This window comes from Pongo abelii, chromosome 2, assembly GCF_028885655.2.
Source record: "Pongo abelii isolate AG06213 chromosome 2, NHGRI_mPonAbe1-v2.0_pri, whole genome shotgun sequence".
In the NCBI taxonomy this organism is placed as follows: domain Eukaryota; kingdom Metazoa; phylum Chordata; class Mammalia; order Primates; family Hominidae; genus Pongo; species Pongo abelii.
The window spans coordinates 102,069,520-102,208,899 of record NC_085928.1 but is presented as its reverse complement, the minus strand read 5'-3'; the positions used below and the strand labels follow the sequence as shown (position 1 = coordinate 102,208,899).

At 50.8% G+C, this 139,380-nt stretch overlaps 5 protein-coding genes, 1 long non-coding RNA gene and 1 pseudogene across 18 annotated transcripts; 4 read left to right on the top strand and 3 right to left on the bottom strand.

Annotated features, from left to right (window-relative positions):
• Positions 1-31,546: 31,546 nt before the first annotated feature.
• Positions 31,547-33,095, top strand: LOC100441024 (fructose-bisphosphate aldolase A-like; annotated as a pseudogene).
• Positions 33,096-36,443: 3,348 nt separating this feature from the next.
• Positions 36,444-52,627, top strand: ALAS1 (5'-aminolevulinate synthase 1). The gene is given in 11 exon segments (NM_001132405.1): positions 36,444-36,569; positions 37,558-37,777; positions 40,806-41,033; positions 42,157-42,306; positions 42,983-43,205; positions 44,135-44,319; positions 44,868-45,047; positions 46,356-46,520; positions 49,563-49,831; positions 50,540-50,702; positions 52,321-52,627. Coding segments are annotated over 10 exon segments (1,923 nt in total). The 5' UTR covers positions 36,444-36,569; positions 37,558-37,578; the 3' UTR covers positions 52,482-52,627.
• Positions 52,628-59,280: 6,653 nt separating this feature from the next.
• LOC103890177 (twinfilin-2) lies at positions 59,281-77,310 on the bottom strand. 2 transcript variants are annotated; one of them, XM_054552152.2, is made up of 9 exons: positions 77,120-77,300; positions 73,185-73,262; positions 70,172-70,350; positions 69,642-69,737; positions 69,325-69,429; positions 69,068-69,193; positions 68,119-68,269; positions 67,860-67,981; positions 59,281-62,514 (listed from the first exon to the last, which is right to left on the bottom strand). In XM_054552152.2, exons 1-9 carry the CDS (start codon positions 77,142-77,144, stop codon positions 59,419-59,421), a joined length of 3,978 nt encoding a protein of 1,325 aa, XP_054408127.2. In that variant the 5' UTR covers positions 77,145-77,300; the 3' UTR covers positions 59,281-59,418. The 2 variants fall into 2 exon arrangements, with proteins under 2 accessions (XP_054408127.2, XP_024100984.1); XM_024245216.3 differs by lacking the exon at positions 59,281-62,514 and adding an exon at positions 66,811-67,400 and having other exon boundaries at positions 77,120-77,310.
• Positions 77,311-77,363: 53 nt separating this feature from the next.
• PPM1M (protein phosphatase, Mg2+/Mn2+ dependent 1M) lies at positions 77,364-88,608 on the top strand. Of its 8 annotated transcripts, none has more exons than XM_063722466.1 (14): positions 77,364-77,562; positions 78,301-79,006; positions 82,995-83,092; positions 83,181-83,292; positions 83,446-84,101; positions 84,727-84,844; positions 85,006-85,260; positions 85,715-85,827; positions 86,183-86,267; positions 86,365-86,483; positions 86,647-86,710; positions 86,965-87,072; positions 87,179-87,327; positions 87,675-88,608. In XM_063722466.1, exons 5-14 carry the CDS (start codon positions 83,878-83,880, stop codon positions 87,817-87,819), a joined length of 1,380 nt encoding a protein of 459 aa, XP_063578536.1. In that variant the 5' UTR covers positions 77,364-77,562; positions 78,301-79,006; positions 82,995-83,092; positions 83,181-83,292; positions 83,446-83,877; the 3' UTR covers positions 87,820-88,608. The 8 variants fall into 8 exon arrangements, with proteins under 8 accessions (XP_063578536.1, XP_054408122.1, XP_063578537.1 ...); XM_054552147.2 differs by having other exon boundaries at positions 77,372-77,562; positions 78,298-79,006; positions 87,650-88,608; XM_063722467.1 differs by having other exon boundaries at positions 77,375-77,562; positions 78,879-79,006.
• Positions 88,609-92,434: 3,826 nt separating this feature from the next.
• On the bottom strand, positions 92,435-126,156 carry WDR82 (WD repeat domain 82). 2 transcript variants are annotated; one of them, XM_054552150.2, is made up of 9 exons: positions 125,924-126,156; positions 108,803-108,900; positions 105,026-105,092; positions 99,429-99,528; positions 98,440-98,556; positions 97,720-97,875; positions 97,200-97,269; positions 96,540-96,682; positions 92,435-95,523 (listed from the first exon to the last, which is right to left on the bottom strand). In XM_054552150.2, the coding sequence occupies exons 1-9, from the start codon at positions 126,073-126,075 to the stop codon at positions 95,494-95,496; spliced, it is 933 nt and encodes a 310-aa protein (XP_054408125.1). In that variant the 5' UTR covers positions 126,076-126,156; the 3' UTR covers positions 92,435-95,493. The 2 variants fall into 2 exon arrangements, with proteins under 2 accessions (XP_054408125.1, XP_002813708.2); XM_002813662.5 differs by lacking the exon at positions 125,924-126,156 and adding an exon at positions 116,292-118,410.
• GLYCTK (glycerate kinase) lies at positions 125,887-131,603 on the top strand. Of its 4 annotated transcripts, none has more exons than XM_024245213.3 (5): positions 125,899-125,978; positions 128,403-128,818; positions 129,058-129,209; positions 129,878-130,053; positions 130,392-131,603. In XM_024245213.3, exons 2-5 carry the CDS (start codon positions 128,442-128,444, stop codon positions 131,256-131,258), a joined length of 1,572 nt encoding a protein of 523 aa, XP_024100981.2. In that variant the 5' UTR covers positions 125,899-125,978; positions 128,403-128,441; the 3' UTR covers positions 131,259-131,603. The 4 variants fall into 4 exon arrangements, with proteins under 4 accessions (XP_024100982.1, XP_024100981.2, XP_054408120.2 ...); XM_054552145.2 differs by lacking the exon at positions 125,899-125,978 and adding an exon at positions 126,097-127,326; XM_024245214.3 differs by lacking the exon at positions 129,878-130,053 and having other exon boundaries at positions 125,887-125,978.
• Positions 131,038-138,173, bottom strand: LOC134761111 (uncharacterized). Its single transcript, XR_010139345.1, has 2 exons — positions 136,951-138,173; positions 131,038-131,293 (listed from the first exon to the last, which is right to left on the bottom strand). It is a non-coding gene; the product is annotated as an uncharacterized LOC134761111 (long non-coding RNA).
• Positions 138,174-139,380: the final 1,207 nt, after the last annotated feature.

Sequence of the window (139,380 nt, the reverse complement as noted above, 5' to 3'; positions counted from 1 at the left end):
ACAAGAGTGAAACTCCATCTCAAAAAAAAAAAAAAAAAGAAGTAATTATGGTTATTATGTAAAATTGTTGTATGCCACAGAAGTAACCAAATTTCCTGGTCAATTGTGTCTTTAACTATGACTGCTCTCAGACTTTATCATCCACAGTTGTTTTACTTTTATCCTTTTCAAAAGATGTTTTTTATAATCAGCTATAGGACTCTTGACAGGTGCTCTTAAATGCAAGTTTCTGATAACTTTGGAGACTGTGACAGTAGAATAGAGGAAAAACTTCCAAGACTCCCATGGAGAGCTGAAATCTTCATGAATATCAAACAGAACAGGGATTAACTGCATGGACTGAACTAATAGAAGACTGAAATAATCCTTTTATGATTTTTGCTTAAAACATTGCTTATCTGGCCGGGCATGGAGGCTCACACCTGTAATCCCAGCACTTTGGGTGGCCCAGGCGGGCGGATCACCTGAGGTCAGGAGTTTGAGACCAGCCTGGCCAACATGACAAAACCCCATCTCTACTAAAAATACAAAAATTAGCTGGGCATGGTGGCACATGCCTGTAATCCCAGCTACTTGGGAGGCTGAGGCAGAAGAATCACTTGAACCTAGGAGGCAGAGGTTGCAGTGAGCCAAGATCACACCACTGCACTCCAGCCTGGGTGACAGAGTGAAACTCCGTCTCAAAAAAAAAAAAAAAAAAAAAAAAAAAAGACTGGGCACGGGGGATCATGCCTGTAATCCCAGCACTTTGGGAGGCTGAGGTGGGCGGATCACCTGAGGTTGGGAGTTCAAGACCGGCCTGACCGACACGGAGAAACCCCATCTCTACTAAAAATACAAAACTAGCCGGGCATGATGGCACATGCCTGTAATCCCAGCTATTAGGGAGGCTGAGGAAGGAGAATCACTTGAACCTGGGAGGCGGAGGTTGCGGTGAGCCGAGATTGCGCCATTGCACTCCAGCCTGGGCAACAAGAGTGAAATTTTGTCTCAAAAAAAAAAAAATTGCTTATCTTTTGTTTTTCAGATCCAAGAAAACTTTCTTTTTCTCTTTTTTTTTTTTGAGACAGTCTTCCTCTGTTGCCCAAGCTGGAGTGCAGTGGTGTGATCTCGGCTCACTGCAACCTCCGCCTAGCAGGTTCAAGTGACTCTCATGCCTCAGCCTCCCAAGTAGCTGGGAGTACGGGTGCACCACCACACCCAGCAAATTTTTGTTTTTTTGTTTTTTTTGTTTTTTGTTTTGAGATGGAGTCTTGCTCTGTCGCCCAGGCTGGAGTGCAGTGGCGCCATCTCGGCTCACTGCAACCTCCGCCTCCTGGGTTCATGCCATTCTCTCGCCTCAGCCTCCCCAGTAGCTGAGACTACAGGCACCCGCCACCACACCTGGCTAATTTTGTTTTTGTATTTTTAGTAGAGATGAGGTTTCACTGTGTTAGCCAGGATGGTTTCAATCTCCTGACCTTGTGAGCCACCCGCCTCCGCCTCCCAAAGTGCTGGGATTACAGGCGTAAGCCACCATGCTGGCCAATTTTTGTATTTTTATTAGAGTTGGGGTTTTGCCATGTTGCCCAGGCTGGTCTCGAATTCCTAGCTTCAAGTGATCCGCCTGCCTCAGCCTCCCAAAGTTCTGGGATTACAGGCATGAGCCACCCCACCTGGCCCTGTTTTGAGCTATTTGCAGCTTTTAACAATTGAGTAAAGTGTACTGCTATAAACAAAATTTGGAACATATTTCTCTCTACCCGATTTTTTCCAAATTTGGAAACTATTTGTGAGTATTCTTAACTTACGCTATATATTTATTTGCATAAGTGCAATAAGAATCTGTTTTCTTTTGTAACAGGACACAGTTGGAGACACTGGTTACTTTATCAAGGCTTTGAATGGAATGGCATGCTTTCAGACAGAAACACACTCCTTTAAGGAATCAAAGTTGACTTATAGAGCCAATAAAGCCCCTAAGGAAAACTGGCACCTTGTCTATGCAGTACCTGTACAGGGTTCCTTACCTGTGGTAAGTAAAGAATGTCACTTTCTGACAGGCTTAGGAGCCCCAAGTTATCTTGGGACCTCAAGAGTAGACAAATTTACCTAAACTCACATAGGTATTAATATTTGACAGCACAAACCCAGGGCTGGGCTCGAGGCTTTAAAAAACTCTTATCTGAGATTCCTTATAAAACAAAATTCCATAAAAGCCAATTACAAAAAGATCCTATGTGGTAAATAGTTATTCTTGCTGCACTTTATACAAATAATCAGGCCAAGCATAAGACTAAAGCTTATTTTTGCAGACAAATCAATCCTACCATGATTTGTCTTTTGTGAAAATGGGGACTAAAGAGACAGAAATTATGTTTCAAGATAAACTATAGTACACTTGTTATTAGATTCTAGTCTTGCCTAATGTTTTTCAATTTTTATTATTTTCTACAGTTTGGACTGAATTCTAAATTTGTCCTGGCTACAAGTCTCCAAAATGCTTTCCTTTTTTTTTTTCCTTCTTTCTTTTCCTTTTTTCCCCTATTTTCTCTGATTTGAAATCACTGAAAATTAAGCTGTGCTTTCTTAAAGCCCTGTGAACTGAAGCTAGACAACTTAAACTTCAGAACAAAATAACAGCAACCTATTTACATACATAAGCCACTTTCATACCTGCCTACCAATGTATGGACTTCAGGGTAATATGGCCTATATCAGTTTTCCAGGATTGTTCTTTTTGTTGTTGTTGTTCAGTTGTTGTTGTTTTTCTCCCTTCGTCCCCCCATTTTCTCTTCGTAGGACGTGAGCCTTCACAGCCTGCTAAAAATGATCTTTCTTAATAACGTGGGACCTACCCCTCTAGGAATAAACCATCCTACCAATGAGAGATCAGACGAAACCTGAGACCAGAGTCTCATTTTCTTTTTCTTCTTTTTTCTTTTCTTTTCTTTTTTTTTTTTTAAGACAGAGTCTGGCTCTTGTCACCCAGGCTGGAGTGCAGTGGCACGATCTCAGCTCATTGCAGCCTCTGCCTCCTGGGTTCCAGCAATTCTCCTGCCTCAGCCTCCCAGGTAACTGGGATTACAGGCATGTGCCACATATACAGGCTAATTTTTGTATTTTCAGTAGAGACAGGGTTTCATCATGTTGGCCAGGCTAGTCTCAAACTCTTGACCTCAGGTGATCCACCCACCTCAGCCTCCCAAAGTCCTGGGATTACAGGCAGGAGCCACCACGCCCGGCCCAGAGTCTCATTTTCTTCTAAAATGCTTTCTCTGAAAGATTTTAAAAAGAAAAGGAGGCCGGGCACAGTGGCCAGGTGCACTAAGGCATAAGTGACTATTTCCTCTACCCTTCTTTCATATATATTAATAAATTGTGTATTTAGTGAAAGGCTAATCAGAAACTCAAAGGAATGCAATCGTTTGTCTCTGATCTACCTAGGACCTGGAAGCCCCCTCCCTGCTTCAAGTTGTCCCACCTTTCTGGACCAAATCAATGTATATCTTACAAGTATTGATTGATGTCTCATGTCTCCCTAAAATGTATAAAACCAAGCTGTGCCCCAACCACCTTTGGCACATGTCATCAGGACCTCCTGAGGCTATGTCACAGGCATGTCCTTAACCTTGGCAAAATAAACTTTCTTTTTTTTTTTTTTCTTTTTTTTGAGCGGAGTTTTGCTCTTGTTGCCCAAGCTGGAGTGCAATGGTGCAATCTCGGCCCACTGCAATCTCTGCCTCACGGATTCAAGTGATTTTCCTGCCTCAGCCTCCCGAGTAGCTGGGATTAACAGGCGTGCACCACCACACCCGGCTAATTTTTTGTATCTTTAGTAGAAACGGAGTTTCACCATGTTGGCCAAGCTGATCTTGAACTCCTGACCTCAGGTGATCCACCCGCCTCAGCAGGTGTCATGGCGCTGGCCAGGTAAAGGTCCATTTGCATAATAAAAGATTAAGGTGGGATGACCAGTCTCTTCTCAGGCTATGTAAATAGAACACCTGGTCAAACCAATTCCCAGGGTCCTATGGAAATCAAACGCTGCCTTGTCAAGCCTATCTATAAAATCAACCACATCTTGCCCCAAGCCCGGAAACCCACTTGGGCACCCCCTTACTCTGAACAAGGAAGCTCTCTCTTCTTTCTTTTGCCTATTAAACTGTCCACTCTTAAATCCACTCTGTGTGCGCGCGCGCACGCGCGCGCATGTGTGTATGTGTCTCCATGTCTTTGTTCTCAACGAACCTTGGGTATTTCCCCAGACAATGACACCACTTCAACTATACAAGCACCCTCCCTCTAGGCCCAGGGACTGTCATGGAAGAGGCAGATATGTGAGATTGTAAGGGCCAGTTTTGAGGGATAGAATTTGGTCAAGGTCAGACTCTCCAAATCAAGGATGGATACAAAGATGCCTAAACAGCTGGTAAAACAAGGGACTTTGCCTTCTAAGCTATTATGTGTCACCTTTGCATCCACTCCAACCGTAAATAATTTCCTGCTTCCTGTGGAATTAGAAGAAAAAAATTACTGATAGGATAATGATACCTCATAACAAAGCCTTCTGGGTATAATACTCCCAGTTATGAGTTGTGCAGATTTTTTTTTTTTTTTTTTAGGCAGAGTCTCGCTGTGTTGCCCCAGGCTGGAGTGCAGTGGCGTGATCTCGACTCACTGCAAGCTCCGCCTTCCGGGTTCACGCCATTCTCCTGCCTCAGCCTGCTGAGTAGCTAGGACTACAGGTATGTGCCATCATGCCTGGCTAATTTTTGTATTTTTAGTAGAGACAGAATTTTTCCATGTTGGCCAGGCTGGTCTCGAACTCATGAGCTCAAGTGATCCACCTGCCTTGGCCTCCCACAGTGCTGCAATTACAGGGGTTAACCATCACACACAGCCAAGATATATATTTCAGATTTTTTTTTTTTGTCACAACAATGCTTACGTTTTGTATAGCTAATTGCTATAAGCCTCTAACTAAAACCAAGATTATAGTAGCTCAGCTGGGTGCAGTGGCTCATGCCTGTAATCCCAGCACTTTGGGAGGCTGAGGTGGGTGGATCACTTGGTCAGGAGTTCAAGACCAGCCTGACCAACATGGTGAAACCCCATCTCTACTAAAAATACAAAAATTATCTGGGTGTGGTAGTGCATGCCTGTGGTCCCAGCTACTCGGGAGGCTGAGGCAGGAGAATTGCTGGAACACTGGAGGCACAGGTTGCAGTGAGCTGAGATCGCACCACTGCACTCTAGCCTGGGCAAGAGTGAGACTCCATCTCAAAAAAAAAAAAAAGATTATAGTAGCTCAACATACAGAAGTTAAAAATAAGTCAGTTTTGTAACCTCACCTTTAGCTTTTGTTTGTTGGCTTTCTACTTAAAAATAATAATAATATTAATAATAATTTTAAGGAGTAATGAATGCTTGTTCACGTCCATTCATATCTGGCCTAAAACAATTAATTGGCTGTAAGTCTTGTTGATTCTAAGTCCCTTAGCCATAGGGAGTCCCACTGAGGGACAGGATGGACCCACGGCAAGCAGCCATGCCACTCCAGCAATGCTATGGGAGAAAATTAAAATCTGGTGGCCATTAATGTTGCCTCTGGCAAATCTTGGCCAGAATGGGGAGAATGTAAACCAAAAATAAAATTTGGGCCGGGTGCGGTGGCTCATGCCTGTAATCCCAGCACTTTGGGAGGGAAAGGCGGGAGGATCACAAGGTCAAGAGATCGAGACCATCCTGGCCAACATGGTGAAACCCCGTCTCTATTAAAAATACAAAAATTAGCTGGGCATGGTGGCTTGTGCCTGTAATCCCAGCTATTTGGGAGGCTTAGCAGGAGAATCGCTTGAACCAGTGAGCCAAGGTCACGCCACTGCACTCCAGCCTGGTGACAGACTGGCAAGACTCCATCTCAAAAAAAAAAAAAAAAAAGAATAAATAAATAAATAATAAATAAAAGTTGACAACCATCAGATGTTGAAAACCTGGACTTCCTTCTTGGCCAGGGCACTCTAAAGTTTAACCTGAAAGACTGGTTCAGGCCGTGATGGGAAGTGGGGGTTGCACATGCCTCACTATATCCCTCCAGCATTAACATCAACACAGACCTTAAGTCTGATAGGAAACATTTACAATCTATTTTCTCTGAAACCTGCTATCCGGAGGCTTCATCTGCATGGTAAAAGCTTGATCTCCACAACCCCTTATATTAACCAAGATATTCCTTTCTACTGATAATAACTCTTTCAACACATCACCAATCAGAATATGTTTAAATCTGGCCAGGTGTGGTGGCTGACACCTGTAATTCCAGCACTTTGGGAGGCCAAGACAGGTGGATCACATGAGGTCAGGAGTTCAAGACTGGCCTGGCCAGCATGGTGAAACCCTGTGTCTACTAAAAATACAAAAATCAGCCAGGCGTGGTGGCACGCATCTGTAGTCCCAGGTACTTGGGAGGCTGAGGCAGGAGAATCACTTGAACCCGGGAGGCAGAGGTTGCAGTGAGCCAAGATTGCGCCACTGCACTCCAGCCTGGGCGACAGAGCAAGACTCTGCTCAAAAAAAAAAAAAAAAAGTTTAAATCCACCTAGGACCTGAAAGCCCCTTCAGGTTGTCCTGCCCTTCCAGATCAAACCAATGTAAATCGTACATGTATTGACTGATGTCTCCCTAAAATGTATAAAACCAAGGTGTGCCCCGACCATCTTGGGCACAGGTCGTTAGGACCTCCTGAGGCTCTGTCATGGCGCATCATTAATCTTTTTGGCAAAATAAATTTTTTTTTTTTTTTTTTTTTGGAGACGGAATGTTGCTCTGTCACCCAGGCTGGAGTGCAGTGGCACGATCTTGGCTCACTGCAAGCTCTGCCTCCTGGGTTCATGCCATTCTCCTGCCTCAGCCTCCCAAGTAGCTGGGACCACAGGTGCCCGCCACCATGCCCGGCTAATTTTTTGTAGTTTTAGTAGAGATGGGGTTTCACCGTGTTAGCCAGGATGGTCTCGATCTCCTGAACTTGTGATCCGCCCGCCTCGGCCTCCCAAAGTGCTGGGATTACAGGCGTGAGCCACTGCACCCGGCCTGGCAAAATAAATTTTCTAAATAGAGTGAGACCTGTCTCAGATGTTTTGGGTTCACACCACCAACACTCACATCTTATTCAGTTGTTCTTTTGCCTGCCAGCCAAACATTTAGGGCAGAAAAATTAAGGAAGAAAAAAAATTAAATACAGAAAAATTGCAGTGAGCCATGATCACACCACTGCATCCCAGCCTGGGTGACAGAGCGAGACCCTATCTCAAAAAAAAGAAAAAAAAAAAAGAGTTTAGCTTAGCCTGCAGAACCAGCCCAGTGTCTCTTTTCTGTTTATCATGGGACAAGAAAGCACGTGACTTTGAAATCAGCCAAACCTGAGTTCCACCACGCTTCGCTTTCTTCCTCTTGCAAGCCATGAAATCTATAGGAAGTTAGTGAATATTTCAAAGCCACTGGTCCCATCTTTTTAAAATGAAAAAAAGAAAAAAAAAAAAGGCCGGGCACAGTGGCTCACGCCTGTAATCCCAGCACTTTGGGAGGCCGAGGTGGGCGGATCACGAGGTCAGGACATTGAGACAATCCTGGCTAACACGGTGAAACCCCGTCTCTACTAAAAATACAAAAATAATTAGCAGGCCGTGGTGGCAGGCGCCTGTAGTCCCAGCTACTCAGGAGGCTGAGGCTGGAGAATGGTGTGAACCCAGGAGGCGGAGCTTGCAGTGAGCCGAGATCGCGCCACTGCACTCCAGCCTGGGCGACAGAGCGAGACTCCGTCTCAAAAAATAAATAAATAAAAAATAAAAACATTAATTGGAAGAATGAATGGATTAATTAAAATAAATTGTATCAGTAAAGTTTCTGGAACATAGTAAGTCCTAACCTCCTAACAAAAAAAAAAAAAAAAATCTACCCATTAAATGTAAGGCTTCCTTTATTGTTTGTTGGGTGGTAGTTTTGGTTTTTGTCAATTTTAGCTATGGAACACCCTGGTCTACAGGAACTTGTAACTTAGAAGATTGAATTTAGAGGCTGGGCGCGGTGGCTCAAGCCTATAATCCCAGCACTTTGGGAGGCTGAGGCAGGCAGATCACTTGAGGCCAGTAGTTCGAGACCAGCCTCACCAACATGGCAAAACACCATCCCTACAAAAAGTACAAAAATTAGCTGGACGTGGTGGCACGCACCTGTAGTCCCAGCTATTCAGAAGGCCGAGGCACGAGAATCACCTGAATGCGGGAGGCGGATATTGCAGTGAGTCAAGATTGTGCCACTGCATTCCAACCTGGGCGACAGAGCAAGACTGGGTCTCTGAAAAAAAAAAAAAAATTTAATTTAGAGAAACTCGTCTGTAAATGGTTTTCAAACGTTAGATTTATTCAAAGTGAGAGTCACTAGAAGATTTTACTTACCCGTCTAATCTTTCCAGATCCTTCTGTCTTCCATCCCTATTCACCTGGGAGGAGGAGCGGAAGGTGCCCCACCCCCTCTTGCTCATTTCTTCGCCAAAAAAATGCAAATTCTCTGACAGCATGTAAACAGCCCAGGATCTGCTGCTTGTACAACCTGCATAAACCAAGTGCCTCTATTCCCTGACTGGGCAGGCCCCTACCCCAGTACTACCTCCATTAGATTGGACTCCAGTTCTAACTGAGGCCTCTATGTAGGGCCAGAACTCAGTTTTGAAGGAGCCTCAATGTTGGGGGGACCTTCTTATTGAGGAAGCTGGAAGAGAGCTATTTTAGCTATCTTTTTCTTTTTTTATTTTTATTTTTAAATTTATTTTATTTATTATTATTATTATTATTATTATTATTATTTGAGACAGAGTTTTACTCTTGTTGCCCAGGCTGGAGTGCATTGGTGTGATCTCAGCTCACTGCAACCTCTGCCTCCCAGGTTCAAGCGATTCTCCTGTATCAGCCTCCTAAGTAGCTGGGATTATAGGCACCCACCACCACACCCGGCTAATTGTGTATTTTTAGTAGAGATGAGGTTTCACCATGTTGGTCAGGCTGGTCTTGAACTCCTAACTTCAGGTAATCCATCTGCTTCAGCCTCCCGAAGTGCTGGTATTACAGACATAAGCCACAACGCCTGGCCATAGCTATCTTTTTCAAGTCCCCTTGTGGCAGGAAGGTATCTATCCTGGTGCAAGCCCACAGGTGGACTCCCCTACAAGAGCCTGTCTTCACTCCCCAGCCTGCTGACCACGAGCCAAGGCCACCCAGGGTGGGGCAGAGAAAGAGGTGGGAAAGTCAGGGATCCCACCCACCAACTTAGCCCAGCCAGCCCGAAACCAGAAAGCCCCATCAATGCTATCAGTTTGCCCTGCCTGCACCTGCTGGTGGCCTGGATTTGAAACTCTGAGCAGGGCAGCTCAGGGCTTGTCCCAAGGTCAGGCAGGCCTGCGGATGAGCCCAGGCCCTGCCACCTCTGAACTGGTGATCTAGCAGGAGTCATACCACCTCTCCCCGCTGCAGTGTTCTCAATTGTAAAATAATCATAATAATATGCCTGCCATGATAGAGGAGGGGAGATTCCATGAGCTTTTCATTAGTGTCAGAGCTTGATGTTGAGCTGACACTTAATATGAACTATGTGACTTCATACTTCCCCTGCTCCGATGATCTGGCCCACACCTCTCTGCCTCTGCTCCCACTGCTCTGCCCTGCTCTCCCTGCTCCAACCACATTGAGCTTCTTGCTGTTCCTTGAATAAGAATGTGCCAGCCACTCTCTCATCTCAGGACTCTTGCACCGGCTGTTGTCCCAGTGTCCCCATGGCTCTATCTGTCACTTCCATCAGGACTTTGTTCAAACATCAGCTTCTCAGTATAGCCTTCTCTGACAACCCTACTTACAAATGTCTGCCCACTCCTTCCCTTTCCCTGCTTTATTTTCCTGTGGTGACTTAACACCGTCTGATGCACTGGACCTGTTGTCTTCTCCCCATGAGAATGTCCACTCCAGAGACAGATGTGACTGTGCCCCTGCACCCAGCAGAGGGCCCAGATAGAGTGGGGTGCAATAAATATTTGGTGAATAAATAAATGACTCATTCCAACATTGCTCATAGATTGCAATGGAATCTGTGATGCACAGGACTGGTTCTTGGCTGGAGAGAAGGCGAAGGGATTAAGGTAATGAAGGAAAGCTGCTCTCAGCAGGAGATAAGCTTTGGAGCACAATGAGGGGTGCAGATGGACAGGAGAGAAGAGAAAGGGTGGTTCGGGTGCAGGGCGCAGATTAGGAAAAGGTCTGGTAACAGGACTGAACATGTGGTGTCTGGGGAGTGGGACAAAGCAGATGAGGACCAGGAGTAGGGCCAGACTGGAAGGGCACATGTAGGCAAGGTCCCTGGGGATCCACCTCAAAGGGTCAGGAGGCACATGTCCCCTCCTACGACTGAGATGAGCCAAAAGAGACCCCCCACAGATGGGGCTATTGCACTAGGCCCACCTGTTGTGGGAGTGACCCCACCTGTTGTGGGAGTGACCCCTGCAGAGTGCCCCTTTCCAGGGAGTCCAGTGCAATTCTGGGCCTCAGTGGTACCCACTGTGGAACTAGTGTGCCCCTGTGGGTCAGCTTTCTCTAAAGGCAGGCCGCACCCCAGAGTGAGGAGAGGTCTAATGGGATTATAGCCTTCAGCCTGGCCCAGCCGTGCTCCTCCATCCAATCGCAGGGGCTACTCTGGCAAAGCTCACACTGGTGGAGACATTAGGAAGTCCCCCTGCATAAGCATCCAGCTTGGACCTGTCCTCCCACATTGCAGGCAGTGGATGGCATGACTGGCGCTGCCATGCGATTCCTGGAGACAGTGATTCAATGGACCCATGGGTCCCTGGGACCAGTTTCCAAGTGGTGTGAGAACACATACCTGGCCAGTAGCCACACTCACCCCATCCACTCAAGTTAGATGGGGAAGCCTCTGTGTGCTGAGTCCTTCTACCCACACCCAATGAGCATGACCCATGCCCCTCCTCCGCTACCGCAGAATCCCCTTTGAGAGGTGCCAGGCCTCTGTTTCACATCATCCAAGGAGAGGAGAAGGAGCTGGGGCAAAAGATCCCACAATATCGAAGGCCCCTACCTTGGCTTTGCACACATGGGCTGACAGCGAGGCGCAAACACTCCCATGAGGTCTGAACTCAACACTAAGAACCTTTCCAGTAGATCATGCAGACAGAGCTTCGGAGCAGCGGTTCTCAGCCCCAGCTGCTGTTCAGAACCCCTGCAGGTGGAGCCCAGGCACTCGCGTTTTATAAAAGCTCCCCAGGTGAGTCCAGTGGGCACCCAAGGCTGAGAACTGCTGCTTCTAGACCAGCATTGACCACAAGAGTTTTCTGGGAGGATGGAAATATTCTATCTGGATTGTCCATAATGGTAACCATAATGGTCACATGTGATTACTGAACACTTGAAATGTGGCTAGTGTGAGTGAGGAACTGAATTTTAAATTTTATTGAATTTTAATTCATTTCTGTGCTATATGTGGCTAGTGGCTACTGTATGGCCAGTGCGGTTCTAGACTATAGACCGGTTCTGTGGCTGTGGGCAAGTCACTGAGCCTCTCAGACTTCAGTCTCCGGGTGAGGCCATGGGGGGCATGATGCCCAGTCCACAGTAGCTGTGGCAACCCTTTGTCCCTGTGCCCCACTGCCTAGCTGAGGGAGTTTTGGAGACAACCCAACCCCAGGGACCTGAGGCAAAACAGAAGGATGCAGGCCACAGAGCTGTCCTCAGAGCATTTGGGGAGAGAAGATGAGGCCAGATGCCCAAGAGACCAGATCATGGGATTTCTCTCTTCCATTGAGCCCTGAATTGTGCTGTGAACCAGCCCAGAACAGTGCCAGAAAGAAAATAACTGACAACTTTCACCTACTGCAGAGTCACCCTATACCAAAGGCCACATGAGTCTTAACCACAACCCACAGCAAGGAGCAGTACATTTTACTGATGGAGAAACTGAGGCACAGAGTTAGTAAGTGAGAAGCCAGGATTAAAACCAAGCCTGTCTGCCTGCAAACCTGAACCATTAATCCTAATGCATCCATGAAGAAGGACTAAGAACTCTGAAATAGTTCAAGCCCCAGAGGAACTTAAGAGGGCCTCAAGATTTTCACCCCAACAGCAGAGATGGGGGCCAAAACTGTCTCAAAGTGGCCAAACCCATACCAGAAAATCCTTTATTGTCTCATATTTCATCTTTCATCTTTTGTGTGTGTGTGTGTGGCAAGGTCTCACTCTGTCACCCAGGCTGGAGTGCACTGGTGCGATCTTGGCTCACTGCAACCTCCACATCCTGGGTTCAAGCAATTCTCCTGCCTCAGCCTCCCAAGTAGTAGGGATTATAGGTCCATGCCACTATACCTGCTGATTTTTTTTTTTTTTTTTGTATTTTTGGTAGAGACGGGGTTTCACCATGTTGGCCAGGCTGGTCTTGAACTAGTGATCCGCCAGCCTCGGCCTCCCAAAGTGCTGGGATTACAGGCGTGAGCCACCATGCCCGGCCTGTCTTGTATTCCATCTTAAACAATAAGTAAGTTTAGCATCTATTTCATAGTGCAGCTGCGTCTTTTTTTTTTTTTTTTTAAGAGAAAGGGTCTCACTGTGTTGTCCAGGCTGGAGTACAGTGGCTATTCACAGGCGTGATCATCGCGCACTACAGTCTCAAACTTCTGGGCTCAAGTGATCCTCCTGCCTCACCCCCTCAAGTTATCTGGGACTACAGGTATATGCCATTGCACCAGGCACAACAGCCTCTTTTTAATATCAAATTAATGTTTTAATGATGGACTAGTTAAATCCAAGTTAGGCTGATACTCAGGAACATGCACTATTTATGCTTTTATGGTTTCATGTCCTCCTCTCCATGAGTTTGAGAAGCAGGGTCACAGCTGGTCATTAAATGGGGCAAGCCAGTCAGGGCCAGGCCCACAGGGGGCTTTGAGCACAGGGTTTCCAGAATCTAGGGAAGAGCTGGTATAAATGTCCATTGCCAAGCCTGTCAGAGTCTGATTTGGTGGGTCTGGGTGGGGCCAGGAGTCTGTATTTGTAACATGTCCCTTCAGTGAAAAAAACAGCCCTGCCTTGCCCTCAAGGAGCAAGGGGACTGTCACCTGGCTATGATGCCCTGGCCGGGGACACAAGACTAGACAAGTCCCAACTCTGACCCCAGCTTGCTGGAGCCCTTCTGGTTTCAATGGATGGATGTGGTTAAGGGCCTCCCTGGAGGAAGCAGCTGGAGGCCTCCTTCGCCTCCCGTTCCTCATCATGGCACACTGGCCTCCTCACTGCCCTCCCACAAGCCAAGCTCAGGCCCTCCTCAGGGCCTTTGCACAGCTATTCCCTCTGCTTGGGCTGCTCGTCTGCCGTGTCATCATTCTGCTGGCTCATGATATTTCAGGCCTCAGCCTGAACGTCACCTCAGAGTCGCATCCTCTGACCCCGCCCCAGCACCCTCTCATGCCTCTTTGCTCCTCACTCCTGACATGTTGTGAGTTTATCATTCATTTCCCCCTATGACTATGAGCTCCCTGAAGGCAGGGACCACACCCTGCCGGTCGCCGGTAAATGTGGAACACTTGGCCCTGGCCTGGCACAAAGAAAGATCACTCAGATTTGTCTGACGAATCAATCCCCAAAACCAGTGAGCCTGAGTGCACCAAGGAATCCCTCCCACCATCTCCAGCGATGCTTCCACTCAGGGACTTTCTGTAGGGTGAAGAACAGGGGATTCAATTCCACAAGTGTTCGGGGAATGCCAGCTGTGTGCCGGGGCTTGTGCTGGGGTCACCAGGCTCTCATGGAGTGGCAGGTGTATACCAGCCCCTGAGCCTGCCTCAGCGGGAGAAGCAGGTGACTAGCACGAGTCCTTGCTCCAAGGAAGCCAGACAGGAAAAGGACCACCAAGCAGGTTGAGCTCAGGGAGTGTCCTCACAGGGATTCAAGCTCAGCACCAGGGGTGCCCTCGGGTGGCAGGATCAGGGGTTTCTGAGAAGAGGAGGAGAAAGCATTTGGTGTGTTGAGGGGGTATTGAAAGACAAGCAGGTATTCCACAGTGACATGGGTGCCCCAGACCATGGAAGGGCAAGTGTGGGACAGAAGAGATGCACAGCTTTTTTGGGCTGAGACAGGCAGTAGCAGGCCCGTCTGGTGCAGACTCACTTCCGCTGCCTCCTGCGCATCAGCTCCCTTGCCTCTCAGGGACTGTCATGCCCCCCACTACCCAGCTCAGCTGCAAGGAACCGAGGGGGTCATTCAGGTGACAAAGGCCCCCCTCTGATGAGTCATCCTTGGGTCTCAGGTAGGCCTAACCCCCACAAGTCACTCACACACTCAGTGCCAGGGCAGCCACCCTGTGCAGGGGCGAGACTGATCCCCAGAGAGGAGGGGCCTTGTATTCCGGTCCTAGACGAGCACAAAATGGACTCGGACAGATGTGGGGTGATTGTACTTGTCAGTCTCCCAGGGGATCACTGTGTGCTCCCTCACGCAAAGCCCCTCTATGGTTCCCCATGCTCCTGGGATGAGGTCAGACTCTCCATTGCCCGCCTGCCCCACCACCTCTGCAGCCTCGCCTTGCACCTCGCCCCACCAGGATCACCCCATGGGCCAGGCCTTTCCAGCCCATTACTTGCTCTAAGCTGTTCCCTCTACCTGGGAGGCTCCTGTGTCTGGGCTCTTTTGGAAAAATCCTGCCCCCAACGTTGGTTCAGATATCCCGACCTCCCATATGCTGCCTCTCCTCTGGATCCCTCACCCCCACTCCGGGGCTCTGGCTGCTCAGCCTCCCAGAGGCCAGTTCCTCCTCCACGATGGCTACAGGAGCCAGATCTTAATCCAGCTGAGGATCCCTGTTGTCCTGGAGGGAGGGTCCTGTCAGTTCACTCTGCTGCCCTCTTTATCATACGTGATGGATGAAGGCGTGTGCACCTGTGTCTGCATGCATGGCTAAAAGGGCGTGCATGTCTGTGTATGTGAGTGTCTGTGTGCATGCACAGGTATGCAAGTGTGGGTACAGCTGTGTCTGTGTGTCCATGGCTGCGCCTCTGTGTGCACACGTGTGTGTGTGTTTGACTGTATCTGTATGTGCATCTCTGAATCTGTGTGTGCATGGCTATGTCTCTGAGTGCTGTGTGTGGTTCATGTGTGTGTGCCTATGTGAGACTCTGTGCATGATCCTGTGCCTGTGTATCTTGGTTTGGGTTCCTCTAGAAGCCAACCCTGGGAAAGGATTCAAGAATAATTGTAATCCATTTATCTGGGAGGTGATTCTAGGCAACAACCGGAGGGGGCGTTATGAAGCAAGTGACTTCTGTAGGAGAGCCGGGCTCAATCCTGCTGGAGAGCTGTGGGACAGGATGCAGAACATGCCAGAGTCACCCCAGCTGAGGCATGAGGGAGTCAAGAGGTTTTTCCATCCATTCTTGGCAGCCCTGGTTGAGACCTGGCATTTCCTGTCTGCCCTACACACAGGCCTCAAGGCCCCTGGGCAAAGAAAGCCCTCAGGCAAAGGGTCTCCAGTACTGGCAGCTGGAAGTCAGGCTTGTGTCACCCAGATTTGTCTGACAAATCAATGGTGACCCATTTTTTTTGTCAGACAAAAAAATGGTGAGTGGGAGGGGCCCAGGTGGAAAGTCAACACAAGCCTCTCCACCGTGTGTCCATGTTTATGTGTACGCGCTGTGCCCTGTCATGCCACCTGGACGCAGGGACTCCAGTGACCTCTCCTTGCACAAGCCTCTGCTGGTTTGGGAAAGATTGGCACAACATCAGCCAAGCTCTGGCCTTGCCTTTTTTCCCTCCCGGAACCAGGCTGGCTCAAGATCTGAGCCATGGATCAGCACCCACTTTGGGGAGTTCCTGCCCTTGGGCTAGAGTAGAGGCCAAGAGTCAAAGTGTGGTGGGGGCTGAGGCAGCAGGATCGCTTGAGCCCAGGAGTTCAAGGTTACAGTTATGTTTGCATCACTGCATTCCAGCCTGGGTAAGAGAGCGAGACCTTGTCTCAAAAAAAAAAAAGAAAAAAAAAAAGAGTGGTGGGGGTAGGGACAGGGAGATGAGGAAGGCCCTACAGTGGAGAAAGCACCAGGACCAGAACCCAGTCCTCCTTTGTCTGAATCTTGCTGCCCACAGGAGCCTGGACAGCGGCCAGGGAAGGTTCGAATGCCACACAGGTGAGCTTGGCCTCTGCCCTGTAGGCAGTGGGAAGTGCTGGAAGCTGGGCGTTCCTGTGAGGTGCATAGTCAACATTGTGAGTAGGGCTGGACATCGAGCTGTAAGAGGGAAACTAGAAGCTGGAACATCTACAGGAGGGTTTTAAGAGAAGCAGAGTGGCCAGGTGCAGTGGCTGACTCCTGTAATCCCAGCACTTTGGGTGGCCAAGGCGGTCAGAACACTTGAGGTCAGGAGTTCGAGACCAGGGTGACCAATGTGGTGAAACCCCATCTCTACTAAAAATACAAAAAAATTAGCCGTGTGTGGTGCTGCATGCCTGTAGTCCCTGCTACTCGGGAGGCTGAGGCAGGAGAATTGCTTGAACCCAGGAGGCGGAGGTTGTAGTGAGCCAAGATCGAGCCACTGCACTCCAGCCTGGGTGACAGAGCAAGATTCTGTCTCAAAAAAAAAAAGAAAAGGAGCAGAGCTGGGCAGATTGCGCAAAGCCCTAAGTGTGAGAGGTGACTAGCCCAGGGCCAAAAGGGGTGTGACTGGCATGACACTGGCAGGGGGTTAGTTCTCTTCTTTGGGGAGGGGTAGTGGCCAGTTACCACTGTCTCAGCAAGGTTTAGAAATTCAGGAGCTATGGGACAGGGCCAATGACAAGAGGCCAAAGAATGGGGAAAGGGGGAGCTGCCAGGTCTTACTGGGAAGATCTAATGGTTATTGGGCCAAGGGGAGTAGAAGGGGTTACGGAGGAAGTGTGAGAATAAATTGGGGAGGGTGTCAAGGAGCAGCATGGACAATAAAGAGGAGGCTGGGGTGACACTGGAGGAGTTTCAGCACCCTCAACAAAGAGGGAGCATGGAGGCCCCTAGGCCTGGGGACCTGAGGAGCAGCAGGTAGAAGAGGGCCCAGCCCCAGGGAGATGGTGATAGCACAGAGATGCAGCAGGGGCACTGGGCAGTGCCAGGCTGTGAGGCACCAGAATATCCAAATGCACAGTTGGGAGCAGTATCAAGGACTGAGGCAGCTGTGGGGTTTAGGGAGACAGTGAGAGGCACCCCCGAAGCCTACTGGGACAGAGCAGGAAGGAGCTGGGGCTGGAGCCTGGGGAAGCCAGGACCCTGGGGGAGTCTTTAGGAGCTAGCAGGGAAGGCTTGGGGTCTCCCCTGAGGTTTACAGGGTGGGGTGCTGTAGAGGGTCAGGGGATGGGATCAAGAGAGAGGGTGACAGGTCAAGGGGGTCCATAGGGGTGAGCTGAGCTCATGGGCTTAGAATTGCGTAGACGGACCCTAATCCCAGGTGCAACATTAGCTTGCTGTGTAACCCTAGGCAAGATCTTGAACTCTCTGAGCCACAGTTGCCTCATGTGAAATGGAGATTGTAACTGAAGCCAGGTGTATTATTTTCCAAGAACTGGGTGGCTCAAAACAACAGAAATGTATTTTCTTACAATTCTGGAGACTGAAAGTCAGAAATCAAGGTGTTGCCAGAGCCATTCTCCTTCCAAAGGCCCCAGGGGAGGACCCTTCCTTGACTCTTCCAGCTTCTGGTAGCCCCAGGAGCTCCTTGGATTGTGGCAGCATTACTCCAATCTCTGCCTCCTTCTTCACATGGCTGTCTTTTTTTTTGTTTTGTTTTTAAGATAGGGTCTCACTCTGTCACCCAGGCTGGAGTACAGTAGTGCAATCTTGGCTCATTGCAGCCTCCGCCTTCCAGGCTCAAGCGATTCTCTTGCCTCAGCCTCTCGAGTGGCTGAGATTACAGGCATGCACAACCATGCCCAGCTAATTTTTTTTTTTTTTTTTTGAGATGGAGTTTTGCTCTTGTTGCCCAGGTTGGAGTGCAATGACGCGATCTCGGCTCACTGCAACCTCTGCCTCCTGGGTTCAAGCAAGTCTCCTGCCTCAGCCTCCCAAGTAGCTGGGATTACAGGCATGCACCACCACCCCGACTAATTTTTTTGTATTTTTAGTAGAGATGGAGTTTCTCCATGTTGGTCAGGCTGGTCTTGAACTCCTAACCTCAGGTTATCCGCCCACCTCGGCCTCCCAAAGTGCTGGGATTACAGGCATGAGCCACTGCACCCGGCCTAATTTTTGTATTTTTTAGTAGAGGCGAGATTTCACCATGTTGACCAGGTTGGTCTCAAACTCTTGACCTCAAGTAATCTACCCGCCTCAGCCTCCCGAAGTGCTGGGATTACAGGCGTGAGCCACCACGTCCAGCCTATAGTAGATTGATTTATAATCCTTTATACTCAGTAATGGGATTGCTGGGTCAAATGGTATTTCTGGTCCTTGAGGAACCACCACATTGTCTCCCACAATGGCTGAACTAATTTACACTCCCACCAGCGGTATAAAAGCGTTCCTATTTCTCCACATCCTCTCCAGCATCTGTCCTTTCCTGACTTTTTAACGATCGCCATTCTAACTGGTGTGAGATGAAAAGAAAATTTCAGGCCAATATACCTGATGAACATCGATGCGAAAATCCTCAATAAAATACTGGCAAACTGAATCCAGCAGCACATTAAAAAGCTTATCCACCACAATCAACTTGGCTTCATCCCTGGGATGCAAGGCTGGTTCAACATACACAAATCAATAAACGTAATCCATCACATAAACAGAACCAATGACAAAAATCACATGATTATCTCAACAGATGCAGAAAAGGCCTTCAATAAAATTCAACACCCCTTCATGCTAAAAACTCTCAATAAACCAGGTATTGATGGTATCTCAAAATAATAAGAGCTATTTATGACAAACCCACAGCCAATATTATACTGAATGGACAAAAGCTGGAAGCATTCCCTTTGAAAACCAGCACAAGACAAGGATGCTCTCTCTCACCACCTCTATTCAACACAGTATTGGAAGTTCTGGCCAGGGCAATCAAACGAGAGAAAGAAATAAAGGGTATTCAAATAGGAAGACAGGAAGTCAAATTGTCTCTGTTTGCAAATGACCTGATTGTATATTTAGAAAACCCTGCTGTCACAGGGTGTGGTGGCTAAGGCCCGTAATCCCAGCACTTTGGGAGGCTGAGGTGGGCAGATCACAAGGTCAGGAGATCGAGACCAACCTGGCAAACACGGTGAAACCCTGTCTCTACTAAAAATACAAAAAAATTAGCCGGGCACGGTGGCGGGCACCTGTAGTCCCAGCTACTTGGGAGGCAGAGGCAGGAGAATGGCATGAACCCGGGGGCGGAGCTTGCAGTGAGCGGAGATCGCGCCACTGCATTCCAACCTGGGCGACAGAGTGAGACTCCATCTCAAAAAAAAAAAAAAAAAAAAGAAAACCCCACCGTCTCAGCCCAAAATCTCCTTAAGCAACTTCAGCAGTCTCAGGATACAAAATCAATATACAAAAATCACAAGCATTCCTATACAACAAAAATAGACAAACAGAGAGCCAAATCATGAGTGAACTCCCATTCACAATTGCTACAAAGAGAATAAAATACCTAGGAATACAGCTAACAAGGGATGTGAAGGACCTCTTCAAGGAGAACTACAAACCACTGCTCAAGGAAATAAGAGAGGACACAAACAAATGGAAAAACTCTTTTTAATTTAATAACAGCTGCAAAGCATCTATTTCCAAATAAGGTCATATTCCCAGGTACTGGATGTTGGGATTTGAATATATCTTTACAACAACCCTAGGGCATAGGGTTGCTGTAAGGATTTAACCACAGGCCTAGAACATAGTAAACTCTCAATAAATGGTAGCTTTAAAAAGAAGGGCAGGCTAGGGGAGGCTGAGGAAGCTCAGGCTGGCAGACTTTCCCTGCATGTGTCCACATACTCACACATGCAAAGGAGGCAAAGGACCACCCATGGAATCCACCCAGGAGGGCCAGGACAGGGGACTCAGGGGCCTCAGCCTGCGCTCACCTGTTCAGCAGAGCTGAGCTCAGGGCATAACGTCAGCTTTCTGGGCAGAAGAGCTGCCAAAGTCAAAGCTTTGCTCGTCAGAAAATTCCTTGGGAATGTTGAGCAAGGCCACCACCGACATCATGTGCAAATTCGCAGACAGCCTCTGCACCTAAGGCTACTCAGACCCACAGCCTTGGCTCGATCGGGTGGCAGACTCTGTATGCCACCAGCACACCCATCCACAGGGCAGAGGAGTCAGGACATAGAATCAGACAGGCCCCAGGGATCCCAGTGAAGATTATAGGCAGCCATTCCCCACTCAACAGAGGAGTAGGTCAGAGCCAAGTCTGACATTCCCCCATCCCCTCTCCATAACACCCATGCATCTGGCAGTCAGTCAGGCTTAAGCTAAACCTTTCCCCCCCAGCTACCCACTGGGGTCATCCCCAAGCCAGGTCAGGGCCAATGGAGGTTGGGGTGGAGAAGACAGGCTTGGCCCTAGTTCCTGCCCAACTCAGAACCTTCTGGTTTCTGCCACAGGATGCCTTGCGAGCTTATCGGGGTCACTGTGGGCAGCTGGGTGAGCTAAGTTCATCTGTGCTGGTGTGACCTCTGTGCAGATGCATCAAGAACACAGAGTGCTTCAGGGTTAGGATGAGGGCAGCGCTGATAAGGTTCATGGAACCAGTGACAGAGCACACAGCTGCCCACATGGTCACTCCCCTGTGCCCCAGCCTGGACACCTCAGCTCCCTCTCAGCCCCTTCCCAAGGTGCTAGATGTGTATGGAACCAAAAAGCCCCCTCTGTGTCCTCCTGTGTGAGAGCCCAGCTGCTTAGGTGTTTGTGACTCTGGGCACCTGTGCGCCTGGGATTATGTGTATCTGAGAGATATTCAGGGCGTGCATCTATGAATGTGACCAACAGGCTGCCTTGCCAGGGCAGGCAGGGGTACGAGAGTAGGGGTGGAGGAATTGGGGGATGGGAACAGGTTGCCCCACCAACATCTGGGGCAGGACCATTATGGGCAGAAGGGAGCAAAGGCCTGAGGTGCTCTTGAGGATTTGCAGGGTGGGTTTAAGGGACAGAAAAGTGAGTTGTGAGTGAATGTCAAAGAGGTCGGTGGGCCTTGTGGACTCCTGTAAGAACTTGGCTACTACCTTGAGTGACAGTGAGCCCTGGGGGTGCTTTGAGCAGAGAAGGAACTTCGCGCAGCTTAGCTTTTAAAAGATCACTCTGGCTGCTCTGAGATAGATCAGTGGTTTTCCAAGTGTGGTCCAACAGCAGCACCTGAGAACTTGCAGAAATGCAGATTCTCAGGCACCCTGCTAAGTGAGGACACCAGGGGCAGGGCACAGAGATGGCGTCACAGGAGCCCTCCAGAGATGGCTTATACCCCTCCAGCAGCCTTGCTCCAGGGCTCCTGGAGAACTCCAACCCCGCCAGACCCCACCAGATAGCTGCTATGAGCAGAATGAGTTCTGTGGTCAGCTGCATGTGGGAAATGAGGCTCCTGCACTCACACCCCTAAGTTCTCTCAACACACAGCTTTTTTTTTGTTTGTTTTTTCTCTCTTTTTTGAGACTGAGTCTTGCTCTGTCACCCAGGCTGGAGTACAGTAGCGCCATCTTGGCTCACTGCAACCTCTGCCTCCCAGGTTCAAGCGATTCTCCTTCCTCAGCCTCCTGAGTAGCTGGGATTACAGGCGCCCGCCATCACACGCTCGGCTAATTTTTGTATTTTTAGTAGAGATTGGTTTCACCATGTTGGCCAGGCTGGTCTTGAACTCCTGACCTTAGGTGATCCACCCACCTCGGCCTCCCAAAGTGCTGGGATTACAGGCTTGAGCTATGAAGCCCAGCCTAAACACACTGCCTTTTAAAGCTTCTCCAAATCCCACAAAAAAGAAACCAGGTCACCTTTGCTCAGGCCAAGTGAATTATATAATACCCGTTCTTAAGTTACTTGACTATGGAATATTTTTTCCAGAGACAACTTCATGAACATAGGCCACACTGAAAAATGCTACTTCAGGTACATTTTGGTTTATTTCTCCGGGCTCCTACACTGCACCTAACACAGAGTGACCACCCAACAACTTCCCTTTGAAAAATGCATGAAGCTCCCCCATGGTGACCCTGATGAAATTCAGGTGATTTATAAACCAACTGACCTTTCCCCAAGCTCTGGAAGGACTTGGCTTCAGCACCTCATACACTGACTCCCTGGGCTGCCCTGGGAGTCCAGGGGTCTGGAGATTCCAAGCACAAGAAGGGGAAGAGGGAGGGGTTGCCGCCTTGGCTTTCACGGAACAATGACCTCTCTGGTGCTCAGGGTCCCCACCCTGCCTGAGCTCAGGGCCAAGTCACGAGGCAGCTTCTGTAGAAGGCTTTCTTTTTTTTTTTTTTTTTTTTGCCCTGAGAACCACCCACTCAGCCCAGATGATGTGTTGTTTGTAGAAAGCTTAAGTGGGTCCCAGGAGGTCAGTTCAGCCAGCACCTGCCTCTAGGCTGGGCAGCCACTCCTCTGGTCCTTGCACACAGCCAGGCATCAGGCCTGCCTCAGGGGCCCCTTTGAGGCCTCAAGAACAACTGAGCTCTCCTTTGTTCCCAAGGAAATCTCAGTGGAGGCCCATTCATTAGTGAGAGGCACCTGGCCGTGAAGTTCAAGTAGACTCAGAAGCCCAAAGGTACAGGAAATGCCAGAGGGGCCACAGAATCACAGCTTTCCCCATCACAGGTGCCAGAAGAGCCTTGAAACCACCAGGGCTATGCCTGTATTAACAGGTGGAGAATATGTACAACTATTATATATCAATAACATTTTTTAAAAAAACAGGTGGAGAATCTGAGGTCCAGAAATGAGACAGGACTGTTATGGACACACAGCTTGGCTCTCATGCCCTTGGGATCTCCCTGGTCCACGCTCTGGTGAGTTTAATAGTTCTCAGGGGTGTACAGAGCCATCGGGACAGACCTGAGCAGGATGGCCACAGAGGACGCAGGCAGAGGGAGGGCCGGTCAGGGGCTCATGATAGTCCTGACTTCATCAGGAATGAGCGCAGGGGAAGGAATCACGATCCCAGGGAGCCAGGCTGCACTTGCGGTAAGGAGGTGAAGGTGAGGGGTGAAGCAGAGCAACTCTGTGGCCCTGCACAGCTCAGACTGTGTGTGTGACCCCCTGTATGATGACGTCCCAATCATGGCACACCATGGCTGCACATGTGTGCCTCTGTGACAAGGTCACAGCCCCCGGGGCACGCTGTGACCACACCATGTAACTACCTGTCACAAGGTGCTGCTATCCCTATGACCGGAGTGGTTGGCCATGTGGCCATGTGTGAAAGGGTGTTTGTGACTCTGGGCACCTGTGGGCCTGGGATTATGCATGTATTTGAGAGATATTCAGGGTGTGCACCTAGGAATGTGACCAGCAGACCATGCTGCCAGACACTAGGCCCTAAGAACTTCCAAAGTTGAAATGTCACTTCAGAGTGGCCAGCAGTTTTCTGTCTGCTAAGACACAGGCAGGCTGTGGAAAACTATTTTCTTAATGTTGTTACACAAATATAGAGTGAGAGCCCTTCTGCTGCACAGCTATGGTCATCTTCTGAGACGGTGGTCAAGGAAGAGAGTGGGAGAGGGACCAGGAGGGGGAACGAGGGTCTGACTGCAGCCTCCACCCCAGCTGAGCTTCAAGGGGTTTCAGCTGACTCCTGACCACACCGTCCACAGACCAGGCTGAGATCAGAGGTGGCCTATTCCAGGGTGAGCTTAGGGAGAGCCATTGGAGAGGATGACATAGACGCCCGGGAGGGCCCATGGGAGCTTGTGTATGCATGGGTGGCAGTGGAGTGGCAGAGTGTCGGGACATGGGCACTTACAGATCTCCCCAAGGAAGGCTCCTGAAGATGCTCAACTGGGCCCCTAGTAAATGGCCTTGCTCCATTTCCCCTGGCCTTCTTCAGGCCATCTGCAGACCAGCCATCTGACCCTAGCTTTCCACACTCACCTCTTTGCTGACACAACCTGCCCACAAATGGCCCCATCTCTGGGCCCACAAATGGCCCTATCTCTGGGGCCTAAGGACCCACCCACATACACTCACTTGCACATAGTTCACAGATAATCCTCGTTTATTTACCCACTCCATTCATTCATGCATTTATTCATATGTTCATTCATTCATTCAACAAATGCTCATTGGGTACCTCTTGTGAGCCACCAGCCCTGCTGAACTTCTCCAACTCCCCAGGTCAGAGAAATGAAGGCACAGTGCCAGTGGACCCCAGTGTGAGTAGCTCAGCAAAGAGGAACCTGGAGGCTGAGTGGGCTGATGGCCGTTAGCTGGGGGGAAGCACTGAGGGGTGTCACAACCAGGCCACTGCATCAAGCTGGATGGGCTTTAGAGGTTGGGTAAACACTGTGGCTGCCTTCCCCCAACCCCAGGCTGGATCTGGCACCTAATGAGTAGGGGTTAAGTCCCAAGGCTTCAGACCTGTCCTTTAATCCCAAAGCCTGCAGAACAAGACCCATCCCTTGGCGGGTTCTCAGGGCCTCCTCAGTTGGGCCCAGATTGCCTTAGCTGCCCCCATGCCACCTTCCCACCAGATACACCAGATAATGTGAGTTCCCTGAAGGCTTAGAGGACTATGGCCTTCCAGCTCCTCCACATTGCCCCCTCCCAAGGGGGCCTGGAGCCCAGCTTCCAAGGCTCCCCACGTCCCCCCAACTTCTCTACCATGCCTCCTTGCTCACATTTCAGTCATGATAATAGTAATCATAATTAGATCTATCCAGCACCTCCTTGGCACTGGGCATGGATGGGTGATTATTTCCAACCCTCCCATATTCCAAAGCATAGTGGCCAGAGCTGGAGGTGACCAAGAGTGTGGCACTAGGTCCCCCGGCCTGGGGCACCGGTCAGCTCCTGGCCTGCTCCACCCGAAATCATCGCCAGCTTGGCTCCTTCTCCTTCAGGACTCACCCTAAACATCCTCTCCTCAGAGAGGCCTCTCCAAGCCTCCAAACAGAGCAGCCACTGTCCTTGTCACTCAGAGCATCATGTGAGCTCTCACCCTCACAAGATTATGTGTCTGGATGGCGTGTCCTTCTGGACATCTGTCTCCCCCACCAGAGTGTCCACTCCGCGAGAATAGGGACTACATCTACCTTGTTTACAGCTGCCATCCCGGAACCTAGTTCAACACTAGGCAAACAGTAGGTACACAGTAAGTATTTGCTGAATAAAAAAAGCCTATTGATCCATTTCCTGGGAGCTGCCTCACTCCATCAAGGATCTGAGGCCACTCACAAGAACACACTCAATTCAAGAGGACAGAAGAAAAAAACAAAACATAAAGTTGGAATAAAAGATTCTGACCTGGCTGGGCGCGGTGGCTCACCCCTGTAATCCCAGCACTTTGGGAGGCCGAGACAGGGGGATCACGAAGTCAGGAGATCAAGACCATCCTGGCTAACATGGTGAAACCCCCTCTACTAAAAATACAAAAAAAAAAAAAAATTAGCTGGGAGTAGTGTGGGGCACCTGTAGTTCCAGCTACTCAGGAAGCTGAGGCAGGAGAATGGTGTGAACCCGGGAGGCAGAGCTTGCAGTGAGCCGAGATCGTGCTACTACACTCCAGCCTGGGCGACAGAGAGAGACTCCGTCTCAAAAAAAAAAAAGATTCTGATGTTTGACCTGGTGGTTTTGTTTCTTCTTTTTTTTTGAGATGGAGGAGTTTCGCTCTGTCATCCAGGCTGGAGCACCATGGCATGATCTCGGCTCACTGCAACTTCCGCCACCCGGGTTCAAGCAATTCTCCTGCCTCAGCCTCCAGAGTAGCTGGGATTATAGGCAACTACCATCACGCCTGGCTAATTTTTGTATTTTTAGTGGAGACGGGGTTTCACCATGTTGGCCAGGCTGCGTTTTGTTTCTAAATACCCCACAGAAGTCGTCACCCCACATAAGGAAGCATGTTCAAGGACACTGATAGGAGTAACCCATTGGAAACTACCAAATGAACAGTAAGGGGCTAGACAAGTGAATCATGGTGCATCAGCACAGCGGAATACTATGTGGCTGTCAAAAAGGATGCAGCCCTCTTCAAGGTGTAGTACTAAATACAAAAAGCAAGGAGCAAATAAGAAAGACTTTTTTATATGTTCAGTGCTGGACTTGTAGTAGGTGATCAACTGATAAATGTTGAATGAATAAGTAGAATCTTTCTGAAAGGACCTATGAGAACTCGGGAGCAGTGGTTGTGTATGGAAAGAGACCTGGATAAGGGAAATCTCTTTGTTTACTCTGTTACACTATTTGCATTATCATATGCAAATATCTATTCAAATAAATAAGCTTTTGTTATTAAAAAAACAATGAAAATTCAAAGTGCTCATATAAAAATCTGGATGTGATTAGGCCAGGCCTAGTGGCTCACGCCTGTAATTCCAGCACTTTGGGAGGCCAAGGTGGGAGGATCACCTGAGGCCAGGGCCTGGCAACATAACGAGACCCCATCTCTACAAAAAAATAAAAAATCAGCCAGGCATGGTGGTGCACATCTGAGTCCCAGCCACTCAGGAGGCTGAGGCTAGAGGATCACTTGAGTTCAGGAGGTTGAGGCTGCAGTGAGCCATGATTGTATCACCGCACCCCATCCTGAGGGAGAGAGCGAGACCATGTCTCTTAAAAAAAAATCTGGCTATGAGTCTCTTCTAGAAATACAAGAAGAAGCCCTGGACACACCAGGCCCTGTTTCTAGGGATAACAATGGCCAGAGCTGAAATGTGTCTGTCCTTCAGCCCAGGGGTCCAAGGTGCCTACTGTCCTCACCTATCTGGACCCTACAGGCCTCTGCACTGCTGATCCCAGGTCTATGCTGCAAAAGCTAAGGCTTATTAGGTCTGCAGAGTGAGGAGCAGGGCTGAAAAGGCTTCCCCAAGATAAGGGGTTGTTGCTTAGCTCTCCTTTGCTGATTTCACTCTCAACTCCAAAGGCCCCATCAAGGCCATGACAATTCTAAGGCAGGTGAACGTTGGTGTCGTGTCGACATCACAAGCCTGCTAATCTTGCATAAGAATCTGTTAACTCAGTGTCAGTGGGGACTCAATGGCCTCTGGTCTCACTTCCCATACCAGGGCCTGAGGGTTTTAATTAAATTCAAAGGCAAGCCCTGGAGAGAGGATGCCACCAGCAGCCCCTTGGGCAGCTTGGTCCGAGGGTCTTGACAAGGAGGTGGATGACAAGGTGAGGACCCAGTGATTGAGGTGCAGCTGCAGGTAGGCAGGACAGCTTACATCCTGACTCCAGCTCCGAAACTTTGAACAAGTCACCTTCCCAATGCTCAGTTCCCTCATCTGTAACCCACAGCTAATATTACCTGCATGCTGTTTCCAGGAACAGGTGCCTCCACCAATCACAGCAGCAGCGTCTCACTGACCTTTCCACTCATTGAGTGGAAAGTATGTCAGGGTTCTCCAGATAAACAGAACCAATAGGAGAGAGAGAGAGATGGATTTTAAGGAATTGGTTCACATGATCATGGAGGCTGATAAGCTGGAACTTCGTAGGGCAGGCTGGCTGGCTTGAAACTCAGACACTATCTCTACGTTACATCTTGTGACAGAACTTCTCCTTTTCCAGGAAACCTTGGTTTTTGCTCTGAAGGCCTTCGATTGATTGATTGAGGCCCACATTACTGGTGATAATCTCCTTTACTTAAAGTCAACTGGTTTTAGATATTAATTCCATGTACAAAATACCTTCCCAGCAACATCTAGACTAGGCTTTTTGTTTGTTTGTTTTGTTTTGTTTTGTTTTTGTTGTTGTTGTTGTTTTTGAGATGGAGTTTCACTGTCGCCGAGGCTGGAGTGCAGTGGCTTGATCTCGGCTCACTGCAACCTCCGCCTCCCGAGTTCAAGTGATCCTCCTGCCTCAGCCTCCAGAGTAGCTGGGATTACAGGTGCCCACAACCATGCCCAGCTAATTTTTGTATTTTTAGTAGAGATGGGGTTTCACCATGTTGGCCAGGGCCTTGGCCTCCCAAAGTGCTGGGATTACAGGCATGAGCCACCGAACCTGGCCTAGACTAGTATTTAATCAAACAATGGGCACCATAGCCTTGCCAAGTTGACACACAGCATTTAGCCAGTACAGAAAATATCACTCCCTTTCTGTGCATGAGGAAACTGAAGCTCAGAGAGGCTGTGCCAACTGCTTAAGGACATAGAGCACACAGAGGAAGGAGCAGGGAGTCGAACCCAGGCAGCGCACTGCCTGCACACTCTGAGAATGGGGCTGCAGGTAGCTGCTTCACAGGGGGCCTGTGAGAGTTGAAACACACAGTGCCTGGTACCACACTACAGTAGAGACACAATTCAATTTGGTAGTGACTGTTATTATTACTACTGTTAACACAGATCATTCAATAAGGGGGTGGCTGTGGGAGCAGGGAGAGGAGACAGGGAGGAGGGGGCTGCTGTTCCCCACCATTGGAGATAGGTTTTAGGGTGACAGAAAACCCTTTCCTCTTTCCAGAAGGGCCCGCTTTCCTCCTTCTAGGAACCTCCAAGGAGAGAGCCGAGGAGGATGGGAGGCCTCTGCCAGGCTGTGGGCCCTGGGTGCTGTGCAACTGGGCCCAGAGCAGCTGGCCAGGAACAGGGGAGAGAGTGAGCAGTGTCCACCAGTGTGTGGGGTCTGGAAGGAGTCCTGCCTTCTGAGGATGTGGCTGGTTGCCCAGAAGTTCCCGGAAGTGGGCAACCTCTCCTGAATTGGGTGGCCGGCGGCTGGCCAGAGCCTTGGCCAGCCTCCTTGGCTAAGTGCTCCCATTTGCCTGTCCGAACTGGTCCTGTCACCCAGAAATAGAGAAATGCCTCCCCTGAGACCTGAGATCCTTGAAGCTGCCCCAGCCTCATTCCTCCCAGCGTCTTCACCCCGCCCCCACAGGGTGCAGTGCTGGACCAGAAGCCAGAAGGGCCAGGAGGTCAGCCACGCTCCCCACTTGCTGGCTGTATGACCTTGTGCAACTTAACCATTCTGAGCCTCTGTTCCTTGTATGGGACTGACATCTGTAGGGTGCACTGTGCCGGGGGTCTGGGGTTGTGCACGTAATCACAGAGCCAGGTCAAACATTTGCACACAGCGGCTGCTGCTGCCATCTTTGCTCAGCAGATTCTCATGCTCCCTGGCCTTCTCCTTACTGGCCCTGCCCAGCCGATCCACATTTACTCTCTTCTCACTCCTCCTCCCCTTTGTTCCAGCTCCCTTGTGTCCAGGCAGAAGGGGTGCTGGGTAGGCCTTTAAATGCCAACAGGGCCAGAGAGAAATAAGATCCCTGAATTGGTGGATAATTGCACTGTTGATGATGGCGAGATTCTGTCTGCCGGCCTGGCTCTGCCACACCCCCCATCTCCCCTGCTTTCTTGACTCCAGCCTCCCTGTCTTCCTCCATGCTCCTTCTCCATATCAGGTTCCCTCTAGCCTTCACTGGGGGCCCCTCAGCCTGGTTGCTCTGTCCTAGGTGGCATCTCCTTGACATCAGGGTGCAGCCCTGAGGTGGGTCCCCCTTCCCATCCCGCCATTCTCTAATCCAGCACCCTTGTCCACACTGGTCACAGCCTGCTACGGCTTCTTTGCTGATATCTGTCTTCCCAGCAGCTCAGGAGGACAGGGAGGGAGGCTTCCCCACACTGCACATCCTCATCCCGCCAAGCCCCTGCATGTGGATCAGGCAGACCAGGGCCCCTTGAAGGTGATGAGGCAGGGGCAGGCACAGCCGGCCATAGGAAAGGGCTCAGCCTGTTCCTGCCCCTGCCCCATTACCTTCAAGGGGCCCTGATCTGCCTGATCCACATGCAGGGGCTTGGAGGGATGATGACAAGCATGGAGGAATCCACCTCTGGGCTAGTCCCTTCCAGGGGGCCCCTTATAGCTAGCCTGATCCTTCCCCTAGCCACTGACCCCAGACCCTCCTCCAGAAGCTGTGAGTGCAGTGTGGGAGACATAGAAATTAGGACACCTGGGTCCCCCTGCAGCCCAACATCACTTTCTGTGTGACCTCGAGCAAGTCCTCTCCCCTCTCTGAGTCTTAGTCTCCGTGGCTGTAAAATGGCTTAGGGCTGGGAACACACACTGATGCCTACAAGGCCAGGGAGGTGTCGCTGCTTGGACATTACATTCCTCAGGGTTGGGGACACACTGAAGGGAGAGCTGATAGAGAATTGGAGACAGCACACCCTGCCTGGGCTAGCCCAGGGGCTCCAGGTCTGCCGATTCCTCAAAAGAAGCTGAACATCTGAGGCTTGATGAGAAATCTCCTGCTGGTTAAATGTTGACAATGAATTCACATTTTATTATAAAACAAGAATGCCGGGCACAGTGGCTCACACCTGTAATCCCAGCACTTTGGGAGGCCGAGGTGGGCGGATCACGAGGTCAGGAGATTGAGACCCTCCTGGCTAACATGGTGAAACCCCGTCTCCACTAAAAATACAAAAAATTAGCTGGGCGTGGTGGTGGGCGCCTGTAGTCCCAGCTACTTGGGAGGCTGAGGCAGGAGGATGGCGTGAACCCGGGAGGCGGAGCTTGCGGTGAGCAAAGATTGTGCCACTGCACTCCAGCCTGGGCAACAGAGCAAGACTCTGTCTCAAAAAAAACAAAACAAAACAAAACAAACAAACAAACAAAAACTACATGGGCCACACAGAACTTATCTGCGCCACAGTTTGTGGGTGCTAGGCTGGAGGGCTGGGTTCGGGGTCCTCTGGGGCTCTCTGGGCATTTTCTGCTCTCTAGGATGGGGGCTGCTGCTCCCTGCAAAGCTCCCCCACTACAGACCTACCTCCTGAAGCATTTATTGGCTTTGCTCCACTCCAGCCCCTCTCTCTCTTCTCACAAACCAGAGCTCACCCCTTGCTTTGCAACCACAGTCTAACAGGATTCCAAAGGCAGGGTTAGGACAAGGCCAGCGCCAGAGACCTCGGAACCCTTTTGCTCTGCCAACCCCGAAATTCCATCTCAAATGGTGGCTCCTGGGCCCCATCATGGTAAACTGGAGCTCATGCCTCCAACTGTTCGGGGCAGAGCTGAGCTGTTTCCAGATCATCTACCCACTGTGTGAGGCTGGCCCCCATCTACCACTGTATAGAAGGGCACTGAAACCCCAAGGAGCAGCAGCAGCACAGGTTGGAGCTGTCCTATGTCCACCTGGGGTCTCTTTGGAAGGATGCAGGATTTCTTGCTTGGCTGACAGATGTGGAAACTGAGGCCCAGAAGAAAGCAGCAGGTTTGCCAAGACTGAGCTACCTCACCTTCTTGGAGGAGTGCTGCTAAAAATAGTTCCTGGGAGAAGGGGTCCTGGTGACAAGTGCTGCGTTCTCTCCCTGAGTCCACTCGCCCACCTGCCACCCTCCACCGCCGCACCCTGCAAACCACCCCTCTCCTGTGCCAGAACTTGCTAACACCAGTACCATGCCCTACCAATATCCATTGCTGACCCCGGAGCAGAAGGAGCTGTCTGACATCACTCATCACATCGTGGCTCTGGGCAAGGGCATCCCGGCTGCAGATGAGTCCACTGGGAGCATTGCCAAGTGGCTGCAGTCCATTGGCACCGAGAATACCGAGGAGAACCAGTGCTTCTACCGCCAGCTGTAGCTGACAGCTGACAACCGCGTGAACCCCTGCATCAAGAGCGTCATCCTCTTCCATGAGACGCTGTACCAAAAGGAGGATGATGGGCGTCCCTTCCCCCAAGTTATCAAATCCAAGGGCAATGTTGTGAGCATCAAGGTAGACAAGGGGGTGGTACCCCTGGAAAGGGCAAATGGCGAGACCACCACCCAAGGGCTGGATGGGCTGTCTGAGTGCTGTGCCCCATACAAGAAGGATGGAGCCCACTTTGCCAAGTGGTATCATGTGCTGAAGACTGGGAAACACACCCCCTCAGCCCTCACCATCATTGAAAATGCCAACATCAGCTGGGCGCAGTGGCTCATGCCTGTAATCCCAGCACTTTGGGAGGCCGAGGTAGATGGATGACCTGAGGTCAGGAGTTCAAGACCAGCCTGGACAACATGGTGAAATCCCATCTCTACTAAAAACACAAAAATGAGCTAGGTGTGGTGGCACACACCTGTAGTCCCAGCTACTCGGGAGGCTGAGGCAGGAGAATCGCTTGAACCTGGGAGGCGGAGGTTGCATGAGCTGAGATTGCACCACTGCACTCCAGCCTGGGTGACAGAGTGAGACGCCGTCTCAAAAAAAAAAAAAAAAAAAAGAAAGAAAGAAAAGAAAAGAAAATGCCAGTGTGTCAATGTCTGTCCTGGCCCACTATGCCAGCATCTGCCAGCAGAATGGCATTGTGCTCATTGTGGAGCCTGAGATCCTCCCCATTGGGGACCATGACTTGTAGTACTGCCAGTATGTAACCGAGAAGGTGTGGCTGCTCTACAAGGCTCTGAGTGACCACGACGTCTACCTGGAAGGCACCTTGCTGAAGTCCAGTATGGTCACCCCAGGCCATGCCTGCATCCAGAAGTTTTCTCACGAGGAGATTGCCATGGCAACTGTCACAAGCGCTACACTCTGGGGAATAAGCGGCCTAGAAGGATCACAACTGGGCCAGAACAGGGCCCACCCAGACTCATCACTGAGGCAGGTGGGGTCATTCTCATTTCACAGACACAAAAACTAAGTGCTACACTGCACAGTGCCCCCCGCTGTCCCTGGGATCACTTTCCTATCTGGATGCCAGAGCGAGGAAGTGTCCATCAACCTCAATGCCATTAACAAGTGCCCCCTCCTGAAGCCCTGGGGCCTGACCTTCTCCTATAGCTGAGCCCTGCAGGCCTCTGCCCTGAAGGCCTGGGGCAGGAAGAAGGAGAACCTGAAGGCTGTGCAGAAGGAGTGTGTCAAGTGAGCCCTGGCAAATAGCCTTGCCTGTCAAGGAAAGTACACTCCAAGTGGTCAGGCCAGGGCTGCTGCCAGTGAGTCCCTCTTCATCTTTAACCACGCCTAGTAAGCGGAGGTGTTCCCAGGCTGCCCCCCAACACTCCAGGTCCCGTCCCCTCCCACACTTTCTTGAAGAGGGGGACTCCTCCTCGGAGCTCCAGGCTGGCTTGCCCGCGCTCTTGCCTCCCTCGTGACAGTGGTGTGTGTTGTCTGTTAATGCTAACTCCATCACCCTTTCTAGCACATTGCTAATAAACAGCTATTTAAGGGAGAACAAATAAAAATAAAAATAAAAATAGTTCCTGGGGCCCAGAATAAAAAGGGTGAATTCCAGGTGCTGGGGTTGACATTTTCCTTTTGCCTTGACCATTGGGTGGGTACTATGTGCAGCAGCCCCTGATGGTGATAGTGATGGTGACGATGACCATGATGCAGACTGGGTGGGAGGGAAAAAAGGCCCCAGCGTCATCCCTGGGATGGGGCCTGACCTTGCCTCAACTCCAGCTGCCCAGGGCCAGAGCAAGTGATAAGATGAGTTTATACTGTAGCTCTGAGAAGGAAGGGAGGGAGGGAGGGAGAAGGAGGGAAGGATGGAAAAGGGAGGGAGTGGTAAGGGAGAGAGAAAAAGGGAGAGAAAGTGAAAAGAAGATGGGGAAGGAGGGAAGGACAAGGGAGGAGTGAGAGGCGAAGAAGGAGAAGGAAAAGAAGAAAAAGAAAGAAGAGGAGGAGGAGGGGGCGGAGGGGGGAAGAAGAGGCCCAGAAGGATCACAACTGGAGCAGAATAGGGCCCACCCAGACTCATCACTGAGGCAGGTGGGGTCATTCTCATTTCACAGACACAAAAACTAAGATTTAGGGCATGAGGCAATTTGCTCAAGATCGCAGAGTTAGGACTAGAACTCATGGCTTACGCCTTGCCCTTCAAGGTCTCAAACCTTGAACCACTCAAGAAACATATTCCAAGATACCTCACCCTTACCTCATCAGAAAGGTGAACTGGTTAAAATGCAGATTTCTGGGTCAAAATCAAAGGAGTGTGGCCCAGGAATCTGCATTTTGACCAGTACCCTGGGGGTGGTTCTTTGGGCCCTGACACTGGAAAACCCCGTGGCTCATTTAGAGCCTTTCTGGTCTGACCTCTTGGCGCCAGGTCCTGACCGTACTCCCGTTGCCCAGCTATTTGGGCTGACTCACGCTGACCCCCCAACTGCCACCCCCACAGGGCTGAGCCTTTTCCATCCAAGGCTTCACCCACAGTCTCCCAGTCGCATGTAGATCCACCCTTCCAGCCAGCACCCGCTTCTCTTCTGGAAGCCTTCCTCGTGGTTGGGATCCTCCTCTTTCAGCGCCTGTTGGAGTAATAGCCTCCTCCTCTTCCTCCATCTGGAGTTGCTTACAACACTCTATTTCACTTTCCATGTGAGTCGGCCTTGTTTCCCAATCTTTCTCTATATTAAACAGGAAACTCCCAGAGGGCTAGGGACTTGCTGGTTTAAACAATAAGCCTCTGAAATACAGGACTTCACCTGACCCGCCTGCCAGCCACAAGTGGCAGGGCTGGGAGAGCTTTACAAATCAGGAAACCAAGCCTTGAAGAGGTTGTGGCCTGCCCAAGTCTATGGCCAAGTAAGATTCAGAGCTGGGTTTGAAACCCATGCCCAACTCCACTATCCAGTTCTTTCTGCTTTGGCTTTGCCTCTGATCACCCCCCAAAAAACTCTGTGAGGGCCAGGCGCAGTGGCTCATGCCTATAATCCCAGAACTTTGGGAAGCTGAGGGTGATCACTCAAGGTCAGGAGTTCAAGACCAACCTGGCCAACATGGTGAAACCCCATCTCTACTAAAAATACAAAAATTAGCTGGGCGTGATGGTGTAATCCCAGCTGCTCAGGAGGCTGAGGCAGGAGAATCACTTGAACCTGGGAGGCAGAGGTTGCAGTGAGCCGAGATTGTGCCACTGCACTCCGGCCTGGGCAACAGAGGGAGAGTCTGTCTCAAACAAACAAACAAAACAACAACAACAACAACAACCTGTGAGGCAGGCATTTCAGGGATTATGATCCTGTTGCCAAGATAAGGAAAGCAAGGCCCAAAGATGAGCAAAGCACTCAATATCATCCTTATTCTGTTCCCACTTCCAGCTGCACTTGGGTCCAAGTCCAAGTGCTGACCTTTCCTCTCTCATCTTCTCTGGGTGATGGGCACTGCCCAGGATCTCTTGGCTGAATGGCACAGAACTGGGTCTCGAGCTCTCAGACCAAAGCCCTCATCCTGGACTGGTCCCACTGCCACTCTGAACCCAGATGCCTCCTCTGAAGGTGGAGACTCACCTCACCTGCCTTGCAGCCAGCTGGGTGCTCAGAGATAGAAATGCAAAGTACCTGGACACACCCTGGTCACCATCATTCTGGACTTTGTCCCTCTTGTTAATGCTCAGCTGGGAAAGGAATACCCTCAAAGGCCCTTTCCTCAAGATGGAGGAGAGTACCTCTGAGCCTGGCACAGGCCCAGCCCAACACAGCCCAAGCCAAGCTGGGAAGGGTGTGGAGCAAGGAAGCCAGACTGACATTCCTGAGAGGGGTTTGCCAAGCCCTACACTTTATGTGTTGTAACGGGGAAACTCAATGGAGGTATGGCCCAACGCTGACCTTTGGGATGGAGGCCTAAGCCACACTGCTGGTGCCCAGGGTGGCCAGCAAGGGGCTTCAGACAACCCTGGATGGAAAATAAAAATAGTGGCTAATATTTGTTACGCGCTAACTATTGTGAGGCCCTGTGCCTTCCCCTCCTCCCCAAGTGCTCAGAGCTGTGGAGTGGATGGGTTCCATCCTAGCCCTGTTCCTCTGTCCCCTCTGGATCATCTTAGACCAGAAAGCGCCACAGCTGAGTGTCCCGCTTCTTCCGCATCCTGCCAGGACCACTCCATCTGTGGGCGATATAGCCAGCTCCACCTCCTCCGGGAAGCCCTTGCTCACAGTTTCCAAAGCAAGCCGCAGGTGGGATGGATCCTGCTTAACACCCCGGTCCAGAACCCCTTGGATCTCCTTCTTCCTCCACGTCCAAGACACCCAGCTTAACAACCCGTAGCCCCCAACTTGAACCTAGCGGCACCTCGCCTCCACCTTGCCATTTTATACCCCACAATTGGGGCGTAGGGTTCTGAAGCCCAGGGTAGTTGGTGGGGAGGCAGCACGAGGGTGCAGGATGAGGTCGGGAAAAGAGACCTCGTCCGCCCACCGCCTGGCGCTTCCTCCTCCCTGCAGGCAAGCCGGGGAATCCCCGGCGGCACAGATACCGCAAAGCCCAAGAAGTGGGCCTCTCTGCCCCGCCCCCCCGGCTCGCCGAGGGCTACGCGGCGCGCCTGCGCGGAAGAAGGCAGCGCCCACGGCGCATGCGCAGCGGTCACTCCCGCTGTATATTAAGGCGCCGGCGATCGCGGCCTGAGGCTGCTCCCGGACAAGGGCAACGAACGTTTGGTTTGGAGTTTTCGGCTTGAGTGCCCGCCTCCTTCGCCGTCGCCTCCGCAGAGTCCCCAGCGCAGGTGAGGGCCCGCGCGGTAGGTGCGGCGCCGGCCGAGGAAGCCCCGGGGTGTCCTGCCAGCCGGGGCACCGCTCCCCCAGGAGCTGGGACCCCATCCCCCACTGTCCCAGTCACCCGCCGCCTTGAGGTCAGCGTTTATCCTCCAGATCTTTTGCCTAGACGGCCGCCTCAGTTTCCCCCTTTCGGCCCCTTCCTGCTATTCCCGGTTGAACCCGCCGCTTTAGAATTCACTTCTCTTACCCCTCCCGTCATTCTCGAGACCTCGACCGCGGGTCATCTCTGACCCCCACTGCCGCAGGACTGCCTTCTTTCTCCAGACTCAACTCCCTCGACTTTATAATCCCCTGCGCGTCCCCAGTGAGGCCCAAGGCGCTGGCCCTCATACCCCTACCCTCATTTGTGCCCCTCCTTTCTCAGTTATGCCCAGTTCTTCCCGCTGTGGGGACACGACCGCGGAGGAATCCTTGCTTCAGGGACTCGGGACCCTGCTGGACCCCTTACTCGGGTTTAGGGGATGTGGGGACCAGGAGAAAGTCAGGATCCCTAAGAGTCTTCCCTGCCTGGATGGATGAGTGGCTTCTTCCCTACCATCCCTTCTCCACCTAGATGTAAGCCAAGATGTCTTATCTGCACTGTGCATCTCCCTAAGAAACCTCTGGCATTCCAAACCTGTTCTTGACTTTTCCCTCATCCTTCCGCCCCCTTGATTATGTACTGTCAGTATTTACTTCATTTGGTGAAGTTGCTTTGCAGGTGACTTTGTGTAGCGCTGGGGAATGAAGAAGTTGGTGACCCTGGTAAAGTGGTCACCATTCCTTAGCTGAGTCTCACATCAGTGCTGTCCTTAGGCATTTTTGAGGGAGAAGTGTTAGTATTCCAGGGTACCCTTTATATAAACTGCAGTTGACACCTGAATCCAGTGAGCTTGCGGTGATATTTTCCTGATTATTAACAACTGTTGATGTCACTCATCATCAGTCTTTCCACAGGAGCCAGCAGACTTCTTGAACATGGAGACTGTTGTTCGCCGCTGCCCATTCTTGTCCCGAGTCCCCCAGGCCTTTCTGCAGAAAGCAGGCAAATCTCTGTTGTTCTATGCCCAAAACTGCCCCAAGATGATGGAAGTTGGGGCCAAGCCAGCCCCTCGGGCATTGTCCACTGCAGCAGTACACTACCAACAGATCAAAGAAACTCCTCCGGCCAGTGAGAGTAAGTGTCATTGACAATGAAGGAGCAGGTACGGGTGTTTGTGCTCATTGGTAGACTAGAAGCAGTCCCCACAGTGGTGGTGAGGGTCACACTCACTCACAGAGGGCTGCTATGTGCAGGCTGGGCTCTGAGCACAGATCATCTCATATGACTGTCGCTCCAAGGGTAGGCACTTTTAGCTTTTTCATCTTTAAAGGTGAAACAGTGGCCAGTGTTGCACATAACAGGTTTTTGGATTGCATGTTAGTGTCTGTTGGGGTTTTAGTGTTTCCTCAGTGCCTCCTTCACATAAATATTAAATTGGAATGTTCTAATTTCCCTCATTAAACATTTGGCCTTCGGCTTTTTATTTATTTATTTTTTCTTTTTTGAGACAGAGTCTTGCTCTGTCGCCCAGGTTGGAGTGCAGTGATGCAATCTCGGCTTACTGCAACCTCCACCTCCCAGGTTCAAGCGATTCTCCTGCCTCAGCCTTCCAAGTATCTGGAATTACAGGCATGCACCACCACGCCTGGATAATTTTTGTACTTTTAGTAGGGTTTCACCTTGTTGGCCAGGCTGGTCTCGGACTCCTGACCTCAAATGATACACCTGCCTCAGCCTCCCAGAGTGCTGGGATTGCAGGCGTGAGCCACCGTGCCTGGCCCCTTTGGCTTTTTAAAGTAGTGATTTTTTTTTTCCTTAAAAGTTTTTGTTTTATTGTGGTAAAATGCCCAAGAAAAATTACCATTTTTAGCACTTAAAAATATGCAGTTCAGTGGTACATTCATATTGTTGTGTTATCACCACCATCCATCTTCAGAATTTTTTTCATCTTCCCAAACTGAAATTCTATACCCACCAAACAGTAACTCTCCATTCCTCTCTCCCCAACCCCTGGCAACCACCATTCTGCTTTCTGTCTCTATGAATTTGACTATTCTAGGTACCTCATATAAGTGAAATTGTACAGTATTTATTAGTGATTTTTAAAAACAAATTTACCTTGGCTGTGTGCAGTGGCTCACTCCTTTAATCCCAGCACTTTGGGAGGCCAAGGCAGTTTGATCACCTGAGGCCAGGAGTTCGAGACCAGCCTGGCCACATGGTGAAACCCCATTGTTACAAAAAATACAAAAATTGGCTGGACATGGTGGTGTACGCCTGTAATCCCAGCTATTTGGGAGGCTGAGGCATGAGAATTGCTTGAATCCGGGAGGTGGAGGTTGCAGTGAGCTGAGATCATGCCATGTATCTTTATTTATATATACATTTGTTGTTGTTTTTTTTAACAAAGAGACTAGAGTTGAATTTAGTTTGCCCTGGTTCTGATAGGAGAGAACAAAGCTTTTCAGGTTCCACTTAATCCTAGAGAATATTTTACAGGTTTTTCTTAGGCGTGTTCTCTGGGTATGGGCTTGTAAGAAAAGAAGTTTTTTTTTCTTTAAGCAGAAAGGATTTAATCCTTTGTAGGGTTTATTTTCAAGAGTTAGTTATGTCTTTTTTACCAAAATGCTTGCAATGGTTATGTTTTAAATGATAGGATTTTTTTTTCTTTTTCTAGACTTTAATGAATATGTATTACTTTTATAATAAATGAAATTAACTTCAAAATAATTTTTTTGGCTTTCCTTTATAGAAGATTTTAATGAAAACTGTATTGAGACGCCTTACCCAAATTATAGGAAAGGCTAGCCAGTGACTCACAGGAGTATTCCAGAATGATGAAGAAAGACTTTTCTAGAAAGAAGGTGAATGAATTTGCTCAAGGGGAGAGGGAGGTCACTGTAACTAGAAGGATAATTACCAGCCAACTGTGTTAAGTCAGCAGACTTTGATGAATTTAGATGAGAAAGTAGATGAGGTATGTGAATGTGATATACCCCTATTTTTTCTTACTTTATTAGCAATCTAAAGACCTACATTTTAGTCTAATTTCTTTTGTTTAGATGAAAACCAATAGCTTTTATGTTAAGCAACAGCAAGCCTCTTTGTCAAGAATCTGTTTAGAAAATGTCAGCAGAGACAGGATGTGGTGGCTCATGCCTGTAATTCCAGCACTTCGAGAGGCTGAGGTGGGAGGATTGCTTGAGCCTAGGAGTTTGATAGAAGCTAGGGCCACATAACAAGACTCCGTCTCTACAAAAAATAAAAAAAAAAAGAATTAGCTGGGCGCAGTAGAACACCTGCAGTCCAAGCTACTTGGAGGGCTGAGATGAGAGGATCACTTGAGCCTGGAGGTCAAAGCTGCAGTTAGCTATGATTGCACCATGCACTCTAGCCTGGTTGACAGAGTGAGATCCTGTTTCAAAAAAAAGGAAAAGAAAATGTTAGCAGAGAAAAAAATGTGTGTGAATATTTCCAGTTACTTTACAGAGTGTGTCCTCTCATAAAATAAGCTGAGTGTAGTTGGGGTAGAAATTACTGGAAATGATCCAACTCAAGGATTCCGGGTTGTCTAAAACTAGAAAATGGTACTTTTTTGGATTTATGAAGAGAAATACTATGGGTTTAAGAGGCAACTGGAATGTGCCAGTTAACTCTTCATAGAAGCATTGTTTCCTGTGAAGCAGATGAAAAACTAGAGAGATTAGCAGAACCTAATAAAAATAAGCTTGTGGCTGAGTGCAGTGGTTCACGCCTATAATCCCAGCACTTTGGGAGGCCAAGGCAGGTGGATAACCTGAGGTCAGGAGTTCAAGACCAGCCTGGACAACATGGTGAAACCCCATCTCTACTAAAAATACACAAATTAGCCAGGCATGGTGGTGCACACCTGTAATCCCAGCTACTTGGGAGGCTGAGGCACGAGAATCACTTGAACCCAGGAGGTGGAGGTTGTAGTGAGCCAAGATTGTGCCACTGCACTCCAACCTGGGGTACAGAGCAAGACTCCATCTTAAAAAAAACAAAAAAAACTTGTGTCTGGATGGTGGGGTAGAGTAAGTATTAAGTTTATCTTTGAGGCAATAAAAGAAAGAAATAAATGGTTTTCTTACACACTGTGCAACCAGATCTGATGCTTCACTTTTTCCATTTCCTCCCTCAGAAGACAAAACTGCCAAGGCCAAGGTCCAACAGACTCCTGATGGATCCCAGCAGAGTCCAGATGGCACGCAGCTTCCGTCTGGACACCCCTTGCCTGCCACAAGCCAGGGCACTGCAAGCAAATGCCCTTTCCTGGCAGCACAGATGAATCAGAGAGGCAGCAGTGTCTTCTGCAAAGCCAGTCTTGAGCTTCAGGAGGATGTGCAGGAAATGAATGCCGTGAGGAAAGGTAAGAGATGAGTTGCGAACCATTAGTGGTAGTGAAGGGGTCCTTGTAGTTCTTTTGGGCCCTCAGATTTGTGTATGAGCTATTTAGGGCAGTATTTATAGAAACACCTTCCTCTTTTAGGGCCAGAGAGGAAGGTCTTCAAGATAGACAGTCAAGGGACTGTATTGCGAAAGTGGGACTTTCTTTCTGGTGCGTGTGTAGGATGTGACCAGCTTTTATAGTTACTACTTAATTTCTGAAAATAACCTGCAGTCTTGAGCTGCCACCAGCTGCCTTTTGTCCCTTTGGTCTTTCCCATCATCTGGTAGGATAAAGATAGAAAACAATGGTTTTACTGCAGTAAGTGCTGGTCCTAGGTCTCCCAAGCTGTGTGTCTTACTGATGGTCATTGAATAGCAACCTTAACTCCACAATATATAGATGTGGCTATATCTGCAGAGAACTCAAGGCTCCCCAAAAGCCTAACCAGCAGAAATTATGCATATGGCCAAAATTGTTTTCTATGAAGAAAATTGAGATTAGGACCAGGTCCAGTGGCTCACACCTATAATCCCGGCACTTTGGGAGGCCGAGGCAGGTAGATCACCTGAGGCCAGGAGTTTAAGACCAGCCAGGCCAACATGGGGAAACCCCATCCCTACCAAAAATACAAAGATTAGCTGGGCATGATGGCGCATGCCTATAGTCCCATCTACTCAGGAGGTTGAGAAGGGAGGATTGCTTGAACTCAGGAGGCAGAGGTTGCAATGAGTCGAGATCATGCCACTGCTCTCCAGCCTGGGTGACAGAATGGGACTCTGTCTCAAAAAGAAAACAGAAAATTGAGATTAGGATTGGGGTGGGGATGTAGTGGAGTGAATAAGACATGCCAACCAGCAAGAAAGCTTTGGACTTCATTGTTCATTAAAGCTGGCCAGTAGCTCTGAAAACAACACCAAGAGTCTGCCATTACAGTAACTAAAATAGAAGAGATGCTTTGTACACTCAGTTACAACTAACTTTGATTATGCTTGGCCTTTTTTGTGAACTAGGCCATAAGCCATTTTTGACAATATGTTTGGAAGATATTGTGAACTCAGAATAGAAAGTTGGTCCCATTTGTTTCTTGTTACTTTTGTTCCAGAGGTTGCTGAAACCTCAGGAGGCCCCAGTGTGGTTAGTGTGAAAACCGATGGAGGGGATCCCAGTGGACTGCTGAAGAACTTCCAGGACATCATGCAAAAGCAAAGACCAGAAAGAGTGTCTCATCTTCTTCAAGATAACTTGCCAAAATGTAAGTCTCATTGTTATTTGCCTGATGTAGGAGAGAATTTATAATTTAAATGTACATTAGATTAAATATAAAATTGCATGGTGAGGCTGAGCACAGTAGCTCATACCTGTAATCCCTGCTCTTTGGGAGGCTGAGGCGGGAGATCACTTGAGGCCAGGAGTTTGAGACCAGGCTTGGCAACATAGCAAGACACTATCTCTACAAAAACAATTTTTTTAATTAGCCAGGCATGATGGCTTGCATCTATAGTCCCAGCTACTCAGGAGGCTAAGGTGGGAAGATTGCTTAAGCACAAGACTTCAAGGTTCAGTGAGCTATGATCACGCTATTGCGCTCCAGCCTGAATGACAGAGAGAGACTCTGTCTCTAGGAAAAACAAAAAATATATGGTGAGTTGAGGCTTGAAAGCCATATCCCTTGCTTGCGTGAGCAGGTGCTTTTGGTTGTGGTGACTACAGATGCTGTTGGTAGCCTGCCTTCTGTCCTTTAATACTTACCATCTACACATGGCACTGGGCCAAACACGACATACAGTCTTATTTACTTACAAGATGAGGACATCAGATAACCTGCCCAGGATCTCCCTCAGTTGCCAAGCTGAGACTTGTTGTCTTTCACCAAAATGCAATTGTGTTTCACAACCATCATTCTGTACTGTCTTTTGTTCAATTTTTAGCTGTTTCCACTTTTCAGTATGATCGTTTCTTTGAGAAAAAAATTGATGAGAAAAAGAATGACCACACCTATCGAGTTTTTAAAACTGTGAACCGGCGAGCACACATCTTCCCCATGGCAGATGACTATTCAGACTCCCTCATCACCAAAAAGCAGGTGTCAGTCTGGTGCAGTAATGACTACCTAGGAATGAGTCGCCACCCACGGGTGTGTGGGGCAGTTATGTAAGTAGCCCTTGGCTTTCAAATATTACTGGTGTTATTTGGCAAGCCAATGATGATGTATAGGGGTTGGATCTTTTATGGAGAGAACATTCAGTAGCTGAAAGTGTGCCATAGCAAAATACTATTCTTAGCTTCTGAAAAATATCTACAGATTACTTTTAAAGGAACTCTAATATGCAGGTAGCTGCTGGAGCCCCTTAGCTTGTGAGGGTTCAAGCTTATAGGCTCAATGACCACACATGTCAGTCCACTTTCTATCACTCTGCAAGTGAGTGTGCCTTTAACACCAGGCAGTCTTTCACAGAGACATCCTTGGTTGTGGCTGTGAGTGGAGAAATACGAATCTAGCAGCGCTAGAGAAAAAGCTACTCCAAAAGACATGTTAAAAAGGATGGTAGATCCCATCACTCGTCCTTCAGGAGGCTCACCAGCCTAGGGATGCTGGATAGAGTTGCTTGCCAGATTCTCCAAAGGCTTGCAAAAGAGGATCCCAGTCTGAGGTTTAATGATAGTGATATATCCTAACATTACATGACCAGCTTGCAGAGGGTAACCACCATCCAGGATGTCCCTCTAGAGTTTGGTTTTTCTTAAGCTAACGTGTTATTTGAAAGAATAATGTTTCTCAGAGAAAATAAACCTTAGTTTCTTAGAAAATAAACTCAGCTAATACCAAGCACTTACTGACTGTTAAATGAACACTTGTTCTTGATGATTCCTGGAGGTATCATCACCCTAGCGTTGACACCTTCTCCCACCTAGTCTAAAGATGAAATCAGTTGAAATTTCTGACCCCAGGTTTCACAGTGAGAGAGTTGCTACATCAACATGTTTCAATCTCCTGGATCCTAGAAAGAGGAAAAAATTCACATGGTGTTTAGAACCATGAGCTTTATTTTCTGGTTTTGTTTGTTTGTATTTTTAAACAGGGACACTTTGAAACAACATGGTGCTGGAGCAGGTGGTACAAGAAATATTTCTGGAACTAGTAAGTTCCATGTGGACTTAGAGCGGGAGCTGGCAGACCTCCATGGAAAAGATGCTGCACTCTTGTTTTCCTCGTGCTTTGTGGCCAATGACTCAACCCTCTTCACCCTGGCTAAGATGATGCCAGGTAAGGAAGCCTGGCATGGGTGCCTTAGAGTTTTTTGGGTTTCTTAGTAATAACAAGAATATTGGCAACAAAGAAGGCTTACCAGAACCTCTCAATTGAAAATCATAATCCTATCTGGGCATTTGTTCTGGGGTCAAGCATGAAATGCTAACTGTACATTATGGGTTCAAGGAGAACGTGATACCAGTAAAAATTCAAACTTGAAACGTCTCGTCCTTGAGCTAATTGCCTCAAATATGTTTTGTATTCTAAGATGATCCTTTGGAGAAGTCTCTTAATCATTTAGTTAGCTCTTGATTGAGTTTGGAGTGAGGCAGTCAGATTTAAGAGCAGATTAATTGCCTGCCACAAGGTTATTCTGCACCTTTGGGCCTTCTCACAGGGGAAGCGCTAACTAGTTATTTTGCCAGGAAGAAATTGGCACACAGTGTCTTTTTCCTACTAGGCATTTTCAAAGCATCATTTCCAAGGAAAAGTCTGTTGTCTCTCTCTAGGAAATAATTTGTCTTCGATGCACATGGCAATAAATAGCATTTTTGTTGTCTTAGGCTGTGAGATTTACTCTGATTCTGGGAACCATGCCTCCATGATCCAAGGGATTCGAAACAGCCGAGTGCCAAAGTACATCTTCCGCCACAATGATGTCAGCCATCTCAGAGAACTGCTGCAAAGATCTGACCCCTCAGTCCCCAAGATTGTGGCATTTGAAACTGTCCATTCAATGGATGGTAAGTCTGGATGGAGGTTCCTCTGAAACCTAAGATGAAAAACTAGGCCTGAACTCTTTAAAAGTATGGTGTTTTGTTGTGTTTTTTTTTTTTGGTGACAGAGTCTCGCTGTGTTGCCCAGGCTGAAGTGCAGTGGTGTGATCTCGACTCACTGCAAGCTCCACCTCTCAGGTTCACGCCATTCTCCTGCCTCAGCCTCCCATGTAGCTGGGACTACAGGCGCCTGCTACCATGCCTGGCTAATTTTTTTTTTTGAGACCGAGTCTCGCTCTGTCACCCAGGCTGGAGTGCAGTGGCACGATCTTAGCTCACTGCAAGCTCCACCTCCTGGGTTCACGCCATTCTCCCACCTCAGCCTCCTGAGTAGCTGGGACTACAGGCGCCCACCACACCCAGCTAATTTTTTGTATTTTTAGTAGAGACAGGGTTTCACCGTGTTAGCTAGGATGGTCTCGATCTCCTGACCTCGTGATCTGCCCACCTCAGCCTCCCAAAGAGCTGGGATTATAGGTGTGAGCCACCGCACCTGGCCTAACTTTTTGTATTTTTAGTAGACGGGGTTTCACCGTGTTAGCTAGGATGGTCTTGATCTCCTGACCTTGTCATCCGCCCGCCTTGGCCTCCCAAAGTGCTGGGATTACAGGCGTGAGCCACCGTGCCCGGCCTGTTGTGTTTTTTAATTTTCTTTTCCTTTCTGCCAGGATTTATTCTTTTTCTTCCAACTTTTAGGTTCACTGGGTACATGTGCGGGTTTATTATATGGGTAAATTATATGTCACAGGGTGTTGGTGTACAAATTATTTCATCACCTAGGTAATAAGCGTAGTACCCAATAGGTAGTTTTTGATCTCACCCTCCTCCTACCCTCCACCCTCAAGTTGGTCCCTGGTGTCTGTTGTTCCCTTCTTTGTGTCCACGTGTTCTCAATGTTTAGCTTCCACTTATAAGTGAGAGTGATATTTGGTTTTTCCGTTCCTGTATTAATTCACTTAGGATGGCCTCTAGCTCCATCCATATTGCTGTAAAGGACATGGTCTCATTCTTTTTGTATTGCTGTGTAGTATTGCATTCTGCCAAGATTTGTAATTGATGGACTTTTTTTAATAGATTTGGGTGAAAGTGGATTTTCTATTCTGGCTTTTACTAGGCTCTGGGACCCCAGGTAACCTAGAAATTGGAGGAAATTCGTTTTCTTTCCAATATTGAAACTGATACGTTAGAATATAAGTTTACATTGTTCTGACTCTAACCAAAACAGAAATTTCTGAAGTGGCAAGCTCTTCAGAACAGTCTCTGGTCTTTCCTCAGGGGCAGTGTGCCCACTGGAAGAGCTGTGTGATGTGGCCCATGAGTTTGGAGCAATCACCTTCGTGGATGAGGTCCATGCAGTGGGGCTGTATGGGGCTCGAGGTGGAGGGATTGGGGATCGGGATGGAGTCATGCCAAAAATGGACATCATTTCTGGAACACTTGGTATGTATACATTGCATTACATACATTAAATTCCATTATCCTAACAAGGCCAAGTACTAATTAGTCTAACTGGGATCAGGTGAGGAGACAGCCTGACAGCATATGAAGCCTTGGCCACTCTTTCTTTTGGCCCAGCTTAGTGGAATGCCTTGGGTCATGGAGGCATGGCTCTTAGAATCAAAGTAAATCCCACAGCCTAACACACAGATAGACCAGTTATTGCCATCTGAGCTCATTTCAGACATAGTTGTGGGTCTAGCCACATGCCATGGCAAGAGCCTGTACTCTCTGTGCCTCAGGCTGTTCTTAATTAAAAAGAAAAAAGACTTCTAGTACTTTTCTCCTGGAGCACTTGTTAGGTTCAGGTGTTGTGAAGTGCTGAGCTCCGTGCCTGCCACGTGGGAACATTCTAATTCATCCTGGTTTTCCTCTGCTCTTCCTCATACAGAGGCTATGTCTCCTGGTAGGTGGGAACTAGACTTTGGAGTCCTGCCACCTCACTAGTTGTGTGACCTTGAATTGGTAGTTAACCTTTCTATACCTCAGTTTCATCATCAATATAATGGAGAAAACAATAGGACCTAAATCAAAATTTATGTGGAGAAGGTAAATAAGTTGTATGCAAACAGTTACTATAGACATTCCCTCTGAGAACCTATGAGAACCCTAAAGAGATGAAAATTACATAAATTTGAAGGTTTTTTTTAAGCCTTCAAAAGTGGGTAAGGCAGTTGGAAACCCATCTAGCAGTTAGCTAAAATGCCAGTTTATAGCCTATGCTTGGTAAAAGAAGGGCAGGCTTTTTAAAAAGTGTCCTTCAGCACCATCAAGGGGTATGAGAACCTAGTGCAGACCCAGAAAGCCTGGGAGTTCTAAGGGTGGAACCCCTACCAGGAGAAAAGCACCTGATCACGTGTCCTAATTCAAGAAGCTCTTTTGTTTTCTTTTTTTTTTTTTTTTTTTTTGAGACGGAGTCTCGCTCTGTTGCCCAGGCTGGAGTGCAGTGGTATGATCTTAGCTCACTGCAAGCTCCACCTCCCGGGTTCATGCCATTCTACTGCCTCAGCCTCCCGAGTAGCTGGGACTACAGGTACCCGCCACCATGCCTGGCTAATTTTTTGTATTTTTAGTAGAGACAGGGTTTCACCGTGTTAGCCAGGATGGTCTCAATCTCCTGACCTCATGATCTGCCTGCCTCAGCCTCCCAAAGTGCTGGGATTACAGGCGTGAGCCACCGCACCTGGCCAGAAGCTCTTTTCTTTTAAGGATGTCTCCTGATGTGGGCTCTTTGAAGGTATGGTCATTGTGAGATGGAAAAGGCTGGAGAGAGAAACTTTGTACCATAGGAGATTGAACCAACCCAGCTTTGTATGTGGTTTTAGCAAAAACATTAATTATAGAATGTAATTTTAAGATCTATGAAGCCTCTTCTGGAGTTCTTTTTGTTTTTTGAGACAGGCTCTTACTCTGTCGCCCAGGTGTGATCACAGCTCATCTGCAGCCTCCACCTCCTGGGCTCAAGTGATCCTCCCATCTCAACCTCCTGAATAACTGAGACTACAGGTGTGCGCTAGCATGCCTGGCTAATTTTTGTATCTTTAGTAGAAACGGGGTTTCACCATGTTGGCCAGGCTGGTCTCTAACTCCTGAGCTCAAGTGATTTGCCTACCTCGGCCTCCCAAAGTGCTGGGACTATAGGTGTGAGCCACTGCACCTGGCCTCTTCTGGAGTTTTTAATCCTGAAACTTGAGATGTAGATTATACAAAAGGACTCAATGAGAATTGAAAACCAAGTCTGGCCCTAAATCAATCCTAACAGGTTCTGAGTTTTCATATTTGTCTAGCAAATGCATTAATTGTCAAGAGTTTTGTCCTTAAGTAGGAAATAACACCAGTCACACCAAAACAGTTAATGCCTTAGCTGGATAAAATTCCAGCCTCTGGGATAATGTTCGCTGTGGGAGGATGGTGCAAGCACTGCAGAGCCAGTCTTGTTCCAAAGAGCACATGCAGTGCAGACATGGGGAGTGGAGCTGTGCTGGCTGTCAGAGCAGCAAGCCTGGGTGAGAAAGGGAAAGGAGAATAAGATGGTGGGAAGGGAGGCAGCAGCAGGGTATTTGGGCACACTGGGACCAGTCACTGAGGTGTCAGGTCTGATTGGAAGACCTGCATTTTGATCCTGGTTAGACACAAGCTTGGCCATATGACTTTGGGCAAGACCCTTTTGTAACTTTCCTTAGCTTTTTTACCCTTTTAAAAATGAGTAGCCAGGCACGATAGCTCACACCTGAATCCCAGCACTTTGGGAGGCTGAGACAGAAGGATCACTTGAGCCCAGGAGTTTGAGACCAGCCCTGGGCAACGAAGCATGGCCTCCTCTCTACACAAAATAAAAATTTAAAAAATTAGCCAGGCATGGTGGTGTACACCTGTCCTAGCTACTTGGGAGGCTGAGGCGGAAGGAATACTTGAGCCCAGGAGGTTGAGACTGCAGAGAGCTATGATCATGCCACTGCACTCCAGCCTGGGTGACAGAGCAAGACCCTGTCTCTAAAAAAAAAAGGAAGATTAGATATCCTTTTATAGTCATGCGTTGCTTAATGATGGGGGATACGTTCTGAGAATTGCATCACTGGCGATTTCATCATTGTGCAAACACCATAGAGTGTACTTACGTAAACCTAGATAGTATAGCCTACTGCACACTTAGGCTTTGTGGTATGGCCTGTTGCTCCTAGGCTGCAAACCTGTACAACATGTTCCTGTATTGGATACTGTTGGCAACACCGTGGTATTTGTGTATCTAAACATACCTAAACATAGAAAAGGTACAGTAAAAATACAGTATTATAATCTTACGGGACCATCATATATGTGGTCATCATTGACTGAGACATCATTAATGCGGTGCATGACTACTCCAATCAGTCCAGGAACAAATTAAGAAGATAAGGAGAAAAGTCAGTGCTTTGAGGCTCCACAACACCTTGCTGTGTCCATTTAGAGGCTATTGCTGTAATTAATGAAGCTATCTGCTCCCAGGCAAAGCCTTTGGCTGTGTTGGAGGGTACATCGCCAGCACGAGTTCTCTGATTGACACTGTACGGTCCTATGCTGCTGGCTTTATCTTCACCACCTCTCTGCCACCCATGCTGCTGGCTGGAGCCCTGGAGTCTGTGCGGATCCTGAAGAGCGCTGAGGGACGGGTGCTTCGCCGCCAGCACCAGCGCAACGTCAAACTCATGAGACAGATGCTAATGGATGCCGGCCTCCCTGTTGTCCACTGCCCCAGCCACATCATCCCTGTGCGGGTAATGGCCTGTCTCTGATTGGACTTGCTGTGGGGTGTGCCTCTACACATGATGTACGGATGTTCTGCTTCATACCTTCCTGAAGTTGGGCTTGAGCGGGGTGACTGCCAGGGCAGGGGTTGTAGCCAGCCACCCTCTGTCATGTTTCCGCCATTGGCTGACTTCACCATGAGAAGAAAGCCTTTGAACCCAGCAGGCTGGGGCAGAAGTTCCCTCTCCGGAGCACTGACCTTAGCAGGGTAAACACAGAGCTTGTATCTAGAAAGCTCCAGAAGCCTGAGCTTGGCCAGCTTTGAAGTATGGCTTTCTACGTAGTAAATTTCAAAATAGGTTTTGCCCCTCCCGCTACAAATGGTAGCACTGTTGATGCCACAGTTGAGTTAGTGTAACGAATACAGCGAGCATAACTGAGTCTAGATTATACATCCTGGGTGTGAGAGTCTGTCTGCTGGTATGAACAGAACCAGTGTTTTCTCATTACAAATGTGTTTCTTTTTAATAAGGTTTTGCTTCTCTGATGTTCACGAAACAACACTGGCTCCTTTTAAATGACAGGTGTTTGGGCAGCGCTTTCCCTCTGCCCCAAGCTTGCATGTGTCTACAGTCTGGTCTTGAGCCTGAGCGTTGTGGGGACTGTGTTCTTTAGAATCTCTGCTAAGAGGTAGTCCTTCCTGTTGTGACCTTACCTTCTGCTCTCATTGAACTTAGGTTGCAGATGCTGCTAAAAACACAGAAGTCTGTGATGAACTAATGAGCAGACATAACATCTATGTGCAAGCAATCAATTACCCTACGGTGCCCCGGGGAGAAGAGCTCCTACGGATTGCCCCCACCCCTCACCACACACCCCAGATGATGAACTACTTCCTTGGTGAGTACCTGGGGAGCTGCTGGTGCCTCACTGAGGAGTTGCATAAAGCTGTCTTTGCAGTGTTTATAATTGAAGCCTTCAGAGGCATTCAGATTGGTTTCTTCTTCTTTTTTTAGTTTTTTTTTTGAGACAGAGTTTCACTGTGTCTCAGCCTGTTTGTTGCCCAGGCTGGAGTACAATGGCACAATCTCGGCTCACCGCAACCTCTGCCTCCCAGGTTCAAGCAGTTCTCCTGCCTCAGCCTCCCGAGTAGCTGGGATTACAGGCATGTGCCACCACACCTGGCTGATTTTGTATTTTTAGTAGAGATGGGGTTTCTCCATGTTGGTCAGGCTGGTCTTGAACTCCCGACCTCAGGTAATCCGCCCACCTCAGCCTCCCAAAGTGCTGGGATTACAGGTGTGAGCCATGGTGCCCGGCCTGTTTCTTCTTTTTCCAAGTAACTAAGCATGCCCTCAAATGGTTCAAAACCCTAAAAGATATTTGTTGTCTGATTCATATCAAGAGGGTGGAGAGTCATTTTGGGAGCTCTGAGGGAGCCTGGGAATCCGCTCAGTGTTCCAGTGTTCCCAGTGCCCCCTTGTCTACGTGGCTGAAGGATGCACGGTAATGACTTGCAGGGAGAAGAGGCCTCTGAAGGCTTGAGTCCCTGCTGGCCCTCCGGAGTCCAGCTCACATTTGTCTTCGCCACTGCCCTCTACTCCATGATGTTGTATAATCCTTGAATAACCCCACACCTAATCGCCTCTGATAAGAGGAATTGCTCAATATTTTCAACTGCCCCATGGTTCTATACTGCCCCACCCATGTCCAACCTAAAGGCAGAGACGGAAGGGGGCTGTTAGCCACAGGTCACCTCTGCCTCAAAGGTACATTGCCCTCCCAAGCCCGGCCAGCATGGCTCAGCTTCCCCACAGGCTCTCTGTTCTGTTGGAAATGCTGGGTTTAAACTGTCACGTGGCAGTGTTGGAGCAGCTTCTTCCCTACAGGCCTGTGAAATCAAGCCCAACTCTGGGTTTTATTTTTCTCTCTATTTTTATAAAAGCCTTAAAATTTTTATAAAAGCCTTATCTCAATAGAGATATAACTCACATACCATAAAATTCACCCTTTTAAAGTATCCAAGTCCATGATTTTTAAGTACACTGCCAGTGTTATGCAACCATCACTTCTATCTGATTCTAGAACACTTTCATCACCTCAGAAGCCCCTACCCATTAGGAGTCACTCCTCTTTTCCCCATCCCCAGCCCCTGTCAACCACGGGTCCTTCTGTCCCTATGGATTTGCCTTTTCTGGACCTTGTGTCTAAGTGGAATCATATGGCCTGTGCTCCTTTGTGTCTGCCTTCTTCCAGCATCATGTCTGCAAGGCTCATCCATGCTGTAGCATTCATTCATCAGCACTTCATTTCTTTCTGTTACCAAATAACCTTCCATTGTACAGATTTACCACATTTTGTTTATCCGTCTATTGGTGGACATTTGGTTGTTTCTCTTGTTAACTATTATGAATAATGCTGCTATGAACATTTGTGTACAAGTTTTTGTGTGGACATATGTTTTCATTTCTCTTGTGTATATTACTCCCTTTAATATTTAAAAACTGTTTCTCCTCAGAGAATCTGCTAGTCACGTGGAAGCAAGTGGGGCTGGAACTGAAGCCGCATTCCTCAGCTGAGTGCAACTTCTGCAGGAGGCCACTGCATTTTGAAGTGATGAGTGAAAGAGAGAAGTCCTATTTCTCAGGCTTGAGCAAGTTGGTATCTGCTCAGGCCTGAGCATGACCTCAATTATTCCACTTAACCCCAGGCCATTATCATATCCAGATAGTCTTCAGAGTTGTCTTTATATGTGAATTAAGTTATATTAAATTTTAATCTATAGTAAAAACATAGTCCTGGAAATAAATTCTTGCTTAAGTGATGGTTCTTTCTGCTATTGGCTACTGAATAAAATTCTTCATTGGCTAGACACAGTGGCTCACACCTGTAATCACAACACTTGGGAGACCAAAGCAAGAGGATCACTTGAGGCCAGGAGTTTGAAGCTGCAGTGAGCCATGATTGCTCCACTGCACTCCAGCCTGGGTGACAGAGCAAGACCGCCTCTGAAATAAAAAATAATAATTATCATCATCCCTTTAAGTTCAGTCTGTATTCTAGGAATGAATAAACTGAATAAAGTACTGGAGCTCTGGTAATGGCTTCAGAGCGGGAGCGGCAGAACCTCCCACTGCTTGAGCCCTGCTACCTCCTTAATGCCTACTGTATCCAGTGGCTGACCCAGCTGCACCCGGCAACTGAACAGTTTTGAAAGAGTGACACCACCTTGGCGGCCGGTTTCACTTTAAACTTCTCACTTCACATCTTCAATGGACAGTCAGTGCTGCCCAGCAGTCCTGCTACAGCTGCCTCCCCCCAACTTTCCCTTTCAGCTACTGCCTTGACCCCATTCTTCCCTGTGAAAGTCTGGACGTCAGAAGACTGGCTTGTCTGTCACCACCCCGTCCTCCAGCCTGTCAGCTTCCTGCACCTGTAGTTGTGTCCCATCCAGCAAAAGCGGAGGGGTTTGTGCTCCTCACCCTGCCTCTCTCCATTTGTATCTCAGGTCCTGTTGTTTCTTGCATGGTCCTGCAGCCATCTCTTTGCTGCAGAATTTCTCCCCCTCTGCTGGTTCATTCTTGGCTTGCAGAGGCTTTGTCCCCCTTCTGAAAAATAAGCTCTCTCTGTCTAGACCCCCTTCTTGCTGCCCCTGCCCCTCTGTGCTGCCCCTGTTCTAAGCAGTCGCCCTTTCATCCCTGTTCTCTGGGAAGGCTGCTCGTCTCTCACATCTGTCTCTATCTTGCCAAGTCCAGTGGCCAGTTCTGTCTTCCTTTGTTGGATCTCAGTGGTGTTTGCAGTGGTTGTCCTTGGCCTTTTTGAAGCTTCTCCTCTAAGCATCTGTGCCACTAACCTCTGCCGATTGTTTTCCCCCTACCCCATGAGCTGGTCCTTGCTCCATTTGGGTGGGTCTTCCTGTGAATGTTGATGGCCCCACCAGGCTCGTCTCTCAACTGTACTCAACTCTCCCACCCCATGGAATCTCACGCAGCCTGGGCTTTAAGCTGCATCTGTGCACTGCCATCTCTGCCTGGGTGTCAAACAGGCACCTCCAACCACACAGGCATGGAGGGCACCCCGAGTCTGCCGCCCCTCCCTGCCTGGTCTTCTTGCCTTATCATCTGCCAAGGCACCCACACCTCTCCTGTGGAAATCAACCCTTTCCCTTACATGCACACTACTAGCAAGTCCTGTAAGTTCCACCTCTGAAGTGCATCTCAGGCCAGGCCACGTCTCATCTCTTCCTCTGCCACCACCCTTGTCATGCCCACCTATGGCATCTGCCCAACTCACCCCAAGAGCAGCCTGAGAGATCTTTTAAAAATAAAATCAGATCATGTCCCTACCCTGCAGAAAACTTCCCTGGGTCTTCCAGTCACACTCAGGTTAAATTCCAAATTCAGGCTGGGTATGGTGGCTGATGCCTGTAATCCCAGCACTTTGGGAGGCTGAGGTGGGAGAATTGTTTGAGCCCAGGAGTTTGTGAGAGCAGCCTGGGCAACAATGGGAAATCCTATCTCTACAAATAATTTAAAAATTAGCCAGGTGTGATGGTGCACACTTGTAGCCCAGCTGCTCGGGAGGCTGAGGTGGGAGGATCGTTTGAGCCCAGGCAATCGAGGCTGCAGTGAGCTGAGACTGCGTTACTGCACTCCAGCCTGGGAGACAGAGCGAGACCTTGACTCAAAAACCCTAGGCCAGGCATGGTGGCTCACACCTGTAAGTAATCCCAGCACTTTGGGAGGGCAAGGCAGGTAGATCACTTGAGGTCAGGAGTTCGAGACCAGCCTGGCCAAGATGGTGAAACCCCGTCTCTACTAAAAATACAAAAAATTAGCCAGGCATAGTGGCATGCACCTGTAATCCCAGCTACTCAGGAAGCTAGGCAGGAGAATCACTTGAGTCCAGGAGGTGGAGGTTGCAGTGAGCCGAGATCATGCCACTGCATGCCAGCCTGGGTGACAGAGTGAGATTCCATCTCAAAACAAAACAAAATCCTAAGCTCCTCACACAGGCTGACAAAGTTGGGATCAAGGTCCCATCCAGTTCTCCAGAACCGTCTCCCATCCTACCCTCGTTCGTTCACTGTGGGCCTCAAATACCTAGGTTCTCTGCAACTTCCAGGCCCTGGCGTGAGCCATTTTTTCTCTGCCAGTATGCTTCTCCCCTGGATCATGGTGTGGCTGCCTCTCTTCACTCAGACAAGGGTCCCCAAGGAGACCCCTGCTGAGCATGCCGGCTAAGGCAGTCCGTCATGCAGTCTCACCATTGCTTGGCCTCTGACATGATGCCCTTCAGAGCTCTGGTCACCACCCACAATGACTTTTCCCTTGCTGGCCATTTGCCCTGTTCTAATGTCATCTCCCTGAGGACAGGTGCCCTGTATTCTCACTTCCGTGTCCTCAAAGTCCAGCACAGTGCCTGATACATAGTGGATGCTAAACAAATGTGTACTGAATGAAAGAAAAGCCCAATGGCAACAGGTCAAGTTTACTAGAAAGACTTGAGACAGCTGAAGCAAAACCAAGCAGCTGGAGTTGAGCAGAGTCCTTTGACCTCGCCTCCCTTCTTGTAGCTCTAGAAATGGCAGCTGTGTTTTCTCCTCTCTGTACAGAGTTGGGCTGGTACCCCTTCCCAGGAAGCTGGCAGTGGGCCTGGGGCACACACCCTCAGAGCTCGGTTGAGTCACACTCCCATCAGATAAAACCATACACCTAGGCAGGATACAGGGCTTGATGGAAACCACCTCACTTCGGAATCATGATTCAGTTCCTTCCTGCTCAGGAAACGAGCCTCGCTCAGCATTCCTGGCTCTGCTGCCTCACAGGAGCTTTCAGGGCTTTCCATCGTCCCTCTCATTCCCGTGCCCAGGACTCCATCACCTCCCTTCCTTCAAATGGGATTGTTTTCCTCCAGCTGGGGTAATGTTGCTACCTGAATGCTTAGGAAGATCCGCTCTTCCTTCATAAGACCCAGAGCCAGCAGAAGCAAGGCCCTCAGGTGCATGTGCCCCTCCCTGCTTCTTGGGGTTATGAGAACAAAGGACCGGGTGATCTGCAGGAAGTAGGCGGGATTTGTGAACTGCTTAAAAATGGAAGTTTGGGCCGGGCTCCATGGCTCACGCCTGTAATCCCAACACTCTGGGAGACCAAAGCAGGTGGATCACTTGAGGTCAGGTGTTCGAGACCAGCCTGGCCAACATGATGAAACCCCATCTCTACTAAAAATACAATAAATTAGCCAGGCGTGGTGGTGCGCACTTGTAATCCCAGCTACTTGGGAGGCTGAGGCAGGAGAATCGCTTGAACCCGGGAGGCAGAGGTTGCAGTGAACCAAGATCACACTACTACACTCCAGCCTGGGTAACAGAGCGAGACTCCGTCTTAAAAAAAAAAAAAGAAAAAAAAGGAAGTTTGGCTTTTATAAGCAACCCTAGTGTGAAACTACAATGTCATGAAAGTTCTCTAAGGATATTTAGAAGCTGACGGCATTAAATAAGGTGTCCTAAAGGGAAAAGGGCAAACTGTATTTGAAATCTTAGTGAACAGACATTCCTCACCTTGAAGTTTTCCTCTATCAGGCTGCCTGAGTCTCATGCCTGCTCCTCTACTTCCTTGTGCTGGGGAGCACTCTCTGCTCCCCAACACGAGGGGGCGACACCAGGTCCATGGACTTTCCCAGGAGCCCTGGTCCTGCTCCCAGAGACAGCTACTGTCCCAGCTTCATGTGCCTCTAATGCAACCACATCTGAACCCTGTCAGTGCCCTGGGAGGTACTGGGTGGAGAGAGAAACACTGAAGCCACATCAGTTGAGGGTCCTGCGTGTAAGTCCCATCACCTAATAATAACTGAGGCCCTGCTCAGCGTTTCAGACCTTTACTCATAGTATACGAATCCCTCCAGTGTCCTGCAGAGTGGCGCTGCTCATTCCCATTTATAGAGCAAGCAAGCTGAGGCTCCAGTAGGGGAGGTCACCTGCCTGAGACAACCCAAATGGCAGAACTGGCAGGTAAGCCCAGACAATCTGGCCTGAGTCCTGTCTCTTTCCTGGGCGTGCTGATGGGCAAGGATGGCCGCTGTGTGGAGGAGAGAGCCTGGAGCCATCTCTGAGCACCCTTCCTGACTACAGTGCAGAGGGCGCTGCCTCCCACCCAGCCCCACCCTGGCCCAGCTCCAGCCACTTCCTGCAGGACCTGAGATAGTGGTGCTCGGCTTCTCTGATCACGTAGACAGCACAGAGCCAAGTGCCACAGACCCCCAGACTCACTCGAGCCGAGCCCAACAGCCCCCCACCATGGCCCGTGTGCTTCCTCTCCAAATGCTCTCCTGAATCTCCAGCCTCAAAAGCATCAGGATTGTGAGCGTGGGCCGGGGGTGGGGAGATGGAAGGTCCACCAGGAACTGCCGGAGGGTGGGCCTGGCAATCCCAAGACGGGCAGGTTTGCCTTGCCTCCCACATGCAAAATACAGTTCCCTGAATGGGACTCCGTTTCCAGCTTCCTGTCCCTGCCCCTGATTGTGGCCAGAATAGTCTCAGAGCCACTCAACAGTGGACTCCCCTAGACTCCAGCCTGGGGGAAAGGACTGTTGTTTTCTTTTCTCTGCAGGCAGCCAAGGAAGGATGACAGGTTGGGTCAGAGCCCACGTGGGGCACAGGGCTTCCGATTGGTAGGTCAGAGACCCTCCTTCTTTCAGATGAGCAGAGAACAGGGATCTACAGCCCACCACAGGAGCCCCTGTACTCAAGTCAGAAAGAGGACGGCAGCCTAGACCTCCCCTACAGCCATGCCCTGGGGAGTAGGGCAAAAGCGACCCTCCAAGGGCTGCCATGATCAGCCCACCAAGTTAGCTGTCTGCTGCCAGCTCCAGCTCTCCCCTCCAGAGGCCCTGAGTGGATGAGCAGATCTCAAACTGGCCTGGACCGGCCAAACCAGGCCCCAGCTCCAACCTGTCAGCCTGCATATTTCTCCCCTGCTCCTCAAAGGGCAGGTTTGGCTGTGGTAACCGTGTAGGCTGCCAGCCCAAGAGAGGGCCCCTCAGGGGCTCCAGGCCTGACGCTCCTCATGGCTCCACACAGAGTGTGGAGGAGATCCTGCTGAGGACAGACCCTGACCTCTCCAAACACTGCTCATTGGGGCTCTCAGCTCTATCCTGAAATGTACACTATCACATATAGAAGCCGGGTGCAGTGGCTCACACCTGTAATCCCAGCACTTCGGGAGGCCGAGGCAGGAGGATTGCTTGAGCCCAGGAGCTTAAGACCAGCCTGGGCAACATGGTGAAACCTGGTCTCTACTAAAAATATAAAATTTAGCTGGGTGTGGCCTGTAGTCTCAGCTACATGGGAGGGTGAGGTGGAGCACCTGGTCTCAGAAGGTTGAGGCTGCAGTGAGCTGTGATCCCACCATTGCATTGCACTCCAGCCTGGGTGACAGAGCAAGACTGTGGCAAAAAAAAAAAAAAAAAAAAAGTCAGGCTTGGTGGCTCACGCCTATAATCCCAGCATTTTGTGGGTCTGAGGCGGGAGGATCACTTGCATCCAGGAGTTTGAGACCAGCCTAGGCAACATAGTGAGATCCTGTTTCTACAAAAAAATAAAAAATTTGCTGAGTATGGTGGTGCACCCCTGTGGTCCTAGCTACTCAGGAGACTGAGGTGGGAGGATCGCTTGAGCCCAGGAGGTCAAGGCTGCAGTGTTCATGCCACTGCACTCCAGCCTGGGTGACAGAGTGAGACCTTGTCTCAGAAAGAAAGAAGAGAGAGAGAGAGAGAGAGAAAGGAAGGAAGGAGGGAGGGAAGGAGGGAGGGAGGGAGGGAGGTGGCTTGCCTAGGTGTCCCTTTAATATCAGAATGGAGAGACCCAGCAAGCACCTGTAAGTGGAAAGAGAAAGGAGTGGATTCTCCTGTCTGTGGCTCCCAGCTCCCTGCTGCAGGGATGCACCCACAGGCCTTCCTCTCTCCACCCTGAACCAGCCTTCTCCGCCTGGCACAGGCATGGCCACCAGAGGGCGCAATCACCTCTCCACCCTTGCAGCAATTCATTCTCCCGTTTTGGAATGAACAGTCCTGATAGCTGCTGCCACTCAAGACTTTGCTGAGCGCCAGAAAGGAACCAAGCCTGCAGCTTCTCTGCCCTCAAGCATTCCAGTCCAGTAGGTGAGGGAGACAGACAACCTGAGACCCATACACAACAAAGGGGTGCTGCCAAGTCTGTCAGGGGCTGCCCGGTTCTGCATGGTAAAGGTAGGGCAGGGCATTCTGGGAGGGGCTAAAAGAGGCCCCTGCTCTCTGGGAAGGACCAAGACCACATCCAGTGACCATCATCAGACTCCCCAGAGAACAGAGCTTAGCAGCTTCCTCCCCTGCAGACCTCCGTCCCGTCTTTATGGCAATTTTCCCTAAGCTGCTTCGTGGGGGCCTGGAGAATTCTCCCTTCCCTCCTCCTGTCCATGCCTCCAGCGAGCTCAGGGTTAGCCATCTAGCCTTCGGTAGCATTTATTGAGTGCCTGCTCTGTGCCAGGTGTGGGGCGAGGGAGGCAAGCAGGGGAGGGTCAGACCAGGCAGGCAGAGGTGAGGTGAGTGTGGAGGTGGCACCGTGCAGGATTTCGGCTCAGGGCTATTCAGCCGTGGGTCCCTGGCAGAAGTTCCGGTTATAGAAGTGGTGGTTGTCCCTGGTCAGGGCCATGCCCAGCTGGGCCCAGAAGCTGCGCTGACCACTGGGCTGGTGGGGCCAGAGGAGGACACTCTGGCGGCAGAGGCGCTGGCGCAGCCGCACGTAGCGGGAGCGGCGGCCGTCGGGGCTCAGGATCACCAGCACCACGACGTCCTTGCGGTCCTCCAGCAGGCGCTGCTGGGCCAGCAGGAAGCTGGCGCGCAAGAGACCACTGACCCGGTCCGTGTGGGCCAGGACAAACAGCGTCTTGCGGCTGCCATAGACCGAGGCCCACAGGTTCTCAAAGAGGGTCTTGCCAGGCAGCCAGTCACGCTCCTCCAGGCACAGGCGGAGTGCCCAGCGCCCACGGCGCTCCTCCAGCTGCCCCCGAAGCTCGTTGTACACCCAGTCTGCCACTGCGCTCTGCGTTTTGTCGAAGACCACGAAGGCATCGTAGGGCAGGGCATCCTCACCTCGCCCACTTTGCCGCCCCCGCCAGGGAAGCCAGGCCAGGCACAGGTGGAAGCAGTACCAGAGGTCCCAGCCACAGAGGTGATGCAGCATGGGCACACCCAGGCCCAGAGCCACAGCCAGCAGCGAGAGGGCGAAACAGTCCCAGGAGAGGGCCTCATCCAGGCAGAGGCGCAGGTCCTGTGCAAAGATGCTGAGGCCCTGGAGCTGGCCCGGACTGCCACACTTCACCCGGCTGGGCAGACCAGGCACGGCAGCCTGCACCTCCAGCAGGAAGTCCATAAAGGCCGCCCCACAGGCGCAGTGCAGAGGGTTGGCGCTTACATCTAGTATTTGAAGGGCACTCGCCAGGGGCCCAAACCAGGAGTGGTCCACTGTCTTGAGGGCATTGGCGCTAAGGTTGAGCTCTCGCAGCTCCTTGGCCTTGGAAAAGAAGCCAGGGGCCACGAAGCTGATGCTGTTGCAGCTGACGTCCAGCCTCCGGAGCCGGGTGCCAGCAGGCAGGCTGCCATTGGTCAGGGCCTTCAGCTGGTTTCCCGCCAGGTCGAGGACTTCCAGTTTGGGCAGGGAGCGGAGGCTCCACCACTTAAAGAAGGCCAGGTAATTGTCACGGAGACGCAGCACCTGTAGGCTCTTGGGGAGGTTGCACAGGGTGCGGGGCAGGAGGGTGTGCAGGCGATTCTGGGACAAGTCCAGCCAGATCAAGCCGCTCAGGCCTTGGAAGAAGTGCAGATAGAGGTCTCCCTCGGCCCACATATGGCCCAGCGCATTGCCGCTGAAGTCCAGGGCCCGCAGCGACGTGCTGCAGAGCTGCTGGGACACTTGACTGTGGATGTTGTTGTGGGCCAGGCTGAGGTGGCGCAGGGTGCGCAGGTGAGCCACGAAGCTGAAGTTGTGGCCCACGCCCTGCATGCCAAAGGGCTGGCTGTTGTAGCTGAGGTCCAGGGCCTCCAGTCGCGGTAGCTCCGTGAATGAGTGCTCGTGGTACAGGTCCAGCTTATTATGGGACAGGTCTAGCACCTGCAGATCAGTCAGCGGCAGGAACTGGGAGCCATTGACTGCCTGCGAGATGCAGTTGTGGCTCAGGCGCAGGCACTGCAGGTGCGAGAGCTGGGCAAACATCTCTGGCTGCACGGTCACCAGGTTGTTCCGTGACAGATCCAAGGTGAAGTTGAGGGTGCTGCAGTTGGGCCTGAAGTCTTCAGAGCTGGGAGTGTCCACTGGGGCCGGAGCAAGGTCCCCAGGCTGCAGCCAGACCTTCTCCCTTCCATCTGCCTCCCCCGTGGTGGCTGTCAGCTCTGAAGCTCCGCTGATGCGGTTGTCCGACAGGTCCACATAGCGCAGGCCAGGGAAGGCCCTGAAGATGCCGAGCTGGGCCTGGTTGATGAAGTTCATCTGCAGACGCAGAGTCTGGAGCATGGGCAGGCGGGCCAGCGGCCGGAGCGTGGTCTCATCGAGTGAGCGGAAGAAGATGCCGTGCATGTCCAGCTCCTTCAGTGCAACCAGGCTCCCGAAGGAAGGGGCCAGAGACAGGTGGGCAAAGGATACCCTCTTTTGGTAATTGAAGGACAGGTTAAGCTTGCGCAGCTGTGTTAGGCCCTGGAAGGCCTTGGTTTTGGTGATGCATTTGTAGAGGAAGTTCTCACTCAGGTCCAGCACTCGGAGGTTTCCCAGCCCACGGAACCAACTGGCATTCAGCCAGGAGAGAGAACTGTCCTTCAGCACCAGGCCTTCAAGACGGCTCAGGTGGCTGAAGGTATCGGGATGTAGCTGGGGGAAGTGACGAGGGCACTCCATGCAGGGGTTGGGAGCGTGGTCGCAGCGGCGGCAATTTCCGCCCACATCGAGCACACGCAGAGCGGTCAGATTGGCCAGGTCCTCAGGTGCCAGTTTGACGATACGGTTGTAGGACAACAGCAGATACTCCAGGCTGGAAGGCAGGTTGCGGGGCACCACAGTGAGGTTGTTGTACTTGAGTGACAGGTGGGTGAGGTTGCCCAGGCCAAGGAGGGCACCCGGGGCCACCTCCAGTGCCTGACTGCAGGGGTTCTTGTAATAACAGTTGCCATCCATGAATAGGAAGCGCAGGGTATGCAGGCCGGCGAGGCTGGCAGAGTCTAGCATCAGGATGTTGGTATGGCTGAGGGACAGGGATATGAGGGATTTGGGCAGCGCAGGCACAGTCATGATGTTGTTGTAGCTCAGGTTTAGCTCTTCCAGAGTGGGCACAGCCAAGAAGGTGCTGGGCTCGATGGTCATGTGGCAGGGGAAGTGCATGGGGCTGAGGCCAACCGGCGGGCAGTTCCACTTGAGGTTGAGACGCCGCAGGCTGGGCAGGTGGGCAAAGTCAGAATCATGGAGGTGGTGGATGCGGTTGGAGGACAAGGAAAGGCTGGTGACGTTGCCACGGGGTGCTGCCGTGGAGAAGTGGGGCACAGACTTCAGGAACAGCCAGTTGCAGTTCACCAGGCCATGGGGCTGGAGCTCACAGGGTAGGAAGGCAGGCAAGGTACCCAGGGCCAGGGTCATGGCCAGCACAATGGCCTGCACCAGGAGAGACAGAGGGTGCAGGGAGCTGCGGCAGAAACCCTGTGGGGGTGGGAGGGCTGTGTGAGTGGCCGGCCCCCAGCTCTGCCTCCACCCACTCCACTTCATGGGCATCTTCCAGCATCTTCCAACCCCTCTCTCCAAGCCCTACCTGCAGAAGTTCTTCCTGGCTGCCAAGCCCCATTCCCATTCTCCATGGCTTGTGGGGAACCTGAACTCAGTCTCAGACCCAGTCTTGGGCTCAGAATTAGGCCTCAGAACCAGGACTGAGACCTAGAATCCAGACTTATGATCTGGAGCTTTCACCGTAACCAATCCCTGGCTATACCAGGCCAGGCAAGGTGGCCCACGGCACCCCCTGGTCTCTCCCCGACTTTCCCTTCCTGCTCCTGAGCAAGGTGGCAGCTGGATCCCTCCCCTCCAGCTGCCCTGAAATCCGCTCTCTGCCCTCCACCAGCCACCCCACAACCCCTTCCTTTCCCTTTGGCCAAGATTCAGGCAGGCGTGAGAGTCTCCCACTATGGCCCAGGCCAGCTGCCTCCCAAGGACCCTGGCCAGCCGGCACTGCACAGATCCATCACTTTCTGCCTGCCTCACCTAGCCCGAGAGCCCTTGCCTTATGGGTCAGAACAGATGGAGAGAGGGGTGGCCAGCAAAGTGCCAGACAGAGCCAGCCCCAAGCTACAGGCCCAGTGAGACCCAAACCCAGGCTCCAGCCCCAGCTCCATCAGTGCCTCAGCCTCCTCGTCTTCTCTGAGGGTTTGGGTCTCATTGCTCAGAAGAGGGCTTCAATGGCCAGGCACAGTGGCTCACACCTGTAATCCCAGCAGTTTGGGAGGCCGAAGTGGGCAGATCACCTGAGGTCGGGAGTTCAAGACCAGCCTGACCAACATGGAGAAACCCTGGCTCTACTAAAAATACAAAATTAGCCGGGCATGGTGGCGCAAGCCATAATCCCAGCTACTTGGGAGGCTGAGGCAGGAGAATCGCTTGAACCCGGGAGGTGGAGATTGCAGTGAGCCGAGATCAAGCCACTGCACTCCAGCCTGGGCAACAAGAGTAAAACTCCATCTCAAAAAAAAAAAAAAAAAAAAAAAGAGGGCTTCAGCTCTGAAGTCTTCAGGATTCAGTGAGTCCTCAGGGCCATGTGGGTGACAACCCGTCACTGTTGCTTGCAGCTGCCAAGCCCACCTCTTTCCCCACCCCTTCCCAGGATATCCCCTTCCCCAGGGGACTGAGAGCTGTTGTCCTACCATGCTGGGGGGCAGGGGCTTCTCCAGAGGGTCTGGCGGGCAGACTGGACAGCAGCTGTAGGGAAGGATGCTTCACACTCGAGGTCCCTTCCCACAGGGGCAGCAGTGGCTCAGAGAATAGAGGAAGTAAGATTTTTATACCAGCCTAGTAGCTCCCCCTCGACTCCACCCTGCCCACAGTGAGGAGGACAGGGTCCCATGAGTCAAAGGCCATTTGCATAGTCAAATGGCAGACAGCTCCTTCACCCCTTCCTCTTTCCACTCCCCTCTCAGACAGCCTACATCCCATGAGGGCCTCACACCTGTCCTCTACCAAGCCCAGGGAGGAGCTAAGGCCCAGAGCTCAGGCAAAGAGCAGGGAGAGATGGGAATTCGGGGTAGCACCAGTAGCGGGTACACCTTGCTGGGCACTCCCCATTCTAAGAGGACTCTTCAACCCTCAGGTCTTGGCTCCCACACCACAGCTGGTGCCCTCGAGACAGCGGCTGCCCACTTGTCCTTTCCTGCCCTTGTGGGCACCATCTCCAGAGTTCTGCAGGGCCTCATGCTTGGAGGACCAGGGTGTAGCTTGAGCAGGAGGCTAGGCTGCACCTGCCTTCACCACAGCCTTGCAACCTCTTCCGGAAACAAGACCTCCTCCTCCGCATTCCCAGAGCCCCTGGGGCCCCATCAGAGCACACACCACGTCACTCCAGATGGGGCTCCTAGAGGCCAGGTGTGCGCTGGCCCAGCGGGGCCCCCAGCCAGTCCTCCCCATCAGTTCTTCCCACACTCCTTCTGACCTAGGTGACAAGACTCAGATTCCTCGGGCCCAAAGCCTCGGGTGACCCCGGGCCCCTCAGCAAGTTCTGCTGGGTCCACCATGCTGAAGGGTGTGCCTGCAGCCTACCGTCCCCATGTCCACCAGCCCCCATCCTCTCTCCAAGACCCATGCAGGTGCCACCTCCCTCCTGGCTGTCCTGCCCTGCTCTCCATCCTCCAGGAGCTGGTCACATTCAGCCCCCGGAGGGACCTGTTCAAACCTAAGTCACACTGGGTCCCTCCTCTGCTCAGACCCCTCCCCGGCTGACTCTGGAGTCAAAGCCACAGTCCACAGATGGCCAATAAGGCCCTATGGGACTTGCCGCCTGCTGTTCCCCGAGTGCTCTCCAGGCCCACTGGCCTGCTTGCAGTTAACTGTGTAGCCCCCGGCCATTCTCCTGCCTCAGGGCCTTGGGATGTGCTGTTCCCTCTGCCTGGAAACTCCCCCAAGTCTCACATGACCCCTCTTTTGCCTCCATTATGTCTCTGCTCCCATGTCACCCTCTCAACAGGGCCATCCGGCGTTCTTACAAACCTCCCACCCCAGATCTGGCACTCCTGAGCTCCTTTGCCTGCTCTACAATGTTTCTCTTTGTCCTAACATTTTTTAACTGCTAGCACACCAGATCATTGATCTTTCATGGTTTATTGTATATTGTCTTATTCCCCTGCTGGAATGTCAGCTTCTTGAGGGCAGTGATCTTTTATCTGCATCCCCAGGATCCAGTACAGTGCCCAGCACACAGTAAGTGCTTGATATCTGCTGAATTATGTGTACCCAGCAGTCAGCTCTGGGCAGGCACAGAAAGGGTGTTTCTGAGTGAAGCCTGAATGAATGAATGAATGAGTGGTTGCTGCTGGGAGGAGGCAAGTCTGCACATCTGCTAGCCTGCTCCCCCCAGGCCCACTCTGGGTGGTATCATGGCAGGCAGGCTCCAAAGTGCCAGGCATCCGGCTGGCTCAGCAGCAGGGGGCAATGGCATCGTCTTCCTGCCCACCTGGGAGCCAGTGTTTAGGCTGGGCAAGGACAAGCCTCCTCTGGGTCCTGGCTAGTCTGGCTCTCCTCTCTACAATTCTAGGGGCTTGAGCAGGGGCTCAGAAAGGCGCCAGGGATAGAATGTTGCCCTGAGCCAGGAGGGAGAGCAGTGCCCACTCAGTAGCTGGGCTGCAGGCATCAACCTCATGCTTCCACTCCTGCCTGCCTGGGGTGGAAGGCACCTGCATTCACTCCCTCCATCCACCTCTCAGAGGCATACACCAAAGCTCAGGCTCCTGTGGAGCCCCAAGCCTGAGACTTTCCCAGAGTCCCTTGGTCCAGGGACCCAGACCCCCATACCCAGCAGTGGCCCTGCCTTCCTTGGAGGCAGAAAACCAGAGGCCAGTAAGCTGACAGAGGGGTCTGAACACTCACGTACCGACCCACGCACATGCACACACTCAGCTTGGAGACACTGATAACGATGTCCACAGAAAAACTTGTCCTGGCCTCAGCCCAGGGAGGCTGGGAAGCCTTCAAGGAGGAGCCCTTATCCCATGTGGGAGGCTGCATAAAGTCCCTCTCCGAGATCCTTGTCCTAATTCCCCAAACCTGCAAACACGTGACCCCAACGCCCCACAGTGTGGCAAAAAGGACTTCGCAGATGTGATTAAGTTACCCATCTTGAGGGGGGTAGGTGGTGGGGGTGGGGAGGGTGAATGCAATTACAATGTCCCTTATGAAATGGAGACAGAGGGAGATTCGACTACAAAAGGCCACGGGAGCCCAGAGGCCGAGGGAAGCAGAATCAGAGATGTCACCTCTGGCTTTGAAGGTGGAGGAAGGGGCCCCAAGCCAAGGAATACAGCCAGAAAAGGCCAGGAGATGGGTTCTTCCGAGGGGCCCAGACAGAGCCAGCCCTGCCAACACCTCAACTTTGGCCCTGTGAGACCCATCTCAGTCTTCCAGCCTCCAGAACTGTAAGAGAATACGCTTGGGTTTCTTCTAATTCACTAAGTTGGTGGTAACTTGTTACGGCAGCCTCAGCAAATGACCATCCGCAGATCCCTCACGTCACAGCGGAAGCGCGCCTGACTCTCCAGCAGGGCTCCTGTTGACTGGGAGACCCGAGTGAGGCTGCAGCCCCGCTCACAGGCACAACCTCTCCCACACACCTGGCGGTGGAGTGCTGGGGCTCCACCTCGCAGGCCGGCAGTTCCCTCTCCCCTATTGGGAAAGGACAGTCATATGCATAAGACTGCCCAATTCCCAGGGCCAGAGGCGGTCTCTCAGGGCCAAGCACAAGTCTTGATTTAAAAATATTTTATTCTTTAGAAAATACAGCATTCAACCATCCCAAACTGCAGTGACCCCTGCCCCAGCCCTGACTGACCCCACCTCTTGTGGCCAAAGGTTTCTGGGCTGTGCTGGGACCCTAGTCTCAGCTCCCCGGGAGGCCAGGTTCATGCCAGGCCCCTGACCCAGCCCCCTTAAGCCAGCCAGGCAGGGTCCCCGGACACCCTGGGCACACAGATGAGATGCAAGGACAGCAACAGGGAAGGGTCACAAAATGCCAGCCCGGTGGCCCTCGGACGCTGCAAGTGCGTTCAGCTGCCAGCCCTCCTGCTCTCCCAGAAACACTTTCCTGGAGCCCAGGAAGGAGGATGGTGGCAGGGAGCGGAAGGCCGGCAGCCCCACAGTCCACACACGGCTGGCCCTGCTCCAGCCTCCTAGCTGTCATCCCCATTTTCGCCCGGGCCGCGGATGAGGCGCTTATGGCCCCGCTTGCCCCCTGGGCCCTTGGGCTTGGCGAAGGCCTGCTTGAAGGCGTGTTGCTTGGGGTGCACCTCGTCGTAGAGGAACTCTGCCGTCAGCTCTGCCCCATCGCCAATCTCAATCTGCATGGGGCAAGGCAGTGGTCACCCCAATGGGAGGGGCTCTGACACACACCACCCCTGGTAGCCCCCACTCCTGGGGCACCCCTTGATCTCACATCCTAGCCCTGGGGTCTCCTGGGGTCTCCCCTTGAATCCCCACCTGGAAGGCCACTCCCAGGAAAGCAAGAGCTTAGGGCCTGCTGCCCTGCATGCCTTGGACTCTGCTCACTGGGGTCCCCTCCTCCCTGTCTCCAGGCCCAGGGAAAGGACATGACAAGGTAGCCAGGACTTGGACTTTTCTGAGCCACCAATCAGCTGGGCAGCCTTGGGCCATGCATGTTGCCCCTTGGGCCTCAGATGCCCTGTGATCAACACGACAGCAACGATTCCTGCTCTGCCGTCATCTCAGGACCCCAGCACCCCACATGGAGATTGGGGTGATAGGGCCTGGGGAGGCGAGGCCCTGGGGAGGGCGCCTACTTTCTTGGCGATCTCCAGATGGAAGTCCTGCTCCACGGAGTCGAGGAGGCGGCTCTTGCAGCTGGAGTAGAGCATGCGCTCCTTGATGCTGCACTTGTACCCCGGCATGGAGTAGATGAACACTGTGGGGGGGCAGGAGGTGAGTCTGGGAGGCCTGGGAAACCTGCTGACCTTCGCACCCAGAGCAGGCCCGCCCCACTGCAGACCAGCCCTGCTCCCACCCAGCCACAGGCTTGGCGGCCCTGCCATGGCCACTCACCTACAGACTCAAGGAGGTCGCCCTCATGAGTGTGCTTGTAGAGGAAGAAGTGGTAGCGGGCAGCATCTCGGGGCACCCGGGAGGGCAGCTGGGCCACATCCGTGGACTCTGTGTGCACCAGCTCAATGGTTTCCCGCTCTAGGTCCAGCTTCTGCCCAGGGCCAAGGGAAGATCGGAGAGCACCAGGTCGGGGTGGGCCCAGGCCCCTCTCCCCAAGAAGCCCTCAAACAGGATTAGCTGGTGGGCAGGAGCCAGATGTGACCTCCCTCTCCCAAGACTCCCCTGCAATGGCCATCCCTCTATGGGGATCCCTCTGAAGAGGCCAGTCCTGGGCCCAGCCCCAACTCTGCCCCTTTGAAGGTTGTGCTAGAGAAGGAACTCCCACCAAGGGTAGTAAACGGTAGTGACTCCTGGGACAGGATGGTGTGGAGGGTCACAACCTCAGGGAGACACTGCCACTGGGCCAGCCCATCCTCAGAGGCAAGGCCTCTGGCGGAAGCATCTTGGAAGGGAGGAGCCGTTTTGCTTGAAAGGGGCAGCCAGAAGAGCCAGGGCAGAAGGGCCCTGCCTAGGGAAACAGCGTGGTCAAGGAGAAAACAGAGGGAATCTGTGACAGGAAGGGCCTTGGGGCTGAGGGGTCAGTGTGACCCCACGGGTATGGGTGGAGGGCAGAATGGGGCAGTATGCTCACGGGTGTACCTGCGTATGAGCAGCGCCTGGGGACAAGGGACCAGAGCGCACCTATGTGCACACAGTGGCTGCACCCGAGGCGGAAGAGTCGGGATCAGGGAGGGGTGGGGTGGCCCATGTGTTCCCACGAGCACATGGACGAGCTGAAGGGGACAGACTGCAGGCTGGTGGGGTGGGGACTCCATGTACATCTGCACATGTGCATGGGCAGGAGTGGAGGTGGTGGCAGCGTGTGCCAGGGTAGGGAGCAGGCACCCACCATCTGGATGTAGTTGACCATCTTCTGCTTGAGCTGCTGGAGTGCCCGCTGGGCCTCAGGCTGCAGGGGGAAGGCGAGGCCCTGCAGGGTCTGGTGCTTGCTTTCCACACTGATCTCTGTCTTCACCTGTGGGTAGGGGAATGGTAAGGGAGGCCCTCACCGGCCCAAAGCAGGGTGTGGCTCCCAGGCAGCACAGGCTGCCACTGGGCCGATATGACCCTGAGGGCTCAAGGCTGGGGCCTCTGCTCCCCACCCACCTCGTTAATGCGGATCTGCTGGAGCTCTCTCTCGGCCGAGGTCAGCGGGGCAGGTGCTGCACAGGATGACAGGTGTTTCTGGTACCCAGCAAAAGAGAGGTCATCCTGCAGGGGTGGGGGTGAATGCAGAGCCATAAATGGGCACCTGGGGATGGGCTAGAGGAGGCCCACCGAGCACGCCAGCTTGCAGCCCTTGGACTCCCCCAGTGCCCCCATCTTCCTCCCAAGGCTGGCACTAGCTTGCTCTCTGACCCTGCACAGTGACCCCTCTCTGTGGGCTCAGGATTGTGTCCCGGTAAGTCCTGGCTTAGGGTTACCTTCACAGTCCCGAAGAGCTCATCCTTGATGTGGCCACCTCCAAACTCCTTTTTCACTGTGGCCCGTGTGGCCGCGTACAGCATCTTCAGCCGCACCTGAAGGGCAAGGGCCAAACCGTGAGAGGCCTCTGGGCAGGGCTGCCTCTCCCAGAACAGACAGGTGCCTCTGGAGGAAGCCGGTGGGCTCATTGCGCTGGCAAACCTGGCAGAGGGCCAGCCCGGGGCCAGGACGCAGCAGGCGGCCCCCACCAGCAGGGGGAGCCCTCGTCCAGCCTGATCACAGCCTCCGGAGCCAGGCTGATGCCTGGAGAGCGAGAGGTACCCAGGCTGATGCCTGGAGAGCGAGAGGTACCCAGGCTGCGGGCACAGGGCCTTCACCCTCTCTCAGACTCCCTAGGGCACGGCCTGACAGCTCTTCCCCCACCCTCCAGGGGCAGGCCTGTGTCCCCTCTTAGATCCCCCAGGGCAAGGCCTTGTTGTCTGGCTCAGCCCCAGCTCCCCTCCTCACTCCCCACTGGCCCAGGACTCACGGGGGAGTTATCAGGCGACCAGGCGAGGAAGAGCCATTCGAAGCCCTGAGCATTCTGTGAGTCGAGGCGGTACAGCAGGTAGCAGGGCTGCTGGGCGTCCAGCAGTGGCAGCACGGCCCTGTCATAGTCCCGGTCCCAGCGGCCCACCGGCTCCTGTGAGGCACCCAGCACGAGCTGCTCTGGGGGCAGAGGCCGGGTGAGCAGCCGCTCCCAGCTGCCACTGCGCCTCCCGCTGCAGAACTCCAGCCTCACCGTGGCTGCCCAGCTGGCTCAGAGCCGCTGGCTGCCCCTCACCTTCCCTGGAGCCCCCAGGTCCAAGAAGTGTGAGGCTGTGTGGCTGAATGAGTGAGCAAGGGAAGGCACAAAGCTGCCACCTGCGGGCTGCCCCCCTGCACATCCCCAGCGCGTGCACACCCACACCCACACACACACGTGCGCAGATCACCAACACAAACAGCCACACAAAGACATGCAGCCGTCAGCCCCTCACGGACACCACACCCCTGGGTGCTCCCTTGGACCCCACCCCCACCGCACAGCTGCTCAGCCCACAGTCCCCACGAAACTGCCTCCTGCTCGCCTCCTCCCCTGGGGCTCCAGCAGAAGAACCGCAGCAGACTCCCCTCAGGACAAATGTGCTGAGGGGCAGGTCACAGCCTCAGGCCACAGGGACCTACAGGGGCAAAAGCCTCTGGGAAGGAGGAGCAGGGGCTCCTACCAGACTCTGCATAAACAGACATCCCGCAGCTACCTGCCAGCTGCAGTCACCTGGAAAATGTCACAGATCCTTGCCGGGCACGGTGGCTCACGCCTATAATCCCAGCACTTTGGGAGGCAGAGGCAGGTGGATCGCCTGAGGTTGGGAGTTCGAGACCACCCTGACCAACATGGAGAAACCCCGTCTCTACTAAAAATACAAAATTAGCTGGGTGTAGTGGCCTGTAATCCCAGCTGCTCGGGAGGCTGAGGTGGGAGAATCGCTTGAACCCAGGAGGCAGAGGTTGTGGTGAGCCGGAGATTGCGCCATTGCACTCCAGCCTGGGCAACAAGAGCGAAACTCCATCTCAAAAAAAGAAAGAAAATGTCACAGATCCAAAGCAGCCACCATCTAAGTGCCTAGACCCTACAGGCCTGCCAGCTCCTTGGCTGAATGGGGCATCCAGCTGCACTTGTAGACTGGGACCTCATCTGGGCACCAGACACCAGCCTGGGTATACACAGGTCTAGCCTGGAGCGATAACGGGGGCAAAGGGGCAGTCAGCCTGGCTGGGGGTCCTGGTGTCAGTCCACCAGACTCTTCTGATGGGGGCAGGGGCCCCGATGCCTGGACGCCCCAACAGATCAGGCCCTCTGAGGTTTCAGCCTCCTCACCTGCCCACCCAGAACTCAGACAGGATCACAGTCACAGTGACTTTGAGTAGTCAAGGCCTGTGTTGGCCCCTACAACACTGTCAGCCTCTCTAGAAAAATCAGGCCCTCTGGCCACACTGGAGTCACCCTCAGTTGGAGATGGACAGTGGCTGCCCATCGGGGGCCTGGACCCTCCTGAGCACTCCCAGGTACCCCAACAACTGTCATGCAGAACTGAGATAAAAGTCAATCCAGAGATTCCTCCTGCTTAAAATCTTCAGGGACAGCTGGGCAAGTGGCTCACGCCTGTAATCCCAGCACTTTGGGAGGCCGAGGCAAGCAGATCACGAGGTCAGGAGATCAAGACCACGGTGAAACCCCGTCCCTACTAAAAATACAAAATTAGCCAGGCGCAGTGGTGGTCGCCTGTAGTCCCAGCTACTCGGGGGGCTGAAGCAGGAGAATGGCGTGAACCCGGGAAGCGGAGCTTGCAGTAAGACAAGATAGCGCCACTGCACTCCAGCCTGGGTGACAGAGCGAGACTTCGTCTCAAAAAAAAATAAAAAAACAGTCTGCAGGGACATCTTGTCTGGGAGGCAACAGGGAGGGCCGAAGACTGGGGTCAATGAGTGCAACTGCCTTTTTAAGGGTGGGGTGGCTGTGGCCTGCCACTCCAGGAAGCCGTCATTAATATTCTGCCACAGTGACCCCTGCCCAGTCTTTGAGGGCATCAGAATTTGGAGTCCCTGGGCAAAGCACTGCCAAGGCCCTAAAACTTGGAATGGCAGACCTTGCTTTGAGCCAACACAACGCGTGAAAAGTCAGCTGAGCACCAGGCCCATTCGGGCAGCCATCCAAAGTGCCCGCTGCTGAATGGCTACTGAGAAGAGCTGGGAGGACCTCTGGGGAGCCTGGCCCACCCTAGTCCCAAAGTCTGTACCCCTCACCCAAAGGGACAGTCCATTGGCATGGAGGAAAGGGGAAAAAATGTTCTCTGGCCTCTGACCTTCCAATCCTCCTCAGTTTAATCCTCTGCCTCCCCAAACCCTCCCCACTTCAGGCCTCAGCTCAAGTCCCAGTGTCCCCAGCACTGCCCTCTATACAGCTCCCTCGTCCTCAGGGGCGAGGCCAAGGCCCAGCCAAGCCTAGAACCCTCCCATCCTGCTCTCAGATGAGCCAGACACTCGTCCCTTCTCCCCATCATGGGGGCACTTCCAAGAGAAGGGTGCAGGATCTCCTTAGGTCTCCCCTCGGCCAGCAGCTGAGCCAGGCCAGGCCACAAACAAATAGGGGCGGGTGGCACCAGCCACAAGGGGCCGTGCTGGATTCACTTATCCCCTGCCCCTCTGCCCAGCCCAGCTCAGCATCCTGACCAGGCCCATCTGAATATCCATGCAGCCTCTGGGAGGTGGCAGGACCCCAGGACAGGGCTCTGTTTGCTGACCCCAGCTTCGGCTTCCCGCTCTGCACAACAGAGGTGACAATCGCGCCCACCTCTGATGCTGCCCTGTGAGGCTCTGCTTTGTCAGGATGGCCTCACACCCATTTCCAGAGTGGGAAATTGAGGTCCCAGCAGGCCAGGGGCCAACATCCTCCTTCCCCCACCCACAGAGGCAGCAGAGTCCACCCCCAAGCTATACCCTGGCCTGTGAGGGGCACTCACCGTCCTCAATCACAACTTTGATGAGCCGCACAGAGCCAGCCCGTGCCTTGGCAAAGAATTCCTTCAGCTCTTCTGTGGCTATAAGAACAAGAAACATGGTGGGGGATGAGTGAGCAGAGTGGACAGAGACGAGTATGGGGCCTGCTCTGTCCCACAGGGTCTGGTGGCTGAGCTGGGAACCAGGTTAAATACAGCCCCCCATGTGACTGGGAACCTGAGACAGCCACTGAACACAAGCTCCCAAATTTAGCCAGCAGAGGTGGCAGGCGAGTGGCCTGCTGGCTGGGATAGGTCTGGTGATGGGGCGGGGTGGGCAGGGATGGGACAACCCACCAGAAGATGGGCAGGCTCTGGCATAAGCCAGGCCAGCCACAGTGAATAGCCTCCATCTGCCCCCTGCCCTCCCAGGATGGCCGAGCTCTGGGCTGGCCTGGACACACTCAGCACGGTCATATACACAGACAAAAGAACAGACAAATGCCCCCACTGTGCAATGACCTCTATGCCCATTCACACACACACAGCTCAATCCAGCATGTGTGAATGTAACATACAACATGCATGTGTGACAGAGGAGCAGAAATTCAAACACCGTCATATATGAACACACGCTCAGTTGCTCAAACACAAATGGACACGTTTAGATACGCAAACACACACACAGATATAGTCCCCGGCTTGCTAACACGCACACAGGCAGGCAAGTGCAGAGCTTGGCTGAGACGTGTGTGCAGGCAACAGGATGTATCAAAGTGTACACAGAAGCACATGGACACGCATGACACCCATGTGTGCAGCCCCAGTCCCAGCCCTCCAGCCAGGCTGTCTAACCCTGAGACCCCGAGGAGCCACAGCCAGCCCAGACACGGCCCTGTGGGGGGTGGGGGGACAACATGCCCTTAACCCTCAGGCAGTCGGGGCAGCTTCCAGGAGAAGGAGTGGCCCCCCGAAACTCACTAAGAGACTCCATCTTGGTCAGGTGCGGTGGCTCTCGCCTGTAATCCCAGCAATTTGGGAGGCCAAGGCGGGCAGATCACCTGAGGTCAGGAGTTCAAGACCAGCCTGGCCAACATGGTGAAACCCCATCTCTACTAAAAATACAAAAATTAGCCAGGCATGGTGGCAGGCACCTGTAATCCCAGCTACTCGGGAGGCTGAGGCAGGAAAATCGCTTGAACCCGGGAGGCGGAGGTTACAGTGAGCTGAGATCACACCATTGCACTCCAGCCTGGGCAACAAGAGTGAAACTCCGCCTCAGAAAAAAAAAAAAAAAAAAAAAGAGAGACTCCATCTTGGTCATTGGGCTGTAGAGCTGGAAGGTGAGAGCCAGTGAGTGACCAAGGACCCCAGGGCAGAGGTGAGGACCATGGTGAGAGCTGGGGAGCCATAAGTGGTGGATCTACTAGTGGACAGGGAAACCACCATGGCCCATGTGGGGAAGGGCCCTGCTTGGGTCCCTGGGTGAGCAGGGCTAGGCCAGTGTGACCTTGAGGCTGCCCAAGGGTCAGGGGAATTCCGTCAGGAACACAGCTGGAGGCCTGAGGTCAGAGAATATTTATAGGGCCAGGACTGGGCAACTCAGGGGCGGGGGGGCCTTTAGGAAAACAAACTCTGGTTATGTCCTCAGATGCCACCCCCCTTGCAGAGTGACCGTTAATCTGAGACCTCAGGCTATGCACCACCCTCCAAGGCCACTGGGTGGGCTGGGGCCCAACTGAGCTCAGCAGACCCTTAGGGCTCCGAGAAACATGGCATGGAACTGTAGGCAGGTGGACACCGTCCCACTGGGCCAGGACAGAACTTTCCATTGGCAGATCCCAAGCAGGTCCCTGGGGCCCCAAGCCTGGCCTCTGGGGCTCCACCTCTCCCTCAGCTGTGTAACCCCTGACCTCTCTGAACTTCAGTGTATAAAATGGAGATAATAGCCCCAAACTTGGCAGGGCTGTGGTGAGGGGTAAATGGAAGAAAGGGCTTGGCGATGGCGGCCTCTATTAATAACAATTAATCTTTTATTACGATAATAACAGCAAGCTGACTGTGCTGAGCTGCCCCTTCTACCTGCCCAGACCTTCCCAGAAGGAAGGCCAAGAAGCTCCCCTAAGGGACAGGCCGACAGGCCCCTTCTAGTGTTACCAGGGCAAACTGACACCCCAGCAGGAAAAGGCACATCCCTGCCCACCCCAGCCCCAATGCCTGCCCAGCCACCATCAATAATCCAGAGGCCAGGCCTGGGACACCTGAGCCTCTATTATCAATGATTCATGAACACCCTCCCTCCGACTCCAGTGAGCCTCACATTACAGGTCCCTTTCCTGCCCTGCTCTGAGGTCAGCAGATCCACACCTATGGTCGGGACAGGGCTGGCACTTGGTCCTCCAGGGTGATCTCTGCTGTCAACTTCCCCGGCCAGAAATGGGAAGGAGTGGGCTGCTCACAGGCAGAAGGAGGGGTGGGGGCAGCCCAGTCCCCAGTGACCCCCTCAGTGGGCCTGTCTCACTATGGGAAAGGAGGGAGTGAGGCAGCAGGGAAGGGGTATGGGGTGGCTAACTTCCTGGAATCTCCTCCACTAGGGCTGGAGGCTGGGAGGCAGCAGCTATGATCAGACAAAGGGGAAGGAAGAAGCTGGCCAGGAGGCAATTCCCTCCTGGGGCTGAGTCATGAAGCCCGCCCGCCAGCTCCTCCTGGAGAAAGGCTGGCCCATCTGGGAGCCCTGGCCCTGACCCAGGCCCCTGCCTTCGCGGGGCCCGGGAAACCTTCTCAGGGCAGCCCAGCCACCAAGTGGCCACAACCGCACCAGGATTCAGGTGGTCAGGCAGGTCGATGGTGGCAGCCCCAAGCAGGGGATCCTAGTGTGGTGGGAGGGGTGGCTGGTGGCCAAACCCACCAGGCTGTCTGGGCAAACAGCCTGGGCCTTCCCCACAGGCCAGTGACAGATGAGGACACTGAGCCCCAGGTAGAGAGGGCACCTGGCTCCCAGCCATTGCTTCTCTCACAGCCTGTCCAAGAAGGAAACTGGGACCCCTGGGGGAGAGGGTGTGTGATGCTAGGGGATGGTGAAGCTTCCTAGGGATGGGGCTGGGGGTGGGAGCTGGCCTGGATTCTTTAGGGCCAGGACTCTCCCTCAAAAACCCCATATCTGGACCTCTTCCCTGTCTGCAGCCTGGAGCTGGGATCTTCCAACCAGACTGAGGCAGACTCAGAAAGTCACAGTGGAAAATGGGAGGGAGGTCAGAGGTCAAGGTCAGATAGGCAGCTTTCTCCATCCCACGTAGAAGTCTCTGTTCCGGGTTTTCCCTAGCCTGGGGAGAGTGAGTGTCCTGGGAGGAGCAAAGGTCAGGGCCTTCTCCTAACACACATACACAAGCCCATTCAAGTCAGACACATGCGGTATATGCATCCTTGGCAACAAATGCACACTGAGATGCGCTCCAACTGTGCACACACACAGACACCCACATACATGTGCACACTGCCATGAAACACTGATGTCTAAAGAGGGTCCTATGCGACCTACAGTGTCCATTCAAACAGCCACTAGTGCCAGTGCATGAATGACCCTAGATGTGCACAAGCGAGTCACATCCAGAGGTGCACAGGCAGGACTGTACACGGAAGACTTGTGCACATGCGTGTACACCCACTCCCGGAAAGGAACAAAAATATACAGATGGGCACACACAGCCACATTCATCTCCAGGTAGGCACACAGATACTTCCACCCCAGTTGTGTACGTACATATACGCCCACTCCCAGCTATGCACACCACGTCCGTACTCCCCCAGATGTGCCCACCCCAGGCGACCCGCGGCTGCAAAAGAGAACAGGAAGCTTTCTCCCGGCTGGTGCGGGGTGGAGGGAGGGGCCGAGAGCCGGGGAGGGGGCGCTTCCGAGAGCAGAGACCGAGGCCCCCTGCCCGCCCGCCATCCGCCCTCACCGTGGATGCCCGTCTGGTGCGCCATGGCTCGGCGCTTCGCTCCGTCCGCGCCGTCGGAGCCCTCCGCTTGACCCTGGCCCGGCAACGCTCGCTGGACCAAGAGAGGAGGAGGATGTGGCGGAGGCTGTCGAGCCTCGCGCAGCTTCCCGGGCGGTGCCGCAGGACCCGCCCCCAGCGGCGCCCCGCCCCCGACAGGCGCGGCCGGGAGGCGGGGACTCGGGGCCGCGCGTGCGCGCAGCCTGCGCCTCGGTCCGGGTGGGTCTAAGAATGATGATTGATTCGCCGTGCGCACGCCAGCGCGTTCCTCTGGGGCAGGAGAGGGGGCCTGCGTGTGACCGAGCGTGCGTGGGAGGACGCGCGTGTGTGTCTGTGCGCCCTGATCACGGTGGTCTGTGGGTGGGGCGGATCGTGCGCGCGTGCCCGATCTGTGCGCCCCAAGCCAGGTGGGTCTCCGAATAGGAGTGGGTACCAGCGTACACGGGTTTGCACCCAGGAAGGGGTCTGCTTGTGGGTGGGCGCGCCAGCTCTTCCCCAGGGGCCATTTCTTGAGCGCTTCCTGTGGGGTCCTGGGCACCTCGGGGTGGTCATGGCCGCTAGGCTTTGCCCTCACAGGTCTAGACCCGCCTTCACCCACTAGATGGAGTGTATGGTGGTGAGAGCCCGTCGAGACAATGTGAGGGGCTGCTAGGAGAAGGCGAAGATTGGAAACCTAGAAGGGAGAATAAAACAGTCCAGCAGAGTGGAGGGAAAAGTTTTCTTTCTTTCTTTTTTTTTTTGGAGATGGAGTTAACCTCTTGTTGCCCAGGCTGGAGTGCACTGACGCGATCTCGGCTCACTGCAACCTCCGCCTCCCGGGTTCAAGCGATTCTCCTGCCTCAGCCTCCCGAGTGGCTAGGATTACAGGCATGCACGACCATGCCTGGCTAATTTTGTATTTTTAGTAGAGACGGGGTTTCTCCGTGTTGGTCAGTCTGATCTCAAACTCCCGACCTCAGGTGATCTGCCCGCCTCGGATTCCCAAGGCGTTGGGATTACAGGCGTGAGCCACTTACTAGTCCCAGCCAGAAAGGTTTTCTGAGAAGAGGGCACTGCATGTGCAAAGGCCCAGAGGTTGAAAGAGGGCCAGAGCCTGGTGAGGAACTTCCCATGTCCTAATGACCTTCTGTGTCTATATCCAGCAGCCTTGCCTTACTGGTACCAGTACCTGCCTGCTGCTACCAACCAGTCAACATGTGGCATCTTCCACGCCACTGTGATGAGTCAGGGATGAGCATCTGACTCTGGTTGGTCCAATCAGCTTGTCCAGGGACTTTGGCTGGGAAGATTGGAAAGGAGGCCAGCTTTTTGGGCTGGGGTTGCTGAGAGACGTGATGATGAACTGTGTGGCCTACCTGGCATCTGGCCCCAGCTTCAGCTTCGTTTACTGTCTTGCTCCCCACCCTCACTAGCCTGCATTGAGGCCTCCTCTGTGCCCCACAACCCCTGAGTTTCTCATCCCGAGAGAGCCCAGCATACACAGAATTGAAGGGTTTTCTCATTCATCTTCCTGTGCTCACCCTGAGGACTGGGCCTATGTCATCTGCTAACCACTGTCCCCCCAGCACTCACAGTGGAAAATGGAGTGCTATGCAGCCCTGCAGCTTGCCTTCTAGAACAGTTCACAGGCAAGGCCTCCCACACTGAACCCTGCTACAGCCAAATGGTGCCAGCAACACAGTAGCTACTTGTTACATCAGCTCAGACTAAGCCACATCCACAGGAGCATTTGGTGATTCCACAGAACCACAAGAGACTTGACCTCCTGGAAACGAGTTAACCAAGATTAATGAAAAAGATTAAGGTCATGCGCCCTGTAAAAATGTCCCTCACTGGATGAACTGTGACAAGGTAGGGTACTGCGTGGTCTCTCCGGCTGACCCTCTCCATGGGTCATTCTTTGCTTTTATCACTACCTGGCACATATCTTTACATATTGGTTTATTGTTTTCCCTCCACCAGTAGTTAGGTGTTTGCCCTTGCTGTATCCCCTGTGCCTAGAACAGTGCCCAACATTGGCAGGTGGCCAATAATTGCAAAATAAGCAAATGTATGAATGAACCATTAGATGCTTTGTGTTGTACACTTACTACCTGCTGGGCACATTTATTTAATCCTCATGACAGCCCCTGAAGTAGGTGTTACTTTTTCCATCTTACAGATAAAGACTCTGAGGTTTGGAGAGGTGAAGTGATTTGATCAATGTCACATGGTAGTGAGTGTGCCCAAGAATCATAGTTTCATTTTATTCGAGAAGTTGGGGGCCAGGTGCAGTGGCTCATGCCTGTAATCCCAACACTTTGGGAGGCCAGGGTGGGAAGATCTCTTGAGCCTAGGAGTTTGAGACCAGCCTGGACAACAACATGGTGAGACTCCATCTCTACAAAAAAAAAAAAATATTTTAAAATTAGCCAGGCATGGTGATGTACACCTGTAGTCCCAGCTACTCGGCTGAGACAGGACTGCTTGAGGCCAGGAATTCAAGACCAGCCTGGTCAAGATGGCAAGACTCCATCTCTACATATACATATCTATAGATAGATAGATAGATTAATAGATAGATATGTATTAGCCAGGCACAGTCACACATGTTTGTAGTCCCAGCTACTTGGAAGGCTAAGGCAGGAGGATCACCTGAGCCCAGGAGTTAAGGGCTGCAGTGAGCCATGATCACAGCACTGCATTCCAGTTTGGGTGACAGAGTGAGACTCTCTTAAAAAAATTTAAAAATACTGAAGAAACAAAGGGCGCAGTTTGTAGAATCTTGGAGTGGAGGAAACTTCTGTGTCACCAAACACAGAAACCATCAAAGAAAATCTTTCACTTCCAAAATTAGTCTATAGAAAAAAAAAGAAAATCTTAACCCAAATAAGAGACTGAGGCAAGAGCTTCAATCAATCGAGGTTTATTGAGCCAGAGTTGGAGCGTGCCCAGGAAAGCAACACAAGTCACAGAAACGTCTGTGGCCTGTGCTCTCCCAAGAAGTTTTCAGGAGGCTCAATATATGTACATTTCTTTAAAAGGGAGAAGACAGTGAGGCAAATGGTTATGTTTTTGTGAGACTCTTAATTAGTGTCCCGTAAATCTAGGCTATATGGAAGATAAGGCGAACACTGGAAGAACAGGGAGTAACAGAAGAGCCAATTATGCAGAGGTCTCAGGTTAGGTAGAGGAATGACTGATCTCAACTTATCCTTGTTCTGCACCTGGGCAGATAAACTTGTAATTGACATTGTCAGTGTGAAATTTAACAGACTTTGGTTTTAGGAGTTAGGTTTAGGTTGCAGACCTAAAGTTGCAGTTGACATGTCCTTGTTTTATAGGAGGATATACATCCTGAAAGTTTTAGGGACTGGCAAAGAATTTACTGCTGAGCAATTTGTGACTGCAGTCACCTGGAGATTCATGAGGCTTTTTGCCTTTTTGTGGGGATCTGGTTAATGCATAATATTTTGACACAAGGTTGCAAGGTAACAGGTATCCATTTGGGAAAAGAATGACAGTTTTGGAGAACATTAGTTCTACAGCATAGAATGAAGTGTTGCCGGAATAAAATTAAAAAAAAAAAAAAAAAAAAAGGCTGGGTGCGGTGGCTCACGCCTGTAATCCTAGCACGCCTGTAATCCCAGCACTTTGGGAGGCCGAGGTGGGTGGATCACCTGAGGTCAGGAGTTCGAGACCAGCGTGACCAAAATGGCGAAACCCCGGCTCTACTAAAAATACAAAAATTAGCTGGGCATGGTGGCAGGTGCCTGTAATCCCACCTACTGGGGAGGCTGAGGCAGGAGAATTGCTTGAACCCGGGAGGCGGAGGTTGCAGTGAGCCGAGATCGCGCCAGTGCACTCTAGCCTGGGCGACAGAGCAAGACTCCATCTCAGAAAAAAAAATAGGAATGCCAGTGTTGTGTGGCTCAGTCTCCAAGCTTAACTCTCCCTTTAGCATAACCAATTTGGGGGTCCTGAAATTTTTATTTTCGTTTATGAAAAAATCAATAACCATTTGCATAAAAAATAAAGTCTATATGGAAAAAGCCACCATCACAGCCAAAACACAAATAACAAACTGTAACTTGTTACAAACAGCATACTTGTAACTCATTTCAAAATAAAGAGCTGATTTCTCTAATATATAAAGCGCTCTCATAAGTCAATAAGAAAAAGACCAATGGTAGCCAGGAGTGGTGGCACATGCCTGTAATCCCAGCTACTCAGGAGGCTGAGGCAGGAGAATCACTTGAGCCCAGAAGGCAGAGGTTGTGGGGAGCCGAGATCACGCCATTGCACTCCAGCCTGGGTGACAAGAGCAAAACTCCATATCGAAAAAAAAAAAAAAGACAAATGGCCCAGTAGAAAGTGTGGCAAAGGATACAAACAGACCATTCACAGAAAAAGATAGATAAATAACATCTCTCAGGAAAGTACCTCCCAGTCACCCTTTCTTCGAAAGTTGTTGAAGGATGCACTTCAGCAAAATGAGGGAGTAAACCAAGAGACATAGTCTTAAGATCCAGGCAAGAGTGAGGCACCTAGGAGCCCTGGAAGCCAGAAGAGCCTGGTAGCACTGAAGGAACACTCAGGCTACCTTGGAACAGAGAGGATGGGATTGCCATGTGGTTCCACATGGCTCTGAAAATAGACAATGGCTAAGCTGTGCAACAGACTGCCTATGACATCTGGTTGCCCAGAGCTTCTGTGAAAATACTTTAGGACAAGGCTTTCCCCCACCCAGGGGTGGGTTGGGGAATAGAGTGTATGTACTTTGTTTTGTCCAATTTTAGACTAAAGTCCTCTGAGGCATCAACTGGTGAGGGTGAGGAAGTGGCCCCATAGACTGAATTGGGCCCGCCCCAGCCTGGTACATTTCTGTTCTGTCGCAGTGACAATTCTCAGCTCAGAGGTCCTTTGGGTAACTTTCTCTGACGTCGCCCCTATCCCCTTGCCAGCTGGATGAAGCAGCATCCACCAGAACTGCTACCATCACTGCAGGGGGCTTGGTGGGCAGAGGCCTGGCTTGTCTCCATTAGCACTGTGTTCCTGTGCCCAGTGTGGCCCCAGCATACACTATGGGTTCAGTCAATCAGCCCCCAGGCTGGTCTGGGACTGAGTCATCGGAGGGAGTGGGTGTTGGACACAGCTCCCTGCCCTAAAAACCTTCCTTCTTGGGCTCGAGGAACTCCCACTGGGGCAGGACTAGCTGCTGGGAGGAAGTGGGGCCTACTGAGCGTCTGCCTGGGCTAGGGAGTGGAGGTGAAGGTGGACTCCTCATACAGCTCATATGGGGGCACTGGGCTGTGGAGCCTTAGCCGCTTTTAATTGGCAAGCCCTGGCTTCCTGGAGGAGGAAAGGGGAAGAGAAGTGCCCTGGGGGCGAGGATTGAGTCAGCTGCATTGTCATAATGGAAACAGTACAGCCCTGGGTGTCCAAGACTTCCCTTCCATGGGCCTCAGAATCGTCCGTATGATGTAACACTCTTTTTTTTTTTTTTGAGACTGAGTCTCGCTCATTTGCCCTGGCTGGAGTGCAGCGGCTCCATCTCGGCTCACTGCAACTTCTGCCTCCTGGGTTCAACCGATTCTTGTGCCCCAGCCTTCTGAGTAACTGGGATTACAGGCACACACCACCACTCCTGGCTAATTTTTGTATTTTTAGTACAGACGGGGTTTCACCATGTCGGCCAGGCTGGTCTCGAACTCCTGACCTCAAGTGATCCACCCGCCTCGGCCTCCCAAAGCACTGGGATTACAGGCGTGAGCCGCTGCCTCCGGCCAAAGTAACACTTTTGCACAGGGAGTTGGACTTGAGTGACAAATGGGTGACAAAGTGCTTTGTTAACTCGCAGATGTGAAGGGGACACTGCTGCTGACCGCCTGGTGACAGCTAGCCAGTGGTTGAGAGACCGCAAGATGGTTCCTCGTCTTTCACTTCCCTCCGTCCCAGGTCTGAACTGACCAGCTGGAGCCTTTGGGGGACCACGGATTCCCCTTTACACTCACACAGATTTCTCTTGTCCGTCACTCACTCACAGTCCAGTAAGGATCCTGCTGTCTAATCCGCGAAGACATCTTGAATGCAGGGACAGCCATTTGGAAGACTGTCCTCGAGGGTGGCAGCAGCCTCTCAGCACGGGGAAAGCCAAGGTGACCACTAAGCTCGTCTGGGGTGGGAGGGTGGCAGGCCCGGGTGGAGAGTATTGGAGGCCGCCTGAAGGAACCTGTGCTCCGTGGCATTTACTCAATGTGCGGGTCTGACACCTCCCAGCTTATCTTGTCCCCATCTTCCCCTTGCGTCAGGTCCCCACCCAGCAGGAGGAGGTCCGAGGATCTGCGCTACGCTGGCCCCGCGGAGTGTGGGGGACTTTTCCTCTCAACCACCAGTGCCCCGCAAGCGTGGGTGAACAGTCCTCACTGGCTACTGTGGGACGCTGGGCAGGCGACTTCGCCTCTCTGGGCCTCGGTTTTCCTGCTTGACAAATGGGACTGATGCCGGCGTTGGCTTCTTCGGGCGGTAGCGAGGGTTGACCCCTGGAGTCAGGGAGCCAGCCGCGCACGCCCTCCCGGGCGGAGGTAGGGGCTGGGGGGCGTCGCCTCCGGCCTGCGCGCCCCCGGCCCCGCCTCCCGCCAGCGCACCCCTCCCCCGGCCCCGCCCCTGGCCCGCTTCTTCCTCCCGCGGGCGGCCCAGCCCTAGCGCCCCGCGCTCCGCGGGCAGCCCCCTGCCGCCGCGCCATGTCCGCCGGCTGGTTCCGGCGCCGCTTCCTGCCTGGGGAGCCGCTCCCCGCGCCGCGGCCGCCTGGGCCGCGTGCCAGCCCCGTGCCCTACCGACGGCCCCGCTTCCTGCGCGGCTCCAGCTCCAGCCCCGGGGCGGCCGACGCCTCGCACCGCCCAGACTCCCGGCCAGTGCGCAGCCCCGCACGAGGACGCACGCTACCCTGGAATGCAGGCTACGCCGAGTGAGTGCCCCTCCCCGACCCCCAGCTCGGGCCCGGGCCTGAGCCCGCCTAGAAAGCGGGAGGAGCTGAGTGAGTGACAGCCCACACCCACCTGTGGACAGCCCCTTCTTGCCCTCACCTCCGAATCCTGACAACTTCCCCGTCATCCCGACCCAAAGTTTTCCTTGGGATTCCGACCTCCCCCTCAGAGAAGACAGGAAGGACCTGCAGCCCAGGGGCTTCCAAGATGAGGCCCAGAGACTCGGTAGAGTTCCAGCATTCGGGGCTTTGGAGATTTACCCTCGCCCCCTACCCCCACCATCTCTCCCTGGGTATGACCTGCGCTGTATGGGACAGGGCTTTGGGCTGCGACAGGACAGGGGACAGGAACGGCAACCTACCCTTACCTTCTAGCCCTGGGTCACCAGGTAGGCTCCAGAGGAGCTGGGCCCTGACTTTTACCTTAGCCATGAGGCCAGTGAAGTTAGGAAGCTTACATCGTGGTTGTCTAAGTGTGTGTTAGGGACAGCACTGGGGAGCTGTTGCCCCAGAGGGAGGGGTCCTCTCCCTGTGCTAGCTTGGGTCCCTGTGCCCATGGGGACATAGGTGTGTCCCTGGAGGGTCGCTTACCATTTCCCGGCCTCAGGATTATCAATGCAGAGAAATCTGAATTCAATGAGGATCAAGCCGCCTGTGGGAAGCTGTGCATCCGGAGATGTGAGTTTGGGGCTGAAGAAGAGTGGCTGACCCTGTGCCCAGAGGAGGTGAGTGCAGTCTGAGTTCTTGGCTGGAATCCCTCCTACAGGCTAGGGCCACGACCTGCAGGCTGAGGTTCTTACCCTGCTGCCCCAGGTCCTAGTTAGGTTGCGTCAGGGGACAACTGGGGAAGTCAGGCAGAGGCTGACACTGAGCCCTTCCTGTGCAGTTCCTGACAGGCCATTACTGGGCACTGTTCGATGGGCACGGCGGTCCTGCAGCAGCCATCTTGGCTGCCAACACCCTGCACTCCTGCTTGCGCCGGCAGCTGGAGGCCGTGGTAGAAGGCTTGGTGGCCACTCAGCCCCCCATGCACCTCAATGGCCGCTGCATCTGCCCCAGTGACCCTCAGTTTGTGGAGGAAAAGGGCATCAGGGCAGAAGACTTGGTGATCGGGGCATTGGAGAGTGCCTTTCAGGAATGTGTGAGTGTGTGGCTTTTGGCTGGGGAAGAAGTGGAGATTTTGCCCCTAGGGGTCTCAGGAAATGGCATCTCTGTATACCCATGGTCATCACACCAGATCCTTGGACTGGGAGGATGAGATTGGGTTGGTTGGATTGTTACTAACAGCCATCACTATCAGCATAACCCCTCTCATTTATCCAGTGCCTACTGTGTGCTAACTGCTTTTACCTGCATCATCTAATTGAATGCCCTATTGGTCCTTGGTGCAGGGGCTGGTTTCTCTTCCTATTTTGAGTAGCCCTTCCCTTGTCTAGATCTCCTGACTGCAGGGATCTTGGAGGCATGGCTGGACTTTGGGCTGGGACTGTCAGGCCTGCTGGTGGAAGTGAACTGTAGGGTAGGGTGGGGATTGAGACACAAAGTAGCATGGTGGCAGAACAGGCAGCAGCTAAGGTGGCCTCGGTTTACCCCAGGATGAGGTGATCGGGCGGGAGCTGGAGGCCTCAGGCCAGGTGGGCGGCTGCACAGCCCTGGTGGCTGTGTCCCTGCAGGGAAAGCTGTACGTGGCCAATGCTGGGGATAGCAGGTGAGTCACCCCTTGGAGGGTGGGCAAGGGTGGGATGGGGAGGGCACAAGCAGCAATGGGGACAAGCAAAGGTGGCTGGAAGTGGAGGGATAGTAGGAAGGATTGACTGGCTGAATTGTGTGTGCACTTGGTATGTGTCGAGTGTGGACAGTGGCTGCTGGGGAGGGCAGGGACCTCAAAGGCCCCGCTAAAGGGCTAAGCCTTCACCCTTGCAGGTCTTAGGTAGTCATGGAGGGCTTTAAGGGATCATGGACAGAGCTGGGTCCTGGTGGTTGGAGGACGGACTGGTAGGAGGGTGGCCATGGGTGAGGGTGGAGGCCCCCTCCTAGACCTCTCCCTTCTCTCCTCAATCCAGGGCCATCTTGGTGCGGAGAGATGAGATACGGCCACTGAGCTTCGAGTTCACCCCAGAGACTGAGCGGCAGCGGATCCAGCAGCTGGTAGGTGCCCTTGGCAGCATGGAGGCTGTGAAGACCCAACTCCTGGGTCCAGGGCCATAAGAAGGAGTATGACCTGAGCGCAGCCTCCCCACCCTAGGCCTTTGTCTACCCTGAGCTTCTGGCTGGCGAGTTCACCCGACTGGAGTTCCCTCGGCGGCTGAAGGGGGATGACTTGGGACAGAAGGTTTTGTTCAGGGATCACCACATGAGTGGCTGGTGAGTGGGGATGGGGGACAGGTGGGAAGGGAGACCCCTGGGATCCAGGCCCAGCTCCACCTTGGCAGGGTGGCACTGTGAGGGTGTGACAGCTGGGCCCTGAGTTGGGGAGAGATGAGATGGGGCACAGGGCTTGGGTTGATGCTGGCTCTGCTCCTGGTAGGAGCTACAAACGTGTGGACAAATCGGATCTCAAGTACCCACTGATCCACGGACAGGGTAGGCAGGTCAGTGCCTGGTCCCCGCAACGCCAAGAATCCCTCTTCATTGTCCCCTGCAGAGGTGGGAGCTCCTTTGCCTCTTGCTGGTAGCTGTGGCTGGTGGCCTGGGATTTGCTCTGAGACTAGGAATTTTCTCTCTCGGTCCACGGCTTCCAAGGGCCACAGTCCACCTCTCCCTGTGTGCTCTGCAGTGCTAGGGCCTGGTACTTGTGCATTTGCTGGAGCCGTTTGCCATCGCCTCACACCTCACTTTCCCTCAGGCTCGGTTACTAGGAACACTGGCTGTCTCCCGGGGCCTGGGAGACCATCAGCTCAGAGTCCTGGACACAAACATCCAGCTCAAGCCCTTCTTGCTCTCTGTCCCACAGGTAAGGGGGCAACGCTGTCCAACCCAGCTTCCATCTGCCCAGAAAGGCAGACAGGCTGGTGGGAGTCGGGAAGGGAGTGTGCAGGATCCTCAGGCTTAATTTGTAGGTGACTGTGCTGGATGTGGACCAGCTGGAGCTACAGGAGGATGATGTGGTTGTCATGGCAACTGATGGACTCTGGGATGTCCTGTCCAACGAGCAGGTGGCATGGCTGGTGCGGAGCTTCCTCCCTGGGAACCAAAAGGACCCACACAGGTACTGTACCTGCTGGGGACCTGCTTGGGCCTGGGTTGGTGCCAGCAGCAAGCCCAAGTAGTTATGGCTGAGAAGACAGAGCACTGACAATAAGCTGGCAGCTGGCCAGGATCGGGGCTGTCTCAAGCTTCTTGGAGGAGGAGGGGAGACCGTGGGTTCCAAAAATCCCTGGATCTAGACTCTCATGGTCCAGCCTGTGGCCCTCCTAGACTTGCAGCTTGCTTGGTCCACAGTCGGACTGCATTGCTTCAGTCCCCATGTCCAGCCTTGTGCAGTGAGTTCTCCTAAGGTCTGGCCTTGCCCCTTTGCTCTGCCCCTGAAGTCTATCTGCAGGATGGTCTTCACAGGTTCTCAAAGCTGGCCCAGATGCTGATACACAGCACACAGGGAAAGGAAGACAGTCTCACAGAGGAAGGGCAGGTGTCCTACGATGACGTCTCTGTGTTCGTGATTCCCTTGCACAGTCAGGGCCAAGAGAGCAGTGGCCACTGAGGATTCAGACACTGTATCCCAGAACTGCTCTAGTGCCCGGGTGTGGTCTGGGCATCCCTCCAGTGTGACCAAGAGCAAATCCTGCCTGCCCTATCCCTAGCCACCGCCCAGTGCTCTCACTATCCATCTCAACACACATCCATCTCAAGAGGAACATTTATACCAGGCAGTCAGAGCTGGAAGTGTATGGAGAGCCCAGCCCTCCAGGTCCTGCCTTTTGCGGTGATAACCTTCTCTGGCAGAGTGACTTTACAGCTTAACTAGGAAACCCATGTGAGGCTCCTCAGACAGGATCTTCAACAGCCCAAAGTATCATTCTCAGATAGGGGGACCCAGGCTAAGGGTATTAGCCAAAGATGCCAGGATGGGCAGCTAGCCCATGTTTAGATCCAGGTCTCCAATTCATGGATGTCAGGGCATGAGTTCAACAACCCCCAAAGTCCACGCAGGGTGGCTTGTAGAAACCTTTGGGCAGCCTCATGTCTGCTAAAACTGCCATCTTCAAGACAGCCCCTGAAAAAAGACCAGTTCAGGTCCTGCCCTGCTGTTCTTTGCTGGAGATGAGGAACAGGCGCTGGGGCTAAAGTTTGGGGCAGAGCACAAGGGACAAGAGGAACTCTTGGAGTTGGCTGGGTGAGAGGGCTCTCCATTTGCTACCTGTAGTAGCCTGCCTCCTAACTAACGGTTGATTCTCCCTAGTTCCAGCCCTGCCCTGGTCTGATGCCCCAACACTGCCCTTGCTTTGTTTTCCCCGTCACCTCCCTATTATTAAATGTTTTCTACAGAAGAGCCTTGTGAGTCATGAATTTCTGTACAGCTTGGATTAAGGATACCTATTGCTATTTCTTGTTACCTTTCAGTGGATTAGTTTTAGCTCCACCTTGTAAGCCTGCATGTAATCAGGACTATGTTTTCTTTGCAGTTTCCCTAGTTCTCAGCTTGGGTGAGCCCCAGTGAGAGAATTTTTGGCCAGGAAACAGAAAAGTCTCTACCACCACTTTTTTTTTTCCCTTTTCTTTGAGATGGAGTCTCGCTCTGTCACCCAGGCTGGAGTGCGGTGGCATGGTCTAGGCTCACTGCAACCTCCAACCGCCACCTCCCGAGTTCAAGCCATTCTCCTGCCTCAGCTTCCCAAGTACCTGGGATTGAAGGCATGCGCCATCACACTCAGCTAATTTTTGTATTTTTAGTAGAGACAGGGTTTCACCATGTTGGCCAGGCTGGTCTTGAATGCCTGACTCCAAGTGACCCACCTGCCTCAGCCTCCAAAGTGCTGGGGTTACAGGTGTGAGCCACCGCACTAGCTTTTTTTTTTCTTGGGAGACAGGGTCTCACTCTGTCACCCAGGTTGGAGTAAAGTGGTGTGATCACAGCTCACTGCAGTTTTGACCTCCTGGGCTCAAGTGATCCTCCCACCTCAGCACTCCGAGTAGCTGGGACCACGGGTATGCACCACCACACCCTGCTAACTTTTTATTTTTTGTAGAGACAGGGTCTGTGTTGCCCAGACTGGCTCAAACTCCTGGATGCAAGTGATAATCCCACCTCAGCCTCTCTGGGATTACAGGCATGAGCCACCATGCCCAGCCTCCACTACTTGTAGGCTCTGGGCTTGAGATACTGGAAGGGTGGTCTTTTCACTTAAAAAAAAAAAATGTAAGGCCAGGCATGGTGGCTCACACCTGTAATCCCAGCACTTTGGGAGGCCAAAGCAGGCCGATCATGAGGTCAGTTCGAGACCAGCCTGGCCAATATGGTGAAACCCTGTCTCTACTAAAAATACAAAAATTAGCCGGGCATGGTCGCACATACCAGCTGCTCAGGAGGCTGAGGCAGAATAATCGTTTGAACCTGGGAGGTGGAGGTTGCAGTGAGCTCAGATTGTGCCACTGCATTCCAGCCTGGGCAACAGAGACTCCATCTCAAAAAACTAAAAATAAAAAGTAATGAGACAGGGTCTATTTTGCCCAGGATAGTCTCAAACTGCTGGGTTCAAGCAGTCCTCCCAGCCTGTAGCTGGAATTACAGATACACACTGTGACTTTTTCACTTACTTTTGAATGCAGATTTCTATAAAGCTAGAATTAGCTGGATAAAAGTTAGGGCCTTAGGGCTTGCTGTTTAATAAGCAGCTTAGTTCATCTTCTCCAAAAAGACTATGCTGTCATCTTGGCTGGGCACAGTGGCTCATGCCTGTAATCCCAGGACTTTGGGAGGCTGAGGCAGGTAGATCACTTGAGCTCAGGAGTTTGAGACCATCCTGAACAACATGGTGAAACCCCATCTCTATCAAAAATACAAAAAATTAGCAGGGCATGGTGATATATGCCTGTGGTCCCAGCTACTTGGGAGGCTGAGGTGGGAGGATCACCTGAACCCAGGAGGTGGAGGTTGCAGTGAGTGGAGATTGTGCCACTCCACTCCAGCCAGGGCAACACAGTGAGACTCTGTCTCAAAAAAAACAACAACAACAAAAAAAACACACAAAAAAACGGGGTCAGGCGTGGTGGCTCACGCTTGTCATCCAGCACTTTGGGAGGCCGAGCAGGCGGATCACCTGAGGTCCGGAGTTTGAGACCAGCCTGTCCAACATGTTGAAACCCTGTCAGCCTGACCAACATGTTGAAACCGTCTCTACTAAAAATACAAAATTAGCCAGGTGTGGTGGCGCATGCCTGTAATCTCAGCTACTCAGGAGGCTGAGGCAGGAGAATCGCTTGAACCTGGGAGGCGGAGGTTGCAGTGAGCCAAGATCGCGCCATTGTACTCCAGCCTGAGCAACAAGAGCAAAACTCTGTCTCAAAAACAAAACAAAAACAGCTATGCTGTCAACTAGGACGTACCAAAGCTCAAGTGCTCAGGAAGTATCTATTGAATTACAAGGCAAACCACCTTCATGACCTCAGCTTTACTTGACCCTTCCCCTGATTTACTCCTACTTTATAATTTAGGTGAATTCTCTTACCAGGCAACTGACAGCCCAAAATTGCAGCCAAGAAGAATATCCAACAGGTTGCAGAGCCAATGGTAAAACCTGTATAATTAACTCAACTCAACTGAGAGGCTCTCAGAACCCACCCCACCCCAGCTTTTTTTTTTTTTTTTTTTGAGATGGAGCTTCGCTCTTGTCGCCCAGGCTGGAGTGCAGTGGTGCAATCTCGGCTCACTGCAACCTCTAGCCTCCTGGGTTCAAGTGATTCTCCTGCCTCAGCCTCCTGAACAGTTGGGATTACAGGCACACACACCACCACACCCAGTATTTTTAGTAGAGATGGGGTTTCATCATGTTGGCCAGCCTGGTCTCAAACTCCTGACCTCAGGGAATCCACCCACCTCGGTCTCCCAAAGTGCTGGGATTACAGGCGTGAGCCACTGCATCTGGCCTCAGACCCCCTTTCCTACCCATTAACTCTAGATTTCATTTCCTACACATTCTCCAGGGAAGACTGGAAAAACTGCATCAGACATTTCCCACTGCTATATTCCAGTGCAGGACTTCAGGGTTGAACCTGTCCACAGCTGGGCCCTATGGTAGTCTCACCAGGACTCCTCTAGCCAGGCAGCTTGAGTGCTGTCCTACCAGCCTGTAGGAGTGTCACTTCCTCTTTCTTCACCACAGCCCCCACTACCTCACCACTCCGCCTGAACAAAAAAAAAAGTGTGGGCAGCATCCTGTGCCTGCTTCTGTTACCCACATCAACTGGTGAGCCAGCTCGCCCCCACAGCCTGCTTGCCTAGCTTGCTACCATGCCTGCTGTTGTTCCTCACATCACAAGGCTGAATGAAGCCTGGGGAGTGGGTGAAGTGGGTCTTTCAGTTGCGAGCAGGCCAGAGACCAGAGTGGCTGCTGTAAGGGCAGCCATGCTCACCTACTTGTTCATGTCTCCCAGCACTGCTGAACACGGAAGCAGTCCTCCCACCAGGCCAGGAGGGGGTCTCTTCCTACGTATGTAGTCTGTGTCAGAAAAGCCTATGCATGGCCTGTCACACACAAGCTAGGATGTTCCCTCCGCCACCGTTGCAGAGTCCCATGAGCAATGTGAAAATGTGGCAGGCCTGAGGTTTTCTTCTCTGGTCCAGAGCGGGCGAGGCAAGAGCAGGAAGCAGGTTCTACAGCTCTGAGAATGCTGAGCTGGAGCAGCAGCCTCCAGGCAAATGGGTTACCCAATCAATTGCCTTCTGCCAGACTGGGTGCTGGGGCCTCAAAGAGACTCCAGTATTCTTGCCCTCCTGAAGCCAGGGACTAGCAGGACAAAACATATTCCAACTAGAGGTTGTCAATCTGGTCAAGGGTTGAGGTAAACAGTAGAGGATGCAAGGCAGCCTGAGGTAAGTGCCAGACAGTCTCCGAAGATTCAGGCTGGCTCAGGCTTGCCTTTCCCCGTCAGTCATTGCTGGCTCTATGGCTATTACAGCCTGGGGTTGAAGGTTGGTTCTAGGGGTTCCTCCCACCAGCCCATAAATCTTAGTTACCAAGGGGCAGTCAGAGGCAGTCCCAGGGAGCCCAGCAATCCCTCCACACAGCATTACAGCAAGCTGCAGTGTGAGCCAGGAGAACTGACAGGAGACAACCCAAGTTACAGAAACTCAAATCGAAGAGGCTGCAGCCATAAAATTCTGTTTAAGACTGTAACATGGAAAAAATGTTTATACGTTAAGTACAAAAGGGACATAAAATTGTATATACAGAATAATGACTATGTAAACACACCAAAAATCTATGCACAGAAATGTCTAGGGGGAACATTTAACACTAAAAGATTAACAGTGGTAGCATTTGGGTGGCAAACTTGATTCTTTCTAAAATTCCCAAATTTTCATTAATAAGCAGTAATTATGATTGAAACGGGAAATAATTTAAGTACCCAGTGCAGTGTCACTGTCAAATAAACATCAGTGGCTTTGGCCCCGATTCCTAAGGTGGCAAACGCCGCTGCCCCACTCCCCACCCATCCCCAATAGGGCTCGAGCACCTCTAGCCCTGCTGAGCACGTCTGTGCAGCCCCAGCCCTCAGCATGTCTTCCACTCACTTCCAGCTGTATCTTTTCCCTTTCCTTCTTAATTCAGGAGGCAGCTTTGCAACCACAGGGCCCAATGATAGAGACCGTGAGGTGGCGTTTTTTTTGTTGTTTTGTTTTTTTTTTTTTTGAGATGGGAGTTTTGCTATTGTTGCCCAGGCCGGAGTGCAATGGCACAATCTCAACTCACCGCAACCTCCGCCTCCTGGGTTCAAGCAATTCTCCTGCCTCAGCCTCCCAAGTAGCTGAGATTATAGGCGCATGCCACCACACCCAGCTAATTTTGTATTTTTAGTAGAGACGGGGTTTCTCCATGTTGGTCAGGCTGGTCTCAAACTCCCAACCTCCGGTGATCCGCCCGCCTCGGCCTCCCAAAGTGCTGGGATTACAGGCGTGAGCCACTGCGCCCGGCCTTGAGGTGGCATGTTTTCAAAGAACATGGTGCCTCAGTTTTGGACACACAGGAACTCAAATACAATCATTTTCCTGCTGCTAAGTAATGCTTGGTGGCTGCTCTGGTTGCAGATATGTGAAGTTAGGTAGCCTTTCCTGTTAACCCACGGTTCCAAGCACTCTCTCTTAACAATCATTCCTATTGTGAATCTTCTACCCTGAAAAGCCAGGGGTGGGCAATAACAATTAAGATCATTTGGTTTCTAAAAGTTCTTCTTCTCTGGGAAAGCAGAGCTATACAGTGGGTGGCATCCTGTAGATTCTAGTCTACATTTGGGAAAGGTGTATGCCTCTTGCACTTTCAGTTGGAGGAACAAGTCAAAAAGTAATTGCTTAAAAAAAAAAAAGTGCTAGCAATTCACAGCCTATTCCTGCCCGCTGAACAGAAGTTGTGATGCCTTGATTTACCCCCTAGCAGCTACATATTCTTGAGCAAGTCATAACCCTATTGTGCCTCAGTTTCTGGATCTGCAAGGAGTGTTGCCTGCATAAATGTTTGTTTAGGAACTTAGTAAAATGACATACCACTCTCTCTGCTCAAGGCCATGAGCCAGCTGCAGCTCATGTCACTCAGCCTGGGCCTGACCAGAGTCCTTTCCTCTTCCAAGAGAAAGCAAGGAAAAGCAGCAAGCAAGCAGACATACCAGGTCAACGGGAGTGATCTATCATTGGCAACGAGGCCTCAAACAAACTGCAAATGCTCTGGCTTCAGCACCTTATCCCCAAATGCCACAAACCAGACACGGAAGCCATGCAAGAGTGACTATCACACACACACAGGCACAGACAGAGTACCACCAAGCAAAAAGGGGGCTAATACTGCAGAGATGGCCCCAAAGTGCAGCTTGAGGAACACAGCGAGTCATCCCAAGACCCTCACTTAGCTGCCAAAGAAAGCGAACACTATAAGCTTTGCTTCAGTCTTCTGAAATGAAAATATTAATAAGACTCACTAATACTTGCGGCAAACACTATTAGCAGGGATGCAGTGTGTCTCCTGGGCTGCAGGACTCCATCTGCTTCAGCTGAACTCTCAGAAACTACAGATGAGAGATATATGCATACACACACACATATATGCATATCTGTATGCACACAGATGTATTTAAGTGAAGGTGCATACACTGTGCTAAAATACAAACAACAGAAATCAAAGGTCATATATAAAAAGGCTAAATATGACATATAACACAGGCCTAGAACCAGCTCTTGGTTGGGAGCTGGGGAAAGGGGGTAGTATCATCTGAAGACTATGTACACAATTTGTGGTGGGCAGGGAAGGCATCAGTGTAAACAACTCAGACTCACTTCACAATACTGGCCCACAGGTAAGTGTGATGTATCTCATGTACAAAAATAGACTCCCACCTTGCTTTTGTACAAACCAAGCTTGGTAGGCACCCAGGAGGACCGTGGGTTTGTCTTGATGACAGGGAACTGCACCAGGCTGCTGCAAAACCTTCCAGCCCTAGGGACTCACCTGCTACCCTCCCGCTACCCTCTCCTTTCCCTCCCTTTCAGGCCCTTGGGTCTTTTCCCACCCAACACCTACAGCCTGAGGCCTGCCCGACCACCTAGCCTCACACGACTAACTGCAGAAACTAATTGCATGGCTTCCTGCAAGCAAGGTCCTTCTGTATCTGTCCCTTTCTCTGACCCCAAGATATATGAATATGTTTCTGTAAATGTTTGGCACCTAAGAAACATGATGGTTGTGGATAATGCCACAAGTACACAGGGAGACCCAGTAACAAGACATGCAGGGTGAGGGCGAGCGGCTGAGCTGCCCAAGCATTTCAAAACCAGGACTTTGGCTTCCCATGCAGTTGGAGGGTAGAAGGGATGTGCGGAACTGATGACTTCACCGGCTCCTCAGCAGCATGTACATTCAAATTGAAGATGCTTGAGAGCCCCACTATAGCAAATCATGAGTCTGGTCACTCGTCTAGCAGAGCATGGTGCAGTGACAGCTAGAAAAGCTGAGTTCCAATTGAGTCTGTTGCACCAAGAGTCCTTTTGAAGACGCTCATCAAAGTAATTATTTTCTTTTGAGCAGATGTACAGCACATCCATGGGAAGGCCATGTAAAAGGATGTTCTCCAGCCCAGTCAAATGATCCAATCCCACTATGATCTCAGTTCCCTCTGAGTTTCTTCCTGCTGGCCGCCCTCACTGTACAGAAATAGCTGAGCAGCAACAGGGTCAGTCATCAATGGTGGGCAACCAAAAGGCCTAGAAGGAGAACATAAATCAACTTTAAAAAGCCAAGCATCTCCTCACTGCCAATGGTTCTTCACATCCCACCCCACAGCAAAAATGTGCCCAACCCCAATGGCTCTGGTAGCCCTCCCTCCTAACCAACCAACCCTGATGCTCTAAGGAGACAGAAACACTCTTCCCTCTATGTGAAAGTAAACTGGTTTTGTTTTTCTCCAATAATCACTGTCCACCTTCCACCAGAGCAGACCCCCTCCTTTTTTTTTTAAAGGAAGGGAAAAAAAGGAGTGCTGCCTGGGAGGTGGGTGAATAGGTAACCTGCCCTCATTGCTAATCCACCAGGTTACCTCCAACAGGCCCACGCCTTCCTGGGCTGTAAAAAGTAAGGAACTGGATGGTTTTGCTGTATTTTTTCTAACATTTTTTTCCTGGTTTAAAAAAAAAAAAGCAAGGGGGCAATGTGCTCTGGGTAGGCTAGTAATGAAATGTCTCATCCCCGAATACCCAGGCAGGTTTAGGAGATCACAAGGGAAAATCGGAGCTGAGACTCACTGATCTTTTGTTCTGTTAGTAGTATCTAGGAAGAGACAAGGGCCTGGAGTTAATTCTAAGTGGTGAGTTATGACCAACTGTAGAAATTTCTGGGAATTTGGCGTAAACCAACAGGAATGGAAAACTGAAACCACAAAAGGCCGGTTCAGAGTATTTTAAGGAGCAAAAAAATTGCCAAGCGTAGCCCAGGTACTTTGGACCTAAAATTAGGGTCCAGAGCAAAAACTGGCCTATGATCTCCTTGGAGCTCAAAGGTGATTCCTGATCACCTCTAGGAAGAATAAAAATGAAAGACAAGACCAGCCCAGCCAGAGATCAAATAATAGGAGATGAAATAGGGAAACCACCAGTTGAGAAACATGTACTTGGATGCTTGTAATGTACCTATGCAGAACACAGCTTGCTGTGCTTGTTGAGGCACCCACCACCCCAACTGGAAAGGGTCCCTGAGTGGCAGATACCTCTTACTGTTCACATACCATGTTGGAACACGCGCTGGCAAAAGTCATGAACTTGGGGTTGAATTGCAAACAGGTAATCGGGCCTGTGTGTTTACCATCCAACACAGCTACTTTTATACCACTCTCTCCATTCCAGACATGGATCTTGCCATCCTCTGAACCTAAAGAGGATATTCAAGGAAAATGTAACAGCTCAAGGCACAATACAAAGACAACTGGAAATGACACATGGATTGAGATCTGAGGATACGCCAAGCTTTAGGACCCATCCCTCAGGCAAAATTGAGAGGGAGGAGAGGCGGTGAAGGAAGGACACTTTGGAAATTGATCTTGACCCTAGCTATTTGTTCACAGGCATGTCACTTCCCCTCTAACTTTGGTTTTCTCATCTAAAAAAGGGGCCAAATACCATTACCCTACCAACAGGCAGCCACTAAGATGACTGAATGTAGGGTTACACCAGGACATTAGTATTACTAATAAGGTAGTGCTTGTGGAGTTTAACTCAAATTTTGGTCCAGTCAGGGCAGTTAAAAGACACTATGTCCTTGGCATAATGTGCTATACAGAAATCTGAGAACATCTATCAAATAGATAATAATGTCTCAGTTAATAATTTAAACAAAGAAATGCATAGTACCAGAGAAATAACCCCCACAGGGGATAAGGGAAACTCACCAATCATAATAAACTGAGAGTCTGGAGTAAATGAAGCCTCCAGTGTGACAGCTTTGCTGTTGGCATAACCCTAAAACAAAACAGAGCAGTTCTTTTGTTGTTACAGAGCCATTAATAAAAACAGATGCCTACAAACACTGACTCAGCACATGCATCACCTTCCTTTCCATGAAACCCTTTCCTTGTCATGTACTACACCACCAAGCTTCCAAATGTGGCTGCCATCCTTGACAATCCACTCCCACCCTCAACTCTGTATTCAAGGTATACTCAAGAGGACAAAAAAACTTTACTGTTAGGAAATTATTTTATATCTAAATACCAAACTTGGGTCACTTGGTGAGAAATGAACATCTACAAAATCCAAGAGAGGTAAGTTCATGAGCAGGAAGAAAATACAAGTGCATGCCTTCATGAGTAAGTCAAGAGTAACTGTTGGTCTCCACCAACCAGCTAACATAATTCTTAGCATAGGAAGTATGAGCATGGAAACAGCCATGCTTGAAGGCTGTCAGCTCACCCCAAACGTGTGCATCACCACTCCTTTGAATGCATCAATCAGACGAATGAAGCTGCCGTTGGTGGAAATGAGGATGAGCTTGCCATCGTTGCTGAATTTAAGTCCTGTCCACTCACAAGTTCGATCATACTGCATCTTAAAGGTAGCAAATGGCCCCTGCAAAAGATAAAAAACAGTAGCCCCAGCCAAGGTATATTAATAATTTCTTCTGCTAGAGCCAATTCCCATCCTATTCCTTTAGATTACTTTTTGACTAAGGAAAGCAGAGAATGAGCTACTTCTCTGCCGCTCTCTAATATCTACCATATTTTTCCTTTTGTAGAAAAGGCTCTTACAGGGCCGGGCACGGTGGCTCACGCCTGTAATCCCAGCACTTTGGGAGGCCAAGGTGGGTGGATCACCAGAGGTGACGAGTTTGAGACCAGCCTGACCAACATGGTGAAACCCGTCTCTACTAAATACAAAAAATTAGCCAGGCGTGGTGGCGGACACATGTAATCCCAGCTACTTGGGAGGCTGAGGCAGGAGAATCACTTGGAACCCGGAAGGCAGAAGTTGCAGTGAGCTGAGTGAGATTACACCACTGCACTCCAGCCTGGGCAATAAGAGCAAAACTCTGTCTCAAAAAAAAAACCCCCCAAAAAAACAAAACAAACAAACAAACAAACAACAACAACAAAAAAAAAACAGCTCAAAGATCTCAAAGATTCAAAGATTTACCTTATCAAAAGAACGAAGGTCATAAAGCTTGACCATTTCAGAGTTGACACCTGCAGCGAAAATTAACCCTTCTGGATCAAAAGAACAAACTGGCTTCCCCTGCAGATGCATGAGGCCCTAAGGGAAAAGAAATAAGAAATACACTAAAACACACATGCCACAACCATACCTGGAATAACCAAAGACTGCTAGTACAATGGGGAAAAAGAAAATGAATCCAGGACCTTACCACTATATAATTTACTTTTCCCAATTTAAACTAAGAAAGGCATACAAACAAATATCAGCCTACCTACAGAACAGAAAAAGCAAACATAAAACTAAAATGAAGCTTTTAAAAAACAGGTCTCCAGACAACAATTTCTGATCAACTCTAACTGCACAATATTACAGACACAGAATTCAAATAAAAATAAATCCCTTGAAGCTAAAAGCTCTAGGAACACTTCTAAAAACATTAAGCTGGCTGGGCACAGTGGCTCACGCCTATAATCCCAGAACTTTGGGAGGTCAAGGTAGGAGGATCACCTGAGGTCAGGAGACTAGCCTGACCAACATGGAGAAACCCTGTCTCTACTAAAAATACAAAATTAGCCGGACATGGTGGTGCATGCCTGTAATCCCAGCTACTCGGGAGGCTAAGGCAGAAGAATCGCTTGAACGCTGGAGGTGGAGGTTGCGGTGAGCCGAGATTGCGCCACTGCACTCCAGCCTGGGTAACAAGAGCGAAACCCTGTCTCAAAACAAAAACAAAAACAAAACAATAAAAAACCCACAACAATTAAGCCACAGAGTACAATGCAATCTACACTAGATTAGGCTATGTGCTTAGCAGCTACCAACTAAAAAAACAGATTTTCTCCAAAGTTTAAACAGACCCTGTGATCCCAGAATGGAACCACTGTTTTCTCCCTTCTTTGAGAGGTAGAGTTCATTACAGTGCCTACCAAAGAAAATGCTCAAAAAGTATAACTGTGAGGTACCATTACCTGGCAGTTAGGAGACCGGAGATCCCAGAGTCGAATGGTTTTATCAAGAGACCCAGAAATGAAAGTGTCATCCACAGGTGACATGGACAAGGCCACCACCCTGCAATACATCGAGATAAATAGGAGTTGATGCGAAATATTAGCAAAAATTGGATGTGAATTCTAAACCACTCTGCCTACCTATATGTATATACCTGTTCTCCCAAAATTGCCATTTTAAGAAACACAATAAAACACACATACCACAACCATATCTGGAACAAAGAAAGGCAACTAGTATAAAAAAAAAAAAATTTAAAGCTACAAAATAAAAATATATGATTCCAATGCAAATCAAAACCACAATGAGATACTACTCCACAACCTCTAGCATAGCTATAATAAGAGAGATAACAAGTGTTGGTGAGGATGTAGAGAAACTGGAACCCTCATACATTGCTAATGGAAATGTAAAAATGGTACAGTTGCTTTGGAAAAGTTTTTCCAAAAAAAGTTACCATGTGACCCAGAAATTCCACTCCTAGGTATTTACCCAAGATAACTGAAAATATATGTCCACACGAAAATGTACACATATGTTCAGAGCTGCACTATTCATAATAGCCAAAAAGTAGAAATAACCCAAATGTCCATTAACTAATGGATGGACAAACAAAATGTGCTATATCTATACACTGGAACATTATTTGGCAATAAAAAGTAATAAAGTACTGCTTCATGTGACAACATGGAGGAATCTTGGGAACACCATGCTAAGTAAAAGAAGCCAGGCACAAAAGATCAGATATTAACTGATCCATTTACACAAAATGTCTAGAATAGGCAAATCTATAGAGACAGAAGTAGATCAGCGGTTGGTAGGGGCTGAGGGAGTGATTACTAATGGGTACAGAGTTTCTCTTTGGAGTGATAAAAATGTTCTGAAGTTAGATGATGGTGATAGTTGTCCAACTTTGCAAATATAGTAAAAACCACTGAATTGTACATTTTTAAAGGAATCATTTACAGTATGTAGACTGTATCTCAATTAAAAAAACACAAAAAAGCATGATTCCTTATCAAGATGTGTGAGGACTACATGGATATTCTCAAACCTAAGTGGCATCAGCATCACCTGGAGGGTGGGTTAAAACAGATTGCTAGGATCTGCTCCCAGAGCCTCTAATCCAGTAGGCCTGACTTGGGGTCTGTGAATCTGAGTTTCTAACTAGCCCCCAGGTGATGGGTGAGGCTGCTGTTTTGGGCACCACACCTAGAGAACCACAAGCCTATGCTAACAGCAACTGTATTCCTTTTTTGGTCCCCCTTTGTGGTTATGCCATCAAGAGATACTCACTTAAAAACATTTACTTCCAATGTAACTCAACTAACATCTGCACCAGCTCCTCAACTTAAAATTTTAAAAGGTATTGTTAAAAGCCAGAATTTCCTGAGAATGCTGAGGAGGTAATGAAACACAATGAGCAGGCTGGGTGCGGTGGCTCATGCCTGTAATCCCAGCACTTTGGGAGGCCAAGGTGGGCGGATCACCTGAGGTCAGGAGTTTGAGACCAGCTTGGCCAACATGGTGAAATCCCACCTCTAATAAAAATACAAAAATTAGCCGGGCCTGGTGGCGTGCACCTGTAATCCCAGCTACTTAAGAGGCTGAGGCAGGAGAATCACTTGAACCCCAGAGATGGAGGCTGCAGTGAGCCAAGATCACACCACTGCACTCCAGCTTGGGAAACAGAGCAAGGCACCGTCTCAAAAAACAAAAACCAGAATGAGCGGAACACATTGTGGACATGTAATTTTACGCCATGGCATTCAGCCCAAGAGCTCAGCACAAGACTCTATGCTGAGAAGTACAGGGAACACATGGAGAAGTAAGACCCTGACCGTAAGGAATTTTAACTGTCCAGTCCACATGACTCCAAGAGGACCAGAGAAGGCTTCTAGAAAGATACAACATCTGAGGTGGAAAGGATTTCAAAGGGAGACGCCTTTCTGAAAGGTGCCAGACAGGAAGGCATGAGGCCCATGTTCAAGAAGTAGCCCAGAGTTCACCTTAATGGGAATGGTAGGAGAAAATGCTGGGAAAATGTGTCAGAGCCAGAAGGGACAGAACCTGACTACAAGGGGAAGGAGCAATGAAAATGTAGAGAACCATTAAGAGAGATTGTGAAGCAATCAAACTGCAATCCAGGATGCCGAAGCAGGATGGTAAGAGATGGGAAGATTAATTAGGAGCTAACAATAATTTACCTCACAGGGCATGAGCCAGGGCAGAAGCAAAGGAGAGAACACAGAGGAAAGTGACACATGAGGTTAAACCTAGGGAGAACTAAATAGTTTAACAACTCACTGAATACGATGGCAGGGGAAAAAGAGTGAATTAACAACAGATGCTTTGAGCCAGAACTGAAAGAGACAGAGATGAAGAAATATGAGGACGATAGAGAGAAGCTGGCCCAAAGAATGTAACAATTATGGACAGAGTACTGGACCTGAGTATTGGAAAGCGTACTGGACAGAAGAGACAGCTACAAAGATGCGTATAAAACATGTAGGTGGTGCTAGGCGCAGTGGCTCATGCCTGTAATCCCAGCACTTTGGGACGCCGAGGCGGGTGGATCACCTGAGGTCAGGAGTTTGACACCAGCCTGGCCAACATGGTGAAACCCTGTCTCTACAAAAACACAAAAATTAGCTGGGCATCATGGTGCGTGCCTGTAATCCCAGCTACTCGGGAGGCTGAGGCAGGAGAATCGTTTGAACTCAGCAGGCAGAGGTTGCAGTGAGCCAAGATCACGCCATTGCACTCCAGCCTGGGTGACACAGTGAGGCTCCATCTCAAAAAACAAAAAAACAAACAAAACCTGTAGGTGGAAGGTGGGTCTGAAATTGATAACAGACATGAGCTAAAAATACCGATTTGGGAAGCCACCTGAATGGAGGTGAATGAAATCAGCTATGGAGATAAGAAAGCGGGTAAAATATTTGTTTATTTTAGAGTCAAAACAGAGGCTGAGAACTACAAGAACAGAACCGACATGGGAAAAGTCACCTGCTACAGGAAAGTAAGTTTTACTGAGAGGTTAAGCACCAAGAAAAGCCCAAACCAGTGGGTTTTTAACTAGAGGCAGCAGGGAATGAAGGATAAAGGTTTGGATAAAGCCCCATAGACGATTCTGGGACTAGTGCAAAAATGATTTCAACCGTGAACATGTGTGAGGAGGTGGAGATGGGAATGTACAGATTCTTCTTTCAAGTTTGATAGTGAAAAGGAGTGGGTGATAGGGTCAATAAGTAGATTTAAGATAAGAAAGACCAAGTAAATTTGTAGGCAGCAAAGGAAAGGCCAATTAAGGAGATGGAAGCAAGCAGAAAGAGGAAGGTTTGTTTTGTGAAAGACCACAGCTTTCTCAAGGAAAGGATTCCAAGGAAGACAGGAATTTAGGTGGAAGGGATAGATGTTTAAAGAACTCTTTTTTGTGGAGACACGGTCTTACTTTGTCGCCCAGGCTGGAGTACAGTGGCACAATCATGGCTCACTGCAGCCTCAACCTCCCAGACTCAAGCGATCCTCTCACCTCAGCCTCCCAAAGTGCTGATAACAGGCCTGAACCACCACACCCAGCTGAAAGAACTCATTTTGCATAGCCTTGATTTTCTCATAAAAGGAGGGACAAAGTCATCTATCAAGAATCAGGAGGTCGGCTGGCCGGGTGCAGTGGCTCACATCTGTAATCCCAGCACTTTGGGAGACTAAGGCGGGCGGATCACGAGACCATCCTGGTTAACATGGTAAAACCCCGTCTCTACTAAAAATACAAAAAACTAGCGGGGCTTGGTGGCAGGTGCCTGTGGTCCCAGCTACTCGGGAGGCTGAGGCAGAAGAATGGTGTGAACCCGAGAGGCGGAGCCTGCAGTGAGCCAACAATGCACCACTGCACTCCAGCCTGGGCGACAGAGCGAGACTCCGTCTCAAAAAAAAAAAAAAAAAGAATCAGGAGGTCAAGAGGTTGAATAATTGGGAAGACTGGAAAGCATGTCAAACAACTGCATCAACTCTTAATTACAAATGGTACATTTGTGAACATTAATTTGAATAAAAACAAGCAAAAACATCTACTTATCATGAGCCATCCTTTGTCTGAAACCAGTTACCACTGGCTGCCACCTTATTTCACCCTTATTTCAGCAACACAAATGGCCTGCCCAACTGGAAGTGCAACTTTTTTTTTTTTTTTTTTTTTTGAGACAGGGTCTCGCTCTGTCACCCAGGCTGGATGGAGTGCAGTGGCGCCACCTTGGCTCACTGCAGTCTCTGTCTCACGGGTTCAAGCAATTCTCGTGCTTGAGCCTCCGAAGTAGTAGGAATTACAGGCGCACACCACCAGTCCTGGCTAATTTTTGTATTTTTTGTAGAGACAGGGTTTCACCATGTTGCCTAGGCTGGTTTCGAACTCCTGCACTCAAGCAATCTGTCCTCCTCAGCCTTCCAAAGAGCTGGGATTACAGGCATTAAGCCACCACGCCCGGCCTGGAAGTGCAATTTCTAACAGGAGGCTCTCAGGCCATCTCCTGTCAGCGCTCCATACCAGTCGAAACCATCCTGGGTTACCGTACATTTGCAAATGGATGCAGGAAAAAATCCCCCAAGTGATTAAAATATTATCCAGGGGAAAATGTGTTTAACATTCAAACAAAAGTTGAAAAATTAGAGAAAAAAGTAACTAGGGGCATTGGGGTGAAGAACAGAGAGAAGCGACCTGCATTACAATACAGAAAAAGGAGATAAACTTCTTGATTTTAAAAAAAGGACTTTCTTTGCATTCTCATTAAGATCTTTAAATGGAACATTTTTACATAGGGGCCCGCTGAAATGGGGGCCACATATATTGGAAGGCCTCATAAACACAAATAGTCCTTTATTAAGGGATATGTGAGATTTGGTATTCCTAAATGCCAAATCTAATTTTTACTACATAGGTTTTCACTGAATATCTTTAATCCACATTTTTTCTAGTTTTATATGTATATATAAAACTAGAAATATATATATCTAACTAGAAATATATAACTATAACTAGAAAAAAAAATATATATATATATCTTTGAGACGGAGTCTTGCTCTGTCGCCCAAGCTGGAGTGCAGTGGCGCGATCTCGGCTCATTGCAACCTCTGCCTCCCGGGTTCAAGCGATTCTTCTGCCTCAGCCTCCCGAGTAGCTGGGATTGCAGGTGCCCGCCACCATACCTGGCTAATTTTTGTATTTTTAGTAGAGATGGGGTTTTGCCATGTTGGCCTGGCTGGTTTCAAACTCCCGGCCTCAGTGATCCGCCCGCCTCGGCCTCCAAAAGTGCTGGGATTACAGGTGAGCCACTGCACTGGGCCTAGTCATATTTTAACTGAGGTATCTCTGAACACCTACCCCTGCACCTCTATAACCTCAGTAAATCAAGAGTTGACTATTTAAGAGAAGATGAAGAATGCCAAGGAGTAGTGAGGAAGTAGCTTCAGTTCACTAATAAGCTCTCTCTAGCCTTCTATTCTCTGGGTAACCTCAGGGATAAAAGAACTATCTGCTTCTATAATACGTGGGTCTTACCTTTTGCTGTGTCCAGGAAAGTATCTGATGTATTTGTTGTCATGCAAGGACAAGTAACGAATAGTATCTGTAAAAAGACAAACAAGTTATGATGATATCACGCTATTTAAAAGAAATTTACTTTGCATTTTCATCTTGAAAAGACAAGGTCAAATAATCCATTGTATTCTATATCCCAAGCAAGGCATGAATAAATAATGGTGAATAACTCTACTCTGCAGCTGAAGAGTGGGTATGTAGATTTCACCTAACTCAAAAGCAGAGTTAAGTTGACAGCATAGAAAGCAATGTTTGAAATGACCTTTTATTACCAATTTGGTTTCTTCATAATTACAATGCAACTCCCACCCTGCAAATATACCCTGGCCAAAAAACAAAACGAGTAAAGCACACATAATAATTTTAGATACTGGTCTAGTGTCCACAGAATGGCAAACCTTAAAGAAAAATATGTGGCTGTTGAGCGAACACACTTAAAGAGGTGAGCAGCCATGGCAGTTAAACTGAAGATCAGGTTGAACCCTGGCAGTAATTTTTGTCTAGAGTTCTCCATCAGTGTGTTGACCCACTCTCAACTCATTTATTTGAACAGTCTTCAATTAGAGACACAAATTACAATGAAATAAAACAAAATGTCAGAGAAGTGATGTCAAGATCTGGGTTAAAAAGCTCTTAAGACATTAAAAAAATCAAATTCTTATACCAATGAGTAATAGCAGTGGGATTTTGACAATATTAAAGAAAGGAACAATCAGAGATTTGTGCTTGGGGAAAAATAAGACAAAGACTCAACCAAATGATTCTATCTGAAAGAGTAAACAAACAAAAAACATGGTGGCGGTAGAGAAATGAAGTGCCATAAAGAATAAAACTGCAAAATAGAAAAGTATTATCCCCTTAAAAAGACTAGGAATAAGGAAAAATTGTTGAGAAACAGCTAAGGGAAAATGGTACTAAAATGCAGAAAGAAAAGCATAGAAAGAACATTCTGAAGGCATACAGAACATAGGAATAAAGGGGTTGAAAGCATCGAGTCATCCCAGGGGTTCACAGGGGTGCTTTCTAATAAGAAGGCATTTAACTTGGGAGGGGGAATAGGAGAATAGGGATATTTGTATATTCCATTCCATAACTTGAACACTACACAATTTTCCTTGAAAACATCTTCAAACTTTTTGAATGACAACTACAAAGTATTTCTAGTTATTCCACTGCTAACAATGACTCACCTGCCCTAAGAAGAAAAAGACTTCCTCACCATTACCTGGTTTCCCAGAGATGAGCAGGGTGACGCCATCCTCTCAGCCCCACTTGGCAGCTGGCGCGCTGTTCCTGGCAAGGCAGTGGCCTGTACAGTTATCTCCTGTACCGGGTGGTATCATAGACCCTCAAACTGTACAAACTACTACCTCAGCCTGGAATCAGGCAAAAGGAAACGGAGCGCTGGAGGAACTCTTCAGGATGCACTTGAGACAGGAAAGGGAACATCCTCACAGCAGAGGCTTGGCAGCAAAGCTACAAGTGCCACACATTTGCCTCATCTTGCACCACATTTGGAGAATCCTCATTTAATCACTCAGAAAAACAGCCCAACAGAAGAAATAAACCAGTCATTCGGATGATCACATAGACACGTTTCCTCAGGATCCTAAGGTTTTACATTCTTATCCAAAATCATTAACTACACTGCTTCCTTAGAAAACCACTTCTGAAATACAGGCATGAAAAGTAGAAATGATATACTTAACTAAAAATCAGTACAGCCAGAAGAGTCTCATTTAAAAAAAAAAAAGAAATGGAAAAAAAAAGGACTTCCGCCCATTCTGCTCTGAGATAGGCACAGCCAAAATAGCAGTATAAGCTATCCTTGTGGAATGACATTAGAAAAATCTTTGTTGTTTTTTTGAGATGGAGCCTCACTCTGTCACCCAGGCTGGACTGCAGTGGTATGATCACCCTAGACCTCTAGGGCTCAAGCAATCCTCCCACCTCTCTTACAAGTGGCTGGGACCACAGGCGCGTCCCATCACACCTGGCTAATTTTTGTATTTTTTGTAGAGACGGGGTTTTCCCACGTTGCCCAGGCTAATCTCGAACTTCCGGGCTCAAGTGATCCACTCTCCTAGGCCTCCCTAAGTGCTGGGATTACAGGCATGAGCCACTATTTAGCCACTGGCCTAAAAACAACCTTACTGCAAAATGTGAGATGATCATCAATAAACCACTGAAATAAGTTTAAAAACAGAATCCTGGCCGGGCGTGGTAGTTCACACCATAATCCCAGACTTTGGGAGGATGAGGCAGGCAGATCACTTGAGGTCAGGAGTTCGAGACCAGCCTGACTAACATGGTGAAGTCCCATCTCTACTAAAAATACAAAAATTAGCTGGGCTTGTTGGTGGGTACCTGCAATACCAGCTACTTGGGAGGCTGAGGCAGGAGCATCGCTTGAACCCAGGAGGCTGAGGTTGCAGTGAGCCGAGATTGCACCACTGCACTCCAACCTGGGCAACAAGAGCAGGACTCCGTCTCAAAAGAATAAAGAATAGGCCGGGCACGGTGGCTTACAAGGTCAGGAGATCAAGACCCATCCTGGCTAACATGGTGAAACCCTGTCTCTACTAAAAATACAAAAAATTAGCCGGGCATGGTGGCACGCGCCTGTAGTCTCAGCTACTTGGGAGGCTGAGGCAGGAGAATTACTTGAACCCGGGAGGCGGAGGTTGCAGAGAGCTGAGATCGCGCCACTGCACTCCAGCCTAGGCAACAGAGTGAGACTGTCTCAAAAAATAAAAAAATAAAAAAATAAAAAAAAATAGAAAATAAACAAAAAAATTAAAGAATTCTAACATGAAAGTGTTACAGTTCAGTTACCAAGACAATCTGTTAACTTAGGACTTATCTCGAGAAATGCAGGCAAAAACAGAGATTGTTTATTATAGAAAGAAACTCACAAGTTCAATTTCTAAAAGTAACTCTTTACTCTTTAGATCAAAAAACGTTCCTGGAATCAGAAGTGACTAAGGTTGGGAAAACACCAAAACTATTCTAACTTCCCTTAAACTATCATAGTTCAAGCATTTGTGAAACTTTTCTCAAATCTCTATCATTTTGAAAGAAAAGGTCCTGTTGTTTATCACTTGCTGTGTGTCAAGTGTTCTTTCCTTTTATTTGTTCTAAAAGTGTTCTTTTTGGAGATGGAGTCTCGCTCTGTCGCCCAGGCTGGAGTGCAATAGCGTGATCTTGGCTCACCACAACCTCTGCCTCCCAGGTTCAAGCGATTCTCCTGCCTCAGCCTCCCGAGTAGCTGGGATTATAGGCGTCCACCACTGTGCCCGGCTAACTTCTGTATTTTTAGTAGAGACGAGGTTTCACCATATTGGCCAGGCTGGTCTTGAACTCCTGACCTCAAGTGATCCGCCCACCTCGGCCTCCCAAAGTGTTGGGATTACAGGCGCGAGCCACTACACCCGGCTTTAAAAGTGTTCTTTTAAGTTTCAGGAAGTACAAATCATAAATACAATTAGTTGTTTCCTTTTTCCACTCCCCACTCTGAATTGAAGACTTTTCATACTCAGTCCCAAGTCCTTCAAAAGTGCTAATGGCTTGCTTCCGGCATTCCTTCAGTCAAAACAATGTAATTAACATTACTAACATTATATAAAAATATTTAAACTAAAGTAACTATGGTCAAAGCAGAAGTAGTCACAAAGATTCCATGAACTATTTAACAAAGGAAATCATGACCTTAACTTCCTAAAAAGAAGGCTTGCTTACCGTCTATTTTGTTAGAGCTGTAAACAACTGTGTTTGCCGCATGAGTGTATCTGATGAGGTCCACACCATATTTCTTACTGTACAGGGTTCTCTTTGGTCTGATAAGAAAATAGAGACAGAAAATCATGAACATTCTCCATCATCAAAATCTGGGATCTCCACATAAAGAGAAGCACTTGAATGATGTGGCAAAGGTGAGGATTTTTGTAAGTTCTAACACTGGAAAGAAACTTCTTCTTCCAAAAGGGAAAAAACAACGCTCAAGCAACAGCCATCTGAAGAAGCTTTCCACCTTAGAACACCTAATGGCAAGGTTAGGTAGGAAGTAAAAGTAAATCTGGGGATTCAATTCAGTCTTTACTACAATGTTCAAAAGCTTTGAGAAATAATACAGTCATGTGCCATGTGATGACATTTTTATCAACAACAGACAGCACATAGGGTAATGGTCTCCTAAGATTATAATGGAGCTGCCTTCTACAACCGATGTTTCATTTTTTAAATCCCTTAAACTGTTTTACGGTACCTTTTCTATGTTTAGATACACAAACACTTAACGCTATAATTGCCTACAGTATTCAGTACTGTAAAATGCTGTACAGGTTTGTAGCCTAGGAGCAATGGGCCATACCAAACAGCCTAAGTGTGTACAGATTATACCGTCAGGTTTGTGTAAGTACACTCTATGATGCTGGTGCAACAAAAACTCACGTGATGATCCCCATCTAAGTGATGCATGGCTGTACATCTACTTGGGAAGAAAGGCACACAAAACAAGTCCTAACTTACAACAAAGAGGGATATGAGAATATGTCAAACCCAAGAGGCCAAACTTTTCTTAAGACATCCATTTAGAAAGAAGCTCTGTTTTTTTGTTTTTTTCAAGACAGCAGTGATTTCTCAAAACTGAAACCAGATGCAAAACTGCTTGCCTTTGCTAATGTAACCTGTTCTTGCAGAAGACATCCATCCTTCCTGTCCTACAGGTCAAAAGCACTTGCTGAGCCTTTTAGAAGGCAAGCCTAACTTTCTCTAGCAAAACCAGTTAAATAGTTCCTTTGCTTTTACTTTAATGCAAAATCACACATTTCTGGCCACAAGGTGGTGGCTCACATCAGTAATCACAGCACTTTGGGAGGCTGAGCCAGGCAAATCACCTGTAGTCAGAAGTTCGAGAGCGGCCCAACATGGTGAAACCCCGTCTCTACTAAAAACACAAAAATTAGCCGGGTGTGGTGGCACACACTTGTAATCCCAGCTACTCGAGAGGCTGAGGCAGGAGAATTCCTTGAACCCAGGAGGCAGAGGTTGCAGTAAGCCAAGATTGTGCCACTGCAATACAGCCTCTGCAACAGAGTGAGACTCCACCTCAAAAACAAACAGACAAAAAATCACACATTTCCAAGCTAGAGGTTACCAACCTCCATTTGTTGAAGTTCCTTAAATGTCTCCCTTTACAGAACCTTGAAGAGCAAGATTAAAACTGGTCTCAGCAGAACCTTTAACCAAAAACTCTAACACAGACTGGTTAAGTTAGAAAAACTGTAGGCCGGGCGTGGTGGCTCACGCCTATAATCCCAGCAGTTTGGGAGGCCGAGGAGGGTGGATCACCTGAGGTCAGGAGTTTGAGACCAGCCTGGCCAACATGGCGAAACGCCATCTCTACTAAAAATACAAAAATTAGCCAGGCGTGGTAGCCCACGCCTATAGTCCCAGCTACTCGGGAGGCTGAGGCACAAGAATCGCTTGAGCCTGGGAGGCAGAGATTGTAGTGAGCTGAGATCGTGCCACTGCACTCTAGCCTGGGCAACAGAGCAAGACTCCATCTCAAAAAAAAAAAAAAACAAAAAACCAAAAAATAAAAATTTGAGACTTAAATATCTATGTAAATCTAGATTTAAATGCTAAAATAACTCTTCAATACGACCAATTGAAAAAACAGGAAAGCCTTTAATATAATGTCCTACATTTAGTTCTTTAGAAAGATTTCATAAATCCTGTACCAATATTAACCAAGAGTTCCAATTTATGAAAAGGAAAGCTAACCCTCTCAATGTAAAATCCTCTCAGAATCTAGATGCTAAACAATCACATGACTCAAGCAGTCTTTAAGAAGTCAGTTATTTGCACTTTCAATTTTTGTTAAATTGAGGCCAAGGGCTTCCCTACATGAAACCCATTTCCAAAAGACTTCTCATTACAAATACACTGGATTTTCCACATTCTTACCTTTACTAAAATAATACTTCACTCCTAAAAATATCAGCAAAGGCTACTTTGCCAAGTCCACTGTCTGGGGTTCTGATGTGGGGTTACTGTGTGGTAACCAGTGAGGGAGTCTGAGTGTGTGGCTGTATACTTACTCTCTAGATAGTTAACTTTGCTTCTACCAGTTGAAGAAGTTTATATCAGTTATTTCATCCCACCTACAATAGCAAAGACAGAACCTGGCCGGGCGCAGTGGCTCACGCCTGTAATCTCAGGCTTTGGGAAGCCAAGGCAGGTGGATCACCTGAGGTCAGGAGTCTGAGACCAGCCTGGCTAAGAGGGTGAAATCCCATCTCTACTAAAAATTAAAAAAATTAGCCAGGTGTGGTGGTGGGCACCTGTAATCCCAGTTACTCGGGAGGCTGAGGTAGGAGAATCACTGGAACCCGGGAGGTAGAGGTTGCATTGAGCCAAGATCGCGCCATTGTACTCCGACCTGGGCAACAAGAGCGAAACTCCGTCTTAAAAAAAAAAAAAAGACAGAACATGAAGAGCCAACTCTAACTTGCCAAGTTGAAAGGGAATAGTATAAGGAAAATTTCTGGTTCCACTTAGATCTGGTCTATTTGTCTCAAATTTATCAAAAACAGTAACCTGAGATTTTTTTTCCTGATAACAGAAATCTATTGCCTCATTTCATTTCCCAATTTGATTTTTATTATTTTTATGTTTTTGAGACATTCTCGCTCTGTTACCCTGGCTGGAGTGCAGTGGCACGATCTTGGTTCACTGCAACCTCTGCATCCCCGGTTCAAGCAATTCTCCCTGCCTCAGCCTCCTGAGTAGCTGGGATTACAGGCCCCCGCCACCAGGCTCAGCTAATTTTTGTATTTTTCTGTAGAGACAGGGTTTCACCACATTGGCCAAGTTGGTTTTGAACTCCTGACCCAGGCGATCCGCCCGCCTCGGCCTCCCAAAGTGCTGGGATTACAAGTGTGAGCCACCACACCTGGACTCATTTCCTAATTTGAAAGCAAGATTATACTGTACTGCATCCATGTGGGTCTTACAAAATACATGCACAGCATTTTTCAAATATTTTGGTAAGCTTCCTTCCTCAAACTGTAATTCTGGTGATCAAGCATCAACAAGGAAAATAATATTAACCTTTTGCTTTGAGTAATTTGCTTTACCTACCACAAACAATATCCTTTATACTCTTCCAAATTGAAATATCATTCAATGGGCGAACTCCATTGTAAAGAAAACTTAAATGACCAGTAAACTGGAAAATACTAAGCACACAAAATCTTGCTTTAGCCATTTTCAAACTCCCAAATTCTAACATTAGGGTCATCTAATAAAGATACTATGCCTTTGGCCGGTCACATTAGCTAACACCTGTAAACCCAGCACTTTGGGAGGCCTAGGTGAGAGGATCGCTTGAGTTCAGGAGTTTGAGACCAGCCTGGGCAATCTGGTGAGAACTTGTCTCCACTAAAAATAAAAATAGCCAAGTAAGTTGGCGAGTGCTTGTAGGCCCAACTACTTCGGAGATTGAGGTGGGAAGATCACTTGAGCCCAGAAGATGAAGTCTTTAGTGAGCTATAACCATGCTATTGCACTCCAGCCTGAGCAACAGGGGAAGACCTTTGTCTTAAAAAAAACAAACAAACAAAAAAACCAGGGCCGGGTGCGGAGGCTCACATATGTAATCCCAGCACTCTGGGAGGTCGAGGTGGGCGGATCACTTGAGGCAAGACGTTGAGACCAACATGGCCAACATTGTGAAACCCCATTTCTACTAAAAATACAAAAATTAGCGGGTACACTGATGGGTGCCTGTAATCCCAGCTACTCGGGAGGCTGAGGCATGAGAATCGCTTGAATCGCTTGAACCCAGGAGCGAGGTTGCAGCAGTGAGCCAAGATTACGCCACTGCACTCCAGCCTAGGAAAGAGTGACGCCGTCTCAAAAACAAAACAAAACAAAACAAAACAAAACAAACAAACAAAAAAAAAAACAAAGGCCAGGCGCAGTGGCTCATGCCTGTAATCCCAGCACTTTGGGAGGCCGAGGCGGTGGATCACCTGAGGTCGGGAGTTCGAGACCAGCCTGACCAACACGGAGAAATCCTGCATCTACTGAAAATACAAAATTAGCCAGGCGTGGTGGCGCATGCCTGTAATCCCAGCTACTCAGGAGGCTGAGGCAGGAGAATCGCTTGAACTCGGGAGGCGGAGGTTGCAGTGAGCCGAGATGGAGCCACTGCACTCCAGCCTGGGCAACAAGAGCGAAAGTCCGTATCAAAAAAAAAAAAAAAAGATACAATACCATGCCTTCCAAGGAAATACTTCTTTTCTTTTGAGGTTGGTTTGACCTATACTAGTGACAAAATTTTTCATCATATTATTGCCTAGAATGGAAACTAAAGAGGTTGTCTAATATCCAAAGAAGTAATCTGACCAATGTCACATACCTAGTCACAGGCCAAACTAGAACCCAGTTTCCTCCTAACTACCAGGCCACTCCTTCACCACAGATAATGAAACAAGGTCACAATTAATTGATCAGAGAAAACTCAAAAGAGCATGCCCTGTAGTATTGTATCAATACTAAATTTCCTAATTTGGATAACTGTGCTCCGGTTACGTAAGAATGTCTTTGTGCTTAGAAAATCCATGTTGAGCCGAGCGTGGTGGCTCACACCTGTAATCCCAGCACTTTGGGAGGCCGAGGTGGGTAATCACGAGATCAGGAGTTCAAGACCAGCCTGACCAACGTGGTGAAACCCTGCCTCTACTAAAAACACAAAAATTAGCCCGGCATGGTGGCACATACCTGTAATCCCAGCTACTCAGGAGGCTGAGGCAGGAGAATCGCTTGAACCCAGGAGCTGGAGGTTACAGTGAGCCAAGATCACGCCACTGCACTCCAGCCTGGGCGACTGAGCGAGACTCCATCTCAAAAAAGAAAGCAAATCCATATTGAAGTGTTTAGGGATAAAGGGGCTTGATACCTCCAACTCTAAGGGTGGGGGGAGGCACACAGTACATATAAATATTTACCTACAGTGATGAAGCAAATGCAGAAAATGTAACCAGTTATTGAATCATATGGGAGTTCTTTGAAACACTGTTGTAACTTTGTTAGTTTGTAATTATGTAAAAATGCTACATGAGTAAATAAACTGCCTTATGTCACAAAACTAGCATTTTACTTTTAACAAGACAGGATTATTTGGCCAGGCGCAGCAGCTCATGCCTGTAATCCTAGCACTTTGGGAGGCCTAGGCGGGTGGATCACTTGAGGTCAGGCGTTCAAGACCAGCCTGGGCAACATGGTGAAACCCTGTCTCTACTAAAAATACAAAAGTTAGGGCATGGTGGCAGGCGCCTGTAATCCCAGATATTTGTGAGGCTGAGGCAAGAGAATCGCTTGAACCCGGGAGGCAGAGGTTGCACTCCAGCCTGGGCGTCGGAGAGAGACTCCATCCCCCACCCCCCCCTCCCAAAAAAAAAAAGAAAGACAGGACTTCATGTCAAGGTCATCCTTCCCGAATCAAAATTATGCCAAATTTGGGGACAAACTGCAAAGAAATGCTATAACCACCTTCATTTCCTTTAAATGAGGATATACATCTCCATCCTCAGGTTCTGGGAAGAGGTTCTAATGTGTGCATAAGCACTATACATTTCATGCAAGCCAGCTTCAAATTACTCCTTCAGGACCCCACAATGCTGACCCTACTACCACACCTTTAAATGTTACTTCCTCTTCTAAACTGATTCAAGTGACCAGACCAGGACAGAAATCTATCTACTCAATGAGTAACACTGACTCAAATAACTAAGTATTTGTCCAGCTAACAATTCCCTCTTCCTTAAGACCACCACTGCAGACCACTCTGCCATATACTGCAGGCAGATCCAGAACCAGTTACATAATACTTTCTCACAGCCCCAGTGGGAAAAAAATTGGGGGGATACCATTATAGCTCAGTCCAAACTAGCATTACTTCAGATAATCAAATTCACAAATGAAGAGATTATGTTCCAAAACAAAGACACCAGTTAAAAAAAAAAAAAAAAAAAAAAAAAAGGCAAAAGGAACAGCTGGAGAAGGTAGAGAAAAACCCAAGATCTCAAAAAAAAAAAAAAATAATAATAATAATAAGATCTGTTACTAGGTAACAAAATCAAGTCTGAAAAAACCAGGGGCCACCGAATTAAACCAAACATCAGCAAGCCTTCTTGGGGAAGGTGGCTAAGGGTAAAACGAATTTAATCTAAACTAGTTTTGGCTCCAAGGAGCTGCAAGTCCACAGGCGTGCGGTGAGGGGGGCTGACAAGGACCCGCAGGGAAAAAGGCAAAGTGCTGTGCTTAGATTTTGCAAAAAGATGCAGGTATGGTGGGTCTCCAGATGACTTGTGGCAACATAAAAGTTTCATGATCAGCATTGGAATTCAAAGTGGACCAAAAAATATAATAGAAAAAAAAAGTATGAAAGGAAACCTGAAATTGTTCTACGATGCTTGCTTTGTTTTAACGGAAGCTCACATTCAGGTCAGGATGGGACGACCAAGTTCGTTTGTGTGTGGCAAAAAGGAAGTTTTAGATGTTGCTGAAAAGTTCACTTATGAACGTGGGCACCAAGTCCGAATGAGTAAGAGAAAGGCTAGGAGCAGGAAGAAAAAGCAAGGGGGCTCAAAGAGGCACAACAAATAAATCCTGACAGCTAAGAACTGCAACCCACGCGGTCTGACGGCAGAAAGGCCGCGGGAAGCTGAGGAGCAGGGGATGGGCGGAGTGCCAGGGCGGAATCGAGGTCACAGTGGAGAGAGCACAAGAGAGAGCTGACGCTGCCGAAGGAGGCAGAAAAGCAGCCCCTGCAGTCCTGCGTGGAGGCCGGAGCAGACCAGCACCTTTGACAGCCTGAGGAGCTGAAAACGATACCTGCGGGGCCCAGGGTGGGCGGACCTGGCGTTTAAAGGTCAAGGTCAAGGTGGGGTTTGGCAAGTGATGCATAGCGCTCAAAGGAGACCGAAGACATACAAATAATAATATTATAAAATTATGACTATCGTTATCTTTTTTTTTTTAAGAAGAAAAAATAAAAGGTCTCCTGGACGGCTGCGGGGTGGAGGCGGCCCTGGCAGGAACGCGTGCAAAATAGGCTGGGGGCTGAAGTCGGGACGGAGGGCAGGCCGAGGGACCTGTGCTGGGCCACCGGAGGGAGGGAGGCACTGAGATTCGGGCCCAGGGCCTCCGCCGCACTCACTTGCCCTCCTGGCAGTCATAGAGCACGATGGAGTCGTCGTCGCTACTCGAGATGACCGTCTCGCCGTTTGGGCTGAAATCGAAGCAGTTAATCTTGTCCGAGTTTTCGCGGAACACCTTAGCGACGCGGAAGCTCCGCAGCACGCTGTCGGTCAGCTTCATGGCGGCGGCTGGGGAAGGCAGCGGCGGCGCAGGGCCGGGGCGGGGCCCGGCGGCGAGCGGGCGGGCTGCCTAGGGGCCAACCCAGGCGGAGCGGGCGCCGCGCCGGCGGCTAGCGAGAAGTCGGCCAACAGTTAGGCCGCCTCCTCCTCTTCCTCCTGCTTGGTCGAGGGTCTTCTGCCTGGACTGTGGAGCCTCGCCGACCGTTCGTCCTCACAACCACCTCACGGACAACCAGCGCGTCGCCGGCTCATTGTGTCCGCCATTTTGGGGCGACAGGCAGAAGCTGAGGGCGAGGAGCCTTAGCCGCGGCGCACGCCGGGAAAGGGGGCGGGGCGGGAACGGCGGCGCGAGGCTGGGAGGCGGGGTGGTGACGTCAGCGCGGCCGCGGCGGAGTGTAGTGGCAGGGCCGGCTGCTGGCAGGGAGCAGCCGAGACTTGCAGGGCCTTCCCCGGGAGTTGGAAGGTTGCGGGTGCCTTGGGAGCCGGGGGCCCTCGCGCGGGATTGCAACCCCCGCGAAGACTCTGGCGCCTCCTGCAGGCGCCCCGATCGCAGGCCGCGTGGGAGGGGGTACTGCAGGGTCGGGTACGCCGCTGGAGGCCGGTTTTGGGGGTGACTCAGGTGAGCCGCTCGCAGGCAGGCTTGACCGCTAGTCCACCGCAGCGCCCGCTTAGACAGCTTCGACCTCTTTACTTTTTTTTTTTTTTTTGAGCTGGAGTCTCTCGCTCAGGCGCGCGCCACCACGCCCAGCTAATTTTGTATTTTTGGTAGAGATGGGGTTTCACCATGTTGGCCAGGCTGATCTCGAACTCCTGACCTCACCCGCACCCGGCCTGGTGTTCTTAATCGAGGTAGACTTTAGGTACAGTAAAAATCAGCCTTTTTAGGCCGGGCGCGGTGGCTCACGCCTTTAAACCCACCACTTTGGGAGGCCGAGGCGGGATGATCGCTTGAGCTCAGGAGTTGAGACCAGCCTGGCCAACATGACAAAACCCCACCTCTACTAAAATACAAAAAATTAGCCGGGCATGATGGCGCGGCTGAGGCACGAGAATTGAGAAAGGCGGAGGCTGCAGTGAGCCGAAATCGTGCCACTGCATTCCAGCCTGGGCGACAGAGCAGACGGTCTCCCCCCAAAAATTAGCCTTTTTAGTGGCTAGTTTTATGTTCTGACACCCATACACAGTCATGCAGTCACCACCACATTCAAGATTTGGAAGAGCTGCACTATCCTGTTTGTAGTCAACAGGATTATTTTAAAGGTTCTATCATATAAGTGATTCTTTGCCTTAAAAGAAAGTTTCTCTCTAACAAAGGAAAGCAGTATTTGAACAGAAAATAGGAACCAAGCTTCCTAACCTTAACTTTCTGGGCAAGGGGTTAAACTCAATGCCAACCTATGTGGCTTCACAGATCTATCTTGTGTGAAGCTCCTCAAAAGGTTAATTGCCTGGGGTTTCCAACAGTGGAGATGGGGATTATTTATTTTTGCTTTCTTTAGCTAAAGAGAAACAAAAACGAGGAAAGGCTGTGAGACATTTCAGCCGCTATTAGGAAGGTGTGATATCCAGAGACCTGTGCAATGGTAAAAAACAAAATGGAAACCCTGGGACAGTTGGGGTCTTTCTAGAAAGAACTAGAGGCTGTATCCCAACCCCCTGGGTAAAAGGAGAGCCAGGATCCTTATACATAAAGAGAAGTTGTTCTCTAAGGGAAGAGGCAAGTTCCTGGCTAAGTCTGGGGTATAATTGCCTCCTGACAAAGAGCAGAGCTTCTGGCTACAGTTTGTTCTGGGGTCTGGAAAAAGCCGGTTTGAGTGAAACCTGAATAGATGGCAACTTTCCAAACTGCACAGCAATGGAAGAAAAACCCTCCATGTCCCAGATCACTTGCTCTGCTTCCCTGTAATTCCTGTGCCTTTATTTCAGAAGCTAGAAAGTCTGATACAGCATCTGCTTCGAATAGTTTAGAAGGCAACAAGGACAGATCGAGTGCCGTGTTCTAGAACTGTCGGGAAGTGAACACGCCCAGTAAGATGATGCCATATTTTGGTCCATGTTAATCTACAAAAATAACCACAGAAACAGCTGTAATCTACTGAATGCTGCCAGCCAAAAGAAATCTTTGCAGGGTATTTTTCAAGTATTGTACTTCCTATACCTTTTCCAGATTTCACCGTTAAGACCAAACCTTCCTCCCAAGACTTGACTTTCTGCATTATTTTTGGAATGCAGTCTTTTTTTTTCCCCCATTTTTAAGAGGGTCTTCAAATCCTCATCCTGTTTCACATTCTTACTGTTTCCAATTCCTAGACTGGTTCCCTGCCCTATTATAGTGGGGCTCTCCTGGCTTCCAGCCCAACAGCATGGTTGCCTTAAAGGATGGACTTTAGGCCAGTATGGTGGCACTTTGGGAGGCTGAGGTGGGTAGATCACAAGGTCGGGAGTTCAAAACCAGCCTGGCCAAAATGGTGAAACCCTGTCTCTATTAAAAGTACAAAAGTTAGCTGGGCACCATGGCGGGCGCCTGTAATCCCAGCTACTTGGGAGGCTGAGGCAGGAGAATCGCTTGAACCCGGGAGGCAGAGGTTGTAGTGAGCTGAGATTGCACCACTGCACTGGGCATTAGAGCAAGACTCTGTCTCAAAAAAAAAAAAAAAAAAAAGGACTTTAAAAAGTGACACAGAAAGCTGGCTCCAGTGGATGGGTGGATGGAGAGAAAGCTGCAGTCAGGAGTGAATCAGATGGCCTTTAAAAGAGCATCAGACTTAATTTTTTATATTTCCTTTTATTTGTAGTCATTCTTTTACTTGTCACGTATTCATTGCCAAAAAACTAAAAAATACCAATAATAAAAACAGCATCCAGAGATAGCCACTCTTACAATCTTTTATTATAGTGAAATATATATAACATGAAATTTACCATTTTGATGTAGAACCTTTCCGATTTTTTCATATATATATATATACGTATATATACACGTACGTATATATATATATATATATATATATTTTTTTTTTTTTTTCCTGCTCTGTCACCCAGACTGGAGTGCAGTGGTGTGCTCTCAGCTCACTGTAACCTCCACCTCCTGGGTTCAAGTGATTCTCCTGCCTCAGCCTCCTATAGATGCCCGCCACCACGCCCAGCTAATTTTTGTATTTTTAGTACAGACGAGGTTTTATCATGTTGGCCTGGCTGGTCTTGAACTGCTGACCTCAGGTGATCTGCCTGCCTCAGCCTCCCAAAGTGCTGGGATTACAGGCATGAGCCACCACACCCAGCCAATCCCTGAAATATATTTTTATTGGGTTCATAATATATTGTTTATAAGTTTACCTATACTATGAACATATTCCAGGTCAATAAATATCGATACAATCATTTTGAATGGATACAAACTATTCTAGTATATGGCTGTAAAGTAATTTTGCTTCCCATTTTGTCCAGAGCCCAGCCAGAGCTCAGTATGGATTAACTGAATAAATGAATTTATCCAAAGGATTCCAGATACTTGATTGGCCCATTTATTAAATTTTTCTATTTCATGCTGCACAATTGGAATGGAAACTGTCCTAAACAATGTATCCTCACACAGAGCTCCTTTTGAATTCTAATTCATTGAGATAAATTTCTGTGCTCCAGTGCCCAGTAGCAGGGCTTCTCTAGAGACTGACTAACTTCTTACACAACCCTTGTAATAACTAGAATCAGGTGACTCTCTTCTTTGGGACAGTTGCATGTATGTAAGTGTGAGAGTGTGTGTGTGTGTCAGTGCTTACACAGCCCTTGGAATAACTAGAATCAGGTGACTCTCTTCTTTGGGATAGCTGAGTGTGTGTGTGTGTGAGCTTAACTGGCAAAGAAGAAAAGCAGAACACTGGAACACAAAATGCCTGGTGAGGTGTTTGAGCCCCAGCACCGGGAAGTGGTCGCCTCACAGGTTGGCAAAAAGAATTTACTGACAACAGTATAGGTTTGAAAAAGGAAAATTTCTTAGAAAGAGCGCTGCAGAAGAGTGCAGCAGGGCACCCCAGCGAGAGGACTGAGGGCCTTGGTAGATTTTCCTTAGGTGTATTTATGGACCTTCAGGCAGGAGCTTAGGGTTGTAAAATTAGTTTCAGCATGACATTCCAGAGATGCCTAGAAATTTTAGTTACTTATAAAAGTTGAAAGAGGCCTGGAACCAGATGCCCACTTTAGATACTAGGAAAGTTTAATTACTTCTAATTTCCCCAGATAAGGAGTTTTGCCTCTGGATGGCCTGTTGGATGGTCACCAGGTGGTCTTTGCTCCCTTCTAAATTCCTCAGATAAGGGCCAGGCACAGTGGCTCATGCCTGTAATCCCAGCACTCTGGGAGGCCAAGGTGGGTGAATCACTTGAGGTCAGGAGTCTGAGACCAGCTTGGGCAACGTGGTGAAACTGCGTCTCTACCAAAAAATACAAAAATTAGCCAAGCATGATGGTGTGCGCCTGTAGTCCCAGCTACTCGGGAGGCTGAGGCAGGAGAATTGCTTGAACCCGGGAGGCGGAGGTTGCAGAGTCGAGATCGCACTCCTGCCTGGGCGATAGAGTGAAACTCTGTCTCAAAAAAAAAAAAAGAAAGAAAAAAATAAATATTACAAGGATGAAGTAAGCCATTTTTATTTAGAGAGAATATAAGTGTGTGCATGGAAAATCTTGTGGGATATACATGAATATTACTAGAAATAATAAATAAATTTAGTTACTAATGTATGTCCACTTCTACTGGAATTACTCAGAGAGGTCCTGAGACTCCAGGACCCTGCAGCCTGGGTAAAAAGAGGGTATCTTTCCCTGGCAGCAGGACCAACTACCCAATTTGTGGGGCCCCTTGTTAAAAAATTGCTAAGAATCTCAAGATGGCAACAACAGAATATTAAACGAAGTGCAGGGTCCTTCTGACTATACAAATCACACACCCATGAAGCTGGCTCAACCCAGGACTAGTACAGCAACAACACTGAGCCTTTCTACATGCACTGGAAACATACTGTGATGAAGACTCTGAAGTTCTGAGAGGTTAACTTTCTCAGGGTCACTTAACCAGTAAGCACTAAAGTCTGGATTCACACTCTGCTTCAGCACTGGAAAGCTTGTGTTCTGTTTCCAGGGCAAAGGACAAGCAATCATTCACATTTAACAAAGACCACTGTCAGTAAACAATACCTTCTTAGTCTGGAAGGAAAGGATGGAATCTTCCCAGATAAGCCTTGACTGCTCAGAGCCAGGAGGAACTGCCTAGAGTCTCAGGGCCAAGGCCACTGTCTCTAAAACTACAGCACTGTTTCCTAAGGCTTAAAAACTTTCCCAAACAATCCAACATACACAGATTTAGTGGCCTCTCATCAGTGCTTGCCTAGAGTCATAGCTGAACTGCTTCCTAGTGCTTTGTTTTACTCTCCCCAACTCCTCCTTCCAAGAAAAATAGCTTTAAGATGTTTTATTTTTTTTTATTTTTATTTTTTTGAGACAGAGTCTCACTCTGTCACCCAGGCTGGAAGGCAGTGGTGTGATCTCGGCTCACTGCAACCTCTACCTCCTGGGTTCAAGCAATTCTCCCACCTCAGCCTCCCGAGTAGCTGGGATTACAGGCGCATGACACCACATCTGGCTAATTTTTTGTTGTTGTTGTTTTTGTATTTTTAGTAGAAACGGAGTTTTGCCATGTTGGCCAGGCCAGTCTCGAACTCCTGACCTCAAGTGATCCGCCCACCTCGGCCTCCTAGCTTTAAGGTGTTTTACAGCCCTTACATAGGACTCAGCTCCACTTTACCCTGCCTCCAACACAGCTGACCTTCCCTCCCACGGAGTAACCCTGCAAGCCCAGGCTGGGCACTGTGGCTTACACCTATAGTCCCAGCACTTTCAGAGGCTGGGGCAGGAGAACTGCTTGAGCCCAGGAGTTTGAGACCAGCTTGGGCAACAAAGCAAGACCCTGTCTCCACAAAAAATTAGCCAGGCATGGTGGTCTGCACCTGTAGTCTCAGCTACTTGAGAGGCTGAGGCAGGAGGATTGCTACAACCCAAGAGCTTGAGGGTACAGTGAGCTGTAATCACCACTGTTCTCCAGCCTGGGCGACAGTGCGAGACTTTGTCTCCTAAAAACAAAAAAAAATTAAAATTAAAAGTACCACTTCTTACCTATCCCAGCAGCTAAAGCATTTGGCCCACACAGAAGGCACTGAGGAAATGTCTTGAATTATGTCTGAGGAAGGAATAAACGCATGGAAGGAATATAGCTAACTATAACCAAGAAAAAACAATAAAATTTTCAGTATTTACAATCTCTCCCACATTGAAGAGGGCAATTCCACCTAAGGATGCCTTTGTTTTGATGATGTGGTGGGAAATCATTTAGGAGAAGGAATACAAAGTCTCATATTTTAAAAGGAAAAATCCAGGGAGAAGGACGGGTGTGGTGGTTCACACCTGTAATCCCAGCACTTTGGGAGACAGAGGCAGGAAGATGGTTTGAGTGCAGAAGTTTGAGACCAGCCTGGGCAACATGGCAAAACCACTTCTCTACAAAAAATATAAAGAATTAGCTGGGTGTGGTGGTGCATGCCTGTGGTCCCAGCTACTTGGGAGACTGAAGTGGGAGGATCACTTGAGCCTGGGAGGTGGAGGTTGCAATAATCCAAGATGATGCCACTGAACTCCAACCTGGGTGACAGAGTGAGACCCTGTCTCAAATAAATATATACATATATAAGAAAAAGAAAAATCCAGGGAGAGAGCTGGAAATGGGGGCCAGAGGAAGGGAAAGGTTCATGACAAGAGCACAGCATGGTTTGGAGACCTATGGAGAGATGTAGCAACTGCCAAAGGGAGCAGGTAGGGGGTGTGAAAAGAAAAGAAAATTTCAGGACATTCTCAATTTGTAATGTGAAGGAGAAAAGTTAAGCCCTGGAAACTGAGCAGGCATTGCTTTTTTTTTTCTTCTCTGATGCATGACTGCTGCTTCCTGACCTTTGTGTTGAAATGTTATACATTAACCAGGCTCCCTATTCCTCATTCAGACTTAGACTAGATGATGTGGGAGACAGAGACCTTTGTGATTGTTGTCTCTTTACAATAGAATGTTAAGCAAACTCCTTCCAGTATAATCAACAGTAGCCAACCAAATCTTGTATTTATGTTAGCCTTTTTTTGGAAAATGTAATTCTGGTCAGCACCCCTGTTTTTGGCTATATAAACAATCTTTTTTTTTTTTTTTTGAGACGGAGTCTCGCTTTGTCACCCAGGCTGGAGGGCAGTCGCGCAATCTCGGTTCACTGCAACCTCCCACGTTCAAGCGATCCTCCTGCCTCAGCATCCCCAGTAGCTGGGATTACAGGCACACGCCACCATGCCTGGCTAATTTTTGTATTTTTAGTAGAGACAGGGTTTCGCCATGTTGGCCAGGCTAGTCTTGAACTCCTGACCTCAGGTGATCCACCCGCCTCAGCCTCCCAAAGTGCTAGGATTACAGGTGTGAGCCACTGTGCCCGGCCCATGCCCAGCTAATTTTTGTATTTTTAGTAGAGACGGGGTTTCACCATATTGGTTAGGCCGGTCTCGAACTCCTGACTTCAAATGATCCCACTTGCCTCAGCCTCCCAAAGTACTGGGATTGCAGGCATGAACCACTGCACCTGGCCCAAAAACACATTTCTAATGTCAACCTAAAAATCATCAAAAGGTTCGAGATCCAGTTAAAAGAATTTATTCAAGCATAAAGTGTGAAGGCAGCCATCCGGGGAAACACAGACACCAAGCAGTGGCAATTAGTGTTCGCCAGCATGGGGAAAGGTGAAGATTGTTTATATAGGCCGGGCGCCTGTAATTGTTTATACGCCTGTAATCCCAGCACTTTGGGAGGCCAAGGGCGGTGGATCACAAGATCAGGAGTTCGAGACCAGCCTGGCCAACATGGTGAAACTCTGCCTCTACTAAAAATACAAAAATTAGCTGGACGTGGTGGCGGGTGCCTGTAGTCCCAGCTATTCGGGAGGCTGAGGCAGGAGAATTGCTTGAACCTGGGAGGAGGAGGTTGCAGTGAGCCGACATCATGCCCAGGCTGCAGTGCAGTGGCAGTGAGCTGAGATTGTGCCATTGCAGTCCAGCCTGGGTGACAGAGCAAGACTCTACCTCAAAACCAAGAGAAAGAAATGTGTTTTTGTTTGTTGGTTTTTTTTTTTGAGACAGGGGCCCAGGCTGGAGTGCAGTGGCGTGATCCAGGTTCACTGCAGCCTCTACCTCCCAGGCTCAGGTGATCCTCCCATCTCAGCCTCCCGTGTAGCTGGGACTACAGGAGCACGCCACCACACCTGGCTCTTTTTTTTTTTTTTTTTTTTTGGTAGGGATAAGTTTCGCCATGTTCCCAGGCTGGTCTCGCATTCCTAGGCTCAAGCGATCCGCCCACCTTGACCTCCCCAATGTTGGGATTACAGGCGTGAAACACTGCGCCTTGCCAAGAAACATGTTTCAATAAAATTGTTAGGAAATCAAGTGTGTGATTTGTGATGCAACTCTCTCCTCTATCTCCCTAAGAAAACATCAGTAAAAACAGTGAACTGTTTTGTATTTTTGGAGTCTGATCAGGACTCATCTTATGAATGTGGGAAGGCATCCAGCCAGCTCAGGGTGGCCCAGGATGAGAGCAGGGACAGCGAGGTAGGCCCAGAGTCATTAGCGTTTACATGCCGCTTATGTGCTTGAGGATCGCAGAATGGAACTCTTGCTAAGCCAGAGCTGTATTTGGTGGCCCATGGTGGGAGAGGGAAGAACAATAATTTGTGGAATAAAAGCCATGGAGAGGAGCGGGAATTACTTAATCTGGCTCCAGAAGGGGTGAGTTGTGGGGAAGGGGTGAGTTGTGGGGCAGTAGTGATTCTCAGTTCGTTTGCTCAGCCCAGTGCCTGACACTCAGGGTGCATCTGCTGACTGATCGTACAGGATAAAGGAAGGGAGAGGCCGGGTGCGGCGGCTCAAGTCTGTAATCTCATCACTTTCGGAGGCTAAGGTGGGTGGATCGCTTGAGGTTAGGCGTTCGAGACCAGCCTGGCCAACATGGCGAAAGTCCTTCTCTACTAAAAAATACAAAAATTAGCCCGGAGTGGTGGCACATGCCTGTAATCCCAGCTACTCGGGAGGCTGAGGCATGAGAATCGCTTGAATCCGGGAGGCGGAGGTTGCATTGGGCCGAAACCGCGCCTCTGCACTCCAGTCTGGGCGACAGAGTGAGACCCCGTCTCAAAAAAAAATCGGCAATCGGTGAGGCGGGGATTATTACCCTCAATGTAGAGATTAAAAAAATGAAGACTGAAGGTGACTCCTTCCAGGTCTGTCGGTGGCCAGCCAAGAGCCAATATCCAAAACTCTCCCCTCCCAGATACCGGCTTCAGCCAGAGCTCGCACCCGCCTGCGCCGCTCCACCCACCCACACTTCCGGCTTCCGCTCCGCCCACCTGCTAGTACTTCCGTTCTCCAGCGCTGGGCACCGCGGCCCAGAGCTGTGGGCTGGTAAGTCTGCGACGCCAGGGCTCGCATGGCCTTCAGAAGCGGTCCCTGGGCTGGGCGAGGACGGGTCCTGGTGGCAGCAGGCCCTTCTTTCTTGCATCACCGGGCATTACGCAGCAGCCATTTCCCTCGCTAAGGCCCTACCTTATGACGACGTCACTTCCGGCACCCTACTGGCTGTGGAAAGCCGGAAATGGTGCCAGCGCCCTTTGATGGCGGGGAGGAGTCAAGGCCGGTAGCCTTCCTATTTCCGTGTTTTGCTCTGGAGCCTCCCGGAGTTTCGGAGAGACCATGTCTTGGATAGAATTGGAGGACTTAGCAAATAAAAATGCAAAGCGTCCAGTTAATTTTTTTTTTGAGATAGAATCTCACTCTGTCACCCAGGCTGGAGTGCAGTGGCGCGATCTCGGCTCACTGCAACGTCCGCCTCCCCGGTTCAAATGATTCTCGTGCCTCAGTCTCCCGAGTAGCTGAGACTACGGGCGCCCACCACACCTGGCTAATTTTTGTATTTTTAGTAGAGACGGGGTTTCACCATGTTGGTCAGGCTGGTCTCGAATTCCTGACCTCAGGTGATGCGCCCGCCTCAGCCTTCCAAAGTGCTGGGATTACAGGCGTGAGCCACTGCGCCCGGCCACATCCAGTTAAATTTGAGTTACGATAAACGACGAATAATTAAGTCCTAAACGTTGTATGCACATACTTATACTTTAAAAATTACTTGTTTATTTGAAATTCAAATTTAACTGGACGTCCTGTATTTTCTTTGGCAGCCTTAGCATTGAGCCTCCCCCTGTCCTGTGCTCATAGCCAGTGGCAAGGCTGGGATCTTCTAGGCTCTTGTCCATCTGGGAAATAGATACAAATTTCACCCAGGCTATAAAGACCGGCTGTCTTAGTTGCTAAGATGCTTTTAGCTCCAAGTCTAATGGGCAAGCTGCAGGGGTTCCCCTGGCCAAAACTGGACCCATTTTCGGAATCCCCATGACATTGCCCTCTGTGTTCCCTTTCACAACAGAAGTCAGGCATGGCTGTCTTTTCTTATGGGAGAGCTGAGAACTAGGCAGGCAAAATGGTCAAAGTCTAGAAGTAACCACCATATTTGGGTGTGGGGTAAACCGGTGTTTGAGATCTGTGTTGCAGTGGACAGTATCAGAGAGCCTGAGGTTGTTAAGGGGAGAGCGTAGTGTTAATCTCACCCCGTGTCTCATTTTGCGGATGAGGCCCAGTGAGAGAAATGGAGGTGTCCCAGCCACTCAGAAAACCTATAGTAGAGCTGGAACCTCAATTCCCAGCCTCCTTACCCTGCTCAGTCCATACTTGCTGTTGAAGTCAGCTTGCAGCATTTATGGTAGGCATTTATTAAAGTAGATGCAATAGTACGTGTGTAGTACAGATGAGCTCTTTGGGTCTTTGCTGTTCCTATACCCTTCTACAGCTTCCTGACCTTCGCCCCAAGGCTGCTTTAGCTTTTACTCTGCCCAGTGGGGAAAATGGCTATGGGCTCAGTTATGGGAGCCTGGCCTTTGCCTATTTCAGCCCTTGGGCTCTCACCACTGTGGGTGGTGTGACCTAGGACTTGTTTTTGTTATCTTGGAACCAGAAGGGGTGTTCTTGGCAGGGTTGGGTCTGGCCAACTGTGTGGGTAGAAGGGCATCCTTTTCTGTCCTGCAATTGGGCTTCATGGCACATGGCCTCACATGGTGCCTGGGGACTTTTCTAAGGTTCCACCATGAGCCAGACTTTGCCCTCACTCCTGATTTGAACCTAAACCTCTTGCCGAACTGGCCCTGAATACTGAGATTCCTCAGATTGCTGGCCCTGAGGATGTGTTCTGGGTTTGACCTGATAAACCTGCAGCCTCCTATAGACCCTGGCTTCCCAGGCTCCTAATCCCTGTCTCATGAGATAATGAAATAGAGAAGACTGGAGGTCAATGGGCTCGGGGTCAGTTGGTGGGACAATCAACAGCTTCCTGGCAGCAGAGGTGGTAAAGAGGCAAGGAAGGAGTGCCAGAAAGGGGCGTTGCCCCTGGGTAAGAGCTCAGAAGTGCAGGGGGTGGAAAAGGGGTGGGATGGGAGCCCACTGGTAGAAATTACTCCCTCTGTCAATGATTAACTCCCAGCCAAAGGGGTGACCTGGGAGGAGGGCCCAGCTAATAGGAACTTTGGACTTGAGGCAGAGTATCCAGAGGGCCGGCATGTGGTCTGCAGAAGAGGAGGACGTGGCTGGGTGGCAGGGCTGGTTTCCAAGGACGAGTGAGATCCTGCAGCTGCGGGCTTCAGGAAGTCTCCTGGGGCTATCAGATGGCTCCTTCTTGTAGCAGCAGCTGTGGGGTCCACTGGCCCTGAGCCCTCAGAGGGGAGGCCGTGGGGGACCTCCTGTCTTTTGCCTTGCAAGGGCCTCAGTTGTGTTTTTTCCCTCTAGGCAGCCATGGGTGCCAGGCAGTGCTGAGAGCAGTGGGGCATGGCTGCAGCCCTGCAGGTCCTGCCCCGCTTGGCCCGAGCCCCCTTGCATCCACTCCTCTGGCGGGGCTCAGTGGCCCGTCTGGCCAGCAGCATGGCCTTGGCAGAGCAGGCCAGGCAGCTGTTTGAGACTGCTGTAGGTGCAGTGCTGCCGGGCCCCATGCTGCACCGGGCACTATCCTTGGACCCTGGTGGCAGACAGCTGCAGGTGCGGGACCGGAACTTTCAGCTGAGGCAAAACCTCTACCTGGTGGGCTTTGGCAAGGCTGTGCTGGGCATGGCAGCTGCAGCTGAGGAACTACTGGGCCAGCATCTTGTGCAGGGCGTGATCAGCGTTCCCAAGGGGATCCGTGCTGCCATGGAGCGCGCCGGCAAGCAGTAAGGAGCCATGGGGGGCTGCCTCCCGCTGTCTATCTGGAGGGAAACCTGGGCCCAGACACAGGCTGAATCGGACCTCCCCTCCCCACCCGCTTCCCTTTTCTCCCGGGTCTGGCCTGGCCCCAGGATGCATGTCGGTGGGCATCTTCGTTCATGCCCCCATCACCTGTAAAGTTGAGAGATCGGGGGGAGGAGAGGAGTCCACCCCATCTCTTGCGCGCTGACCTTTCCCTCCCCAGGGAGATGCTGCTGAAGCCACATAGCCGTGTCCAGGTATTCGAGGGTGCGGAGGACAACCTCCCGGACCGCGATGCGCTGCGGGCTGCGCTGGCCATCCGGCAACTGGCCGAGGGACTCACAGCTGATGACCTGCTGCTCGTGCTGATCTCAGGTGTGGTACCACGTTGGCCCAAGACTGTTGGTGGGGAGTGCACCAAATATCAGGTCTTTGAGAGATCAGGTCTGAGCCCCCAGGGTCACAGGGTAAAGTTAGGAGCAAGGGAGGTGGTGAGGAGCCTGGATGGTGACTCCTGGGTTGCCTTGGGCTGAGGAGCCTGGATGGTGACTCCTGGGTTGCCTTGGGCTAGTCATCTGGCCTCCCCTGAGCTGTGGAGTCCTCCCCCTGAGCTGACCTTTTCGCTGACAGTGAGAGGGTGCATGGGGAGCACCTAATGAAGGGCCTGATACATCCATAGAGTCCTTGGAAAATGTCACTGCTATTGCTGCTGTCTGTACTAATGTCACCTGGGGCTAGACCCTCAGACCTCACGGAGTCCTCTCCTTGATCTTCCATTGTGTACACCCTGCCCTGCCTCCTGTTCTAGTCTCTTAAGGAGTAGTTAGTTCTTCTGGTGCCTACTGGGACCTGGGGTACCCCAAGGCAGGGGCAACCTCAGGCGGCCAGGATGTGGTGACTGTACACATATTGCATATCCACAGAGGGGCACCCTAACCCCACCTTTCCAGCCCCCTTTTTCTAATGTGGGCTTGTCACCCCTGCTTGCCTGGTTCCCTGGGTTGGGATAGCCCCTCTGCCTGATACCCTCATTGTCTTGGGAGGTGGGGGGTCAGCTCTGCTGCCTGCCCCCATCCCACCTGTCACACTGGAGGAGAAGCAGACACTCACTAGACTGCTGGCAGCCCGTGGAGCCACCATCCAGGAGTTGAACACCATTCGGAAGGCCCTGTCCCAGCTCAAGGGTGGGGGGCTGGCTCAGGCCGCCTACCCTGCCCAGGTATGAGTCCCTTCTTCCCCAGGCAGCCTTGGGTTGGTGGAGCCAGGCCCACATGTGCCAGGGATGTGAAAGCCTAGAACAGCATACAAATTGGCAGGGGCATGGTGTGAAAGACCATGGGGCCGGCTGGGTGATATCATGGGAGGGGTGCCAGAGACGGGGAGGAGGTGCCTGCATGACCAGGTGTTTTGCAAGCCCACGTGAGAGGAGTTAACCATGGGTAAGGAAATGCACTGAGTTGGGGGAGGGTGTGTGGATACCCAAGGGGCAGTTTGTCCTTATGGGCTCTGAGGGGAGGAGGAAGTGGGCCTGAGCCTTGTCTGTTGGCCCTTCCCCAGGTGGTGAGCCTCATCCTGTCAGATGTGGTGGGGGACCCTGTGGAGGTGATTGCCAGCGGCCCCACTGTGGCCAGTTCCCACAATGTGCAAGATTGCCTGCATATCCTCAATCGCTACGGCCTCCGTGCAGCCCTGCCACGTTCCGTGAAGACTGTGCTGTCTCGGGCCGATTCTGACCCCCATGGGCCACACACCTGTGGCCATGTCCTGAATGTGATCATTGGCTCTAATGTGCTGGCGCTAGCTGAGGCCCAGCGGCAGGCCGAGGCACTGGGCTACCAGGCTGTGGTGCTGAGTGCAGCCATGCAAGGCGATGTAAAAAGTATGGCCCAGTTCTACGGGCTGCTGGCCCATGTGGCTAGAACCCGCCTCACCCCATCCATGGATGGGGCTTCTGTGGAGGAAGATGCACAGCTCCATGAGCTGGCAGCTGAGCTTCAGATCCCAGACCTGCAGCTGGAGGAGGCTCTGGAGACCATGGCACGGGGAAGGGGCCCAGTCTGCCTGCTGGCTGGTGGCGAGCCCACAGTGCAGCTGCAGGGCTCGGGCAGGGGTGGCCGGAACCAGGAACTGGCCCTGCGTGTTGGAGCAGAGTTGAGAAGGTGGCCGCTGGGGCCGACAGATGTGTTGTTTTTGAGCGGTGGCACCGATGGGCAGGATGGGCCCACAGAGGCTGCTGGGGCCTGGGTCACACCTGAGCTTGCCAGCCAGGCTGCAGCTGAGGGCCTAGACATAGCCACCTTCCTAGCCCACAGTGACTCACATACCTTCTTCTGCCGCCTCCAGGGTGGGGCACACCTGCTGCACACAGGGATGACAGGTACCAATGTCATGGACACCCACCTCTTGTTCCTGCGGCCTCGGTGATGGCATAGGCCACATTTTGGGAGTTCAGAGGAGGCCTACAAGGGCAAGGTCAGATGGCAGAGCAAGGTTGGTCCTCAGGGCCTCTCTAAGCCTTAGGGCCCCTCCTCTCCTTGGTCTTGGCTGTTTGATTAGCTGTCACCTCCCACTCAGGGCCTCTGCTCTATGTCCATTCCCTTCCAGCCAGACTGGCAGATAGGGGCTTCCTCCTACCCCTGAGAATGAGGACAAGCCCCTCGGCCAGTTCAGTGTTCCCGTGCTTCTCCCTTGGGCAGCCTCTCTCTTGAGCCCCTCACCCTGTTTCTTTCTGTGAAGCGAGAATGTCCAAAAATAAATAGGACCATGCCATGGGTTCTCAGCGTGCCTTCCCTCAGAGTGAGGCCTCACGGGGGAGCCGCTGGGAGGGGAGCGTGGTACGGCTGCAGCCACAGTGCCAGGGCCTGGCAGGACTCTTAACACCCCTCTGCTGGGCTGGGTACATGCAGGATGTGCCTCACATAATGGGAGCCTGTACCCATTTCTCTGGAGCGTGTGAGGGTTGAGCTTGGCTCCTGACAGCTTTGATGTGTGTGAGCAGAGACCCCGGGGAGGACAGGCCTAAAGACTGCAGTCTGGGGTGACCAGCCACCCACCCACCCAACCATGACTCCACCATGGCACTGTCACCATGGCATCTCCAGCCTCAGCTTGTAGACCTCGTTGGATGGATGTCCTTTCTGTCTTTGGACAGCCCTTGTGACAGCCCTTGTCCTAGGCTGAACATCCCCAGTTCCTTCAGCCACTCCTCTGGGGACCAAGTCCAGACCCTGATGTCAGCCCTTCAGTGGGGGTCCCAGCACTGGGATGGTGGGTCCAGCCAGTGATGAGGTCCAGTGGCCCTCACCCCTTCCCGTGACCACTGGCGGGAGAAGAGGCAAGTGGGAATAGAGGAACGGCCGTGTTGGCCTGGCCAACAGCCTGGGTTGAGAGAGGGAGGTGCCACTGTCCTGCCTCCCTTTGGGCCCCCTTGCTCAGTGTCAGAACCCTCCGCTGGCTGTCCCCGCCGTGCGCCACGGCTCCAATCCCTATATGAGTGAGCAGTAGAATCACATAGGAATAAAAAGCCATAGAGAACAGCGAGGCCTGGGGCTGCTCTTGCAGGCACTTCTTCCACCCCAACCCTCCCCTCCTCCCTGAGGGTGTTGAGGGGCCCTGGGCCAGGGCTGGCAGGACTTTCCCCTGGGAAGGGTTTCCCTTCCCCACCTGGGCTCTGAGCAGCCTAGCTTGCAGACAGTTCATGACCTGGGGGCCTGGCTCACACAGGGCAGGCTGGAGATTGGGAGGGAGGTGAACATGGTAAGCGGGCTCTGGGGACCAGGGAGGTTTAGGAAAAGGGGAGCTTGCACCCCACTGGGATGCGCGGGCACTACTTCCTTTCCTTCTGTGCTGGCGTGGAGTTTCTGCTGACTAGGGTCACAGTCTCTGGGGTTATGGTGATCCTCGCATGATCCTGTGCCGTGGTGCTCCTCTGGCAGCCTCTACACGTAGCCTGTTCCTGCCTTAGTCCTTGCTCTTGGGAGCATGAGTATTGGCACTGGGTGCCAAGTTCCAGGCAAAAGCAGGATAGGAGAGCTGGGGCAGGGGCCGCAGGGGCTGAGGGCCTGAAAGCCATGTCCCCAGTGTGTGTGTATGTGGTAGGTGTGTGAGTATACAGACGTTGGTGTTGGCATACTGAGAGTGGGAATACATCTCTGAGTGTACACATAGATACTTAGTACAGGGCACATGACTCCCTGCATCCCTGCTGAGGGCTTTGGGTATGGATAGGATCTTGCAGGAGGTTCCCCCTGCTCTACATTGACCCCTTCCCTGTACTTCTGTTTGTAGGGGCTGGGAGGCCAGGGCCCGGATTGGACCCCATAGGGCCAAATGGTCTGTGAGCCTAACCCGTTAGATTTGTTCACTGGATACCCCAGAGATAAGAAAGGATGTATTTGGCCACAGTCTAGATGCCGAGATGAGATAAACCCTGCACAGTGAATGTTTTGATAGGATTCATTACTTGCTCCATAAATGTCAATTTTGGATCATCAAAGTGCCCCTCCCTTGCTCTTGGCTTCTGTTTCTTCCGGCTGCTGCCGCCCTTGTGCCCACCTCATCGTCATTTTCTGAAGCTTCCCCTGGCCCAGCTGGAGGATTTCACCATGGAGGGTGTCTGGCCCTGCCGGCTATAGCAACCCTCACAGGCCTCTCCATTCTTTGCACTTGGCATGAGCCAAGAGCAGTGGGGCAGTGGGCATGGGCAGCCCTTCAGTGTCAGCTAGTCCCAACCATTTGATTTATAGTTGGAGATTCAGAGAGAGAAGGTGACTTATTGGGGACTGTACAGTCCCACATAAGGGCCACAGAACCAGGATAAGAACCTAGTTGGAACCTGCTTGACTATCCTCTGCCACTCTCTGGGGCTCAGATACCCTGGGGCCAAGCAAGGGCTCAGCCAGATCCAAGGGATCTACTTCTGCTTCCCCACTGCCCCTCAAGGGCTTGGGATGGCGACACAACCATGCTTGGCCTCTCCAGGGATCCACACAGCAGATGTGTTGGACCCTTCTTGGCTCAGTGGGACAGCTCCATTGTGTGTGTGATTTGGCAGAAAACCATGCGCAGTTGAGTGGTGGGCTTCCACATAAATGTGTGTCTGCATCTGTATGCACATCTGTGTGTGTGTGCATGTGTGCATGTGCATGGAAACATGTATAAGCATGTGTATGTGTAGTGCAGCCCACAGCCAGTCTCTGAGCTCTGCTGTGCCCCATCCCAGGGTGGAGACACACAGGTGTAGTTAGAGTGTAGGGGATACAATGAGCAAGTTGGGCAAGGAGGCCCAAAAGACTGGCAGAGGCTAGTGTGCCTGGCTGAGGGAGTTGACTTCACATTGACATCAATGGCAAACCTCATGAAGATTTTGGCAGGAAATAATGTCATGAAGCTGTTTTGGGACTTTAATGCTGAGAGCCAGCTTCGTTACTGCAGAGGGCAGGGGTTGGGGGCATGCAAGGAGATGCAGGTAGGAGAGGGGCATTACCAGACTCTGAGAACCCTCTCCCACCTCCCCTATGCAGCCTCAGCTCCAAAGCCTTTAGCCAGCCCAGGGAACCCTTTAGATGCCTGCTTTGGAACCAAGGCCGAAAGCCCTGGCTTAACCACTGTTAGGAGTAACTGAGCTCCTCTGTCTCTGGGAATGCCTCAGGGCGTTGAGGATTTGTGGGGGCAGAGGCTGGGCAGCTAGTGGACACTTTGGTGGGCATAGGGACCCCACTGTCATGTAGGATCTCACGAGGGTGGCAGTTAAGTGGCTTGGAAGGAGCACTGGAGTAGGAGTCAGGTGGTAAGTCTGAGTCCTGGCCTTCCCACCTTCCTTTCTCCAGGCCTATTTTCTCATCTGTTTAATGGGGAAAACATCCTTGCCCTATCGCCTCTTTAGGGAGGTATCAGCGGCAGGTGGATCTGTGCGGGAAAGCTCTGTGGAAGTGGGGAGCGAAGGGAGGGAGAGAAAGAAGGTAGAGTTATTGGCCTCTTCCAAGGGGAGTCTCAGGGAGCTCTTGGCTCAGGGAGGCCCCCTTCTTCCATGGTAGGACCAGAGTTAGAGCCAGCGGGACCTTGGTGCTCACTGACTGAGGCTGAGTGAGCAACCTGCTGGCCTCTGGCACTAGGCAGACACCAGCAGGGAATGGTATCTGAGTCTTTAATGGCCAGTAGGGTGTACAGTGCCCTGGGAGATCACGGAGCTGATGGATGATCACCTGGAGTCAGAGTGAGCTGAGCCGCCTGGAAGAGAGCCCCCTAATGTCTCTGGAAAATGGGTAGGGCAACCTGCCTCCCTCTGGGTCTGTGTCATGTGCAAGGAGCATGATGAGGCCCAGACTGCAGTGAGGGAGGACTGGCTTAACCCCAGGCCGGAATCCCTAGCTGGGTAAGAGGATTTGGGATATGCTAGGGGAAGGGAGGGAGTATGCAGGGGTAGGGGACACACACACCCTGGATGATAGGGAAGCCAATGACCTAGGCAGTCTGCCACATGAGCTATAGGACCATGGGGCTGTCGTGAGCTGTGCCCAGCCCAGGAGAGATGGGCTTTCTCCCCAAGGCTGTGGGCCACACTTCTTCCCAGTAACCACTAGGGCCAGTTCTGAGGCTTTGCTCTCCACTTCCCCTGACTCAGGCTGGTTTATAGTGGCTGGAGGAGGGTGGGCTGGGGGTGGACACTCAGCCTGGCACCAGCTCATGCCCACAGCTCTGATTCCACCTCTCTAGACATGTTGCTCCCATCCGGGGGTTTCTAGGGGGCAGGGTTGGGAGCAGGTGCAGCTGTCGCCTTGCTCAGATGAGGAAGTTCTAGCCAAGGGAAGAGGGCAAGACAGTTGGCCCCCGGAACAAGTGCCCCATCTGCCCGGTCCTATTAGGCCACTGCCCTTAGCAGCTCTGTCTCATGGGACCACTACTCACCAGGATTTGGTCCACCACTGCCTCCTTGGGGAGCCAGGGAGCTGTAGGACTTGGCTCTGCCCCAACCAGACAGCCAGAGGCTAGACCCCCAAAATGCATCCCATTGAGAAGGTCTTCCCTGGTGTTCCCTCACGTCTGGGCTGGCCTTTTCTTTTTCTCCACTAGCAGCCAGCAGAGCTGCCCTGCCCACCTCCCTGGAAAGGTGTGAGCCATACATTTCTCCCTGTCTCCAGCCCTGCCTCTCCATCCCCACTACCAGCCGAGAAGGGGGCGGGGCCCTTGGCACTTGGCTTCTGCCCCTTCAGATCATTCCCACCCACCTGCACAGCTTTAGAGTCTCACGATCTCCTTGTGGCCCTTGGTTGTCTCCAAAAATCACAATTGTAGCCTCATTGGAGCCAGGCCTCTGTCTCCATCTGCTTTCCCCACCCCTATCCACAGAGCCCCCGTTCCTCCCTGTCCAGCCCAGTTCCAGGAAGCTGACTGCAGGAATATCTAGGCTCTGGGTTGAAACTCTGCTGTTTGCAACTCTGGGCAAAGCTCTTCTAGGGATGCTGTCTAGGGGGAGCTGGTCAAAGACCCCTAGGGGAGGGAGAAATGCCTGTCTTTGCCATGTGGCTCTATGGGTCTGGGGATCAGTAGCTTGGAGTAAAACCTGTGAGCCCATGACAGGGGGAAGATCTCTCCCTCCGCTCAGACTCTCCACCTGGGCAGTGGGAGCAGCCCCAGCACATTCCAGCCAGCCGCCAACCTCCCTGCTAGCACAGGCACTTGTGAGGGTCACAGTCCCCTGGACAGTGCCCCTGCTGACACCCAGCAACCCCATAACTGCAGCCCAGTCAGAATCAGGGTCAGAGCCCTGGACTCCAGGACTGGGCATACACTTAAACCTTCAGGGGCGGGCTGTTCCAGGCAGCCCAGCCCACGCCCACCCTCTCAGGTCCCCGTGAGGGTCTCTCTCAGCCCAGGGCCACCCACAGAAGCCAGGCACCCGGGCAAGAACGGAGCCTGCCAGCTCCCAGCCAGCCTTGTTCCTCGCGGCTAACTGGCCGCCCCTCTGCCTCCCACTCCTGCTGACCCCCGGGGGACCTGAAGCTGGCAGTCCACTGCTGCTCCCCACTGCCTGGGGCAGAGAAGCATTCTCCCCACCTGCCTGCCCCCCAGGGCTCCGGCCGCCCCATGCCTGTGTCCCCAGATCCCCAAGGCTCACCTCAGTGGCGCTGTCTCCTCACCAGAGGCACTGCAGTGTGGGAACTGTCCCGAGGAGCTGGTTCTCAGCTGAAACAAAGAGGTGGGGGAGAAAGGGGGGGCAGCGGGAGAGGGAGAGGGTGAGTGAGCGGGCGAAGGAGTGGAGGCTGGAGGGGGAAGAGAGAAGGGAGAGGATGAGAGAGAAGAGGAGAGGGGAGGGGAGAACAACGAGCCTGCCGCCCACCGAGAGATAAAGCCTGACACCCAGGGACTAAAGGGCCAGTAGAGGAGGGGAGAGGAAATAGGGAGGGGGCAGGGGAGGTAAGGGGCCAGACTGAGAGTGGGGAGACTGTTAGAGGGGCGGGAGAGCAGGGACAGGGTGAGGAGGTGGAGAGCAAGTGAGGGGCGTGGGCAGGAGAGGAGCAGGGTGAAAGGCAGGTTGCAGGGGGCTGGTGGCTGATGGCTGAGCTGGGCAGAGGGGCCCCACCCCGTCCCATGCCAGGCTCTGGACTCAGGGGAGACCAGTAGGACTTGAATGTCAGAAGGCCATGCGTGAAGGGGACTGGCAGGGAAGGGAACCTGCCAGCCGTTGGGTAAGGGGCTGGGCTGGTGGGCTGGCTGGGAGGACTGCGGCCAGTGGCAAGGCGACAAAGATGTGAAAAGAAACAACAGCATCTGAATGGAGGAATCGGCTTCTGCTGACCCCTGGGTGCCCCAGCCCTGAGCATCCCAGCCAGAGCTTCCTGGAGTGGGGGCGGGGGGCAGATCCACTATGGGGCGGTCCAGGCTCTGAAGTGGCCTGAGGTGGAGAGGAGAGGAGAGGAGATGGGCTGTGAGGCCAGGCAGGGGTCCCAGTCATTCTTTGAGGGCTCAGAACAACCAGGACACACACCATGATTGACCACACATGAGGATGCTGGTGTCACTGTCTTTTCGGGGAGGGGATGGTTGACGGGGCCTATCCTGTGACTGAGAACTGGGCAGGGGAAGCCCCCTCTTAGGGAGAGTGTGTGCCCCGCCTCCATCCCAGGGAGGAGGGCAGGGTAGGGAGCACAGGGAGAGAGGAGAGAAGTGGGGATGAAAGAGGTAGGGAAGCAGGGGAGAGAGAGCAGGTGGGGGGAAGGAGGCTGCAAGGGGTGGGCGCGGAGCTGCAAGACCGCTGAACCAGAGGCTCCCACTCCACACCCCACAATTCTCAGGCTGCCTAATGCCGAGCTAATGAAGGATGAAATAATGAGCCACTTCCCTGCTGCTGCCCTCCTGCTGCCAAGTGCTGCTGTGACAGGCAAGGGCACTGCCTGGGGAAGTCAGCTCGGTGAGTCTGTGGAGGGAGCACAGGATGGCCTTGAGCAGGGCCATCCCAACCCTCTCACCCCACCAAGCACAGCCCCCGGGCCAGTTCAGCCTCCTCTCACACTCAAAGGCACAGAAGTTCCGGCCACCCTCCCACACCTTGTGACCAAGGGAAGTTCCCTTTCTTATCTCAGACTCCCAGAGCACATTCTTCGGAGACTAGGAGGAGGGGAGGGAGCGAGGGCTTGCCTAAAGCTGTGACAGGGAGACTCCCAGAGAGTCAGCCCCTCAGTGCCACCCTCCATACAAGGGTCAGAGGTGTGTGCCCCTTAGGCTCTGCCTCCCCAAGCCATTATCACCTCCTCAGGGAATCCCTCCCGGCCCCACCCAGCAGGGGTACAGTGACCTGGCTGCCACTGGTCCAGCTGTCTCTTCCTATAGCCTGGAGCTCGGAGAAGGGAAAGGACCTTCTTTCCTTCCTTCTTTCTTTCCTTATTCTTCTTTATTTATTTTTTTATTTAGAAATGATTTCAAACTTACAGAAAAGTTGCCAGAATAGTAATAGTACAAAAGACACACATGTGCTCTTTTGGGGATATGTTCAACTATTATGAATATTGTGCTCCGTTTGCTTTGTGTGTGTGTGTGTGTGTGTGTGTGTGTGTGTGTGTAGACATACATATTTTCTTTCTTACTCATTTGAGTAAGTTGCAGACATTTGAAAGGATTGCTTCCTATCTGTCTCTGTCTCTGGAGCCAGCCCACGGGAGCCCAGACCACATTATGTGGAATGAATGAAGGCCTGGGACAGGCAAGGAATGAGCAGATGTCACCTACTGGGAGCTTGAGATCTGGGGACTGGCCAAGGCCACCTTAGGAGTTGGGCCAGCCCAGGGCTTGAGTTGGGGTAGGGGGCTGTGCTGGGCCTGGGGTCCTGGGAGGCAAGTGAGCAAGCGGGGAGGGAGCCATTGCCCACCAAAGCGAGCATGTGGTGTTTGCCGGGTGTGGAGCTGCAGCATATGTTTGTGGAGATGGCGGCAGGCAGGCAGGCGGGGTGGAGCTGGGAGAGTGGATGGCCGTGCTGTGGCACCTGGCACACTTGGGAGACTGTGTGCTGTTGGGCCCTAAGTGATGTGAGAGGACCCAGCTGTTGGAGGCC

Excerpts from the sequence above, each read along its gene's own strand:
- LOC103890177 (XM_054552152.2), bottom strand. The coding sequence starts at position 77,144 with ATGGCGCACCAGACGGGCATCCACG. Across the intron at positions 70,351-73,184 it reads CAAAGTTGTGATTGAGGACG|AGCAGCTCGTGCTGGGTGCC; the intron begins GTGAGTGCCCCT and ends CTCTGCCCCCAG. Across the intron at positions 69,194-69,324 it reads AGCAGATCCGCATTAACGAG|GTGAAGACAGAGATCAGTGT; the intron begins GTGGGTGGGGAG and ends CCCTACCCACAG.
- GLYCTK (XM_024245213.3), top strand. The coding sequence starts at position 128,442 with ATGGCTGCAGCCCTGCAGGTCCTGCCCCGCTTGGCCCGAGCCCCCTTG. Across the intron at positions 128,819-129,057 it reads ATGGAGCGCGCCGGCAAGCA|GGAGATGCTGCTGAAGCCAC; the intron begins GTAAGGAGCCAT and ends TTCCCTCCCCAG. Across the intron at positions 129,210-129,877 it reads GCTGCTCGTGCTGATCTCAG|GTGGGGGGTCAGCTCTGCTG; the intron begins GTGTGGTACCAC and ends TTGTCTTGGGAG.
- WDR82 (XM_002813662.5), bottom strand. The coding sequence starts at position 116,452 with ATGAAGCTGACCGACAGCGTGCTGCGGAGCTTCCGCGTCGCTAAGGTG. Across the intron at positions 99,529-105,025 it reads TTTCCTGGACACAGCAAAAG|GGTGGTGGCCTTGTCCATGT; the intron begins GTAAGACCCACG and ends GATGTATTGCAG. Across the intron at positions 97,876-98,439 it reads ACCTTCGTTCTTTTGATAAG|GGGCCATTTGCTACCTTTAA; the intron begins GTAAATCTTTGA and ends TATCTTTTGCAG.
- PPM1M (XM_063722466.1), top strand. The coding sequence starts at position 83,878 with ATGTCCGCCGGCTGGTTCCGGCGCCGCTTCCTGCCTGGGGAGCCGCTC. Across the intron at positions 84,102-84,726 it reads TGGAATGCAGGCTACGCCGA|GATTATCAATGCAGAGAAAT; the intron begins GTGAGTGCCCCT and ends TCCCGGCCTCAG. Across the intron at positions 86,484-86,646 it reads GATCACCACATGAGTGGCTG|GAGCTACAAACGTGTGGACA; the intron begins GTGAGTGGGGAT and ends TGCTCCTGGTAG.